Below are 144,179 nucleotides of genomic sequence, written 5' to 3'. Positions count from 1 at the left end.
ATCTTGATCAGTGCAGCTCGCGTAGCTTTAGAAGACGAGTACGGAAAAACTGAGGTCGACGCGGTAATGAAAGTACTACAAGTGAACGCGTTGGATGCTTATATTCGAGGACTACCTGAAGCTATCGAAAGATATGTTGAAGGACGTGTAAAGACATTGGAAGAAGCGTTTAAGTTAGCGCGAAAAACAGAAAATCGTATGCGCCAGGGAATAATATCTTCCGGAGAAACGCAGAGAGTACAAATTCCGCGACCGAACTCTCCAATGATCTATAATCAAAATAACGCGCCGCGATTGTATTCGAATTATGGCATCTTAGACGGAGCGGAGACGCGCGCGAGAAGCCCGTCGCCGAACGCGGCAATGTACAGACACCCGACGGCAAACGTCGCCGATCGACGATCACCCGAACCGAGGGGTTATTACCCATACGGCATGCCCGCTCACTCACAGTTTCAGCACCAGCAACCGCGTGGTTATCAATATCCGCCTTATTTTCCACAATACCCGTATTATTATCCGCCGATGACATATCCGTATTTACCACCTTATGGATATCCGCCCACAATAAATCCTGCATCGATTCCACAGAGATCGGGATCGCCGGGAGCAAATTTAAATACGGGCAGATCGAATTCGCCAAATTCAAACATCCGTTCATACGACCCGAGTCAGCAGTCCGGTTTTAATCAAGCGAGGTTTGATAATTCGAACGTCAGAACACGATCACCATCTCCGCGTAGAACGTCCGAAACAGTTGAATCTTTAAACTTGAACGCGACTCGTCGTCCAGACGCAACGGCGAGGTACGCGACGCCCGAGCGTCAACCGACGGTCCGTTTCGCGGAACCGCCGGCCGGTGCAACGATACGCGCGGACCAGATCGAGAATCGCCACTGATCAGGATGACAGCTCCTGAATTAAAAGAACACTCAGCAATTTTTCTAATAGACACCGGCGCAGATATCAGTCTAATTAAAGCTAATGTTTTACATCCTGACGTTTTAATCAGTGTAGACGAAATTTCTATGATAACGGGAATAACAACCAACAAAGTTAAAACTTTGGGAATAACAAATTTAACTTTACAAAACGAACCAAGTAAATTTCACGTCGTACGGTCAACCTTTTTGCTAAATTGCGACGGTATATTAGGTAAAGATTATTTGCGCGAGCGTAAGGCTGAGATCTCTTTTACACATAACACCTTGGTAACGAAAACTGACCCGATTAGACCGATACGATTTATCGGATACGAAGAACATTCCGATACCGAAACAAAACCGCAAAAACGTTTGTTTAAAATTCGTGCGCGCACAAAGCAAGCCATTGGCATCGACGTAATCAGTTGTGGCACAAAAGAAGCATATTTGCCACGCGTAGAAACCATAGACGGCGTATACATTGGTGAAGCTGCAGTCTCGGTACAAGATGGCGTATGCCATGTTCTTGCAATTAATACCTTGGATAGAGATATTGAAATAGAGATTCCACCACAGGAAGTGATACCTTTTGAATATCACAACTTTCCGGAGGAGCATGAATATCACGATTCAAGTTCAGAAGACTTAAATTTAGAACCTGTAGTGACTGATCGATTTACAGAAATTCAATCAAAATTGCATCTAGATCATTTAAATATAGAGGAACGCGATCACGTATTAGATATCATTGAGGAATATCCGGAATTATTCCATTTACCTGGAGATAAATTAAAATCTACACCCGGAATTCAGCACCGTATACCAACCGAGGATGATATACCGATTAATACGCGACAATACCGGTTCCCTCCAATTCACAAAACCGAGATTGAAAACCAAATCAAAATTAAAATTGACAACGGAATAATAGTTCCTTCAAATTCACCGTATAATTCACCCGTGTGGATTGTACCCAAAAAACCAGATTCTGCGGGTAGAAAACGATGGCGCATGGTAATTGATTTTCGGAAATTGAATGAAAAGACAATTGGGGACGCGTATCCATTACCTAATATTACAGACATTCTTGATCATCTCGGTGAAGCGCGATATTTTTCAACTTTCGATCTTGCCAGCGGTTTCCAACAAATTGAAATGGACCCCCAAGATAGAGCAAAAACCGCATTCACAACACCAAACGGTCATTACGAATATCTTAGAATGCCTGAAGGGCTTAAAAACGCGCCCGCTACATTTCAAAGATTAATGGATCGAACATTACGCGGACTACAAGGAGTCGAAGTTTTCGTTTATTTAGACGACATCGTAGTTTATGCAAAGAATTTAGAAGAACACGGCAAGAAAATCCGCCGGTTATTTAACAAATTAAAAGACGCTAGATTAACGTTACAACCAGATAAATGTGAATTTCTAAAAACAGAAGTGGCTTATTTAGGCCATATTATTGGCAGATCAGGAGTTAGACCGGACCCGAAGAAAATTACCGCGGTTCGACATTTTCCACAACCTAAAAATCCTAAGAACATTAGACAATTTCTGGGACTAGCCGGTTACTACAGGCGTTTTATAAAAGATTTTGCGGGAAAGGCTAGGCCTCTTACAGACTTATTAAAGAAGGAATCACCATTTATTTGGGGAAAAGATCAAAAGAGAAGTTTCAAAATTTTAAGGAAATATCTATGCCAATATCCTATCTTGCAGTACCCAAATTTTAAGAAGCAATTCACGTTAACTACCGATGCATCCGACTATGCAATCGGAGCCGTTTTGAGCCAGGAAGTGGACGGTTATGACATGCCCGTCGCCTACCTGTCTCGTGCTCTGAGCAAAGCGGAACAAAATTATTTTACAACTGAGAAAGAGTGTTTAGCAGCTCTATATGCCGTACTACATTTTCGACCTTACCTTTATGGCCGAAAATTCACACTGGTTAGTGATCATGAGCCATTGCGCTGGATCGACTCGATTAAAGATCCCGGGCAGCGACTAATACGATGGAGGCTCAAGTTACGAGATTACGAGTATGAATTCAAACACAAGGCTGGACGACTCAACAGTAACGCAGATGCATTGTCGCGCAATCCAGTCCCTGTTACCGACGGTATTACCCAATCGTCGGAGTCATCTGATAGTGGAAACGATAGTGACAACCTAATAATTAAATCTGTAGACTCATTTCCAAAATATTCAGACTATTTGAAAATAATTAGAACAGCTGATATTGAAAATCCAAACATTATTGAAGTACACGAAAGCGTTTTCGATAGACTTGACAATTATGCGCATACCGTTTCTGTAGATCTTGAAATGAGTTCCGGTATAGCAAGCGATTTTAGGAAAAAGTATGGGGTACCGGAACACCTTCGCAGTCAAGCCGATATGCATTCAGTAGCTAAATTAGAACTGCCAGATCAGAAAATTTATTACATTATGACAAAATTAAACTTTTGGGACAAACCAGAATATGAAGACATGTACCTCAGTCTGATCAATTTTCGGAAAATTTTAGAAGATGACTCTGTTAAAACAGTTAGAATACCTAGAATGGGATGCGGTCTAGACAAACTAGCATGGAACAAAGTAAGAACCATGTTACGATTCATTTTTGGAGGAACGGGAATCAAAATTTTTGCTTGTACAAATTTAAAATTAATAGAGAATCAAAAACTCCAGACGATATTTGCTATTATGAACCCTGGGTCAAACTTGAAGGTCAGTACTAAACCGAACCAATGGAAGATATTACCCATCGATTCGAAAATTTCAAAATTACCTGCTCCAAAAATAAAGCGACCATTAGCAAAATCAGACTCGATCCCAAGGAAAAAGTCAGCTGACGAAACATTCTGTCCAAAAACAAAGACTACCATAGAGCCTGATGAGAACGCGATCTCAACAAGAACTCGATCGAGAGCTAGGACAACAGCAGGAGGTAGGCAAGCTGTTTCTGAGGACTCATCCGACGATGAATCTTCCGAACCGCCGGCCTACCGGAGGCAAAGAAGTGTATTACCGAATTTAGGTCTTGAACAACCTACTACATCCCAGGGAACACAACAACCTGAACAAACAGACGTTCAGATTGACGACGACGACGTTGAATCTGATTCTGAGCCTGAAAATATAACAGTAAAATTAAAATCACCGCGTGATAGAGATAGCGATTCGGATGATGACGTATTTTTGCAAACAGAAGCGAGTCGTAAAGCTAAATTATCTATAGATCCTAAAGAATTGAGGAAATCATTTGACCTCTTTAATAAATCTTTGCGCGAAAGAAGTAATCTGAATCCGAAGGAGTTGCAAGATTCATTTGAACTCTTTGACAAGACCTTGCACGAGAGGAGTCTTCTAGACAACTCCAGTAACTCGGATGCAGATGAAGTAGAGTTACCAGGCCATATATCAGAGGGTGAAGAATTAGACGAAACCATTCGTGAGGTACTCGACGAAAATGATGAGACGGATGACGATGAACTAAATAATAAAATTGAAAAATTTTTAGAAAAAGTTAATAGAAATCAGGGAAACAATAGCGAGGCTGGACAGACTAACACCAATCAAACTAATTTGAATGAGTCAGTAGTTAGTCGACCTTTGCAGAAATCGGCATTACCAACACCTATAGTCGCACCCAGACCAATAGCACTCTCAACCCCGTATCCTTTGAATATGATACCTGAGTTGAATGAGACGGGGGACATTTCAGTAAAAAGCAAGGTCAGCAAAACGCCAAGGCGTTTACAGCCGCAACTAGAATTCCGAGATTTACCAACGCGAATTGAAATCACGGAAAGTATACCACCAGATTTAGAAACAGTATCGCCATTAAAATTTCCAAAAATAGGTTACCATACAGGGAATAGAATCTCATTCAGTCGTGAAAATTTGACATACAGAAAAGACAATTATGTACATTTCATATCAACAGATTCAGAATTTTCTACACCAGTCAGCAGACTATTAAACGATTTGGAATTAATAAATGCAGACGATCATCGTGATGCAAAACCAAAATTAGGCCAAGTCATTATTACAAAAACGGGAAAATATAGCATATTTAGCCTCGTAGTTAAAAGAAAACATTTTGACAAAATTGAATTACATAACGTCAAGGTAGCTTTAGGAAATTTGAAAACGACTTTATTAGATTTGAAAATAAAAACATTCAGAATTTCAAAATTAGGGGATATGACTGACGAACTGTCAATAGATATCTCAAATTTATTAATAGATATTTTTGAAGACGAAGACATAGACATTACAATCTGTTCAGGTATAACCGAGATACCACCATCAGAAATACGACTGGGCATAATTTCGGAAATGCATAGTGGACTGATGGGAGGACACAAAGGCGTGACCAAAACATATCGAAGAATCCGCGAAAGATTTTATTGGCCACGAATGAGAGAGGATATCAGTAATTTCATTCGGAGATGCGAAAGCTGTCAAGAACAAAAGCTAGTTCGCGTAAAGACTAGAGAGCCAATGCTAATAACGGACACTCCATCTGAGCCGTTTGAGAAAATTTCGCTAGACACAGTAGGTCCACTTCCGCAGACCCCTAGTGGCAACAAACATATCTTAACTATGCAGGATAATTTGACAAAATTTTGTATCGCTGTGCCTATTCCCGATATAAGAGCTGAGACTGTGGCTCACGCAATGGTAAAACATCTGATTTTGCAATTTGGATCGCCTAAAACTATTCTAACAGATCGAGGAACAAGTTTCGTAAATAAACTATTACAAGAATTAGCTAAACTTTTCAAAATTAAACATATTACCACTTCCAGTTATCGACCACAATCAAATGGCGCATTAGAACGTAGTCATATTGTTTTAACAGAATACATTAAACATTATATTGATGAGTTTGACGATTGGGATGAACTAGTTCAATTTGCTATGTTTTCATACAATACGGCAGTTCATGAAGCTACAAACTTCACACCGTATGAGCTAGTTTTCGGAAGAATAGCGCGCTGTCCAACTTCGTTTGATACTGATGAAAACCATTTAACGTACAACTCGTATCTTGAAGACCTAATGATCAGATTAAACGAAATGCAGGCTTTGGCTGCGACCAACTTAGTGCAGGCGAAGGAGAGGTCGAAAATGTATTACGATCGGACAGTACATCCGTTCAAAGGCAAAGCAGGAGACATGGTACGCGTACAAATAGAAGCTAGAAAAGGAAAATTTAGCAAGCGATACCAGGGTCCATATAGAATTGTTAAAGTCTTGGAAAACAATAATGTAGTATTAGAAGGTAACAACGGTGAAAGATTCGTTAAACACGTAGACAAACTCGAATTGGCTTACTGATGGAACGCATTGTAGACTGATTAATGCGACTACAAATAAGAGATGGGGAGTAATGAACATTCATTTTCGAGGAAATAAGGAGGAAGAATACCATGGATTCATTAGGGGAATTTACCTTATTAATTATCGGATTTTGGATATTGAGGGAAACGAACTTGGAAGACTACATGATCACATCATTTACCAACAATCCTGGGATATTTCTAAGTAATTTTAAGCTTAACGCTAACGGATGGGGCGTGACCAACCGCAACGAGGGATATTCAACTGTAACTAGCTCTAAGTTTGAAGTCTAACACCTAAGAGGGAAGTTCAGCGATGAACTTGATCTGCCCTTAGAGTTCGTTCAGAAGCTTCTGAATGGATCAACTCAGTGTGATGTTAACCTTGAAACCTTTCCTTTCTTTCAAATTCCTTTCATTCCAAATTAACGTTAAAAATGCTACAGTATATTAAAAAAAAAAAAAAAAAAAAAAAAAAAAAAAAAAAAAATGACCATTGGAACTTCGGCAATTATTTAAGGCAAATGGCAATTTGGTGAAAACTTTTACAAAACCTAACAGGAGAAAAGGCGAGTTCGAGTGGCTGAATGCAGTCGATGAGCTGTTTGGGTCCAGAATGCACTACTCCAAAGGAACCCAGATGCCAAAACAAGGCAGCACTTCAAAGTACTGCCAGGATTCCTGTTCGTCAACCTATTAATGAGTATCCGCTACAAGGGTACACATACGACTACGACTGTCAGTGGGTCACATAATACTGGGCCCACCGCAAAGATCTGAATGCACGGAATCCGGCCACTACCAAGGCGTAAGGCTCTCCAACTAGCCGAGCATCCAGACCTCGCTCACCAATCAGAAGACACGGTACACCTGATGTACAGCAGCGCCAAAGCCAAATGTCAACCAACGCAGAACATACTAGCCGTTCCACCAACGTTTCGCATAAGTCATTTTCACTATGAAGAACTCGGCTGACCAGTCTCACTGATCATAGAGAGTTATTCTCCCGCCGACCTGAAATTTGTTTTTATATCTATATAATACCTTATTCATCATTATTATTGTCACACACACACACACACACACACACACACACACACACACACACATACATTATCATTTTGATGACTCTCAATTTTCATATACCTACTGGCCTTTAACTATTCATCAACGGGGACGTTGATGGTTTCTAAGTGGGGAGGGATGTTACGCCCCGACGTACTGCCTTGGCGTACCTTTTTCAAAATTCCATTTCATTTCATTTCTTTAATTATTTCATAACAATCTCATATTCTAATAGGGTCACGTACAGTCCTCGGCATCCGCTGACATTGTATCTTATTTGCTGACACCAGGAATCGCGTTATAAAATTACTGACCTAGTAGCAGCGGCGCTCAGCCCGGGAATATCTCTCTTTTTAAGTCAAAATTATCATCAATAATTGGGATAAACCATTACCTTTGGAACCACCAAATTAAAATAGTTTATTTGTTAAGATGTGTGGATGAATGCGTGAGAATTATCTTAAGATACCTTCTGTTAACATCTTGTACGTATAAGTGACGAGATTGAGAATCGTCGGAATACCATCGAATGACGCGAACTAACGCTGACCGTGTAGATTTGGACACCGGGAGGTCGCCCCCGCACTTAATTGGCTAATTACTGTTGCAACTTGTTGCAACTGCAGATTTTTCCCTATTAATACCCTCTGGCCCAAGCAGCCATGTCTTACGTCTGTCAAGTCGCGAAGTGCGTGGACGTAAACCCGGATTAGCCCTCTCGAGCAATAGTAGCGTTCGGAAAATCTTAGTTGTGACCGGCCTAAAGTCTCGCGCTAATTCGTTAAATTCGAGCATTCAGTTATTCTATTAGCTGCAAGAGACTCACTTTCTTCTACATTTCCATCTTTTCTGTTCTTTACTAAATCTCATCTTTTCTGTGAATAGACATTTTTATGCAGTTCCATTTTCCATAATTAAACTGAGTTCGGCCCTGATTCAATCGAATCAGGTAATCTTAAATATAATTCCAAATCTAAAAGACTAAGTGACCGACGCTCAACACTGTTCGATTGATCAACTCTTCCAAACTTGAGGTGAGGCTCCTGGTCCAGCATTCTACCGACGCAGACCGACACGATCCGACGGCTCTCAATCTCGTCGACCGATTCACCTAAAGCTAAGTCAATCCGAGTGTTAATCTTCGAAATTAAACGAATTCTTGTTTCACCTTTATAATCAAAATCTACTTCAGTAATTTTCATTCAAAATCAAGTCTAGAATTGGTGGCTAGCTTCACTACCCCCAATTAAATCGTACTTATTGTTTCCAAGAATTAACGAATAAGACTTAACCATAATATATATATAATTGATTCAAGATAATCTAAAAAGAGAGATACAATCCAATAATCACGACCAACTAGTTAACCATCGTTCAGAGTAGATGTTTCTGGTACCAAATAATAATATCCCTTTAGAATATTATAACACACGATTTGTATGAATTTGAACACTTTATAAATTGTTATTTTCGGCTCATATATCATTATCACCATTGATTGTTATTAAACATTTATTTTGAACGACCTTCTTCCCACTTTCTTTATTATAAAATTGCCTCAACAATTTAAACAAACCTCACAGACCTGTACAGGACTATAGCAACACGATCCTACAAATTACCGGCTTATCGAAAGGTAGGTCTTCTCTTAGTTTTAATAATTATTCATTGGCGTTACGTGGGAGCTTGATTATTCAGTTAATCATTAACTACCACCGCTCAGTACACCCTCACCCCCACGTAACAGGGGTTAGCCTTACTTTTTTCTCATTTTTTGACCTAAAATTTTGGGTCTGAGATTCGTTTCGTACGACTCTTACCTGACTGATTGGACCCCCAGGAACTCAGAAAACGCAGCGGAAAGAGCGTGGGATCAACAGGAGAGAAATTTCGGAGGAAAAAGCACCAGACGAAAAATGTCGAGCACACAGGTTCCCGTTTTTGGGCTGTAACTTTCGATGCGTTGATCGCAGCGTAGTGGGACTGCGCCCAATCGATTTCTGTTGCAAAATCACGTTGGAATAGTGCCACAATTGATTTATTCAAGCACTTTTCAAAATCGCGAAAATTTTCGCTAAAAATACAAAGGGGTTAGCCTTACTTTTTTCTCATTTTTCGACCTAAAATTTTGGGTCTGAGATTCGTTTCGTACGACTCTTACCTGACTGATTGGACCCCCAGGAACTCAGAAAACGCAGCGGAAAGAGCGTGGGATCAACAGGAGAGAAATTTCGGAGGAAAAAGCACCAGACGAAAAATGTCGAGCACACAGGTTCCCGTTTTTAGGCTGTAACTTTCGATGCGTTGATCGCAGCGTAGTGGGACTGCGCCCGATCGATTTCTGTTGCGAAATTACGTCGGAATAGTGCCACAATTAATTTATTCGAGCACTTTTCAAAATCGCGAAAATTCCCGCCAAAAATACAAAGGGGTTAGCCTTACTTTTTCTTCATTTTTCGACCAAAAATTTTGGGTCTCAGATTCGTTTCGAACGACTCTTACCTGACTGATTGGACCCCGAGGAATTCAGAAAACGCAGCGGAAAGAGCGTGGGTTCAACAGGAGAGAAATTTCGAAGGAAAAAGCACCTGCTGAAAAGTGTCGAAATCACAGATTTCGTTTTTTGGCTGTAACTTTTGATGCGTTGGTCGCAGCGTAGTGGGACTGCGCCCGATCGATTTCTGTTGCAAAATTACGTCGGAATAGTGCCCCAATTAATTTATTCGAGCACTTTTCAAAATCGCGAAAATTTTCGCCAAAAATACAAAGGGGTTAGCCTTACTTTTTCTCCATTTTCCGACCAAAAATTTTGGGTCTCAGATTCGTTTCGTACGACTCTTACCTGACTGATTGGACCCCGAGGAATTCAGAAAACGCAGCGGAAAGAGCGTGGGATCAACAGGAGAGAAATTTCGAAGGAAAAAGCACCCGACGAAAAATGTGGAGAACACGGGTTCCCGTTTTTTGGCTGTAACTTTCGATGCGTTGATCGCAGCGTAGTGGGACTGCGCCCGATCGATTTCTGTTGCAAAATCACGTTGGAATAGTGCCACAATTGATTTATTCAAGCACTTTTCAAAATCGCGAAAATTTTCGCCAAAAATACAAAGGGGTCAGCCTTACTTTTTCTTCATTTGTCGACCTAAAATTTTGGGTCTGAGATTCGTTTCGTACGACTCTTACCTGACTAATTGGACCCCCAGGAACTCAGAAAACGCAGCGGAAAGAGCGTGGGATCAACAGGAGAGAAATTTCGGAGGAAAAAGCACCAGACGAAAAATGTCGAGCACACAGGTTCCCGTTTTTAGGCTGTAACTTTCGATGCGTTGATCGCAGCGTAGTGGGACTGCGCCCGATCGATTTCTGTTGCGAAATTAAGTCGGAATAGTGCCCCAATTAATTTATTCGAGCACTTTTCAAAATCACAAAAATTTTCGCCAAAAATACAAAGGGGTTAGCCTTACTTTTTCTTCATTTTCCGACCAAAAATTTTGGGTCTCAGATTCGTTTCGTACGACTCTTACCTGACTGATTGGACCCCGAGGAATTCAGAAAACGCAGCGGAAAGAGCGTGGGATCAACAGGAGAGAAATTTCGAAGGAAAAAGCACCTGCTGAAAAGTGTCGAAATCACAGATTTCGTTTTTTGGCTGTAACTTTCGATGCGTTGATCGCAGCGTAGTGGGACTGCGCCCGATCGATTTCTGTTGCAAAATTAAGTCGGAATAGTGCCCCAATTAATTTATTCGAGCACTTTTCAAAATCGCCAAAATTTTCGCCAAAAAGACAAAGGGGTTAGCCTTACTTTTTTCCCATTTTTGGACCAAAAATTTTGGGTCTCAGATTCGTTCCGTACGACTCTTACCTGACTGATTGAACCCCCAGGAACTCAGAAAACGCAGCGGAAAGAGCGTGGGATCAACAGGAGAGAAATTTCGAAGGAAAAAGCACCTGCTGAAAAGTGTCGAAATCACAGATTTCGTTTTTTGGCTGTAACTTTTGATGCGTTGGTCGCAGCGAAGTGGGACTGCGCCCAATCGATTTCTGTTGCAAAATCACGTTGGAATAGTGCCACAATTGATTTATTCAAGCACTTTTCAAAATCGCGAAAATTTTCGCCAAAAATACAAAGGGGTTAGCCTTACTTTTTTCTCATTTTTCGACCTAAAATTTTGGGTCTGAGATTCGTTTCGTACGACTCTTACCTGACTAATTGGACCCCCAGGAACTCAGAAAACGCAGCGGAAAGAGCGTGGGATCAACAGGAGAGAAATTTCGGAGGAAAAAGCACCAGACGAAAAATGTCGAGCACACAGGTTCCCGTTTTTAGGCTGTAACTTTCGATGCGTTGATCGCAGCGTAGTGGGACTGCGCCCGATCGATTTCTGTTGCGAAATTAAGTCGGAATAGTGCCCCAATTAATTTATTCGAGCACTTTTCAAAATCACAAAAATTTTCGCCAAAAATACAAAGGGGTTAGCCTTACTTTTTCTTCATTTTCCGACCAAAAATTTTGGGTCTCAGATTCGTTTCGTACGACTCTTACCTGACTGATTGGACCCCGAGGAATTCAGAAAACGCAGCGGAAAGAGTGTGGGATCAACAGGAGAGAAATTTCGAAGGAAAAAGCACCCGTCGAAAAATGTCGAGAACACAGGTTCCCGTTTTTTGGCTGTAACTTTCGATGCGTTGATCGCAGCGAAGTAGGACTGCGCCCAATCGATTTCTGTTGCAAAATCACGTTGGAATAGTGCCACAATTGATTTATTCAAGCACTTTGCAAAATCGCGAAAATTTTCGCCAAAAATACAAAGGGGTTAGCCTTACTATTTCTTCATTTTTCGACCAAAAATTTTGGGTCTCAGATTCGTTTCGTACGACTCATACCTGACTGATTGGACCCCCAGCAACTCAGAAAACGCAGCGTAAAGAGCGTGGGATCAACAGGAGAGAAATTTCGAAGGAAAAAGCACCCGACGAAAAATGTGGAGAACACGGGTTCCCGTTTTTTGGCTGTAACTTTCGATGCGTTGATCGCAGCGTAGTGGGACTGCGCCCGATCGATTTCTGTTGCAAAATTAAGTCGGAATAGTGCCCCAATTAATTTATTCGAGCACTTTTCAAAATCGCCAAAATTTTCGCCAAAAAGACAAAGGGGTTAGCCTTACTTTTTTCCCATTTTTGGACCAAAAATTTTGGGTCTCAGATTCGTTCCGTACGACTCTTACCTGACTGATTGAACCCCCAGGAACTCAGAAAACGCAGCGGAAAGAGCGTGGGATCAACAGGAGAGAAATTTCGAAGGAAAAAGCACCTGCTGAAAAGTGTCGAAATCACAGATTTCGTTTTTTGGCTGTAACTTTTGATGCGGTGGTTGCAGCGTAGTGGGACTGCGCCCGATCGATTTCTGTTGCAAAATTACGTCGGAATAGTGCCACAATTAATTTATTCGAGCACTTTTCAAAATCGCAAAAATTTTCGCCAAAAATACAAAGGGGTTAGCCTTACTTTTTCTTCATTTTCCGACCAAAAATTTTGGGTCTCAGATTCGTTTCGTACGACTCTTACTTGACTGATTGGACCCCGAGGAATTCAGAAAACGCAGCGGAAAGAGCGTGGGATCAACAGGAGAGAACTTTCGAAGGAAAAAGCACCTGCTGAAAAGTGTCGAAATCACAGATTTCGTTTTTTGGCTGTAACTTTTGATGCGTTGGTCGCAGCGAAGTGGGACTGCGCCCAATCGATTTCTGTTGCAAAATCACGTTGGAATAGTGCCACAATTGATTTATTCAAGCACTTTTCAAAATCGCGAAAATTTTCGCCAAAAATACAAAGGGGTTAGCCTTACTTTTTTCTCATTTTTCGACCTAAAATTTTGGGTCTGAGATTCGTTTCGTACGACTCTTACCTGACTGATTGGACCCCCAGGAACTCAGAAAACGCAGCGTAAAGAGCGTGGGATCAACAGGAGAGAAATTTCGAAGGAAAAAGTGTTATTGGTAATGGTTATGATGGTCTCTATATATTTATCAGAACAATCCTTTATTTATAATCTTTGGTCTTTCACACAAAATACTTAATAACAAATTGGCGAAGAGAACGAGAATCTCTGGCTTCTTGTTTCTTTCTTAGTGAGTACCATAGAGTTAAGAAATTTAACATCTGAGAAACTAGACTCGTAACAGAATTACACTAAGGTAGTTTCGCTATCTGCCACCAGGGTTCCCGAACAAAGACAGTCGTTGTTAGTCGTTGTATCTAACACCCTCCCTCAACGAATACTTCATGTAGTCTTGGCTAATCCGATAACCCGCATTTTTCAGATATATTTTTTAATTTTACAGCTTGCAGCGGCTTTGTCAACATATCTGCCAACATGTGTTCTGTCGGGCAATAAATGTAGTCCATCATTCCCTTCTCTTTTAAGTCCCTTACGTAATGGTATTTAGTGTCTACGTGTTTTGTCCGGTGACTAAAGCCTTGATTTTGTGTCAGCTTTAGGCAACTCTGATTGTCTTCATTTATGATGATTTTTCCGTGTGGTTCCTCCTGCAGATCTGTCAGCAACTTTCGAATCCAGATAGCTTCTTGACAGGCTTCTGCGAGGGCTATGTATTCAGCCTCTGTAGATGATAACGAAACGCAACTTTGCTTTCGACATCCCCAACTAACTGTTGCACTGAATAGTTTGAATAAATATCCACTATTAGATTTTCTGTCAAACCTATTCTCTGCCCAATCTGCGTCGGCATATCCGATTAATTCGTTTTTTCCATTCTTGTCTCCTAGTGTCAATTTTCTGTCTCTTGTCCCCTTTAGGTAGCGTAGAACCCTTTTTGCTTCGGTCCAATCTTCTTCTGATGGTTGCTGATTGTGTTGACTTAGTATGCTAACGCTTGCTGCTATATCGGGTCTTGAATTTACTCCAATATATAATAGGGCTCCGATCAGCTGTTGATATTTCTCACTCTGTTTCATTGGCTTTTTGTCTTCTTTAGTTTTTAGATATCCTGGATCTAAAGGTATGTTTGATGGCTTCGCGTCTTGAAGTCCAAATTTTTCTGATAATTTTTGTATGTATTTTGGTTGATTTATGTTATAGAATCCGTCTGGATTTTTTGTTACCTCAATTCCTAAGTAGTTTTGTGGTAATCCGAGGTCCTTTAAAATAAAGTGCTTCTTCAGGAAAGCAATCACATTATCGATGTCCTTCATCCCTTTTCCTGCGATCAAGAAATCATCCACATATATTATTAGGTAGATTTTTTCTTCATTCTTTCCTTTTATGTATAAACATGGATCAGCTTTGCTCTGTTGAAATTCGTATCTCAGAAGAATTTTCTTTAGTTGATCGTTCCAGACCTTTGCAGCTTGTTTCAGGCCGTAGATACTTTTATTTAATTTACAGACCATTTCCTCTGATCCTTCGACGATGTAACCTTCTGGTTGTTTCATGTAAATTGTTTCCCTTAGCGGGCCATTTAAAAATGCTGTCTTTGCATCAAGATGTTTTATCACTAGTCCTCTTCTGCCTGCTATTGTTAGAAGTATTCTAAAAGTAGTTTGTCGCACCACAGGGGCGAATATTTCGTCGTAGTCTATACCGTACTTTTGTGAAAAACCTCTGGCGACAAGTCTTGCTTTATATTTTTTAGTGTCACCTTCGGCGTTTTCTTTTGTTTTAAATACCCACTTACATGTGATGATGTCTTTATCTATTGGTGCTGGTACTATTTCCCATGTATTATGTTTTCTTAACGATTCAATTTCATCATTCATCGCATTTATCCAGTGTTCTTTATTTTTTCCAGATATTGCTTCCTTTCGAGTTGTTGGTTCTTCTGTTTCTGTTGTTAATCCTGATATATCTCTGTATCTACTTGGTGGTATTCCTTTATTCGTTCTTTGAGATCTTCTGATTTCTATTTGTGATTCATCTTGAGTTTCTCCATCATTTGTTTCAACAGGAAAATCTTCATATTCGTCCGTCGAATCTGATGAACTTCCATCAGTGTATTCATCTTTGGTTTCTTCATTTGATGATATTTTAGGCGCAAAGATTATTTCTTGCGATGTTTTGTTTTCAGTGATCTTTGATTGATGATCAGAGAATATTACATCTCGACTGATTTTTATACAGTCTGTTCTTGTATCCAGTAGACGAAAACCTTTAGACTCCTTAGAGTATCCGACAAATGTAAGTTCTTCTGCTTTCTCGTCTAGTTTCTGTCTGTGTTCTTTTGGTACTTGTGCATACGCCTTACATCCAAAAATATGTATGTTTCCCACGTCTGGTTTTTTCTTGTGCCATAACTCATATGGTGTCTTGTGAATTGCTTTTGATGGCAGCTTGTTTTGTAAATAATTTGCTGTATTAATTGCCTCACCCCAATATTTCTTTGGTAAATTCGCATCAAACAGCATACATCTTGCCATTTCCAAAAGACTTCTGTTTTTTCTTTCAGCGACCCCATTTTGTTGGGGTGAATAAGCTGTTGTGTATTGCACTTGAATCCCTTCATTTTTCAGGTAGTTCTGTAAATTTTTGTTAAGGTATTCTCCTCCTCGATCTGAACGTATAAACTTCGGTTTATCTCGGTACCTTGTTTTTGTCATTTCGATGAAATCTTTCAGGTACGAGGCTACTTCTGATTTGTATTGCATGAGGTATATCTCAGTGTATCTGGAATAATCATCGATTATTGTTAGTATATACCGTTTGTTACCTGGTGTCATAGTTTGCATTGGGCCGCAAACGTCGGTATGTATGAGGTCCAATATTTGTTCAGTTTTACTGTACGATTCCTTTGGGAAGGGTTTCCGAGTCATTTTACCTTTTATGCAGCTCTCGCATATCTCTTGTATACCGCATTCCTTGATTTTTATGTTTGTTGCTAATCCCTTTGATTCAAGTTCCTTAATTGCACGTGTTTCTCGGTGTCCGAAACGCCTATGCCAAGTATGTTGGCAGTCATCGTTGTGTCCAGTTTCTGTTGTTGTGCATGTTCTTTCTACAGTCTTGATTTCATATAATTCGGGTGATAGACTAGCTGTAGCTTGAATTTTTCCATATTTCATTATGTTGCATTCGGTGTCTTCGAACAGTAATTTATATCCTTCAGCTGCTAACTTTTTAACTGACAATAAACTTGCCGTTAGTTCTGGTACGTACAAAACGTTTTTTATTTCCATATTTGATGTGTTACTGTTATTGGTTTTGCATCTTATGATACTCGTTCCGATACCCTTTATTTCGCATAACTGTTGTTCATCAGCCAGGCGCACATGACCTTTTCTTCCCGGATTAAACTCGGTGAAACATTCTTTGTAATTTGCCATATGACTAGTTGCACCTGAATCAACGAACCAAGTATTATTTTTCTTTTGACTTCCTCTCGCACCAAAACATGATTCCTCATTTATCTCCAGATCTTCGGGTGTAGTCATCATGAAGCATGATTCATTTTCATCGACTTGTTTCGCTTTTTCATTTTTTTCTTTCCAGGCTTTATATTTTCTGCATTCCTTCTTATAATGTCCATCCTTTTTACAGAAAAAACAGGTTTTTCTTTTGTGCTGTTCGCTGTCAATCTTCATTGCCGATTCATTTTTGTTTTTATCTGTATCTGTCTGCTTTCGCCTCTTATATTCATCTATGAGTTTACTTTTTACCAACTGTATTGTGAGTTCATTTTCCGATCTGCTCTCCAGGCCTGTAATCAATGCACTGTATGAGTCTGGTAAGCTGCCGAGAAGCATAGCGGCTACTAGGTTATCTTTCAGTGTTTCTCCCAACGCGGCCAGCTTATTAACCAAATTTGACATTTCGGTGATGTGGTCCTCCATATTACCACCTTCCGCTAGTGTTAATCTACAAATTCTTTTTAATAGAAAAATTTTGCTGGATAAAGTTGCCTTTTGGTGATAATTCTTTAACGAGTCCCAAGCTGCACGCGCTGTCGTAGCGCTCCTGACGTGGTGCAATTGGCTGTCTTCGACTAAAAGTCCAATTGTTGCACGAGCTTGATCGTCACGTTCTGTCCAATCGTTTGTTACTGGAGATGGTGCATCGTCCCTTATTACGTTCCACACTTTATCCTTTATGAGAAGTAATTCTAATTTATAGCACCATACTTCGTAATTTTCGCCGTTCAGCTTCTCTATCTTAAAACGTGAGCTTTCCGCCATTTTTGTGTGAGTCTGTTTTATTATCCGGATAAATTTAATGATTCTTCGTACCTGGGCCCATAACCTGTTATTGGTAATGGTTATGATGGTCTCTATATATTTATCAGAACAATCCTTTATTTATAATCTTTGGTCTTTCACACAAAATACTTAATAACAAATTGGCGAAGAGAACGAGAATCTCTGGCTTCTTGTTTCTTTCTTAGTGAGTACCATAGAGTTAAGAAATTTAACATCTGAGAAACTAGACTCGTAACAGAATTACACTAAGGTAGTTTCGCTATCTGCCACCAGGGTTCCCGAACAAAGACAGTCGTTGTTAGTCGTTGTATCTAACAAAAAGCACCCGACGAAAAATGTGGAGAACACGGGTTCCCGTTTTTTGGCTGTAACTTTCGATGCGTTGATCGCAGCGTAGTGGGACTGCGCCCGATCGATTTCTGTTGCGAAATTAAGTCGGAATAGTGCCCCAATTAATTTATTCGAGCACTTTTCAAAATCGCCAAAATTTTCGCCAAAAATACAAAGGGGTTAGCCTTACTTTTTTCCCATTTTTGGACCAAAAATTTTGGGTCTCAGATTCGTTCCGTACGACTCTTACCTGACTGATTGAACCCCCAGGAACTCAGAAAACGCAGCGGAAAGAGCGTGGGATCAACAGGAGAGAAATTTCGGAGGAAAAAGCACCGGACGAAAAATGTGGAGCACACAGGTTCCCGTTTTTAGGCTGTAACTTTCGATGCGTTGATCGCAGCGTAGTGGGACTGCGCCCGATCGATTTCTGTTGCGAAATTACGTCGGAATAGTGCCACAATTAATTTATTCGAGCACTTTTCAAAATCGCGAAAATTCCCGCCAAAAATACAAAGGGGTTAGCCTTACTTTTTCTTCATTTTTCGACCAAAAATTTTGGGTCTCAGATTCGTTTCGAACGACTCTTACCTGACTGATTGGACCCCGAGGAATTCAGAAAACGCAGCGGAAAGAGCGTGGGATCAACAGGAGAGAAATTTCGAAGGAAAAAGCACCTGCTGAAAAGTGTCGAAATCACAGATTTCGTTTTTTGGCTGTAACTTTTGATGCGTTGGTCGCAGCGTAGTGGGACTGCGCCCGATCGATTTCTGTTGCAAAATTACGTCGGAATAGTGCCCCAATTAATTTATTCGAGCACTTTTCAAAATCGCGAAAATTTTCGCCAAAAATACAAAGGGGTTAGCCTTACTTTTTCTTCATTTTCCGACCAAAAATTTTGGGTCTCAGATTCGTTTCGTACGACTCTTACCTGACTGATTGGACCCCGAGGAATTCAGAAAACGCAGCGGAAAGAGCGTGGGATCAACAGGAGAGAAATTTCGGAGGAAAAAGCACCGGACGAAAAATGTCGAGCACACAGGTTCCCGTTTTTAGGCTGTAACTTTCGATGCGTTGATCGCAGCGTAGTGGGACTGCGCCCGATCGATTTCTGTTGCGAAATTAAGTCGGAATAGTGCCCCAATTAATTTATTCGAGCACTTTTCAAAATCACAAAAATTTTCGCCAAAAATACAAAGGGGTTAGCCTTACTTTTTCTTCATTTTCCGACCAAAAATTTTGGGTCTCAGATTCGTTTCGTACGACTCTTACCTGACTGATTGGACCCCGAGGAATTCAGAAAACGCAGCGGAAAGAGTGTGGGATCAACAGGAGAGAAATTTCGAAGGAAAAAGCACCCGTCGAAAAATGTCGAGAACACAGGTTCCCGTTTTTTGGCTGTAACTTTCGATGCGTTGATCGCAGCGAAGTAGGACTGCGCCCAATCGATTTCTGTTGCAAAATCACGTTGGAATAGTGCCACAATTGATTTATTCAAGCACTTTGCAAAATCGCGAAAATTTTCGCCAAAAATACAAAGGGGTTAGCCTTACTATTTCTTCATTTTTCGACCAAAAATTTTGGGTCTCAGATTCGTTTCGTACGACTCATACCTGACTGATTGGACCCCCAGAAACTCAGAAAACGCAGCGTAAAGAGCGTGGGATCAACAGGAGAGAAATTTCGAAGGAAAAAGCACCCGACGAAAAATGTGGAGAACACGGGTTCCCGTTTTTTGGCTGTAACTTTTGATGCGTTGATCGCAGCGTAGTGGGACTGCGCCCGATCGATTTCTGTTGCAAAATTAAGTCGGAATAGTGCCCCAATTAATTTATTCGAGCACTTTTCAAAATCGCCAAAATTTTCGCCAAAAAGACAAAGGGGTTAGCCTTACTTTTTTCCCATTTTTGGACCAAAAATTTTGGGTCTCAGATTCGTTCCGTACGACTCTTACCTGACTGATTGAACCCCCAGGAACTCAGAAAACGCAGCGGAAAGAGCGTGGGATCAACAGGAGAGAAATTTCGAAGGAAAAAGCACCTGCTGAAAAGTGTCGAAATCACAGATTTCGTTTTTTGGCTGTAACTTTTGATGCGGTGGTTGCAGCGTAGTGGGACTGCGCCCGATCGATTTCTGTTGCAAAATTACGTCGGAATAGTGCCACAATTAATTTATTCGAGCACTTTTCAAAATCGCAAAAATTTTCGCCAAAAATACAAAGGGGTTAGCCTTACTTTTTCTTCATTTTCCGACCAAAAATTTTGGGTCTCAGATTCGTTTCGAACGACTCTTACCTGACTGATTGGACCCCGAGGAATTCAGAAAACGCAGCGGAAAGAGCGTGGGATCAACAGGAGAGAAATTTCGAAGGAAAAAGCACCTGCTGAAAAGTGTCGAAATCACAGATTTCGTTTTTTGGCTGTAACTTTTGATGCGTTGGTCGCAGCGAAGTGGGACTGCGCCCAATCGATTTCTGTTGCAAAATCACGTTGGAATAGTGCCACAATTGATTTATTCAAGCACTTTTCAAAATCGCGAAAATTTTCGCCAAAAATACAAAGGGGTTAGCCTTACTTTTTTCTCATTTTTCGACCTAAAATTATGGGTCTGAGATTCGTTTCGTACGACTCTTACCTGACTGATTGGACCCCCAGGAACTCAGAAAACGCAGCGTAAAGAGCGTGGGATCAACAGGAGAGAAATTTCGAAGGAAAAAGCACCCGACGAAAAATGTGGAGAACACGGGTTCCCGTTTTTTGGCTGTAACTTTCGATGCGTTGATCGCAGCGTAGTGGGACTGCGCCCGATCGATTTCTGTTGCGAAATTAAGTCGGAATAGTGCCCCAATTAATTTATTCGAGCACTTTTCAAAATCGCCAAAATTTTCGCCAAAAATACAAAGGGGTTAGCCTTACTTTTTTCCCATTTTTGGACCAAAAATTTTGGGTCTCAGATTCGTTCCGTACGACTCTTACCTGACTGATTGAACCCCCAGGAACTCAGAAAACGCAGCGTAAAGAGCGTGGGATCAACAGGAGAGAAATTTCGAAGGAAAAAGCACCCGACGAAAAATGTGGAGAACACGGGTTCCCGTTTTTTGGCTGTAACTTTCGATGCGTTGATCGCAGCGTAGTGGGACTGCGCCCGATCGATTTCTGTTGCGAAATTAAGTCGGAATAGTGCCCCAATTAATTTATTCGAGCACTTTTAAAAATCACAAAAATTTTCGCCAAAAATACAAAGGGGTTAGCCTTACTATTTCTTCATTTTTCGACCAAAAATTTTGGGTCTCAGATTCGTTTCGTACGACTCTTACCTGACTGATTGGACCCCGAGGAATTCAGAAAACGCAGCGGAAAGAGCGTGGGATCAACAGGAGAGAAATTTCGAAGGAAAAAGCACCTGCTCAAAAGTGTCGAAATCACAGATTTCGTTTTTTGGCTGTAACTTTTGATGCGTTGGTCGCAGCGAAGTGGGACTGCGCCCAATCGATTTCTGTTGCAAAATCACGTTGGAATAGTGCCACAATTGATTTATTCAAGCACTTTTCAAAATCGCGAAAATTTTCGCCAAAAATACAAAGGGGTTAGCCTTACTTTTTTCTCATTTTTTGACCTAAAATTTTGGGTCTGAGATTCGTTTCGTACGACTCTTACCTGACTGATTGGACCCCCAGGAACTCAGAAAACGCAGCGGAAAGAGCGTGGGATCAACAGGAGAGAAATTTCGGAGGAAAAAGCACCAGACGAAAAATGTCGAGCACACAGGTTCCCGTTTTTGGGCTGTAACTTTCGATGCGTTGATCGCAGCGTAGTGGGACTGCGCCCAATCGATTTCTGTTGCAAAATCACGTTGGAATAGTGCCACAATTGATTTATTCAAGCACTTTTCAAAATCGCGAAAATTTTCGCTAAAAATACAAAGGGGTTAGCCTTACTTTTTTCTCATTTTTCGACCTAAAATTTTGGGTCTGAGATTCGTTTCGTACGACTCTTACCTGACTGATTGGACCCCCAGGAACTCAGAAAACGCAGCGTAAAGAGCGTGGGATCAACAGGAGAGAAATTTCGAAGGAAAAAGCACCCGACGAAAAATGTGGAGAACACGGGTTCCCGTTTTTTGGCTGTAACTTTCGATGCGTTGATCGCAGCGTAGTGGGACTGCGCCCGATCGATTTCTGTTGCGAAATTAAGTCGGAATAGTGCCCCAATTAATTTATTCGAGCACTTTTCAAAATCGCCAAAATTTTCGCCAAAAATACAAAGGGGTTAGCCTTACTTTTTTCCCATTTTTGGACCAAAAATTTTGGGTCTCAGATTCGTTCCGTACGACTCTTACCTGACTGATTGAACCCCCAGAAACTCAGAAAACGCAGCGTAAAGAGCGTGGGATCAACAGGAGAGAAATTTCGAAGGAAAAAGCACCCGACGAAAAATGTGGAGAACACGGGTTCCCGTTTTTTGGCTGTAACTTTCGATGCGTTGATCGCAGCGTAGTGGGACTGCGCCCGATCGATTTCTGTTGCGAAATTAAGTCGGAATAGTGCCCCAATTAATTTATTCGAGCACTTTTCAAAATCACAAAAATTTTCGCCAAAAATACAAAGGGGTTAGCCTTACTATTTCTTCATTTTTCGACCAAAAATTTTGGGTCTCAGATTCGTTCCGTACGACTCTTACCTGACTGATTGAACCCCCAGGAACTCAGAAAACGCAGCGGAAAGAGCGTGGGATCAACAGGAGAGAAATTTCGAAGGAAAAAGCACCTGCTGAAAAGTGTCGAAATCACAGATTTCGTTTTTGGCTGTAACTTTTGATGCGGTGGTTGCAGCGTAGTGGGACTGCGCCCGATCGATTTCTGTTGCAAAATTACGTCGGAATAGTGCCACAATTAATTTATTCGAGCACTTTTCAAAATCGCAAAAATTTTCGCCAAAAATACAAAGGGGTTAGCCTTACTTTTTCTTCATTTTCCGACCAAAAATTTTGGGTCTCAGATTCGTTTCGTACGACTCTTACCTGACTGATTGGACCCCGAGGAATTCAGAAAACGCAGCGGAAAGAGCGTGGGATCAACAGGAGAGAAATTTCGAAGGAAAAAGCACCTGCTCAAAAGTGTCGAAATCACAGATTTCGTTTTTTGGCTGTAACTTTTGATGCGTTGGTCGCAGCGAAGTGGGACTGCGCCCAATCGATTTCTGTTGCAAAATCACGTTGGAATAGTGCCACAATTGATTTATTCAAGCACTTTTCAAAATCGCGAAAATTTTCGCCAAAAATACAAAGGGGTTAGCCTTACTTTTTTCTCATTTTTTGACCTAAAATTTTGGGTCTGAGATTCGTTTCGTACGACTCTTACCTGACTGATTGGACCCCCAGGAACTCAGAAAACGCAGCGGAAAGAGCGTGGGATCAACAGGAGAGAAATTTCGGAGGAAAAAGCACCAGACGAAAAATGTCGAGCACACAGGTTCCCGTTTTTGGGCTGTAACTTTCGATGCGTTGATCGCAGCGTAGTGGGACTGCGCCCAATCGATTTCTGTTGCAAAATCACGTTGGAATAGTGCCACAATTGATTTATTCAAGCACTTTTCAAAATCGCGAAAATTTTCGCCAAAAATACAAAGGGGTTAGCCTTACTTTTTTCTCATTTTTCGACCTAAAATTTTGGGTCTGAGATTCGTTTCGTACGACTCTTACCTGACTGATTGGACCCCCAGGAACTCAGAAAACGCAGCGGAAAGAGCGTGGGATCAACAGGAGAGAAATTTCGGAGGAAAAAGCACCAGACGAAAAATGTCGAGCACACAGGTTCCCGTTTTTAGGCTGTAACTTTCGATGCGTTGATCGCAGCGTAGTGGGACTGCGCCCGATCGATTTCTGTTGCGAAATTACGTCGGAATAGTGCCACAATTAATTTATTCGAGCACTTTTCAAAATCGCGAAAATTCCCGCCAAAAATACAAAGGGGTTAGCCTTACTTTTTCTTCATTTTTCGACCAAAAATTTTGGGTCTCAGATTCGTTTCGAACGACTCTTACCTGACTGATTGGACCCCGAGGAATTCAGAAAACGCAGCGGAAAGAGCGTGGGTTCAACAGGAGAGAAATTTCGAAGGAAAAAGCACCTGCTGAAAAGTGTCGAAATCACAGATTTCGTTTTTTGGCTGTAACTTTTGATGCGTTGGTCGCAGCGTAGTGGGACTGCGCCCGATCGATTTCTGTTGCAAAATTACGTCGGAATAGTGCCCCAATTAATTTATTCGAGCACTTTTCAAAATCGCGAAAATTTTCGCCAAAAATACAAAGGGGTTAGCCTTACTTTTTCTTCATTTTCCGACCAAAAATTTTGGGTCTCAGATTCGTTTCGTACGACTCTTACCTGACTGATTGGACCCCGAGGAATTCAGAAAACGCAGCGGAAAGAGCGTGGGATCAACAGGAGAGAAATTTCGAAGGAAAAAGCACCCGACGAAAAATGTGGAGAACACGGGTTCCCGTTTTTTGGCTGTAACTTTCGATGCGTTGATCGCAGCGTAGTGGGACTGCGCCCGATCGATTTCTGTTGCAAAATCACGTTGGAATAGTGCCACAATTGATTTATTCAAGCACTTTTCAAAATCGCGAAAATTTTCGCCAAAAATACAAAGGGGTCAGCCTTACTTTTTCTTCATTTTTCGACCAAAAATTTTGGGTCTCAGATTCGTTTCGTACGACTCTTACCTGACTGATTGGACCCCCAGGAATTCAGAAAACGCAGCGGAAAGAGCGTGGGATCAACAGGAGAGAAATTTCGAAGGAAAAAGCACCCGACGAAAAATGTGGAGAACACGGATTCCCGTTTTTTGGCTGTAACTTTCGATGCGTTGATCGCAGCGTAGTGGGACTGCGCCCGATCGATTTCTGTTGCAAAATTAAGTCGGAATAGTGCCCCAATTAATTTATTCGAGCACTTTTCAAAATCGCCAAAATTTTCGCCAAAAAGACAAAGGGGTTAGCCTTACTTTTTTCCCATTTTTGGACCAAAAATTTTGGGTCTCAGATTCGTTCCGTACGACTCTTACCTGACTGATTGAACCCCCAGGAACTCAGAAAACGCAGCGGAAAGAGCGTGGGATCAACAGGAGAGAAATTTCGAAGGAAAAAGCACCTGCTGAAAAGTGTCGAAATCACAGATTTCGTTTTTTGGCTGTAACTTTTGATGCGTTGGTCGCAGCGAAGTGGGACTGCGCCCAATCGATTTCTGTTGCAAAATCACGTTGAAATAGTGCCACAATTGATTTATTCAAGCACTTTTCAAAATCGCGAAAATTTTCGCCAAAAATACAAAGGGGTTAGCCTTACTTTTTTCTCATTTGTCGACCTAAAATTTTGGGTCTGAGATTCGTTTCGTACGACTCTTACCTGACTAATTGGACCCCCAGGAACTCAGAAAACGCAGCGGAAAGAGCGTGGGATCAACAGGAGAGAAATTTCGGAGGAAAAAGCACCAGACGAAAAATGTCGAGCACACAGGTTCCCGTTTTTAGGCTGTAACTTTCGATGCGTTGATCGCAGCGTAGTGGGACTGCGCCCGATCGATTTCTGTTGCGAAATTAAGTCGGAATAGTGCCCCAATTAATTTATTCGAGCACTTTTCAAAATCACAAAAATTTTCGCCAAAAATACAAAGGGGTTAGCCTTACTTTTTCTTCATTTTCCGACCAAAAATTTTGGGTCTCAGATTCGTTTCGTACGACTCTTACCTGACTGATTGGACCCCGAGGAATTCAGAAAACGCAGCGGAAAGAGCGTGGGATCAACAGGAGAGAAATTTCGAAGGAAAAAGCACCTGCTGAAAAGTGTCGAAATCACAGATTTCGTTTTTTGGCTGTAACTTTTGATGCGTTGGTCGCAGCGAAGTGGGACTGCGCCCAATCGATTTCTGTTGCAAAATCACGTTGGAATAGTGCCACAATTGATTTATTCAAGCACTTTTCAAAATCGCGAAAATTTTCGCCAAAAATACAAAGGGGTTAGCCTTACTTTTTTCTCATTTTTCGACCTAAAATTTTGGGTCTGAGATTCGTTTCGTACGACTCTTACCTGACTGATTGGACCCCCAGGAACTCAGAAAACGCAGCGTAAAGAGCGTGGGATCAACAGGAGAGAAATTTCGAAGGAAAAAGCACCCGACGAAAAATGTGGAGAACACGGGTTCCCGTTTTTTGGCTGTAACTTTCGATGCGTTGATCGCAGCGTAGTGGGACTGCGCCCGATCGATTTCTGTTGCGAAATTAAGTCGGAATAGTGCCCCAATTAATTTATTCGAGCACTTTTCAAAATCGCCAAAATTTTCGCCAAAAATACAAAGGGGTTAGCCTTACTTTTTTCCCATTTTTGGACCAAAAATTTTGGGTCTCAGATTCGTTTCCTTACGACTCTTACCTGACTGATTGAACCCCCAGGAACTCAGAAAACGCAGCGGAAAGAGCGTGGGATCAACAGGAGAGAAATTTCGAAGGAAAAAGCACCTGCTGGAAAGTGTCGAAATCACAGATTTCGTTTTTTAGCTGTAACTTTTGATGCGGTGGTTGCAGCGTAGTGGGACTGCGCCCGATCGATTTCTGTTGCAAAATTACGTCGGAATCGTGCCACAATTAATTTATTCAAGCACTTTTAAAAATCGCAAAAATTTCTGCCAAAAATACAAAGGGGTTAGCCTTACTTTTTCTTCATTTTTCGAACAAAAATTTTGGGTCTCAGATTCGTTTCGTACGACTCTTACCTGACTGATTGGACCCCCAGGAACTCAGAAAACGCAGCGGAAAGAGTGTGGGATCAACAGGAGAGAAATTTCGAAGGAAAAAGCACCCGTCGAAAAATGTCGAGAACACCGGTTCCCGTTTTTTGGCTGTAACTTTCGATGCGTTGATCGCAGCGAAGTAGGACTGCGCCCAATCGATTTCTGTTGCAAAATCACGTTGGAATAGTGCCACAATTGATTTATTCAAGCACTTTGCAAAATCCCGAAAATTTTCGCCAAAAATACAAAGGGGTTAGCCTTACTATTTCTTCATTTTTCGACCAAAAATTTTGGGTCTCAGATTCGTTTCGTACGACTCATACCTGACTGATTGGACCCCCAGAAACTCAGAAAACGCAGCGTCAAGAGCGTGGGATCAACAGGAGAGAAATTTCGAAGGAAAAAGCACCCGACGAAAAATGTGGAGAACACGGGTTCCCGTTTTTTGGCTGTAACTTTCGATGCGTTGATCGCAGCGTAGTGGGACTGCGCCCGATCGATTTCTGTTGCAAAATTAAGTCGGAATAGTGCCCCAATTAATTTATTCGAGCACTTTTCAAAATCGCCAAAATTTTCGCCAAAAAGACAAAGGGGTTAGCCTTACTTTTTTCCCATTTTTGGACCAAAAATTTTGGTTTTCAGATTCGTTCCGTACGACTCTTACCTGACTGATTGAACCCCCAGGAACTCAGAAAACGCAGCGGAAAGAGCGTGGGATCAACAGGAGAGAAATTTCGAAGGAAAAAGCACCTGCTGGAAAGTGTCGAAATCACAGATTTCGTTTTTTGGCTGTAACTTTTGATGCGGTGGTTGCAGCGTAGTGGGACTGCGCCCGATCGATTTCTGTTGCAAAATTACGTCGGAATCGTGCCACAATTAATTTATTCAAGCACTTTTAAAAATCGCAAAAATTTCTGCCAAAAATACAAAGGGGTTAGCCTTACTTTTTCTTCATTTTTCGAACAAAAATTTTGGGTCTCAGATTCGTTTCGTACGACTCTTACCTGACTGATTGGACCCCCAGGAACTCAGAAAACGCAGCGGAAAGAGCGTGGGATCAACAGGAGAGAAATTTCGGAGGAAAAAGCACCGGACGAAAAATGTGGAGCACACAGGTTCCCGTTTTTTGGCTGTAACTTTTGATGCGTTGATCGCAGCGTAGTGGGACTGCGCCCGATCGATTTCTGTTGCAAAATCACGTTGGAATAGTGCCACAATTGATTTATTCAAGCACTTTTCAAAATCGCGAAAATTTTCGCCAAAAATACAAAGGGGTTAGCCTTACTTTTTCTTCATTTTTCGAACAAAAATTTTGGGTCTCAGATTCGTTTCGTACGACTCTTACCTGACTGATTGGACCCCCAGGAACTCAGAAAACGCAGCGGAAAGAGCGTGGGATCAACAGGAGAGAAATTTCGGAGGAAAAAGCACCCGACGAAAAATGTGGAGAACACGGGTTCCCGTTTTTTGGCTGTAACTTTCGATGCGTTGATCGCAGCGTAGTGGGACTGCGCCCGATCGATTTCTGTTGCAAAATCACGTTGGAATAGTGCCACAATTGATTTATTCAAGCACTTTTCAAAATCGCGAAAATTCCCGCCAAAAATACAAAGGGGTTAGCCTTACTTTTTCTTCATTTTTCGACCAAAAATTTTGGGTCTCAGATTCGTTTCGAACGACTCTTACCTGACTGATTGGACCCCGAGGAATTCAGAAAACGCAGCGGAAAGAGCGTGGGATCAACAGGAGAGAAATTTCGAAGGAAAAAGCACCTGCTGAAAAGTGTCGAAATCACAGATTTCGTTTTTTGGCTGTAACTTTTGATGCGTTGGTCGCAGCGTAGTGGGACTGCGCCCGATCGATTTCTGTTGCAAAATTACGTCGGAATAGTGCCCCAATCAATTTATTCGAGCACTTTTCAAAATCGCGAAAATTTTCGCCAAAAATACAAAGGGGTTAGCCTTACTTTTTCTTCATTTTCCGACCAAAAATTTTGGGTCTCAGATTCGTTTCGTACGACTCTTACCTGACTGATTGGACCCCGAGGAATTCAGAAAACGCAGCGGAAAGAGCGTGGGATCAACAGGAGAGAAATTTCGAAGGAAAAAGCACCCGACGAAAAATGTCGAGAACACAGGTTCCCGTTTTTTGGCTGTAACTTTCGATGCGTTGATCGCAGCGAAGTGGGACTGCGCCCGATCGATTTCTGTTGCAAAATCACGTTGGAATAGTGCCACAATTGATTTATTCAAGCACTTTTCAAAATCGCGAAAATTTTCGCCAAAAATACAAAGGGGTTAGCCTTACTTTTTCTTCATTTTTCGAACAAAAATTTTGGGTCTCAGATTCGTTTCGTACGACTCTTACCTGACTGATTGGACCCCCAGGAACTCAGAAAACGCAGCGGAAAGAGCGTGGGATCAACAGGAGAGAAATTTCGAAGGAAAAAGCACCCGACGAAAAATGTGGAGAACACGGGTTCCCGTTTTTTGGCTGTAACTTTCGATGCGTTGATCGCAGCGTAGTGGGACTGCGCTCGATCGATTTCTGTTGCAAAATCACGTTGGAATAGTGCCACAATTGATTTATTCAAGCACTTTTCAAAATCGCGAAAATTTTCGCCAAAAATACAAAGGGGTCAGCCTTACTTTTTCTTCATTTTTCGACCAAAAATTTTGGGTCTCAGATTCGTTTCGTACGACTCTTACCTGACTGATTGGACCCCCAGGAATTCAGAAAACGCAGCGGAAAGAGCGTGGGATCAACAGGAGAGAAATTTCGGAGGAAAAAGCACCGGACGAAAAATGTCGAGCACACAGGTTCCCGTTTTTAGGCTGTAACTTTCGATGCGTTGATCGCAGCGTAGTGGGACTGCGCCCGATCGATTTCTGTTGCGAAATTAAGTCGGAATAGTGCCCCAATTAATTTATTCGAGCACTTCTCAAAAATCGCAAAAATTTTCGCCAAAAATACAAAGGGGTTAGCCTTACTTTTTCTTCATTTTCCGACCAAAAATTTTGGGTCTCAGATTCGTTTCGTACGACTCTTACCTGACTGATTGGACCCCCAGGAACTCAGAAAACGCAGCGGAAAGAGCGTGGGATCAACAGGAGAGAAATTTTGAAGGAAAAAGCACCCGACGAAAAACGTGGAGAACACGGGTTCCCGTTTTTTGGCTGTAACTTTTGATGCGTTGATCGCAGCGTAGTGGGACTGCGCCCGATCGATTTCTGTTGCAAAATCACGTTGGAATAGTGCCACAATTGATTTATTCAAGCACTTTTCAAAATCGCGAAAATTTTCGCCAAAAATACAAAGGGGTTAGCCTTACTTTTCTCTCAAATGTGGAATAAAAAAACTCAGTTCGTTAGAAAATGTATTAGAAACGATGAAAATACATGACTGTTCATGAACACATCTATCGCAAGAAATAATTGGAATTGAATGAAACAAAATCTCAAATAATTATTTATATTGATATTTAGAAAATATGATGAGTTCCATTTTTTTCAACAAATAGAATGACGCACACAACAAAAAGTTCTATTCGAGTTTAGGGTAAGAAAAACGCAATTTTTTCCCAAACCAAAGTTATTCGATTGAAAATTATATTTTATCTTCAAGATTAAGGGGCCACTAACCATTTTCGGCACGCCTCGCATCCTCCACTGACACTTTCACTTCCACTGCAATGTCAGTTTCAGGATTATATAAAGTTATTTGTCTCGTCGCCATTGTTGTTTTTTTCGAATTCCCGCCACGTTCTGGTGAGAGCCCACTCTGACCCACCAATATTTTGTGGGCGATGTGGGCGCGATGTGGTCGCGAACAGTGACGTCATCTATGACGTCGAACGATCGCTCGCGACGACCACGAGCCATAGGTGGAACGATACAGAGGGTGTTACAATCGTTGCGGGCGTTTAGTGGAACGTACCCATGGTTTCAAGTAATGCTCGTCCAAATTCTAGTGTTATTGAGTACATTTCTTAATTTTTTACACGTTCTCAGGTTGCGATAGCGTTAAACATTGGATTCTAACTTAATAATCACATGAGGCAATAATGGTCTGTGGTAATGGCCGATTAGGTACGTAATTATAGGTCATAAAGCACTAGTTACAGCTGTTGTTTTCTGTCTACGTATTAGTTTGCGTCGCCAACAGGAACCTAAATCAATTTTTTCATGAATTTTGGTTATCTCCCACAAAAATGGATTCCGGAAGTGTTCCATATCGAAACAACACCGGTTCAATCAATAAATCGAAGTCCAAGTATCACGTGCGATATTGCTTTTGGATTTTGGCGTATAGCTGCATCGCGAGTTACTCTTGGCGGTTCAATCCGCAAAGGGCTTGCGATTGGACCACCCAGTATTCACGGGTGGCGTTCATGGATTGCGCGGTATCGCGAGTTCAGTGGATTTTAAATATTTTGTGAAACCAACAGCGACTTCACATATTTTTTCACCCATTCGCTGATTTCCTTCATATTATCAAATGTCAATCAATACTTTCCTCACATAATTATCGCTAATTCCATGGAAGAATTATCAGGGTAAATTAGGAGTTCAACCTATGTCACGATGATTTTGGAGGCAGACGAGGAGAATCGCGACTTTGTTACCGTGTACAAAAAAGACTACCACCCGAAGAGAGGGAGGCGACCTCCACCGCGTCTGCAACCACCTGAGTACCCTTATCCCCTGAACCCGCTAAATGGCCCCTTCAAGGAACATCTTTATACCGCGAGGAAAAATGCCAATCTAGAATCCCCTGAGCGATCAGAAGATATCAAAGCAAATTTGGACAGAGTAAGCTATTGATAAGACAGAGTGCGTTTACTACGCACACGTACAATCATTGCAACTACATTTCGACCCCGCATTACACACACTTACTCAGTCTGTCAAGCCTGCACGTAAATCATTGATATATCGATGGCGGGTCTAAATTATCAGCTACTAGCGATTACAAATGGCTTGCGCGTCTCCCATACGGCAATTTTATTCATATCATTTGAACACCTTATAGGTGAAACGCATGCATCCGATGTTAAGAAAAGTATTACCGGAACAAACTCCGAACGAGAATTTGATCGAGCAGCGGGCTAAAATACTTTTAAAATCCGTATACCAAGTAGACTACTCAAGAGATTTAGGTAAAAGATGTTCGTGGATATCATATTTTCACACAGCTCTCTTCGCTCATGACGGATAATCCCCATCTAACTTTCCATATCATAATTTTTCAGACAACTACTTATCATTGACTGCTAAACGTACCGGGGGTGACAGACCCCGCGTTGCCTTGCCAGAAGGTTGGGTGATACCAGAAACGATTCACAAAATATCTTACAGAAACCCCTGTGAATTTGCGGGTCCAAACTTACTTTCAAGACTAACCAAAAAAGAAAAGCCGAAAGACAATTTGGAGCCGAAGGAAGAAGAGCGGCAGATACTCGGAGTCAGGTGAATGGAAATAATTACCTCAAAGTAATAAGTGGATCTTGATATTGATAATGATACACAATTATACAATTGCAATAACAATTTCTAATCTTTTAACAGAACCGGCGATTCGATTTATGGTGCGACGATCAGCGCCCTCGGGGAAAGGATAATCGAAAATCATATTTATGGAATGCCGCTTCCTTTAGATCCTCCCGTGCCGCACGTTAAGGGACCTGACAGCACTCGTTCCGACTGTTCGATCACTTTAACGAACCGAAAATATCCCAATTTCTCCAACGTGTTCTAATCATCACCAAACTCGATCTATTCACGTGTACGGCGTGTGGAAATAAACAAGTTATTGTTATCACGCGGCTGATCTTTTATCTGTGAGTTATCGACTTGAATATTTACAGATTGTTAATGTCAGTCGGTAATCACGGAAGTTGTTTGTACCAACGCCGTGAGGAGTTCCACAATCCGTCACAATCTGATTTAAAGCGGTCGACAGTCTGTATTATTACATAGCTAACGCCACTGAAGAAATTTGCTAGCCTCGCAGAAGTCGCAGAATACGTTTTGACGTTTCATTTTTGTTTATGTTTCCTCATTGTCATCCGGTCCGATACTAAGTCACCGCCCATTGAATAGGGGCGTAATTATCACCACAGTTTTATTAGAGATCATACAAGATGCCTAACATATCCAGCATAACGCATTATCCTCTCAAGGTAAATATTATACCTGGTCCTAATATTAAAAACATCACTCGTCCTTTGTAATAATTGTACCTGTTACTGTACGATTGTTGAGTAATAGTAAAACGAAATACGCAGTTGTTTCACATCGTCGTCATTTTATGTATGTGTTGCCAATTTATCCGTATTACATTTGTACTTTCAGGTCATCTTTGCTGTGCATTTGTTCTTCGTTACATGGTAAGGGGATATAAAAAAAAATCAATGTCTTATTTTAGCTTGTCACCTTCCTGTTCGTATCTTAGTTTCGTTATGTGGCTTCATGAAAAATACCGATGAAAAAATACCCATCCAAATTCACGTGAGCTGAGAAATTGCTCACTAAAGAATTCACCTAATGTTTTGGAGGACTTCCCGGCTTGAAACTATTTCTTAGACAAGTTAAATGTAAAATTCAGTTTATATAATTAATCAAATGTGTAGGGGACTGCAAGGATATCTGTTCCCCGTATCGATGATGTTTTACAATCTACTATTCTTCCTCTGCCTTCTGTGGGCAATACATAATTTAGAGTCAGACGAACCTATACAGTTTGTAAGTATGAATCTCTGTGTGCGATAAAGAAATTGAAAAATTCCAATACAGTCATCTTAAAATATATGTCTGAGAAACATTGTATCTCATAAATGAATAGTATTTCATACCGTCAGAAACTAATGTAAAGACACTTCTGAAATGACTTTTTGTTCCAGGCACTGTTCATTAATGTATTGTCGATATTCTTCGACATAATTACTCTCTCGATGCACTTCCCCGACTCTAGTAAGTTGCCGAAAATATTGAAAAGAACAGAAACAAAAAGATCTAAATGAATATTAAGCTCGATACTAACAAACTAATTCGTGCAGAGTAATGATGTAAAAAAAAAAGTAATTTCCCCTATAAACCCTGCCCGAGCAGAAGATGTTTCAATATGATCGCAACACCTTATAGGTGCATGGGTCAAATTTTGTGCAGCCATGATGATCATCAATTTGATTATACGAGTCCTGTCTAGCTATTCCCTACTTCAGATTGGTCAAGCCAGAGGAGGCACTCTCTCAACTATGTTTGCAAGTAATCCAGCCATGGGTAAGCGGCCCACTCCTGTCGTTTCTATTACAGCTTAAGGATTTATACAGAGAAATTTACTGTATGTATACAAATACCTACAAAATTTCCACCGAGTACCAATTATCAATCGACAATTATTTGGTATGCATTTGATTTTTGTTTCATTAGGTTTTGGAAGGCAGGAGTACGAAGATATGTCGCAGCCGGTACCCAACAATGCTGATTTTGCATGAGGAATTTAAAAATAAAAATACATATTTGAACATATAAAACATGCTGCGACCAATTTTTTATATGAATCAAATGCAACGTTATACTGTTGCACGTATATTTGATGAAAGCACCTCAGATTGTTTGTCACTATTTCAATATAATCGATTCGAATGTCTTATACCAAATACCAGTTATATAATGTCGAATATTTGTCGATAAAATTTATTATAGCACATGTATGTATGTGATATAGTGTCTATGGTATATGCATGTAAGACTGTAAAAGACTATATCTGTATATACAGGAAGATTTTGTATTTTAGTAACGAATAATTTCAAAAAAAAAAATAAAAATGATTAAAGTGAATAACTTACATTCATATCTGAATCAACTGACGGAAAATGATGATCTGATTATACTGTAATTAATCCCTTCTTTTCTGTTATTCATTTGTACGTTACAGGCAGTGAAAAAACAAACACATTCTGATCATGTACTTCTTGTAGTATGTAATTTGTAATAATAAATAAATAGACGGGGATAATGTACTACTTCGTATAATGACAATATGTCTAATAGTGTATTGTAATACTTAAATTGATTAAGAACCTCAGATCTCTTCAAGAATTAATTAAAGCTACTCGCAATCCGTCTATATATCGTTTGTAGTTACTGTTAACATTTTGGGTCAATAAAAATCTAACGACAACCAAGTAAAATATATGAATAACTTTTCATCCTAGAGTTTAAGAACCCGTCCATGATGAAATAGACTCTGTGGTTCAATTTTTTTCCCCAGATCAAAGGTGTCGATCATCGAATGGGGAAACAACGACAAGATGCTTGTGCAGTTTTACATATTTTTTTTATTGGCCCACGACCAGCCCTTACAAAAAATTTTCTCTTCTCTTTTACATTTAAACTTAACTTTTCTTCATTTTTGTTATTTATTTTTCTTTAATTACTTAAATATCACTTAAGGTAAGTTAAACTATACACGATAGTCCAAGCCTACAAACAAAATAATTGTATCACATAAAGGTTGAATCGTAATTTTTTTTTCTATCTCGTCCAACAATGATCATTATGTGATATAACAATAAAAATAATTTTTGCGCTAAACACCGATATTTTAAATGATAATTTGATGGTACAATTTGAAGACATTAGTTGCATTTCATCAGTACTTAATTTGGCTGTACGTTATTTTCCAGATTTTCAATTCATTCAGGAGCTTCAACTATTTACTATTTGAACAAAAATTTGCATAACTTCGTTTCGATGATTTTTAATCCATAGCTGGCACACATTACCAGAATAACACAGTTAGCACACTGGAGGCGTTAAAGACCCCAACCACTACAATGCATATCATGAGTAAACAATTGGTTATTTTAATTAGCAGAAATGACCAGAGAGTTTTCAATCCATCTTTCAAACGATAGTACGGGTCATTTTGAGAAAAAAATGTGTAATTCCAAAAAAATTTTAAAGTTTTATCCAATACACTTAAGGTATACTGTTTGAACTAAATAAATCATTTGATAGTCGTTGCTGATAAAAAGGTGTTTATTTTGAAAATTGAAACGATATAGTTTAGTAAAAGTCATGATGCACTTTTGCCTCAAACTAAGAGTAGAAGATGCCAAGGCTAAAATCGGAACTAAATTGGGTGGGGTCATCTCGTATCCTGGTGTCCCAGCTAACGGTTAACATGACTTCATACACAAGTGACAAAAAAATTGTACAAAATGAAACTTAGACAGAAAAAATTACTAAAATATAATAAAATTTACACAAATCAATTACAAAGTATTTAGATTCTCTGGTCACTTTTAATCAGTTGATACAGAAATACAATACGATTCTCATCATCATACTTTTTGCTAATTTTTTTTTTTTTTCATTGCATATGGTTTCTTTTTTTCTAAACCTCTTCTTTAAAGCCTCTACAAATGTAGACTAAGTCAAAGATGGTAAGTTTCAATTGTTTAATTTAAATCAAATTGCATCCATAAACTTGTAGCAGTAGGTGGGTTTACTATTAATTCCCTCTAATTTCCATAGACATTCTCATCGCTGTACGCTATGTAGAGAAAGAAATCCTCTTCATGGTGCTCCTAAAAATTTAAATGGTACGATGTAGTATAATATATGCATCTCAACATGGTAAGTAAATTGCATAACAGTGCAAGTTTGAATAAAAAAGATTTAGGCCTTTATTTGAAAGTTGAAATCTAGAGTTTTGCCGGCCAATTTACCTGGTAGAGAGCCCCCATTGTTGCACTGGTAGGTGGAATGACGTTGTTGACAAAGAAGAAGAGGGCATCCTCGGGACGCAGGTGAATACGCTTACGAATCAGGAAGTAAAACTGTCCGACTGTCAAGTCGGAAGGTACAAGGTACTTCTTTTTATCAAGGTCACCGATTCTCGCCTTGGGAGCTTTCTCAACGATAACCTAGTTCCAACGAACAGAAGATGTCTGTATAGAAAATTAGCATTCGCGTAGTGCTATACAGTAATGTCTGATCTACGATTTCGTTCAAAAACAACAAAAAACATTCACGGCTCTCTTTGTCAGGAAAAATCTCGCAAAGAATAAATAAGTAATAGGCAGAAAGAATAGTTCAATTGCAGATAACTTCAAGACAAAATTAACGTGAATAGTGCATGACCAGCTTGTTGTTTTAAACATTCATCGGGGTTCGAAGCTTGCGCAATAGTATATTTGGTATGTATACAGGAAACTTAGACAAAAATAAATGTAGAAAAAAGTAAATCCAAGCTGGTAAATGTGACATATTTGCACACGGTTAGTGATTTTTGGCACAAAGGATTACACTATTATACCAGCCTGCAAATACACTAAATTGCACGGTTCCATAAACCTAACGTAATTATACATATTCCGTGAAAGCACTACTAGCAGGATATTAGAATGTTAAGTTGCACCATTAGGAAACTAGTTTAATATACACAGTTATTATGTTCGTACTAAGCCCCGTTTTATCTTATCAGAGATCATACGAATTAATATTGTGGTTAAAAATCGCATTGTTTATCCACGCATTGAATAATATTCTCTAGTTAACTGCAAGAGGAACAATATTATCAGAGCTCTGGAAAATGACGCAATTGATTTTTATCTCTCTTTTCCACGAATTTTCTTCATTTTCTACTACTTTCTTTTTGCTCTAAAAAAGCATCGGAATAATTACGTAGGTCGCAAGCGAGGCAATGAATACAAAACGACGAAACTGAAATCTGCAGGCATTGTGCCGCATACAACATTGCGCGTAATTTCAACACTGTAATCGATAGTAGATATTCAGAATGAAAAGTTGGTATTACACAAAGAATTCGGCGGTGGTTGAAAGATATTGTTCAAAAACTAGAAGAGACTAGAGAGAGTAAGAAAAAACAAAGAGAAATGGCGCTGAAAAATGCTAACTGTTCCAAAAATACGACGCAGAATAGCATCTCAGCGAATGTATACCCAAGGCATCGACCTTGGACATCGTGTGTATCTGGCATCAGCCGGATTGCATAAATGGCAAGCAAAACGCGACGTCCCAACAAAGAATAGATATAATAACCAGCAGACGGTAGTCAGTGTGAGGAGTAGACGCGATCGTTGGAAAATAAATCCGCGTCATTATGGCTCGCAAGTTACGTTGCCGTAGTTGGGTTCTCAACTTCTTTTTACGTAACGGTGACAAATGTCTTTCCTTGGTTAGCAGCTGACTATATTGAAAGTAACGTATAGACACGTTGAAACTCAATGTAGGTAGATACCAGGTTCTTCACTTGAGACAGAAATTTACTTTCATGAAACTTACGGGAACACGGTCAGGATATTTTCGCCTGATTTTCTCGCCCTCCGCCTTCCTTTTCTCGAATGGATGCTCCTCCTTGTATTGAAACTTCATTTTTCAATTTTATTGATACAAACAAAAATACTTTTCCCGATAGATTTCGAATGGAGACGACTAAAACTGCTTTTACGACTGGACCACTAACTGTCACAACAATTGCCGTGCGTCAACTGAACGCTGAACGCCGCGCGGACTGGACTGCGACTTTACTGCGCGGAGTAAAATAGTCCTCCCCCTCCATCACCCAAGTCGTGAAATCGATAAGAATCCTATTCATCTTACGTGAGTGTAAATAGACCATAACTGAAAATGAAATATCAACTATATTTAGAATAAATTTCACTATTCTTTATGGGTCTCTGTTTATAAAGCGTTCAGGTTATGAAGGAACGAAGGATGTATTACTGCGCCGTTACGCGATGACGAATGACGTTGCAACATTCTCGTTCTGTACTTAGACGTAGAAACGCCATTCGCTGCTTAACTAGATTCGATGAATATGGAAAATGATTTTAGCCACGTTTCGCTAATTTCAATTCAACACACCGGTATCACTGGCTAGCCAATGTAACGGGTCAGATATTCAGTTGGAAGATAGACGAGTCTCTTGGATATCAGAACAAGCTATAGGTCGACTTGCATATTAACGGCATTTATTATTTGAACAATATTTATGTACAGATGTTGGTAAAGACCGTCAATAAGCGCAAATAGATGTAAACAATTTCGTTTATTCGGCATCATCCTCGTCGTCATCTTCTTGGCTGTTTATCTGGAAGTACCTCAGTTCATAGGTATCCTTGTCTTTTGAGACGACACGAAGCCAGTCACGCAATTTATTCTTCTTAAGGTACTTCTTAGTCAAGTATTTCAAGTACCTGAAAAAAAACGTTTCCAAATTAGTGCAAATATCGGTATCTGAACTGAGTTCAGTCTAAGGAGCGGTAAATAATCGTTTGTAGTAGTATCTAACGATCAAATAGAGGAGAATTATTCATATGTCATAAGTGCCACATCCATTGTGCAAATACACTTTTCTGTAGCAATAGATGAGGCACATTCAAACCATGAAATACATGGCGGTAACACACCTTTTGGAGAATGGAACATCACTGTTAACAGAGAGTTTCATCTTGTTGCGCTCCAAATTTACATTGTTTCCAAAGTTTCCAGTTTTGCCATTAACCTTGATTCGCTCGTGAAGATACTTCTCCTGCAATTATAGAAATAATGATACCAGGTTTGCTCACGAGACACTACATACGTAAAATTTCAAAGCATCTGTGACCAAGAGCGCAGTGTTTGCAATGTATACTGAATTGCACGATGCCCAGATTTCTTCCAGTCGTTGTGGCTAATCTAATTTGAGTAAAAGTGTATGAATTACAGTTTCTATGGTCAGGCATAAAGCAATACAACTACGTTGACGGGTATATACAAGAAAGATAACGGAACAAATGTTACAGTTATTGTTCATAGCTTGAGAAGGAGTTAAGATCCGAGGTTTCAGAGGTTAGGATCGAGCAGTACTAAGGTAATTCACAGAGCATTAAACAAGTGAACAGTACATAAGGGGTAAAAGTAATACAACTTACGAAGTTGGCAACATCCATGATGTTGTCTTCGACAGGGTGAGTGCAGTCGATTGTAAACTTTAGAGACACCTTCTTCTTCTTTTGGCCCTTGCCACGCAGGTTCTGCTTTTTCGCAGCTTGCCCTGGGGCCTTCTTCGGTACAACCTGTAAAACACAATTTTTGATTACTTGAGATTAATGAGGGAAGTGGTGTGCCGTTAAAGCCCGAGAATATCCTACAAGAAAACTGAAAGCATGGTGCAGGCGACCAGATGCGTGTGATGACGGATCGACACCGGATCAGTTCCGTGATGGGATCCGATTTTATTTCAGGAATCGTCGGAGATTCTTTACACCACAAATGAAGATACATCAACATCAGTGTTTCTCCCTTATATTTTATATTTATTTTTAATTAACACTCAACTTATCATACATAATACGTAATTTCGCAATGGATCAAAAACTTACCGGAGCCATGTTTACGTCTCTACGGAGAGTGAAAGAAGCACCACAGAAGCACGCGGCCGTAAATAGCTGCGGCGCCACCGTCAGCCGAAACTATGCGAAGCTAGAGAAGAAACACGAGTGCAGAATTTGGCCAGTTGAACCACGCACAGAGAGACCCGAAATCAAAGAAAAGCCTCAAGCGCGGCGTATCCTGCGTCGCCTCCGTCAACGGTAACACCTGTAAAAAAACTGCATATTTTTTTACGACTTTCGGGACATAAGTAACTGTCTTGAATTTCGCTACAAAAGAGCCCTGCACTGTCGAAATTTGAACCCATTCCATTAGTTTGTTTATTTAATATAGGAATAAAAAGGCTGAGTTTGCTCGGTCGGTAAGGGTAGAATATTGTAATAATATGTAGGAGTACTACATGACCTTAGTGGCGACCGTTAGGCTTTCGTACCTTTGTCGTACCATGACTTACCACAGCAGTCAGTGCGCATTTGAGACGTCGAGTTGTATTATAGTTCAGTGTCGCGCGGCTGGTGTCGCCCAGGCGAAACTCGGAGTCCTCGGAGTTGATCAGATTCCGTGTGGTGCGCATCCACAAAAAGACGCGGGATATACAACTCAACGTCTCTCTGCTTCTTTATTCGTACGATCGCTTATAACTCGAGAACTACTGAACCGATTTTGATTCTTTTCTACCTGCGAATAACTACAAGGTCTAGCCAGAGTTTAGGTTACACGTATTTCGTATTACAACACGTATTACAACTGTCAACTAGATCAATAGAATTAGAGATATAACGATATTTGTAAGCCATATAGGAAGACTGAATTACTGAATAGTTACTGTCACGACTGCAAAATAAGTCAGAATCAGGGGCTTACTCTTCTGGCTAGCCGAACGCGGTGTTAAGTAACGCGTCGTGTTTACATTTATTCGGTTCTCAAGTATTTTTTCTACTATATACTTATACCTTTTCATTCACCTTACTCTCGCCGATAACGGTATTTATAATAAACGTATGGAGTCATTCCGCATGATTATTTTATTTTAATTACTTGATATGATACACTGAGAAATAAAAATATGAACCGGAATAATAAAACAAAATAAATTGAAATATATGAGTATCGTGAACACACATTAATTTATGAAAGGGGATGAGAGTTGAAAAATCTTACAAAGGAAAAATTGAATCTCCTGCAATCGGTCGATAATTTCCTTTTTACAATTTTATTATTGTTTACGTCTGATTTACAATATAATGGAATTCTATTAGCGCTTATAGTATACATTTCATGTTACTTAACATTAGTCTGAGTAAGTTACATTCATTTCCTTTTCTTTCTTTTTTTTTTTTTTTTTACAATCATAGCTATTGGTTAACTGTATTTATCAATATAACGCTTACTAGATATAAATATGCAAGGTAATATATGAAAGCGAAAATCAATTAGCCGTATAGAGCGTTGTAATTTTAAATTGAAAATTTAATAGTTCATGATTATTATTTCTTTTCAATTTGTATAATCAGAATGAATCGAGTTACACGATCGTAGCGTTTTAATTAATTATAATCGTAAGTTTTCATAGAATTAATTAAAACATTAAAATAGCATAATTTATAGTTCCTAATTTCATAGAAGTATGTATAATTACAGCGTAATTCCATGTAATCAACGTTTTGAATATTACTATAATATTCTCTCTTAACAAATTAATATCATATTACATACGCGACCGTATTTTTCGTATTTTCAAGTATAATTATTATTACTATACTTTGTAGTGATGATTTATATAGTGGTATCAGGGTGTTTTCAAGCATTATTTGGGTGTTCGAATTCATAATATAGGCCTGCTCAGTGGTAATTGGATTACATAATATCTTATAATAATAAAGATAATGCCATAGTTACAACAATAATTGATTGTATTCAAATGATTGAAAACTAGATTTGTATATATTATATCAATGTGTAATATTATGCAAAAACTTGAGAAAATGAACAACACTCTGAAATATGTATACGTATAACACTATTATATATAATATCATTAATTACAGGCTTTACTACAATGACATATGCACATAATAAGTATTATATGTCGCTGTCCATCAAAACTTTACATTCTACAGTATTAATAATAATAAGAAAACTTTAAAATATATTGTTATTATATTCAAAATTAATACCGTGCCCCACAGCTATAGTCACTCACAATATCATATTTTTCTATCAACATATATCGACGACGTATATATAATGAATCAACTTCAAACCATTTTTCTCTCATTATTCTTCATTACTAAATCTTTACAGGATTACTGATTATATTCAGCGACAGTATACACAGATGTATGTATGTATGTATAATATAATATGCATGTAATACAGTGTTGCTAATTAATTTCATTATATTGTTTTATTGACATTTTGTAATACCGCGTTTTTCAACAACGTCTCGCGTATATCTCAAAATTAGTTTCAAGCCAATTTTCGAAGGAAATTAAAGTCCTTCGTCCTTATCCATTCTCACATATCTCAATTATCGATAACGATATTAGTAAAAGAATGGCAATAATCATTATTTCTACAATCGCATCTAAATGGATGCACGTGCGTGAGTTATTCTGCTTTATTGAATTAAATCAGTGATAAATCGAAGAAAATAACGATAGAGAAGACGATGGAAAATTACGTACTCATAATACGAACACAGAATAGCGATCGCGTAAAATAAAAAACTTTGGTTAAACTTAAACGTCAGGAATGAATCTTCCAATAAGATAGTAAGTCACTTCTAATATTTATTATACACTCACCGATCAAGCTGGCCACAGAAAATTTGCGATTTGCGAATAACGCATACAACGAACATGACTTTGTCTCGAAATCAAATCAATGGGCCAAATTTTCATTCCCTTCATTCGATGAAAATCATAACAATTTTCTAATAAAGTATAAGAATCCCCAGAGTTGTAATTATAATTGCGACGTGTTTTAATATAAGATATCGTGTTAAATACAACGCGTACGTGGTTCGACTTAATCTTACATGATATTGTGAGCACCGCTCAGTGTCCCGACTAGCGCTGCATTTGCGGTCTGAGGTCCTGAAGGAGCTGCCGCAGGTCCACCAGGTGCGGAAGCTCCCGCTGGACCAGATGGTGGAATTCCTTGTTGCGGCGGCAAGTAAGGATAGGGTTGTTGTTGAACGGGTGGCGCACTGTCCGGCATGAATTTTGCTGAAAAATTTCACCAAGAAAAAACGATCGTTATCAATCAATTCTTCGAATCATGTGAATCGTTGTTTATTCTTTGTTTGCGTTTTTACAAATTTTTCCCTTTTTTTTCCCCCTCTTTCTATCTTTGTTGAGATACTGCAGGGTGAAATGTAAAAAAATAGTATTTAGAAGCAGCGTTACGATATGATTACGGGATTGGTGATTTTTTTCTTTAAATGCCTGACAATGATTGATAAAAAGAAATTGCAACGGAGAGATTTTATGGAATGTCTAAAGATTTTAGAAATCATGATCGTCAAGTGTGGAAAAAAGATTGAAATTCATCAAGCTGTTGTAATATATATCGTATGGGGCTATAGATATTCCATGTGCCACAGGATATTGCATAAATGATGTACAAAATAATTCGGATTATGTGTATATGTAAAGTAATAATATTGCAAACACTAAATAATATATGTGATTGTGGTCTTATAAAACATACAATAATTATCTGGGGTCACAAGTAAACAATTATATATATAATATAATATACATAATTACCACACACTGACAAATCAATTTATAGTTCGGTTCGTATAACGATTTAAATGACATTGAAAGTATGAATAAATTATAACTTGATAAATCAATAGAAAATAATATAATCGTAACAAGGATCGAAGAAAAAATTTACCCAAAATAAAGCGGACGATAATTGTATAAATAATCGACAATTATAAGCACACGCGGTCATACACTTATATATTCACAGACAGATAGTATATCGTATCGGTATATTGTACGATCATTCTCATGTAGGAATAATTCTAACACACAGCCCCTATTTATACACACATAAGGATTGTTGATATTTTTTTTCCACGGTACGATAAAAGAAATACAACAAAAATATTACACCCAAGTACACATATTATGTAGTGTAATTAAACTGAAAGTGTGTATTATTGGAGTGATTAATTATGTTTTTGTCTATGAATTGCGTACGATGAAATTTTTGTGATAAAAATCTGGCTTCAACTCGATCTCGGTTGCAATTGTTTATGCACGAATATTGTGTACCTGTGTGTGTATATAGTGAAGTCGATGTTTTATTATTGTTAATTGACCGTAATGAGTACGAGCTACTAATGTGATTTGTTTGTCTGTTAAAATGTTATTGAATAATTATAATAACTAATAAATTATAATTCAACTTCGGTTTACGCAAACACTGTATAATCGCACAAAGTAAAAATTATTACAAATTTCAGAATTGTATATTACATCAAGTTTTACATATTTGGGTCTATTCAAGGAATTCTTTTCTAATTTGGGTCCAGGATTTGATTCAATCCAGAAAAACTTTGTTCGGGGTAGAAATAAGTTTACGAAATTGTGAATTCACGTTTTTCGATTAGAAGAAGAATTTGAAAATTAAGATAATGCATAGATTACTGATATAATTTTCACAATTTTCGAAGCTAGTTGTAATGATGAATATAGAATTACACAGGTTTCAAAGAGACCTGACAAATGAATTGTACTAAACTTTGTTCATAAAATCTCAAAAACGATTCGACTTTTTTTGCCTGTAAAGCTTTATTACCGGACACGTAGTTATTAAATTTGTATGTGCGAATTAGTGTGGAAAAAGTGTTCGAAATAGAATTAAAAGAGTTTTGTAATAGTATAGATTATGAATAATTGATACGTGCTTTTGTACAATAAATTTTATATAATATAAGCGAATCATGCAACAGGCGGAGAAAATTATTTCTTCATAATTGATTGTCTTACCTTTCAATTATATACGTTACTCAATATTTCTTATAGGTACATGTATGTTAATTTTGGATCCTCTTCATCGGCACGTAGCGTCTCGACTATCATCCAATAGCATGAATGTTTTTACAACATAATAATTACTCGCATACAATTAACTTACTTCGCAATAATATATTCTATGAAGACTGCAATAGAGCTGTGTACAGTATAATAATAATGTTTGAAAAGATTCTGACGTTCGATCGTTACGTATAATTTATACATTAATGTATTACCTACGTATTTCAAATGTTCCAGCTGTTGTCATTGATACGTTATTATACTGTAGTTCGTATTTGATTTATACACGTATATATATATACTGTAAAATGTTGAAAGCAGCCATATTGATATTACTATTATTTTTGTTCTATAAACATGCGTGTACACTAGGGTGGTCCTTATTTAGGGGGTCGGAAAAATTTTCATTGGGACGTCCCCAAATCATTAAAAAATCTGCAAAGTTTTAATTCTCTACGTCAACTGGAACATATGCCAAATGTAAAATACATGTAGTTGTTATAACCAGTTATTTCGTTTTGTATGATTTTCGTATGAATTAAGGGTCCAATTTAAAACTTGGCAGAGTTGTTGTTTATAATGATAGGAATGAACCCTGAAATTTTTTAAATTTTACCATTATTTTTCGCTTATACATATATAAGCCTAATAAAAGAGATGCTATATTAAGCTTGTATAAAAAAAAAACGAGTAGATTATAAAATTATGATAAATTTTTTTAGTTTTCACGGTTTGTTCCTATCAGTACAAGCAATAACTCTGCCAAGTTTCAAATCGGTCCTTAATTTATGTCAAAGTCATATAAAAAAATATAACTGGTTATAAAAACTATGTATTTTAGATTTCAAACTTTCGGAGCTTAGAGGCACGTGTTTATTTATTAATTAAGTAATTAATTGAGTATTAAATTGAGTAATAAATTAATTAATACCCCATTCATGTCGTTAAATTGTGATTTTCGACTTTGAAACACAACCTTGACGTGTTGGGATTTCGAAACTTTTGTCGCTGAAAATCGCCCAATTTTTTTTTCAAACACTTATGACTATCGGAAAAATGTATACCAAATTGCAGATTTTTCCAAGCATTATTAAGGTGGGAAAAAAAAGAATGCAGTGAGCCGCAGTTCTCATCTAAATTACGTTGGAAAATTCACTGCCTTAAAAGCAATATTTTGACTTGACCGACAGGCTCAAGGCTACACATAGTTTGAAAAAAAAAAATTTTTATAACTTTTTCCGCCTTGTTCACACGTAATTTTGAAAACAAGCTAAATAACGACCACCGTAATGTGTATAATAATATACTAATAATAAATCAGGTATATACGTGAGTCCGTATACATGTAACTAACGGTTTACAGATATAATTAATAATTATAATAAACATGTACTAACACCTCGTGATAATTTCCTTTTTTTTTCATCCTTTCTTTTACATCATGTATAATATTATGTATATCACACAAGTCGTTTTATTTATAGCTATCATATGTTCATGGAAAAGCGACTGCAGTTTATAATATATGCCTTACTGCAATTATATCGAATTTTATAACTGAATCCCGATTTTAGACACACATGCAGACGTACAAATCATGGCAACGGTTTAATATGCGCTCTAAAACAGAAGAAGGAAAACAAATCCTATGTTTGCTAACGTATTATAATAATATATTTTATAATATATTAAACGTATATGTATGTATATATTATAAACATATTGTACGACACAGCTCGACTCTTATCGGGTCGAGATTATACTACATAGGTTTATTTCTTAATTTCTCTTCGTTTTGTTTCCAAATTCTGGATCTTTTCAACTATAAACGTGTATATGATTGTTCAAATAATCGTAACTTTGAATCCATTAGTCATTCTTTCGTTGATATATATGAAATATATGAAATATATATAGAACGAAAGAATGAAATTTATTCTACTGGTGCTATTATACAACGCATTATAAATATTAAAACTAAGCAAGACCAGTTTTCCTAGTTTTTGAATTGCATTTAGAGATTGTTTTTGGATTTCATTCAGACCTGGTCCCAGTATATATTCTGAATATTTTACCATCTCTTGAACATTTTAATTCGATAGACAACGGAATTGAATTAACTTTTCAAAAAAACATTGTCGATCTTTCAGCGCTAACCGATGAAATATAACAAAATACAACAAATTCGTTCAAACAAATTGAATCCTCTTCAACAGTGACATCCTCCTGTCGTCGATGTACCCATGGTGTAAGGAAACAAGGTGTGTTCTTGCGTATCACTGTCGCTTCGGCCATTGAGAAAGTGCCCCCCCACATGACGTCGTTTATATTCAACTGTAATTGTCGCGACGTCATGTGGGGGGGGGAGGTATCACGTGAACTAGCTATCGTGGGAGTAGAGCACAACATCTTGATTCCTTCCACCATGCATATACCGGAACAATATATGGATGCGCATGATAAGAACTCGGAGCAGTTCCGAGTTTCGCCGGGGCGACGCGACATCGCCGCGCGCTAGCGGCTTCAATCCAAACAACTGAAACTCGCAGCTCTGTTCAGAGTGTTTGTGTAACGTGGATTGCATATAATTAAGGATCCTTATGTTGCGCATCAGATAATGGCCCGGTATGCATATTACATTGTTACGACCGTTACTATTACCATTATATTATCGATCGATACGCAATGACAATTATCTAATTTGTTAATAAATAATCACACAAGGATTGCAGTAATCTATATACCTATAATATAATAGTGTATTTTCTTTCTTTATCTATAAGCTACGATTTCATTATATATATATATAGATATATATATATATAGTTTTCGTTTTGAAAATCTGCTACTGTCATATTATCTGAACCACACGCCGATGTAAACGTTACATGTAATAACTATACTCGTATATGTATATATAATATATGTAGGGTATATAATATTCGTCGCATTATTGTTTCATTTCTTTCTCAATATAATTCCTATGCATGTACAATTTTTTTATTCGTATGTGTACAATTTACTGGCTTGTTCATTATTTAGCTTCATTTTTAGATGCTACCAAAGAACAAGCAAAAAAAAAAACAGAAGAACATAGAGAAAAATTGTATAGTGAAGTTTGAAGAATAATCATTAATACATCAGATCGACATCATCGTTTCAGTTTTTAATTCAATATTAATTTCTTTGCATCGGTTTTTTCTAAATCCCAATTGTTACCAATATTTTTCAATACATACATGGATACGATTACGATTTTTTCAGCTCTACATTGGTAACTACGCACGCAAAACTTTTTCCTTTCATATTTATTTTTTTTCCCCTCTATTTTTCAAACCTTCTTCTCGGTTATATACCCATCGCATAATATATTTACGATAAAAATCCTGACGTTTAATTATTATAGAAAATCTTTATTTAGTTGAAATGTGTCAAATACCGAAGAACGTATAGCCATTACATGGTATGCTAATGATGTATATATTATACCTTGGTTTACCTGAATAAAATCAATTTCTTCTTGTTCATGTTTGTCTTTTTTTGTTTTTTAATTTTTTTTTTTTCCTTTAATTGGTTTGGACTTAAATTATATCATATCAATTGCGACCAGCGATGTCTGTTGACGCCTGAACAGTATTTGGCGTATCAAAATTATTTTTGTGAATCGCTTCCACCCGTGGTGCTCGCTGAAAATAATTGTTTTTCAAATCGTTTATAAATCATTATCAAAAGACATGGAACAATTTTTAATACAAAGAAAAAACAAATGAATATTAAAATTATCTACGTACGTACATTCTTTTTTCTCTGTTCTTTGTTTGTCTCAAAAACAAGGCATGCAAATTTATATAACATATATTAATCATGGCAGCTTAGGCAATTGATTATAAGTATTTTGGATTATAGTTCTTCATAGATTCAATATTTAGTCTCACAATCAGATTCTATTTCGTGCGTGTTACTATAATCAATAGTATAATTATTAGTGTTCTAAACATGCAAATAATTTGCCATGCTTTAACAAATATCAATTTTAACTAGCTATAAATTAACCTCGTTTGTATAAATTTGGTACATTATATACGAATGATACAAAGATTTTCACGTCGTTAAATTATTATCACTGTATATAAGTTACAGTTAATCCTGATAAATTGAAAACTGTCGCAAAGACGGCGTATAAATATTTTATTTAATCAATTATAGTCTCTGCAGAATCATACAGTTTGGAAGGAAAAAAGTTGTAGAAATTGTAAAACGAAGTTGTATAGAATTTGCACTACCGATAAAATAAATGAAAATGGCACTGACATTGTTCGCCCTCAGAAAAATGTTGATTGTTTTAATCTAACAGTCTTGACAAAATTGCATTATAAATTAGAAATTTTCTACCTTTTTAAATATTAATACTCATTTTCGAACAATTCAGAATCCTCAAAAAGGATATTCCACATAATCAAAGCTATATTCCGATTATCAGGCCATGCAGTTTTCAAAAATGGACAATAAGCATAACAATATCCGTTTGCTTTAAAGTAGAGGATAAAAAAAGTAATGAAATGCAAATATAAAGAACAAATTACATTAGTATAATAAAAATAATGATGACAGTAACGAAATAAAGGTAGTGGACAATTACGCCAGTCGGAAAAATCCATGTTATGTAAATGTTACTAAGCAAGCCATGCAAAAGGCGCACGCGCAGAAATCATCCCAGCTTGAGATTATTTGGTTTATACATATAAGATAGTATAAAAAGTACGATGTAAAAAGATTTATATCTAATAAATTATGAATAGCAGGTTATGTAACAATTTGCTTGAAAAATTCGATTGAATAAAAATTGAGAATATTGAAGAATGATTGTAATTGTATTCGAGGAAGTGTTTGTATGTTTTTTTGTTTGTTTGTTTTTCTGTTGTAGAGAAAGATCATGCAGAGGTATCTTGTCTATGCGGTGTATTTGTGTTTATGTGAGTGTGTGTGTATTTGGCAAACTGTAGACGAAACAATTGTACGGCTAATTAGTTAGTCCGAAGTTATAACATAACTATAGAAAATTGTTAAAACTTGTAACAATATTAGACGTCACAGGTGTAATATTCTTACGGTGGCGAACCTGGGGTTTGATTATGTAATTTCACTTTTCACATTTCTCACCATCCAAGCATTCCGATTGGTTGACTAAACTTTGCAAACCAATCAGAATGCTTAGATGGTTGGAGATGTAAAATTGAAATTACATAATCGACTCCCTGTGATAGATTACTGGGTGTACACCCGTTACGGAAATACTTTTCAGATGACACTTCGACCTAGGCCCGTTTGGATTGGCAATCCTGGGGGCGCTGCCAGTGGCCCCAGGGTTGCCAATCCAAATGGGCCTCGTCGAAGTATCGTCTGGCAGATATTTATGCAGCGAGTCTACATTGCGTGTGTAGATATGTGGTAAATATATGGTATACATGGAAACACAATAAAGCACCAGCCGTTCTGTATTATTGTAAAAAAACTGTTGAAATACTTCCTCGTAGGGGGGAAAAATCGGGGCTGCAGACAAAAAAGAAAACGAATATACGTTTCAGGCGTTCTTTTCTGATCTATCGCCTTATCATACGATATCGGAGAGTTTAACAAGACTCCGTAGTTATTGTATTATGTGATGTCAGAAGTTTGAAGATCGTGGTCCAGGCGTATTATCATCACATGGGACCAAGTTCACGGAAAAAATTAGAAGGTATCACATACTTATGTCCAGCATACACAAATACACGACACTTATAGACAGACACATACCTATTACGTATACCATTCAAGTCAGAGTATTTATACGTATACGGCTTGTCATTGTTGGTAGGCGATGGGAAAAAAAAGAAGCAAAATGCTTGTGTTACCAGAACGTGGGAATAAGAAATCGTTCTTTGATTGTAAACAATTGAGTTCAAAGAGAGCAAGTTATGATTCTGTCTGTTCATGAATTGTTATAAATCCAATAATTTTGTTCTTGTTTTTATGTATCGATGTGAATACGTATAGGATAGTAGAAGTGAAACAAGTTGAGTAAAGCTTGGGAATGAGTAAATCAGTACAGACGTGATACTAGAAGAAGTAGTAATATGGTAGTGGCAGTTGGAGTAGTACGTAAAGTAATTAATACACAGGTGTGAAACACAGCGACAGTCAGCATCAGCGCAACCCCTAAACATTACGAAGATCAAACTAATACACGATTATATACATACATATGTATATATATGTGTATATGGTAGCGGTATTAGGAACAATGATTATACATAACACGATCACCATCAATGTCAACAATCCTATACAGAAAAATGCTTTCCAACGAACACATAATTCTTATGTATATATGTAGATATATATGCACACCTACATAGTAAATAAGAAAAATAGCAATTAAATCAAATTAATAATCGAATGACAACAGAAGTAAAAGATTGAAGAAAAAAAGTTGGAAAAAAAAACTGAAGCACTGTATAATTTACTGTACTGAACAGTTTTTAACTGTTCATTTTTTTTATATATATATTTTTTCTTGCTTCCTTTTTGTACGTTTCAATCAAATATAAATTCCTACATCAAGACACAAGATCGCGAGAACTACCTGCAGTCTCACTCACACACATTATCGTCCGTCAATCAGCCCGCCTACATGAAGTTCGCTAGACGGAAAACACAGAAATATGCACTTGTTAGTGAAATTTCAAACTATTTAATTACACCGGCACACAAAAAAAAAAATTCTCTGTACTTTTGACCGGACCCATCCATCTCTATGTATTTTGACCCGCTGAATCCGAATCCGAGGTCCGTTTTACCCCTATACCCTCAGATTTCGAGAAAACTTTGAAAAACCGAAAAAATAACGAAAATTGGCAGTTTTCGTGATATAAAAAATTCTGCGGAGCTGAACTAAGCATGATTTTCATGTTTTTTAATCCGTTGAATACGAATACAAAGTTTACATAGACCATCAACTGTTTTAAATGCAAGAAAATTGCAAAAAATTCTTGAAAATCTCGAAAAATTGCAACTTGTATGATGAAAATCGATTTTTAAATTTATACAAAGTATATTTTACATATTACTTGATTTGTGAAGTATGAATTTAAAATTTATTTCGCTTGAAACCTCGAAAAAGTTGAAGTGACTCACAAAAAATCTGCAGAAATCACAAAAAGTGCGGTGAATCGACTTTATTTCAATCCGGTCTTTGCTGATATCGAACCGTTTTGTCTTAAAATGCTTTATGTACAGCGTTTTCTTTTCGCTTTCGGTTTTCATCGGGTACATCTCTCTTCGGCGTCCAGCAAAGTCAGTTATACAAGAGTAGCTTTCAAGCATTTTTGATTTCTTATTTGGATGCTTGTGTCTGTAACCAGGCATTTTTTATCTCTGTAAGTGCGGTTATCCGAAATTTTTGTAATTTTACAGATTTTTTGCGATTTACTTAAATTTATTTGGGTTTGAGGCCAAATAATCTTCAAATTTGTGCTTCAAAAATTCAATCACATATGAAATATATTTTATTTTTATAAAATAATTGATTTTTACCATAACAACGTTAGGTTTTCCAAATTTTGAGAGGTTTTTTGCTATGTACATAGGTCCCTACGGACGTCTGGGCCGAATACGTTAAAGATTTATATTCAGCGGATCATAATACATGAAAATCATCATTCATCTAGCTGCATACAATTTTTTTTCATCACAATAACTAGATTTTTTGGAGTATTTAAGAATTTTTTGCAATTTTCTTGCATTTAAAACAGTTTATGGTCTATGTAAACTTTGTATTCGTATTCAACGGATTAAAAAACATGAAAATCATGCTTAGTTCAGCTCCGCAGAATTTTTTATATCACGAAAACTGCCAATTTTCGTTATTTTTTCGGTTTTTCAAAGTTTTCTCGAAATCTGAGGGTATAGGGGTAAAACGGACCTCGGATTCGGATTCAGGGGGTCAAAATACATAGAGATGGATGGGTCCGGTCTAAAGTACAGAGAATTTTTTTTTTTTGTGTGCCGGTGTTATCTGTTTCGATGATGTAATTATTATTGTAACTATAATTGTGCTCGATGGATTACAATACCATAAATTTTTTCAAACTTTCAATACTTTACTGTCCATTATTATACTGTAATTGCGTTTTTACAATACTGTTACTAAATAGTTGCATCAATAAAAATTTGTACGATCAGGAGAAAAAAAATACAGTAGAATACGATTATCGTACTTCATAATCAAACTAACGCGCCCTTATCGGAATCTATGTGTGTGTGTTTAAAATTTCAAGTCTATGTGTGTATATATGAATTGTATCGCGACATAAGACAACATTTATGAGACATATTTACGTATAGATGATTCGTTTATAACGTATGTATATGCATAGAAATTGACACATGATTTATGTATATTGTGCAACGACTTATACATGTGATATATAAGTCGATACGAAACGTATTAACTATGAACAACAATTATATTATAACATTCGTAATTTGTTGTTATTGTTGTCGCTGTTATTTTTTCGTTTTCCCCCCAAAACATTACATACACACATTGTAATTCGGTATTTCGCGATGATATTTCAATCTAATTGCTTAAGATATGCAACCTGTTTTGTGATATACTGTTGAAATTGTTGTATGTTAATAATAATAAATAATTGTTTTGCTTTTTTTTGTATCCACTTACCAACGATGATGGCAAGTATGATGAGACCAATGACTCCGATTATAATCATCATCTGTAAAATAGAGAAAAGAAGAAACGTTAATTACATACATTCATTCAATCTGCTGCAGTTTCAGTGATAAGATCACCATATTATTTCAACTAATCGTTCGATGATTCTTGATCTTACACGATATATTATTTATGATTATTAGGTTTGTAATAGATACTAAAAACTCCCCAAGAATGCATTATGGATACACAAGAAATACTGTTTGTGAATATTAATATACCTTTAAATTTTGTAGCCAGAATTTCCTCTTCAACTTTCCTGCCTGTTGTTCAAACTGTGATGCGCCTTGCTGTAAAGCGTCTAAAAAAGAAATACGCGATAAGAGAAGAATGAAAACAAAAAATAGAGTATATTTAACTACATGGAAAATTCTTCTCCAGTTTTTCAATAACATTATGAAATAAAATACATCACCAAATAAAAATACGCATAAATTAGTTTCAAAAAATTTGAATTTCTTAATTACGCCTCAACCTCAAATCTACATGGCATTGATTCTGTAAATTAGAGGTTTGACCAATACTGAAAGATCGCTACTTGTGAGTAAATTCGCCTGCACTGACACAATTCGGAGTCGAGGTGAATCTTACCAAAATTCACCTGTATTCATGCAGTTCATTATCAGAGTACGTTTTACCAAAAATCGGTAGAATGTACCTTGAGTTGCATAAATGCAGGCGGATTTTTCTAAAATTTACCCTGACAATGAATTGCATAAATGCAGGCGGATTTTGATAAAATTTACCCTGACAATGAATTGCATAAATGCAGGCGGATTTTGATGAAATTTACCCTGACAATAATTGCATACATGCAGGCGGATTTTGATAAAATTTACCCTGACAATAAATTGCATAAATGCAGGCTGATTTTGATCAAATTTACCTTGACAATGAATTGCATGAATGCAGGCGAAATTTACTCTACCGTTAATTACTGTCCATGATGCGATAATTCTACCAAATAACCATTAATATTAACAATTCCGACTATCATTAGAATTCTTTTCCCTTTTTTCTTTTGATACATACAGCAAAGATTGCTATTTTTCGAAGAGAATTTCTGCAATATACCTATGTAACGAGTATCAGGTTGATTTTAACAATAGTTACCAGCCCGATCGTCGAGTTCCGATAATTTTTGATCACGCTCCAAGACCTTCTCGACGTTCGTCTTCATTATATCGACAACCTCGTCAACCTGTGCCTGCGTCTGCTGCAGCCTCTTGGACGAGGCAATTTGTTGGGGAGTTCTGGGGCCCCCGACGATTCCATCGCCTCCGGCACCCGCCGCCGCATCCGGCCCAAGACCGCCTTCGCTTGCCCTGAAATTAATCGTCACGCATTTTTATAATTATTAAAACTGCAAAGTACGTAAGGATAATTGACAAAGGGTGAGATCCCATTCAACAGGCAGCAATCACAGCTAGGAATTTCTAGTTCTGGTTACTATTATAAAAGTCTGTAACTATATTCTCATTTCTTGTCACAAACAAAAAATATGAGTATATAGTACTCGTCACGAAATGAAGATGAGTTTTGTATCTGTAAATGCAGAAAATATAGTACGTCTTATTATTCTTTTTCGTTATAGTCACCGATGGTGTCATATTTTCCTATAACTATCGCGATGACTGGATGTTGGTACCGCATAATAAATTGAGAATGTAATATTAATGATTATAATTTTTACACTAAATAGTTACCAATTTTTGTAATAAATATAACAAATTGAATTTTTCTCGGAACACATGCAATTTTATTTCATTCTTATTTTTCGACATTTGCGGAATGGAATTGTAGCAGATGATGGCGGTAGAGTCTCAATTCCGTCAAGCCTCGTATATCCCTTCGAACGCGATACATTACGGATCAATTCTTGGTGGAGAAAATGAAAAGGAAAGGGGAAACGAGAGAAATGAAGAGAGTGAAGAAGAAGGAAAATACAATCTTGGACTCATTATTATCGAAATTGCAGCTCTCCAGTTTTTTGTGCTTATGTTTTTGATCGTGATCGAGACAAAGTTAGACGATTATTGATGATCTGCATCTTTCATTTTTAATCCTACGTGTATACGAGTATCCTGCATATGATACCCCCACCCTACTTAATATAACCATATATTTGCGGAAACCTTGCAAGTGAACGATATGTGTTATGTCTAATGTCTACATATCCATAGCATCAGGTATATCGTAAGTATCTCTGAATGATACTGAAATTGCACAACCTTCGGAAGTATCTTCAAAATCATTTTATTCTCAGTATCTTTTGACGAATAAAAAAAATAACAAAGCAATAGTCAAATCAAAATGAAAAATTTCAAGATCAAAAATATTATCATATTATCAATTGGTTCTATCGTATGAATAACGTATCGCGATTTTTTTCCTCCGAGTGTTAGCCGTGCGAAAAAAAAATCTCGATATATGGATGAAAAATTCATGATGTAATTTCTCCCATTGCGCACGACCTCTAAACTGCAATGTAATTTTCTACAAATTTCTTCTTTCTGTTATATTGTTTTTACGTATATTTTAGAATGTAATACAAGTTTTGTTTTTTTTTTGAAAAAAACTTAAGTAAGGATAACAACAATAATAACATAATGAATAGTAAAATGAAACTTTCATTATTTACATACCATATGCATGTATAGACACTTGTCCAGATACACCTACCTAGGTATTATATAGTCATACACATGTGACACGTATTGTACATGTATGTATATACTTTTATACCTATATACATATCCATTCTACAGACCCTACACCCACACATCGGATTGCCAGGGTCGCAGCTCCTCGCTGTACTCCCGGTAAAAGCTCACTGCTTCTGCTGCCGTTGGCTGCTGGTTTGCTAGTTTTAAAGGGCAAAGTTCACACGTAGGCCACCCGGTACCCGTTCGATGATCATACCGTTACGTTTTAACCCCCGAGGCGACGAACGAACGAGGAGCGGAATAAAATAGGTGCAAGACAAGGAACGAAACAAAACGAAACTGAAAACATAGTTTACTCTGTGTTTATATGTATAACATTGAGAATTAATTGTAAATATGGAAGACGCTGATAGTAATGAAACAAAAAGTAGTTGAAAGCGTAATAATAACGGAGTTGACCTTATAAAGTATAGTCTTCAGCCTTTGTAACTTCAATTTTACGTGTAGTTTGTATGTATAATACTAAAATTATTACACTGTTATATAATATAGGTATATTAAAGTAGCCATATAACGCTATCAATTGTATTATTTCTGAAGAGAATAAAAAATAAAATTAAAAACAGGAAAAATGTGTTCACTGTTGAATTTTTTCAAATATGGTATACATAAATATTACTTTACTCTGTGAAGAAAGAAAAAGAAATGAAAACGTTTGTTACTGGCATTGTACAACCACATATCCCGCAATATTAGCAATAAAATATTAAAGTAGAAAATACAATCATCTGTGAAACGTTGATTATTACAATCCATGCGTGAGAGGGAGAGAGAAAGAGAGAGAGACATGGATAGACAGAGGCAGAGAAAGTGTATGACGAAAATAAGGACACCGATTACAGTTGTGCATTTAACATTAAGTAAAATAATAGAAAACTGTGAATATAAGAACATGTTGTTAATATAAATATTATTATTATTGATATACTCGCTACAAAGAGCGTAACAGATTCGAATAAGAAGAGAAAATGGTGTGACGTAATGTAAACGAGGCTTAAAAATAAATACCGGTACGAAACGGAAATCCATGCAAGGATCGAAAAATTAACTAGTCTAAATATAAAATATCGTTTATGTATTCAACCCATTTATGATATGTTTTATTAATATTGCGGTACGTTATTCAAAGAGAGAAACGTGGTCGCGCTGTCCCGATCGAAGAAGAATATATTCCTTTGTAAAGCTTGTACAGCAGCAGCGCGGTGTGGCGTTGCAAGCTTGTGGAAGTAGATGTCAGGTAGGGAAGGCGATTGAGAGCAGGTATACAGTATATAAGACAAAATCGATTCGAGAAATAGGACGGTTAGAAATTACGCCCTAAACTCGCGTTTGCAGCAGCGCGTGGTGGATAATAGCGAAAAGAACTTTTTAATAATGCATGAAATTTTGAAAATTATTGATGTCGAATCCGCACCTCAATAAAAAATGAAAATATATTATAATTAGCGTCTGCGCCGTATGATCGAAATCAACGAATTATATACTGCGAATGCAAAAAAAAAAAGAATAAATATCGTTTAAATGTAAAGCAATAATTGAGAGAGAAAGAGAGAGGGAAAGGGAGGGAGAGGGAGAGGGGGGGAGGGAGGGAGAGACGGAAAAATGTGAAAAATATCAATCGACAATTTACAGAATATACGTATATAATTGTAAAAAATTCGGAACGAAAACAAAAAGTCGGCAATTATACGCGAATCTCGGCAAAAATTCAATACACAATGGATCGTGTGTTGCTGCGTGTTTGAATGTAGCAATAAATGCGCGGAATTCGATACATAGTGTAGCAGTAAATCGGCCGGTTTGCACGGCGATTGCGATACGTATATACATATGATGAATAATAAAGGTATACGAAGGTGTGATGATAAAATTGTGTGGTGAATACGTATAACGATTGGTTGGGGTAACTTTGAAAATAGTGTACATACGCATGCAAGGATAATGCATATTATATGTATATACTCACATGATATCTAGTTAGCCGGAAATCCGCGGTGTGTTACGCGTGAGAAAAAATTGATTTTTTTCTCTCCTCTTACTTGGTTTTCTCTATTCAGGTTTATAACCGAGCGAACGGACGGACGGACAGACAGTCTCTTCGGGGGAGAGAAAAGGCGGAGGATGCTTGTTACACTGAGGATGGTGCCACCGCTACTGGTGGTACTGCTGCTGCTGCTGCTGCTGCTGCCGCCACCAAACTCGCTCCGCTCCCCTAGCCCTCTGGTATTGATAAATTTTCCTGAATAAAATCGTGCCCCTAGTACGCACGGCCGAAGCTTCGTCGAGCAGCCCCCGGCGATACGTGTATCGAAATTACGAAACGAGCCGGCGAGTAATCGAGAATCGAATTTGGGAACGCGTTCGAATTTCAAACGAGTTCGGAACGCGCGACGCGAGATAACTGTTTTTTCAAATCAATACCAGCGCGCGAATGCGGAGGCAATAATCAATATCGAAGTTTTTTGATTCTTTTCAGCGACGGGGCTTGTGTCTAACCGGGAAACATTGCGAAATCGAAAAAATCACAACAACGCTGGTTTATTCTTTTGTGCAAAGTCGAATACAGAGACGAGGTTCGACTCAACGCGTCGCGGAGCAGCGCTTGCGCAACGTTTTCAGTCAATAATTTGCACCGCCCATGTTAATGCAGCTACATATACGGGGAGTTTTTTTAAAAATATTCTTTCTCTTTTTCTCTTTTTATTCCGAGTGAAAATTCTTCTGCTCGTGATATTCGTGTGTCTAGTGTGGTCGGGAGTTGTGGCCTACGACGTATCGCTGCGGGTATGCATGCTTGTACTTGTTTTATGCGAATATAAGGTTTCCGGATTATTATTATTATTTTTATTCAGTTACGCAGGCCGTGTCGCTGTAGAGCTTGTTCTTAACTGTGTATATACGTAAATCTTGCAAGGTGTTCGGTTAATTCAATTTTTATACACATTTTAGAAAATCGCCTGCAACGTCGTGAGGAACGACATTTTATCGCCAACTTACAGAGCGATGGGAAATCCTAACAGTAGGCGAATTTTTGCCTGCAGGATGAAACCGAAATCCGGTAAGATATTTGATAACGTTAAATTTGTAGAATACCGTGTGAAAAAGATGAATTTTCATTCGCGATAACTTTTTCGTGTACATTTTTTCAAAGGCATGTTCATTCATTGATCACACGCAAAATTTGGACATTCGAATCCATGTAGAATTTGAAATTCTACCTTTCCTTCCGAGCACGATTGTCGAATTTCTTCTGTTACCGACAGTTGATCGAGTAGTATTCTCGTGATAAGTCTTGGCAGAATGAAATATCTCAAAGATGTCACTTGCAGCGAATAAGTGGAAAGCTGCAAATCGTCACGTGGGATTTTTGAAACTTATTAGAGTGAAAAGTCTTATCAAGGCTGATTAATTACTACGAAATGGCAACAGTTTCTTGTATTTTCTCTCAGCGTTAAATATTCAATAAAATTATAACAGCTGTATAATTTATAGTGTGATGGCAGTTCATCGTCCATTGAGTAGGTTGTGATCGTTTTGTTTTTTCTTTTGAGACTGAATGATTAATCACTGGTTCTATCGGTAAATAACAAACAGCCCCCAATTATTCCGTGTACAGAAATTAACCAGGTATCAGAAACGAATGGATTTTTTATCCGTAAGAGACCTTGTACCGCAATTAGAACGGGCAAGAAAGAAATGAAATGACAATATAATTAATGTATAAAACTGTTTACGCGACGGTAGCTGTTTTCTGCAAAAAAAAAGAAACACGTGTTACTTTGGTGTTGAGAGTAAAATATATTGTCTGTCCTTTGCTTGTTTTTTAGTTTATGAACCGTTTCTGTCACTTTTAATAAAACGATGACATCATCGAAATCTACATCACCAGACGGTCGGTTGTTTTTTGGGCGTCGCCATGTCGACGTAGTTCAAATTTTCACCGTTAACTTTAGACAGTGTTTTAATGTGGCAGCGCTGCGAGTTGCTCGGCTGGTAAATCTATCCCTGCGTGTATATGTGTACGTGCAGTACGCTATGTTATTCATCTGTTGAATGTTGGTTGGGAAAAGTTGTCCATTGCCAAAGGTGATTAGTGTCTGAGCGATGAAAGAGATATAAAAAAAAAATTTGAAAAAAATTAGATCCCTTATCACGTTGAGTATACATTTGTTGTTTAATTTTCGGATTCTTTGTCCGCGTCAAATAGCCAACTAGTATTAACACACGTGCGAGAACGACAGATTTGATCAATTTTTCGCCATCGCGATCATCCTTTAACACAAAAACCTGCACGTGAGTAACTGACAACTTTATTTTGAAAAGAAAACAGAGAAACGAGGATTTAAACCGTAACGGTGTTGAGAAAAAAATAAGAAAAAAAAACATCACCTAGCCATACTTCTTCACTCCTTTTATCGACGCTTCTATAACCAAACATCGGAAGGACGACACGTCAATCGTTCGTACGTCATCGAAGTCGTGAAAGATTCGCAAAATCGACGCAACGGCATAAATCGGTAGTTGCTGCAGCAATTTTCTTTATTGTCGAGAAAAAAAAACTTTGAAGTAGGAAATCGATCATATCTTCTTCTTAATTTCAGTGTTTACGAAAATCTCGCGACTTCTGATAAGTTTACCTTCTTACTGGCACAATCTTGATACAGACATACATTCTGCAGCTTACAATAACAAATCCGTTGACGTTTTGTAAAAAACAACAATCATCGTCTGTCGGTATTATTCTCTCATTGACTGTGTCATTTTCTTTGTTTTTTTTTTTTATCCAGAAATATGGAAGGTGGCAGTTATTCAGGCGAAGGTGACTTGGGCGGTCCAAGAACACCGCAGCAGGCATCGACCACGAAGAAGATGCAGGACACGCAGGCAAAGGTTGACGAGGTTGTGGGGATAATGAAAGTCAATGTGGAAAAGGTTCTCGAACGCGATCAGAAACTGTCAGAACTCGACAACAGGGCCGACGCTCTTCAGCAGGGCGCCGCGCAGTTCGAACAACAAGCCGGTAAACTGAAGAGAAAGTACTGGTGGAAAAATTTGAAGATGATGATCATCATCGGTATAATCGCCGTCCTTATACTGATTATCATCATCGGTGAGAAGCACTTTTGATATTTTAATGTTAGTTGCGAAAATTAAAACCATTAAAACGTTCGATAAAATCTATACTGAAATCGCTTTGTCACGCCAGCTCAATGTAACGAATATTCCGCAATGATTTTCTATACATTTGTGAACTGTAGAATATGCGCAATGTTACTATCAATGTTAATTACGAAATGTCAGGTAGTACTGTTGATATATTTAATCGATGTTTTTTTCCTCTACTTCTCATCAGCTTCAGTGGTTCCGTCATCAAGCAGTGACGCAGAGCCATCAGGAAATTAAAAGAGAAGAGATTTAAGAGTGAGGAGAAGAAAAAGACGAAATACGACAAAGATGAAGGCGTTGGTAAATGTGTATAACAATTTACGATACATGAAAACGTTAAGTTTAGTTAATTATTGTAATATAATATAATGCAAGGATTGGCCTGGAGTTTGGGATGATACACGTATAGAAAAAGTAACTGATAATAACTAACTGTAAGAATAAAAAGAAAAACATTTACTACTTACATACATTTACAATTTACAAGGAAAATAAAGAAAATAAATTTAAATTACCAAACGGCAAGTATTTTAAGTGATAACAGCAGAAAATTGAATTACAAAATTACAGCACGAGCCAGAGCAGTCAATGTACGTGTTTTTCTTTTGTTTGTTTTTTTTCTCTCGTTTAATGATGTTATAATATTTAAAAAATGAAAGGAAACACGCGACAAAATTTCATTCACATAACAAATAAAAAGTGCGTGTAAAAGGTGTAAAAGTATTACGTAAACTTTGCGAGACGCAGAATGAAAGTAAAAACAATTCTTCGTGTATTACACACATGAGATCAAAAGACAATACGTGGTGTAGTTTTGCGTGCTACAAATTGTTTACAAACCGCACTGTCTCATTGCAAAATTTACATACCTATATACATATATATACACTGCATATCCATTAAATCTATTTAATATATATAAATGTATAGCTTTTAATACATCTACACGGACACATAAACACGCACACACATTTATATATATATATATATAGACATATAAAATATAACGTTTGTATTCTTTAAGTTTGCGTCAGTTTCTTTCTATCCCTTTTCTTCTTTTCGTTTCACAATTTTATCTATTACTACTGTTTATTACTGTTACCTTGTTTTTCAAAGGATAGTTTGCCACCTCCCGTTGAATACTCTCAAAATAATGAGACCAGTAATCATAAATTAAATCGTATGAAAAAACGCGGGCAGGTTGCCATAATTTCTTTTTCAAACTTTTCGTCGACGAGAAAACGTACAGAAGGAAAAATATAGGAAATATGAAATCAAAAAAAAATTGTCGCTCTTATCCCTTTTAATTTATACTGTACGTTTTATCAGATAAAAAGTTAAACTCTCACAGAGTTTTATGTACATACATGTATGTATTATTCATACAGATAAGAATGTATAGTCATACCAGTTTTTAGCGTACTTTTTCTCTAAACACATATATATTCATTTCTTTGCTTAATCATCTATTGCGATACGTAGTTAAACTTGACCATATTTTTCTGTCCCTAAATTTTCCAATCTTGTCTATTCATTCCATCGATTTTCGTTTTACGTATTTCAACTATGTTATATAATACGCAGGTTAAATTCCACACGTTATGCTCGTTGCTCAAGAGATTCGATTATAGGATCAAAAACAGCATGTGACTGCTAATCAATTCTGTACAGTAGGCGTTATAAATTCTTATGTATTTATATTTTTATCGTCATGCATACCACTGACAATGAGTTTCACTACAAGAGGCTTCCTTATCGCAATTTTATCAGTCTCTGCGTCTTTGTCATTGTCACCGCGGAGCAGAAAATGTCACAAAATTACATGCCAGACTTTTGGTTGTTAATGTTTGTTCCAGGCAGTAAAATCACTGATTAAAAGCGATTGTTTTTCGTTATTTTTATTCCCTCAAATACACGTCGCAAAGTGAAAAGCAATTCGTACTCCGGCCGGGCCGAGACAATTGTTAGAAGCAATAAATTAGAGCTTTTAGGTATTTGAGTTCCGAAGCGTTTCGAGTGTCAGCCGTCAAAGGCATTGCGGCGGCGTGACGTCACGCGGCACAAGCGAATCGCGAAGCGGGACGCGGTTTTCAAACAATCGAACGGTAAACGGGATTCGAATTATTCGTTACGCTTGTTCGAAATAATCGACGGTCAATGTCCCAATAACAGGATCCTTGGAATCGAGTACTGTATAACTAAATATAATACTTATCTATTAACAAATAAAAATGAAAATTATCCACGAGTGATTTCGATATATACCTATAACTCATACAAAACAACGTACTTGTCACGCTTATCTTCGGCAAGGCTGACTTACCGTTAGACGGACGATTATCCCTGTCATTATATACATACATAAATACATAACGATGCCCAAACCCATATGTACAATGATCTTGTTTCATTTTCAAGAAACATTGTACAATGTGTAACATACGCAATGATGTGTGATTATTTTCAAATTTACATACATATATACATACACGTTGTGATTCAATCGTAACACATCGCACATGTAACCAGCTGTAAGTACATGTGCATATAAATTGTGCAGGAAAATTTTTATACGTATCACCTCGAAGGATCAGCGGTGAACACGGTGTACGTAAACATTGAAGATCTAGTACATTACCGGTATACCTATATACACCCAAGGATCGACCGGTAAACAGTTCAGGTTTCCTTTTTCCTCCCCTGCTTCTTATTCCTCTACCTTGTTCCTTTTGTTTCGCATACTTTTCGCGGACCGTAAGCAAGTTATAGGAAATCGTAATCGTACACCTGTAACACGGATGCATAAAGTGTATTATGCGTTGCCCGGTTTAAATTCGCGTACCTATATATATATATATGTATATATAAGTATATAGGTATATAGGTACGAACACATATATAATGTAAGTTGCATGCAGTTGTAAATTGTTTATCAGTAAGGCGAGGCTGATCGTCGCGAAAGATGACGTACATACACAAGGTACACGGACGGAGGTTCACACGTACAAATACGCACAAGTCTCGTAATTTGTTGGTTTTCCGTAGAGAAACGAAGACACCCGAGAACCGGGGACTCTGCCTCCTCCTCCCCCCCCCCCCCCCCCCACTTTTGGAATCGGCGATTCGTATACAGATATACAATAACATTACACCTACGCACAAGGAAAACATACACGCATCAGCAGCTCTTGCATGTAACCGATGATAACATGTGTTCGTGCGCTCGTACGCCTGTGTGTACGTGTTTGTTATACGCGTAAAGTTCGCTTCTTAATATTTCTATCCCATGAGAAACTACTCAACAAAATCTCAGCTGTTCATTCACACGTTTGACTATCAGTCGACTCGCGACCGTCCAACCGGTCAGACGACGACGGCCGCAGGACCGAAAATACGCGACCCATCATCGTTCATATACCTGTGTGCATACATACGATACTATATGTATACGAAAAAGAAAAAATTAGGCGCGAATAAGTTATTGGTAAAGTTCTTGCGAGTGTGAATTTTTTTTTTTTTTTTTTATCTTATTTATATCAATTTTACTTAACCAGGTTTGTGATATTACGTTGATATGCAAGACACGTAACCGAGAGAGGGAGAAAGATAAACAGTGACCGTGATTATAATGAAAGGAAAAAAAAATAAAACGCGCGTAAATGATTTGTTAAAATAAATTTCTTTTACTTTCATTTGCTTGGACTTAACGTATTTACTTTGTCTGTTAGAGTCTTCCTCTTATCGTATATAATTTCAAAGTATAAACGAAAAGTGCGTGAAGTGTATTATATTGCTATCTTGATGTATAATATAACGTCATTTTAGTTTTATATTTATATTTGTACGGAAGAAAATTTTTTAAATTGAACCAAAAATTGGAATAAAAACTAAAAAATTCGGAAATTGAAAAAAAAATAAATAAAAAAACAAGAATATTCTTAACGTTGACGAAATGTTGGATCATTGATCGTCAGGTTATTGTTTACATCTAATAATCAATTTTCCGGACGACCGCATTACAGATTGTTAATTTTGTATAATATGTATGTACACTGCAGATATAATCCATCATCGTACAAAAAATATTATATAAACTGTGTTAAAGTAGAGATTATTAAAGCTAAGTATAGCAAACAATAAAAGCACGAAGTGAAACAAAAGTATCAAAATCTCGTTCATCTGTGAAATATAATTATACATTTTTTTTTTGCCTTTTCGAAAAAAAAAATTATTACCATCGTTATTCGAGTTCAGTGACGCGTGAAATTGTTCAGAATACTGATTGTCTAATGAATAAATCTATAATTGTAACGAATAAATTGCATATGCGTGATTATTTGCTGCATTGCGAAGATAGCAATATGTGTATAAGCATACAGATATATGATCCGAGTGAAAGAAGGTAGTAGTGAATAGAAATCTCCGATGCGGTAGAGTGAAAATTAAATAAAAAAGAAGAAGGAAACAAATTAGAATCGTCAATTATCGAGTTTGAAAAATCGTGAGAAGTCAGAATCATGGCGTCGGCACTTCGTGAATTGGACGAGGAATACGGGCTGGGATACCAGAACACTTTGGTGAGTAAATAATAAAACCTGTGTTAACCGTAAAGTGACGCATTGTTGTAATGAAAAACAAAAAAAAAAAAAAAATTATAAAATGCAATACAGGGGTACGTAATTATTAATTAATATTTCAATTTTTGTAATTGCCGTTCATGCATGAATATTTTTGTCAAGCGAGCAAAAGCGAGAACCAAAAAATAAGTAATGAATAATGCAAATTTTTTACCCCTCCCTGCCTCGAAAATGCGTGCAGGAAAAAATTATTATTCGTCAGCATTGATGCAAAAATGTTCACAACAAATCTATTTGACCAGCGAACTTTACGCAGCACGACTCTGAATTTTCTTTATCTGTATTTCTGTATTTTTTTTTTTTTTTTTATTTCACTATACGTGTCTATAAGACTAGAGAAAAAACGTTTCTTGAAGAATAATAAAAAAATTATTACTCACAAATCGTTATTCAATATTACTTATTGTTACATGTACAGTATTGTTTGTGTATATGTGCAAAGATTCTGAATGAAATAAATGAGATGGAAAAAATATAATTCATTAACAGTCGGCCGACGAAGAATCTTAATAATGGCGGAATATTATAATGAGTAAGATGACCAGCGTTACAAGTTTTGTAAAATGAATAAACTAATTATGCAGAAAATATTCCCGGCACGCAGGCACGCGCGTTTCATTACGCATGATCCATCGTTTCACCTCTACGCGCGTTGTACGACATGATTAGTAATTACAGCAGAAATCAAAGTAGATTATTGCATTCATCACCTCCGTTTCACCCGCTATTCATGTATATATGTATATATATATTGGTGTACGAATATAAATTGCTCATCGTTATGCCGTACAAGCTTTGCAAGTTGCGCGAAAAATCATTATTCCGAACGATGATACGGTATATTATGTATTGGGTATATAAAAAATTTTATCATTCAATTCATCAGTCTTCGTAACGCGTCGATTATACCGCGGTAAAATATAAAGCTTTTTGTCGCCTTGCAAAATCTTTACTTACTCATTTTTTCTTTCCATGATTGCAAAATCAGCGTCAGTTTTGATGCACGAAATAATAATTTTTGCACGTATATGATAAATATATGTATGTATGTATATGTATGTGTATGTATGTATGTATGTATTTACATATTTACGTATAATAATCTTCATCTCACCTACCGACATTCGTAATATTAATGATGAATTTATGGTCCTGAGTATATGTATAAATTCGTCTCGCGCAGTGTGTATAATCTTATAATACACACCTTGTCACACTACGTAAGTAAAGCGTACGTATTATAAGTATTAAGATAATCCAAATCCGCATCATTGATTAGCGTATGTATGCCTACCTGACTATCACGTTGCGGAAAGCACGGTGAAACGTTTATAGATTATGTATGTATAATTTATAAACATCACATGCCACATTATGTACATTGTATATATATATATATAGGTATATACCATGTATAATGTAAATTGTATCCCAATAAACTGCATGTACAATAATATATGAAAATAAAAATTCTATTTTATCCGTATAATTACGATTCAAATCGGATGTACGTGATTTTTATAATTTTATATACTGCATGAAACGTGTTACAATCACATAAAATATGCATATGTGTACACATGTATATATATAATATATATGTATATTTCTGATCGTGTACAGTGATTGATCAAAATTTTACTCGGAGAAAAAGAGAAGGAATTTAAGAAGTCACCGCAAAGTCGAATATTATACATTACGTATTATTATGTACGTACATTGCACAGCAATAATCGGACGTTTACTATATCTTATCTGGCAACACTGCCGCTGGTTATTATAGTTTTACACATTCACACACACGCACAAACATATATATATGATTACTTTTACATTTTTTTTTGTTAAATTACTGTATCGTTAGAGACGAAAGCGACGAAAAACCGACAAAATGCAAACCTATGACTGAGGTAAGAAGAAGAAAGGGTTCGCCTAACGTCAGGCAACCCGATTTTCACCACCTTACCAGCCGAGAATCTGGTTGCCTGACAACGGGCGGCCTCGCATCAAGGAGATGCTTCACCGATATTCCACGCAAGTTTGTGAAGAATTAATCCTTTCATTTGTCAACTAAGAAATGGTAGCCGTGAATTCCTTTGATATTCAACGATATCGTAAATGAATTTTGGAAGTAAGAAAAAAAAAATATATATATATGTATACAATAATATACATACATAACCACGTTCTGCAGTCTGAGAGTGCCCATTTCTTTAAACCATTTGTTTTGTTTCGAACCGAATTCTACCTCCGCACCTCCTGTTCACCCGTTTAATTTCTTTGTCCCTGCACAATTTGTCAATTCCTAAATGCATGCAGAAATACAGGTGACATACTTATAATAAATGCATACACTGAATATACGTATACCTATATCATATGTGCACGAGATTGCAGCTGCTGATATTGTACGTTGCGTAATGTCATTTACGTACTATGCGTATTACAATATCAGTGTCAACGTATTCGACGACGTTGAGGTACCCATGTGTATACATATGTATATACCTATATATACCTATATATATATATATATATATATACCTACCTATGTATAGAGAGATATTTATAGTTAAGAATCACCATCTCGGGGACGCAATACGTATGTATATGTGATATATATATATATATATATATATACGTACATATGTGATACATACCTGATGAGCTATAAATGCCATTTCGAATGAGTACGATAATTAGGATGCACGAATTGCGGAATACACGCGTTCATCGTGTGGGAATAAACTGCAGGGATTCGTTATAAAATATTCTGATCAATTTACGATGATTCGTTTGGATATATTTATACAGCGCAGCGGAGATGAAAAAAAAAAAACGTTATTAATATATTCAAATACCAATGAATTTTTTTATGTACCTATTGCCACTGAAATTCAACTAATTTGTGTAATAATATATACGAGAGAAAAAAAAGAGACGAGTCGCGCGGCCATTTATACGTGAGACGTCTCTTGAATTATTTATTTTCAAGTAAAAACCGAAGAAACTGACGATCTTTTTTCCTCTACTGTTGGCTTTTTTTTTTCTTCTTTTTTTTTTCTCACCTCCTTCTCATTGATCGTATCGCGGCAACGATACTAAATCGATGTTCTACAATTTCGCCGCCTGATTGTGTATTATGTTTTTTAATCTAACTCAGATTATACTTTATTATTGATATGCACTGGTTATCTCATGTGATATTTGACTGTCTCATTTTCGTTATTATTATTTCTTTTTTTTTTCATGTTGTGAACCAAATATTACGTTAATCGTGTCGCGAATTGCAGGTGATTTCGTTTTGAAGTATTATACTTACAATGTGTGAGAAAGAGAAAGAATAAGATAAAGAGTGAGACAGAGGGTGGAATTTAAATTAATATTAGACTAGCAAAAAAGGAGAAAATAAAACGTGAAAAGGAATCATTAAATAGTAACGAGATTAATAAGTATAACGGAAAAAATGGGAACAATTTGAAAAAGGGAACGAAGTGAGAATAAATCATCCAACGAGTCTTCTGTACAGATACACACACACACACACACACACACACACACACAGTAACGCTTACGCCTTACACCACTTCACCACTTTCGCGACGAGATAATAATTGGACTCATTCCAAAGCGTTTAAACAGCCTTCGCGTCGAACTTTCGTGTTTGTCTGTGTGCCTATCGCCGTTTGTTTATTACCGTACATACATATATACACGAAAGAATGGATGTAATTGTATATTATGATATGTATATAATCGTTTTACAATACGTATAATAATATTATACAGGTGTGCACATTTACCTCGTGGGTATAAAAAAAAAGTCATCGAGATGAAGGTAGGCATATTTACAAAAACGTATATTTGTATACGTGGGACAGTCCAAACAATTTCGACCTGGGTCTGACCCCTGACCTCTCGGGTTGGGCCCGCGATTTTTTGGATTTTTTGAACTCGATTTGAATTTTATACAATTTTTTGAAACGGTTTCATTGATCGACGCGATTTAAAAGTCTGAAAAAATTCTGAAAAATCGTTTTTATACTGTTATCAAGCTTTCTCCGAAAAAATAAAAACATTCGAAAAATTCAAAGCATGAGTCATTTTACTATGGATGGTTGCTGAAAAATTATCGCATGTCACATCGGATTTTTGAAAATTTGTTCTGATTTTTCGCAAGAGATGTTTTTTCTTCTTTATTTTGCTAATCAAAAGACAATTCAAATAGTAAAATGGTTCCGAAAAATTATTAAAAATTTTCAAAAATCTGGCGTGACATTTGAAAATGTTTCAGCAACCATCCATAGTAAAATGATTCCTGCTTCCAATTTTTTTAATGTTTTATTTTCGGAAAAAGCTTGAATATTTTCATTGTTGTGAGAAGGAAAAAACACTCCACTCCGGCACTAAGCTTAAAAATTTTAATACCTGAGACACGATTTTTCAAAACTTTGTCAGATTTTTAAATTGTGTCGATTAATAAAATGGTTATAAAATTTTATAAAATGCATATCGAGTCCTAAATACCTAAAAAACAAAACTGAGTGCCTTTCAAAGTAGCAACAATCATATAAAAAATCGCGAACCTAATCCGAGAGGTCAAGGGTCAGACCCAGGTCGAAATGTTATGCACTACCCCGAAGCTATACATATAGATCAAAAATATAATATACATAATCCTAATCACGTGTATACATACAATACGGAGATGAGAGGTTAATGGAAAATTAAGATAGAAAGAACAGTGTACTAGAAAAACAAACCGAAATTCAATAAAAATACCTTTACCTTTTTTATATTCATCTGTATATACAACACATACCATAAATACTGTGAGTTTCTGTAGAATGATCCATGCGCCTTATTCAAGCAACCGGAGTTACAGTTCTCATTTCAGGTTAAGCATCGGATCCTGCCACAGTCGTTCTTAGAGCACATAACTAGGGTGTATAAAAAACAAAACATAAAAAAAATCTTCCAATGAGGACAAAATTTGCATTTAAGTATAAAAATACGCCTGTTAAAATTTGAGCTCTTAATAATAAAGTTAAGAGGTTGCGCATCGCACTTTTCTCATTCCCATAAGAATAACAAGGGAAAAATGGTTTTTGGTCCTTCTGATTTTCAAAACTAGCTAACGATGCGTCGTACAGAAAATTCATAGACAAATTTTTTTAAGGAATCGAACGCTCTGCAAAAAAGGTGAATTATCATTTTAAGATAAATCCACTTTTTCAAATGGTACTTAAGATCCTTAAATAACTTTTGAACGAGCGAATTTATCAGAAAATAATAAGAGATCGTTTTTGAAGAGCGTTCAGTTCTCTACAAAAATATATTTACGAATATTTCTGTACGACGCATCGTTAGCTAGTTATAAAAATCAGAAGGTGCAAAAACCATTTTTCCCATGTTTATCTCGTGGAAATTAGAAAAATACGATGTGCAACCTCTTAATTGTCACCGATTAATCGCATGATAATAATAACAATATTAAAACACGTATACAATATTTTATATGAATGTAACGATTTGTAAGATAGAAGAAAAATAGGATTAAAAAGAACAAATTGTACGACAAATGACATAAAATGATACGCGTATGAAATACTGGGAGATTTTTATATCTCGCCTACTTTCGTCGGTACTAAAATTTTTTACTCCACCCTCATCACACCCCTATTTCTCTCTTTGAAAAAAATCTAATCTAATACACAGCCACAAGTATATGCAAACCCACGTATGCATCAGAGTCGTCCGAGTATTCCACGTATACCGGGACAATCTCTAGAAACTATACAGTCAATGCGCATGCGCCAAATAATTCAATCTCATTGGTCGGTCAAATCGCCCCGCGGCGGTCTTTTGTCTGCTGAGCAGGGGGCCAACGTACACAAAATGAGACAAGACTCAAGAGCTGTAAATCTCTCGCGCATAAAACCGCTGATTGAGGTTATGTTGCTGTTTATTTTTACGTAGCGTGAATTGTCTAAGAAGAATAGTATCGTTCAGCAATACCGTGGTCGATATCGGAAAATATTCAACCGACGCAATAAAGGATTGCCAAAAACAGTGTTTGACAGGTGAAACTCGGAGAGGCAAGCCTGCCCGAGCAGCTGATAAAACTCGCGCATGCGCATTGACTTTATAGTTTCTAGAAATTGTCCCGGTATATTTAGCGATTACGCCGCTCTGTGCGTGTATAACCTGTGTCTATACATGACAATTCTCATAGTTGTAATTAACGTATATTATCATAGGTATGTAATACGAGCTACATATACGTTACAACCTACGTGTAGAAGTATGTTGTCAAACGCGTGATTGGGCAGATTGGACGATGATACGTCGGCACGTGTAGATACACGCACGTAGAACGTGTGCGTATTTAAAAGATGAACCGTTGCCACGAGAGCGGCAGCGCTAACCGTCGTAACTCCGCGTAGCTTTACAATCAGTAAGTAACAACCTGCTGCGTAGCGGACCGAGGCGGATGGAAGTCACACGACAGAGTAAAAAAGTTGACAACTATTCGCGTGTACGGTTGGAAAGGTATTGAAAAGAAAGATACAGATTTATCCTGTCGGAATACGGGAAGCGCAAGAAAAAAATACGGAAGATTTCCTCGTCAACCCCATGTGAGATGGTATACGTAATATGTAAGTATAACTATACGTACGTAATACGATACACACTGCCGGCTAAAAGTTTCTTGCCGCGTTAAAAATTACACAGCGGACTCAAAAATAAAGGTAATTAAACGTTCCAAGCGGAGTTTCAAAGAGGACAAATTTACCTTCGTTTTGTTTTTTTTTAGAAAATTACAATGTGATCGTTTTGCGGCTATTTTTTAGCTACTGGAAGTTAACCCCGTATCTTAGGGGAAAACTTTCTCCTCGATTTTTTCTATTGTGAGATTAAAAAGAATATCAAAACCTAGATTTTCGTCTTTTAGAAAGTTTCGTACGATTTTTTTTCACCTCAGTATTGCATTTTTGGCTAAAAAGAAACCTGTTTTAGAAAAATAGTTGTAATTGAACACATAAATTAACACTGGAGTAGCTTGAACTTTTTCAGAATTTAAAAAAAAAATCTTCTCTAATTTTGAGTTGGGACTCTGGTGAGTGGAGGGGCAATTTTTTCACTCGAAACTTGGAGAATCATTGTCAGTTGAGATGTGTCTCGAAAACTATCAGATTTAAGACAAAATATTAAAAAGAAAAAACTAAGTTTTTGAACTTACTTTTTGAAGCAAAAAAAAAACAGACGATCATCTCTTTCACCTCATCTATACGAATTATTTGTTGTAAAATAAAATCCCATTTGCGCCGACCAGAATATATTTATCGATACATTCATTTTTCGCGATACCTAGATATGGCATGCCTTGATTATGTAAAGTAATAATCATGCCTCGTTTTTCAATACGAATATTCACACAATTTTACACGTTAAAACTGTTTGGAGCATGAAAATTTCAAAAAAATTATACCACGCAGTTGTTAGAAATGTTTCTACGTTCTGTTCGCACACAAGACTGTCGAAACAAATTCAAAACAAAAAAAAAAAAATATCGACAGATTCGTGTAGAGCAATTGTTTACCTTCATACACTCAATGCGAAGCTTTACAACTAGACGTAGACATTTTTTTATTTTCACGCAAAGTATTTTGACTTCGTTTCGACAGTCTTGTGTGCGATCGGTACGTGCGAATAGTAACGTGGTACAATTTTTTTTGAATTTTTCTTGCTCCGAAAAGTTTCGACGTGTAAAATTGACTGAATATAAAGAACTTCGTATTGAAAAACGAGGCATGATTATTACTTTACCTAATCAAGTCGTGCCATATCTAATTATCGCGAAAAAATGAATATATACATATTATATACGGTCTGGTCGGCGCAAATGCGATTTTGTTTTGTAACGAAAAACTCGTATAGATGAAGTGAAAGACGTGATCGTCTATTTCTTTTTATACGTTAAAAAGTAAGTTCAAAAGTTTAGTTTCTTCTTTTTAACATTTTGTCTTAAATCTGATAGTTTTATAGGCACAACAACTCAACTGACGATGATTCTCCAAGTTTCGACTGAAAAAATTACCACTCCACTCACCAGAGTCCAAATCCATAAGTGTAGGCCATTTTTTACTTTTTTAAATTCTTAAAAAATTCAAGCTACTCCAGTGTGAATTTATGCAACTTTTGCATCCCCTGGTTATTCAAATACAGCTATTTTTCTAAAACATTTTTTTTTTAGCTAAAAATGCAACACTTGGGCGAAAAAAAAATCGTACAAAACGTTTAAAGGAACGAACATGTAGGTTTCAATATTCTTTTTAAGCTGAATACAGAAAAAACCGAAGAAAATTTTTCCCCTAAGATGCGGGGTTAACTTCAGGCGGCTAAAAATAGTCGAAAAACGATCATGTTCAAAAATATGTACCGGGACCAAAAAAATTGTAGGAAATTTTCTGAAAAGCAAAATGAATGTAAATTTATCGTCCTTGAAACGCTGCTTGGAACGTTTGATTATCTTTATATCTGAGTCCGCTGTCTACGTTTTAGTGCCGTAAGAAATTTCGACTGGTGTACCCAAGCTTTTGGCCGACAGTGTACACATACTTTATCGTTGTATTTTTACATACCTATCGTGAGATAGGAAATACTGCAGTATAATAACAAACGATACGATAGAATTAATTGACGAAAAGAATTTCTTCAAAAAAGATTATATATGGGTGATTCGTTTGGTATTTTTTTTTTTGTTCTTTCTTTTTCTTATTTCGTTTCCCTGAAGTCTCAATCATTTTCACCGTTTGTGGATAAACTAGATCGGCACACTACATGCAGTTCTTAGTATTTTTCTACAAATACGAATTAAACGTACATGTATTTATTTATATCAATGTTTCTATAGCTGTAGTCGTTTATGTACACATACTTTGCAGTCCGATATTATCGAGCTTAACGATAAGACACACTTGTACACGTATAACGTAAGTGTACCAGTTATTGACCCTGTCCCAATTATTGACCTGTTTCGATTGTTTCCGTTTGATCCTTAGTTCTAAAATTTCCAAAATATAAATTTGTAGTGTCTAATCCTATAGCAATTGGCTTTACTCATCGAGAAATTCACAATTTGTGACGTCAGTTTATAATTTTGGAAAATAAAAGGGTCAATAATTGGTTCTAAACGTGTCAATAACCGGTACACTTATATTATATAAATAACCGAGGTTTTATTATATTATCTATTGGCCAGAGATCTGTAGACATTACGAATTTTGCAAACATAATAATCTAGACGTCTGAATAAATGCACGGTAAGCAGTGTTGTTTTTCAAACGTGGTCATCGTTTCAATATTATCGCCACACTTCGTCATTAAAACACTGCTCCTCCTCCATCTACATTCTCGCATTATACTTTGACAGTGTTTGACGGTTGCCGTTGGATCGAATGAGCAGCTCGGTCCCAGCGCCGGAGGAGGAAGAATTACATCAGATGATCAGTCAACTGCTCGCGGAGTAGGAAGAGGAAGATAGCGAGATATAGAGAGATAATGAGATAGAGAGAGGGAGAAGTAGCGCGCGTGAATGGTAATGCTGGAATGCTTCAAATACCGCCGATACATGGGAAAACTAGGAAGAGCCAAAGTCCCGATCTAAAAAAACGAACGACCATTCGTTTATACTAATTGTTTGGAGTAACGAAATAGAAGGTCAAGCGCGAACGAACGTATAACCGAGTGAATTTTACCCGGGTGATGACCGGATACATGGCAAAAGAAGACAGGTATTATGGTGGGATGATTTAACCGTTGGAAGTGTTTAAAAAGCACTGGTTACCAGCGGTAGGCGGTAGCTGAAGAACAATCTTCGATTGGTCAGCGGTTATCTTCGTGCCCGAAATGAGATAGAGAGACGGTCAAGTTAACATAAGCAGATTAACCTTGTTGAAATTATCAACATTCTCTCTCTCTCTCTCTTTCCGATCATACGTCAACGGTTGTATAAGATAGTGCGACAGGCAGAGAGACAGAAGTTGATTGTGTACAGACGAGGAAAGTTCCGGCAGTCCAAAGCGTGAAGTTTGCTGAACAAACAACTCGGATATACCGAGTCATGAAAATTGGGAGAACACTGCTTTCCAAACTTTCAAGGGGAATCGACCAAGTGATGGATAATTTGGGACGGACCGTCGCTTCGCAGACTTCGCCGACCCGCGAAAACTCGTCATCAGCGACGTCGTCGGTGCTCAAGGAGGACGAAAAACCGAGGACGATGGTGGCGCCGAAGGAAGAGGTCATTCGGTACATCGCCGATTCCCTGATGAAGGTCGGCGCCAGTAAAGAGGACGCCGTAACCGTAGGCGAACATTTGTTCACGGCCGATTATAGGGGCCACTTTAGCCACGGCATGAACCGCATGGAGATGTACGTTCAGGACGTGGTCAAAAAGTTGACCGATCCCAAGGCTAAACCTCGAATAATAACCGACTTCAAGGTGAGTGTAATCACGGTCTGCATTACGCCATTCCCTATGGGCGTCGTGGTGTGTTGCGATTTTCGTTTTCCGAGTTTCTTTTGTGATTTGGGGTTCCGAGGGGTTCGCCATGCGAGTATTAACCGAACAATTGACTTCGAAACTTCATTGGGCTTGGATGAATTCAATTCAATTGACTTTGAGAAGTCAAAGCTTCGTGAACTGGATGAGTTTGAATGCTTTGCGAGTTCCAATGACTGCGGTTGACCTCAAATTACTTGAACTTCGTGAAACCATACCAGTTTCATTGAATTCAAGAGCTCGTGGATTCGAAGCAGTTCAGTTGAGTTCAAATGACTTAGGTTATGGGTCAAGATTTCGTGTATTAAAAACTTTAGATAATGTTAGTGACTTGAAGAGAATTGAAATTATGTGAGTAGACCTGAAGTGAGTTCAACCGTCTTCAAACGAATTCTATCGTCTTCAAACGCATGCGAGTAATTTCAAGAAGTTAACCTTTAGCTGGCACCTTTATCTGGTACAACACCGCTGGCACCTTGGGGTCATGCATCGAAGCAGTTTAATATTCTTACGAGAATTTTCACTAGCATTCACTTAAGTCTCTTCTACAAGACAAAAAAAGGTCGCAACAATATCTTTTAAATTTGAGGCAGTAAAAAATTGTTTAAAAGGTAGAAGCTTTCCAGTTACGAAAATCTCGATTAAAAACCATTAGATCACGAACAACCCCAAGGTGCCAAAGAACGGTCCAATCCCTCGGAATCTAAAAATAACCCAACTAATCAAAACAAATCAGCTAACCCTCTTTACGGTGAATCTTCAGGCAGTAGCAACGGTGGACGGAATGAACGGTTTTGGACAAGTCACGGGTAAGTACTGCATGGAGTTGGCAATGAAGAAGGCGAAGGAGTACGGAATAGGAATGGTGGCGTGCCGAGGTTCGAACCACTACGGAATAGCGGGCTACTACTCGCTGATGGCGATGTCGGAAAACCTATTCGGCTTCTCGTGCACGAACACGAGTCCACTGATGGCTCCAACGCGAAGTCGGGCCGCGGCGCTGGGAACGAATCCCATATCGTTGGGGGCCCGGGGCTCAACGTCGAACGACGACTTCGTCTTGGACATGGCGACGACCTGTGTTGCCCTCGGTAAAATGGAGCTCGCCTCCCGCAAGGGGGAGCCGATTCCCGAAGGCTGGGCTCTAGGTGCGGATGGAAAGCCGACCGTCGACGCAGCCGAAGCCGTCAGAACCGCTTGCCTCATGCCGCTCGGTGGCGAGGAACGAAACTCGGGTTACAAAGGCTACGGGATGGCGCTGATGGTCGAGGTTCTCTGCGGCATACTGACCGGCAGTAAATTCGGCCCCAATATAAGAAAATGGGACTCGAGTTCGGGCGACGTTGTCGCCGATCTGGGACACTGCTTCCTCGCCATCGATCCCGACGCTTTTGTCCCCGGCTCCAGGGACCGTCTTACGGATTTGGTCGGACTGCTCAGGGGCCTTCCAACCGCCGGTGATATGCCCGTTTTGATACCAGGTGATCCGGAGAGGGGACACATGCGGAAAGTCGATCGCGAGGGTGGAATTACTTATCACGATAATCAAATCAAGGCCTCGAAATTGTTCGCCGAAAAACTGGGCGTTCAACCGATGAGACTCGTGGAAAAAACAATTTGAAACGATCACTAAGTTTCGACTCTTCTCTTGCATTCTAATTTTTGATCCAGTTACTACGCGCTTTTGTTCTCTTACTTTTTTTCACCGATGTCTATTCTGACTGGATGGCTGTCTAGCGTCCTCGGCCTGACAATGAGTCGATAAGAAGCAGGCGAAATCGACATCAGCGCTTCAATAGCCTCAATGGAACTAACGAACCAAGTGGTTCACTGTCTATGTCATTGGCTAAAGCGCCGGAACCATTTGACTAAATCGGTTTCTGATAGGCTATCATCCACGTGACCCGTTAGTTTAACTTTGGCTATTGCAGCGCTCTTGTCGACTTTTGGTGCTTCTGATCGACACAAGCTGCAGTGTACTGGAAGCATAGGAGTCAGCCATCCAGTTAGTACAGAGATCAGTGCTTTTTTAAACGACATTCGGTGATTTACTTTCTTTTTCTTTCCTAACTTCCCTAACCCTTTCTAATGGCTGCCATCTTGAAACTTGTCCGTACAATTCGAACAGAAAAATGTCGGTGATATCCTTTACACATTGCAGAATCTATTGTATATGAACCTACTGTATATTATTGACATTAAATATATCGAATAACAATTACGATGCCACGTAAAATTTCATCAGTGTCAAATTAAAAAAAAGGTTTACTGTAAAAAAAAAAGAAAAAAACCAATAATCGAAATTTTTTCATCCATTTTATTTTTTCTTATTTGGTCAATTTTCAGGTTAAAATATCGCCGGGAAATGTGCACACCGAATCTTCCTCTTTGCAAATAATTATGTCGATTATAATATATTATACGAGAGTAACACAAAGAATACATTATTGCTTTGTTACCTAATTATAGTTCCGTTTGCCTTTTATACCTTTGTTATTGCTGATTGCTTTTTAACGACTAAAAATGTCCTAATTATATTGTTGTACCGATATACGCTTGTGCAGCTCCACGTCGTCTACTATCTAAGGAATTTATAAATTGTCATAGAAATAATAACGTACTAATATGCACGTAAAGAAAAATATACACATACATGCACATGTCATCATATGATTTTGTTAAGTTTTCAAATGGGTTATATTCTACTGTAATTTTAACCACGTACAAAACTGTTATTGTCTAAGTAGACGGTAAATGACAATGAGAAATTACTGTCATAACCGTAATTGTTGAAATATTGTCTTATCGATGCATGAATATATAATGGTGTGTAAATACGTGTATGAAAATTTCGATGTTTTCTGAAAAATAAAAGTTGTTATTTTGAAAACAATAAAAATTTGGCAACTTGGCGAACATTGATGAGCCTAACCTAAGAAGAACTACCCGTTCGGATACGTTTCGAACTTGCAATCAAAAAATGTTATTTATAGCTATGCGAGCCATCAGAAGTTTCGATAACTCGAAAACCACTTGATGATTAAAATCGAGAATTTGACCCAATCTAAGCTGAAAAAAAGCCGCTTCAATTAAGATCAAAATCATCAATTCGTCTCGAAAATGTTGAAATTTTTATTTGTTTTTTTTTTTTTTTAAGCACTTGTTCTAATATCTCAAAAATTGCTGGATCCATCAGACCCAGAATCTAATCAGTTATAAATTAAGCAAAACCCTATTGATTGAGATCAAGATCACTCTAATCCGTTTATTTATTCTCGAGATAACGTCAGATCGACAGACAAACATCAGACAGACCTCTACCCGAAAATGAGCAAAAGTGATTCTCTAGATCTTAGATCGTGGAGATCTGACGACGAATCAACTTTTCTTTTTCAAGATAATAACTTAATAATAACTTCCCCTTCTCTATTTTTTCTTCGAAAAACGAGAAAGCGAAAAATTCAGAGGACCAGAAGAATATAAAGGTGAAAAATAAACGGACAATAATTATAAGCAAACGCTTAATTTCCGTGTACAAATTTTGCATTTTTATTCTGAACCACTCTCGAAGAAATGATAAGGTGATTGAGTAAATCGAACTTGCCTGCAGATTTGCGATTATCTACAATACTTTTTGCATACATCAATGCTGCTGCTTCGAGTCTTCGAGACGGCAGCAGCGATGAATACACGTTGAAAGGCGTATCAATTATTCACTCAAGCAAATCATGAGAATATCAATTATTATAACCACTTTGCAGGCGCGAAAGAGGCAAAGGCGGTTGAATAATCATCCGTAATTCTTCTATGGTATGCTAGTTATTACTACCCATGCATATCACAACGCGAAATAAAATGAGAAAAAAACGAAAAATATATATATATATATTTTTATTCAGTACGGATTCCTCGTAAAACTGTTGTTTATGATTTAAAAAAATCCCCTGCGAATTTCAACTCGATCGGATAAGACTTAGAGGTTCCACTTTCAAGTTTTCGTTTTTACATTGAAATAACACGCGAAAAAAAAAATGCTTACCTTAACTCATCGACGATTCTGCGCGAAAATGTAGACGAAAAAGAAAAATATCAAGAGACTTTTTTTACAGACAACAAAATTTAGTAGAAAAAAGGTCCCTACATATTTTTCGTTTTCGTCTATATTTTCATGCAAAATTGAAGCATTTTTTTTTTTTACGTGCTATTCCAAGGTAAAAACGAAAACTCGAAAGCGGGACCTCCAAATCTTGTCCGATTTTTTTTTTTTTTTTTTACTTAAATTCATTTAAAGTACATCGAAAACATTTTTAAACGATGGTAAAATTTTTTGTGTCAACACAAATTTAATACGAAATGAAAACAAACCTCTGTAAAATAAATGAAATCTGCGTGGAAGATGTCTCGACGCGAAGCTAATTGTTATTGTTTGTTTGAAAAATTTTCACAGACTCGTGCACTTATGCATCACCCCTGCACGTACACAGGCTTACGATGATAAAATATATTATACTAATTGTAACATCAAACGAGAAACATTGGGCTTCTGCAATATTATCTCACGGTTTGAAACTGTTCGCTGTTCGTGTAATACATAATAAACTTGACCAAGTTTAAAATAATATACAACATTATTGTACAATATCAAAAGATGAAATGCATCCGAAGGCGATATTAAATGTTTGCTTTTTTCTTTTTTCTTGAAATACGTGAATATTATTATAACGTAACAATGGAATTGGCGAATTTTTATTGCCTTTACATTTATTATTATTCAAGTAGATCACAGTATAATTCGTACATATGTTAATGTTTTATAACTCGCGTATGTGAACCCGCGCAAAAATATGTTTCGTCAAAGACTTTGATCCGCGCGTATCATACGTATAATCGATCCCTCGTGTCAATCTCTTTTCTTCGGGTCGTTAACGCGATAACCCAGAACAGTGTTTACTGCACTTGTCACGTGATGCGTGATGCTATATATTTATGTGTGCGTGTGTGTGTGTGTGCATAAATGATATGAATAAATCTTGTAAGACGTAACAACAATATGAATAATACATTATGTCCCGCATATGTAAAATTTTAATATAATTATGTAACAGACGATCATCGAATTGTTACCGTAATATATAATGTTAATTTCGCGCGTTTTTCTACCGCGAATACGAAGGAGATCGAATTATTATCGCAACGAATTAAAGTAGTTGTGAAAAGCAGTATTGATAAAAATGGAATTTTTTTCCCGTCTCTTGTATCAGATATGGATAAATCTTTATTATTGTTGTTATTATTCAAAAGTGGTAAAAATGTTAGCGAGTGAAAATAAAAATGACTGGAATTAATCAATCTGCAGATTCACTTGCAGGATGAGTGCCGTGGAAATTAATTGTAACGTGAAATTGACGATAATTCAGGCACGTCATTGAGTGATTCTGAGAAATTATAAACAACTAGGAAAATATTATGTATTGCACACACACGCGCATATTAGACTCCCTCAAAAAAAATTTAATTTATTTTCGATCTCCCACTTCATAAAATCTTAATTTTTAACGTAATATTGAAACTCGTGAAAGGAAATCGTCGTGCGATTTTTTTAAGCGGTGCTGTATCGAGATTTTGTATTCACCATTTAATTAGCACGTAAGAAATACAATTCTGACCTTCGCAGAGTCTTGATAATTTGAATGGAAAATGTTTGAACAAAAAAAAAAAAAATATCTCCAATGAATAAATACAATTTTTTAAGGATCAAAATATTATTATTTCCTGACGCGCATGGAAATTTTCATTATAAAGCTAGTATTTATCGAAACAAAATATATTTTTCTTCGCGTAAAAGTTTCTGTTAAAATTTTTGATAATTTTATTTTCTCGATAGAAAGGGACATCGAGGTCGATTGAATTGAACAAACTTAACGTATTTCATGTATTTGACAAATATTATTCAACATTTTACTGCGGCCAAGCAGATTTTATCTAGGTTCCCATTTTTCGAAAAGTTGAAAAACCACGATTTACGCAATATTGAATATCTCGAAGATCGTGCGGTTAAAAATTTTCTACGACGCGTCGATTCGAAGAAAACCACGCAAGTTCTCAAAGGTTACCATACAGAGTCTCGTCCGTTTTACAGAAAAATTATTATCCCCCTCTAATCGTTAGAATTTTATTTCTTACGTGTTGATCAAATCGCGAATAGAAAAACTCAATGCGGCAACCGCTTAAAAAAAACGCACGACAATTTCCTTTCACGAGGTTAAACATTACGTTATAAACTACGGTTTCATGAAGTTGGAGATCAAAAAAGAAGTTTTTTTTTTAGGCAGTCTAATATATATGTATAAAATATACATGTATATGAAAATTTCTCGCGCGCACATTGGAAATTTCTTTTTTTTCTCGCTTCATTTGCTTTTCTTTGCAACTTATCATTTCGAACGTAACTTCGCATTGCTTGTGATTACATGAATCTCGGTACCAATTACAGTTGTATATAGTTAACGCTAAATGAAATGGTTCTCAACTATATCAAGAGAAAAAAGCGAAGGATAGGTATAAAAATAATTTGTAAATTTAATACAGTTTACAAAATTAGATTAATAATGCGATTATTCAGGTAGCACTTGTCGCGTTTTACGAACAGTCTCCTCTGTTGTTTATCAAATTCTCGATTTAAACCTTTTGACAGCCCTGCACGCGGACTCTTGGAATAAACTAAACGATGATGAAACGCGGAATACGATTAAAGCTTACTGATCTTACCGTGCATAGCGACGTCCCAAAGTATTATACCTTCATGTTTGACGATTTTATTAGAGCTTCAAGGTTCCAACGATCAAATACAAATTTACAAACAATCATTGTGTGCCTCGCCTTATTTTATTATTATAGGTATGCAATGACTGTAATATAACGATATGGCGGTCATCTGGATCCAGGTTACGTACATATACAATTCATGCTGTGTATATACTTATATATAACTTAGATAATTATCTAACGTTCATGTTGTTAGTGCTATTCTACAAGGCGTTTGAATAAAAAAGTAAAAATAAAAATCAAAGAAGATTCTAATTAGAAAGATAGAAGAGATTTGATTGAAATCGCTGTTGACACGTTAAGTCTCGTATCGATGAATAGAAATTTTTTAGGCAGATCTGTCTTTGTATGATTCGTTATTTTGGTATGGAAATTTTTTTGAAAATATTTTTTTTTTTTTCTTTATCTCGACTCTTCTCGTTCGCATGCAAGTATGTATTGATATTATTTAGATGACGCAATTCGCACGAAAACCGACCGTTCGAATCAGTCATCGTGAAAAAGGAAGACTCCCAAAGTGTATTGGTAAAAGTTACAAAGCGTCTAATGATAATTGTATAAAAAACAAAAAAGAAATTATATACCTACGCATGTATACAATGTACATTTGTTAAGGTAAGGTAGTACTCCTGCCGTTACCAACCGAGCAAACAACTCACCCTTTTTCATCCTATGGTAAGTAGGGAAAGGAAAAAGAGAAAAAAAAAGGAACGGTTAAAAGTGTGCGCAAATGGAAGTAAGCATCGCGATGGAAGTAAAAAAAAAAAGATCCAATCGGTATTTATTATCGTAGGAAGTGTAATGAAAATAAATAAGAGGAGAAATAAAAGTATAACGAAACAATTCTCTATCCTCGCGCACGGGTAACGCAACTATAAACTGCAGCGTGGATCAGAAGAGTGCATCAATCTGTATTAAGACTGTGCAGACGATGCGTTGCACGCGTTATACGCATAATATGTAATAAGATATAATATAATACACGTGCATCTTGTTGATTATTTGTTGCTCATTGTTCAATTTATATACATCAATGAAAAAATGACCAAGGGGAAAGGGAGGGGTAGAAAAAGAGGAGAACGATATATTCCCACGCATGAATCGGCCTGCGTATCTGCATCCCTTCGAGCCGACCGACCATCATCATCATCATCATCATCATCATCATCAACCTCGTCATTATCGCACGCACTGTCTCTTCTTCTACGTTGCGTGCTTGTACGGTGTAATATTCTCTGTTCCTGCTTACGTGCTGATTGAATTTTCGAAGAGAGCTCGCCAAGCCGTTTGTTATCACTGAACTGCAGCGATCGTTCAGTCATTGTGCGTTTCCTGTTTGTCATCTGCATTTTATGTATTGTGTACCAATGCGCATGCGTGTGCGTAATGCAATGTACCGTTTATTTTACATACATACATTGCACAAACTTTGTAAGAAACTTTGTTGTCTTATTCTTTTTATTCGTTATTGCTGTTCAATATAATGTTTGTATAGTGTATAATTCGTTTCATTTATCATAATCAGCGATGAAAGAAAAGTAACTGTTTTAAACAATTTTTTAGGATATAACCGGTAAACACGAATTTTTTTTCTGGGTTATAGATGTGAAATTTCGATTTTTTCTTTCCACGCAACTAATAAAAGAAAAACTAGTTTTATTACATGAAGTTTGCTTTTGTAGAAACCAGAACGATATTTCGGATTCTAAGGAAAATTACATATTTACTCAAACATTTGTTGTAAATAACGACTGAACGAACTTCTGTTTCGCATTTAAATTACTCTTATTAAAAACTAACAATTACTATGCAAACTCTTTGTTTATTAATTTGTTGTCATTTTTCTTAAAATCCAAAATACCCTTCCGGTTTCTGCGATCAAGCAAACTTTATCTAATGAAACTATATTTTCTTTCAATAGTTACGTGGAAGAAGTTAAAATTTTACGTACGGAACCCAGACTCAAAATTCGTGTCGACCGGTGTTATTTGTCAAAGTGAAAAAGACAAAAGCAAACTTTATAAGTAATAAATAAAGACGTTGGTTATTATTCATTGTATAGAATGAAAATTTATTTATTTAAACACAAACTCAAGATGAAAAAATTCATTTTTTTCACCTTTGTACTCTTTCGAATAAAACGAACCATCGGTATGAAAAAGAAAAAATTTTTGCTGTTCGTTTTTGGATAGTCTAACCGATGATCCATGAGACTGCCATGAAACCTAAACGAATCGCGTTGAAAATTCAGCGACCCTGCAGATTCTAATCAGTTGATCACGTAGTGCAAATGCAATAATTTACATAGGCGTCGGCGGTTGTGTCAAAGCAAACCGGCGGTACAATATTAAACCGTTTGTTAATTAGGTCGTATAATTATAGGAATAAAATACGTACAACGATCATAAAATTCAAATATCACGCTGACTTTTGTAAATATAATTTTGAAGGATTATTTATAACCGTATTTGAATAAAAAACTTTGTTACATGCTTATATGCCAAGAGCGCTCTTTAAAAATCTTCAGTATTTTTCGCGCGGTTGGTTAGTTCGCAAATTTTATAATATATGGGTAATTAAATCCGTATATCGTGTGAAATAATTGAGTATATCTTAAAAAAAAAAAATACAAATTCCCTAGTATACGAGTCGATCATTGTTTGTGCGACAGAAGTTTAAAGATTGAATTATTATTACGTTTTTAAGTTCAGTCTGTGTGTGATGTTTTTTTTTTTTTTTTTTGTCGTTTTCGAACAGAACGTAACGCAAACTAGACAACATACATATATGACATGTTAAAAAGCTGATTGAACAGATGAGGAAGGATAAACGAGAAACGGAGAAATAATATTTCACTGCGAATGCAGGTTCAGGCTCATTGCATAAATTCGAAGTTTCGTCGAAAAACCCCGAATGAGCTTACATATCGTTGTTATATTTATACGCGGTTTGGAAACACCTGCGACGTCGATGCATGCCATACGATATACGCACTACTTGTTATATGCTCCACATGTCGTAGCTCATGACGGAAAATCGTAAGAGCGTTGAGCGTGTAATTTGTTGCGTGTTGCAAGATCCTGCAGGATAAGCGTAAAACCCTCGGATCCGCGGGTGGAGGGGCGGGTAAATCCCAAGACGTTGACAAGACTGACATTTATTATTGCAGCTCGAATAATGCACATTGCAGGTGTATATATTGAGAGTAATTTGTCTAGGAAACGGCATAATTAATAAGAACGTGCAGCTCTCTCTCTCTCTCTCTCTCTCTCTCTCTCTCTCTCTCTCTCTCTCTCTCTCTATATATATATATATATATATATATATATATATATATATATATATATATATATATATATATATATTACAGTTTTCTTCTTTATCACATTTCGAGTCATTTCTATTCACGGTTGTATACTAAGTTATTTGCTCGCTTTGCCGAATTATTGCGGTTGGATAAAAAGAAATATAATAAATTGCAAACGAGGTTTTAAGTGAAAATTTTTCTTCTTCATTATTATACCTAAAGAGAAGAAATAAACACTTCGATAATTATAATGTAATATAATATAGTATGCATTTGTGATCGAAATACTCGGTGGGATTTTATTCGAATATGGAGATAATTTTTCAACGTGTTGGAATATAAAATTGGAGAAGCGCGCGTATAACTTGCAAAAATATTTATAATAATTTGTGTGTTGATATTGAATTTTTGATACCGAGCTTTTGGTGTCGAGAATTAGAAGAAACGCGGAGGCCAAGGTTAAAGTAATAATTTGAATAGCATAAAAAAATAAAAAAACATGTTTAAACCGAAAAGGAAAAAGGAATACATCATTGTCGGGAATCCGGAGAAAAGAGGAACCCTCACTGCGTCTCAATACTGGATGAAAGAGGTACGATTAAATGACATATCAGATTTATACAGTCCAGTCGGAAAGTGTAAAAAAGAACAAGTCAAGAATAAAAGATGTTTACGCAATCAACTGCTGAAGGGGGCATTTTTACAGGAATTTTAGTGAATTCTAGGGTACATTACATCTTAGTTAATTTGTTTTCTCGCGGAGGAAAAGTTTTAAAAAATCTAGTGGTTTCAGGTATTCATTTCTCATATCTTTTAGATCCTCAATTAAATGAACCGCGTGCAATTTTAATAGAACGTAAAAAGGTTAAAATTCGTTGCGCGCAAGGTTTCACTCTTAATAGTTGTAGCATAGCATACGGACTTTTCTGGCATAATCTACTTCCAAATTCCCACAAATTGTCACAGAATTTTTTCGATATTTTCGTTACGAAAGAAAATACATCATTTCTAAGAATCGCGGTATATAAAATGAGCCGTTTTACAGCATAAAATTTAGGGTATTTCACTCCCAGATGAGAATTTGGGCAAAATCTTATGAAAATTTTGTGAAGAATACTTAGAAAAAAAATACCGCGTGAAAATTTCAGGTTAATCGGTCAGAAACTGTAGGAGAACCCTCGCGCGCAAGTTCGAAGTATGTAAAGTGACGGAAAATTAGTTTAAAGTTTAAATTCTCAAGTAGTTTCAGTATGCAGATTTATAAAATTTAAAGGTTTTTTAACCCCAAAAGTTTTTTTAGGGCCAAAATCGATACGGACCCATTCAGAGGAGGGACGAAAGTGTACAAAAAATGCCCCTTAATTAAATTCTGATAAATTTCATCGGGAAACAATTGCCTTGATATTGTAGAACAGAATTAAAACTGATGTACAAGAATCACTTGAAATTGATTTCTGATGAGGCTGAAGTTAGTAACGTCGGCTTAACGAAATATCGGGGGAAAAATCACTATTTCGTAATATTTTATTAACTTTGAAATAGCCAAGTTTTCGAAATATGGATTAAAAATTATAAAAAATTTACTGCATTTCAGACGTTCCTAAAATTACGAAATAACCATTCTTTCAAAATGTAAATCATTACGGTAAAGTTGCTGATTTTAGTCTGATGATTCCTGATATCATGACTGCATTTTGAATCGAAAAATTAATACAATATTACATGCAACTTGGATTGATTTGACGTAATATAACTTGTGTTTTCGGTCAATTGAAGAGCTCGATAAAAGTTTGGGTTCAGGCAATAAATTGGATATAAAGAATTCACAAGTAAAAAATCATCTATGATTTGCTGAAAGTGAATACTTGGCACAGATATCTTTTTTATAGTAACTAGAAAAATTCAGTAAAACAGGTATCGTCGATCCTTTTTTGGTAATGGCAACGGAAAATCAGTTGGTTCGGTTTACTCTACTTTTTTTCAATTAAATACGCTTTAGCGTCAATTTATTGCTGAACAAGCATTAAATTTTCGCAACAGTTGCAAGAAAATATATTAACAGTGATCGTAATGAGAAGGAATAGTAACGGATACTAGACTTTCCGGTAACGGCTAGAAAACTAATTTTCATTTTGTACCTAGAACTATATTTTTCTATTTTGGTAAAAAATGAAAATAGTTAAGGACCGAGCTGTAACCGGAACTAAAACTTTCTCTCAGTGTGAGCGTATTTCATTGAAAATCCGTAGTTTTATTTGACTGTAGAGTGACTGTTCGTAAAACACCCTTGAATTTTTATTCTTTTCACGCTTTCGTGCATTTCGTTGATTACAATCAGCTCGTAAGAACGACGACGAAAATTCGCGCTGTTACGTTAAACTCGCGGGATTAAAATTATTTAAATGGAAACCAGATGACGGAGGGAATATAATACATAATGGCTCTGGTCCGATTAACGAATTAGCAAAAGCGCGAAGCGGTCGGGTTTTCATCGCTGCAACTACAGGATCCGTGACTTTGAAGGTGACTTCCTACGAGCAAAGCTAGGGGAAATAGTCCATTATAAACCAGCCAGCCAACCAGCCAGAGTTGGTACAGTCCGAGTTAAAAGTACTCAAGCCGATCAGCGCCGCGATTCCGACGACGCTAATAAATTACCCGACTTCGTCTTTTCCTTTCCAGCGTCTTATACCCGAGTTTAACCATGGGCACCATACGTCAAAAGAATCAAGTTACGACACAAAGAGTCGAGCAGCAACAAACCTGCGTGAGGCATAAACGAAACGAATCTTTACACGTATATCGAATTTCTAGAAACATCCCGAATTTACAGTAAAAAAGACGTTTTAAAGTTGCCTTGCGTTCCATGTCTAACCTCGAAAATATGTCTCGGGATTTCGAGACATTTACTAACTGATCGTGAGACATATTTCGAAGGTGGATCACATTCAAGTTCGGTCGCACGTTTAATGCCTCATTTTCTTTCCGTCTAACTTGTTCTCGATGCGAAACAAAACGCGACTTCGATTCTATAAGAATTATGCGACAATGACCGGCGACGCAGCCGATCACGTGAGAGATCGAGAGTCATTGTCGCGTAATTCGTACAGAATCGAAGTCGCGTTTTGTTTCGCACCGAGAACAAGTTAGCCGGTAAGTTAATGCATTAATCAACGTTACTTCGCAAGTTTGAACTGTACCTAAAGAATGTCGATTCAATTGTAGAACGATTAGTCGGATGATAGTACACGGCATATCGAAACTTGTGATTGGGAACTTGTTGTTGATAACATTAAAGCATCGAAACGTAATAAAGATGTGATTCGAGGAATCGCGCGAGGCGGTTCGACAGCCGCGAAATTGAAAATGGACAGAGTTAGAAACGAACGAACGACGTGCAGGCTGGACGAGGCAGGAAAGAAAGGAAGAACGGCTGATCAGTAGCTGCGGATGGAAGTAGTTGCAGACATTATTTTAGTGTCGGTGTGAACGGAGCATGTGCGGAGTTTGAAACACGTGTACGTGCACGGTGTACACATCGCCGGATAGTGGCTGGTGTGGCTAATTTGTAAATTGGCTGACGAGTAGTTGCCGCTGGTCGAGCCGAGCTTCTGAAGCTTCTGCATCAGCTTTCCAGGCCGCGTTGGCCAGAGAGTGAGTGCTTGCGGTGTGTATCGGCGAGTCGCATTCCCATACCGTGAGAATAATTTTAAAGGTGAAATGTGTCGATAGTCGAGGGGGATTTTTGTGTGTACTTTTCGGCACTGATTCTTCATATTCTGTAAGTCCGTGACTGCGACGTGAGAGAGAGAGAGAGGGAGAGAGAGATGGGGAAGTGCCGACTTCGAGGCGGAAAAGAACGCCGGTAATAATGAACTCGACGATCGATCAGCTACCGATTCGACGAATAAACTGTGGGTGACCAAGCAAAGTGGAATAATTACGTGAGATGGGAAAAAGGAGGATAACGATCTTCCAGGAGAGGATGACCTGTGACGGTGACGCTCGTCGGGTGGTGACATCGAAGAACGTTTCGGGTATTTTCATAGTAACCTACAGTTGCGAAAGTTGGTGGTCAAGGGAGGTTTGAGACCGTGGTTGAAGCTGGAAGAGACGAGACGCGTTCAAAATGGCGAATCAGACCGGGAACATCGAGCTTCTTCAGACTCAGCCTGAGGGCAGCGAAGAGGAAGTCGACAAGGAGTGGGAAGAGTTCACCAGGCTCATGGCTAAGCTCAAGGGAAATAGAAAGAACCATCCTCACAGGTGAAACGAAACTATCGGAATCGCGTAAGCTATAAATTAGCGATTTTCAGGTTTTACCGTAACCGAAAAATGTCGTTGTAGTTCTTGGTGAAAAATGAGAATGAGCTTTGATGCTGTACCGAGGAAACTTCCTTTTTCGATCATGCAGTTTACACTACTTTCATTAAGTATAATACTTTCACAAAATTCGTTTGACTGGAAAAATTGGAGTCAATTAAACGAACAATAATTTAATGTTTTAGCAGACTGGAAATCGATGATCACACTGAACAGCTATATTCTGCCATATTTTCTTTTCTTATTCCAACAGCATTTGAACCGTTATACTTATATATTATACAACGATACCCATATTTGATTAGAATTTTCTCGTAACTACAACGAATGAAATATTTCTCAATCGTAAGTTTATTCCGAATCCTTTATACCGTATACGTGAAAATTATAGCTATCAGTGGAATCATTTTCACAGACTATTATTATACCTTAAACGAGCAATTTGTTTGTTTTTTCGTTTCGATCTCAGTTGTAAATTTAACCGTCGTGTATTGATTTCCCTGATGTATAATCTTGTGTGTAAGATTTTGTAACGGTTAAAATTGAACCCGCAGGCCATCTCAGGCTTTCTACCCATGTCCTCCGCCGAATCCTGAAGAAGAGCAACAGGAATTCGACGCCTTCGACTACATTAACACTTTTGTAAGATAATAAGAACTATCAAGAAACTATATAATATAATACAAATATAATAGCGGAATGGCTTTAGCTGAAACAATGAAACTAGAAGTAGAATTACAAAGCACAGCATTGATTCAATAACTGCAACTGTTTTATAAGTCTGTTACAATTTTTCTATGCATGACGTACGCGGTAATAATGCCTAAATGTTCGAAACCCTATTCATTAAAAAGGTGCTTGATCTGTAATTATTTCCCATAATAATAAAACGAAAAATGCTCGTCAAATTGAAAAGTAAATATCGCACGCAATAGGATGTATGATATATGATTAAAGCAGCATGAAATAAATGAAAAACAAAAAAACTTTTCGATTTTTTCTCCCCACTTCTTTGTACGCGACCTGGTTTTACAAAAATAATCATCCCTAATAAATGTCATAACAACCGCATAATCTGGAATGAATGATTTATTGGCATGATCACGAAGTTGATAATTTTTTCATTATTCATACAACGTAAGTCACGAGAATGTTATTCATCTATAATACCTGGCTGATCAGCCAGACAACTGTGTTTCACGTTTTATGGAAGATCGTCCTCAATTGATTTTTTACTTTTTTAAAATTTTTTTTCAAACTATGGAAAATAGTGAAAAAAGAGTTTTTTCTCATTCCTTACACGAATCAAAATAACAATTTACGTCGTTAAAAATAACCAGATTTGTAGATAATATTAGGTCTCCAGTCGATGTTTGAGAAGTGCACGTCTGACAACTTTTTCATTATTAATTCAATCTCGTAAAATAGTTGTAATTTAATATGAACTTTTAATTGAGAACGCTCAATTTTTCCCAGAATCTTTCTTTTAATCCAAACAAATTTTTTAGGCTGTGCTACTGTGAAATCGCAAATTATTTTTTTTTCTGTAATACTCTAATAGGTAAACAGAAAATAGACAATGTAAAAAGTGAAATGAAGTAAGGTCGAATCGCTTCGCGGCCTCGATTCTCCTTTCAACGGTGACGTTAATTCATGCAATGCGGTGAACGGAGCGTGACGTCGTTGCAGTTTAGTGACGTCACGGCTTCTTGGGACAGTCATATTTTTTTCCTAGCAATTAGAGTGAAAGTGAGAGAGAGACAAAGAGCGAGGGGAAAACCTTAGAAAGCCTTGTAAGGTTACTCGAGAAGATTAGATAGCCAAAAATTGATGCTTATTATTATTTTATCACGAGATGATGCACGTTGAATATTTGTCGGATAATTATATTCGTACGTGCGAAAATGGCAAAATAATGGAATTACAAACAAAAGTTTAGATATCGATGTTTCCTTTTAAATCGCTTTGAAAGTCTTCGAAATATAGTCTAAGAATGTATTAGAAAGATGATTCGGAATTAAAAAAAAAAATCTACTCGATTTAGAACATTTTTTTTTAAACGATTAGAAACGAAGCATCGATGTCTGAAATTTTGATTCCACTGTTTACTATTTTTGAATTTTCAAGAAATCGCTCGGATGAATATAAGTATGTCACAATCGTGCTCCATTTAAGACTGTCTCGTATAGACAAAATTTATGAAAAATGTCAACTTGCAACTTAATTAATAAGACGCGTCGGTTGAACTTGCAAAATTTTTCAACTTAAATGACATTTTAACCGTACATATATGTACCGATAAAGTTTCACAAAACGAGTAAATTATTCAACCTGTGTGGATTAATCAAGTATTTTGTACAGCGTGCATCGGGCATTATACGTATTATAATATTATAACAACAAGGCGAAACTTTGCGAGACGTCTGTGAAAATTCTATATTTAAAATCAATGTGTAATATACCGAGCGCACACACAAAAACGTCAGCGACTGGCTTCGGGCCAAAAAATCAACGGCTTGGTTAATACCAGTCATTATACTTATATATATTACATTATTCCAAATGTGTGTACAGTTGGACTCCGTCGTGAAAGCTAAGCTTTGATTTTGCGCAAACGGTATTATACACTTTGAAGATCGCTTGTTTTTTTTTTTTTTTTTTTTCTCTGTTTCTTTTCTCTCTAACCTTCGTCGACGATGAGATTTGAACGGTTTCCGTTATGCCAATTTTAAGAAAATGACTCATCTCGTGTAGCAAGGAAATAGTTAATGAGTTTCTTAAACCGGGGGAAAAAAAAATAAAATGTTCTCATAAATTCTTAAGGAATTTTTGACGCCATGTAACGGTTTTTCTCTCCTTCACTTTGTCTTTCTTTCATTCTTTTCGTTCATAAATACACAGGCGCGATACAGGAGAGGCATGCGGAATTATCGTTGACTCAACTATGCGCACGAGGAAATTGAAATTTCAATGCAATATCGAAAAGAAGATGAAAAAAAAAGCAAGAAATAAATAAATAGAACGTCAGAACGAAGAATAGAAATACCACAAATTTTTCCATTGCACAACGTTTCGAGACAAAGATTATTTATACATATAATTTAACGTATTGTATAAGTAGAAAATATGAGTTCCCGAATTCTCATAGTTTAAATTCTCATCCACATTCGTTTTACGTTTTTCAATTCTAATAATAAAATAACATAATTTCCTTGTCGGTTTTATTCCTTTCTCTTACCAATTCTTATTTTTCGAAAAGACAGTTTTCATGATATTTTTAAACGTACACTGACAACGTGTCACTTTTTGTGATCGTTTCATTTTTTTTTTTTTATTTTCATACCTGTTTCAAATCTGGTATAACACTTACCGCATCTCCGATTTGATTACTGATTTTTTAAATTGTTTCTCCAGTGTTAAAATACATTTACCATTTTTGCAAAAAAATATTTTTTTTCTCGGTCGATAAAAATTAATTTAGGTATCTCGAGATGGGTTTGAAAATTCGTAGGGTAAAGACGAGTGATTGAAAAAATGTGAAACTTTTTTTAGAAGATTTTCAGACGCCATAGTAACGCAGCAAAAATCTTTAATTAAATAAAAAAATGTCACGGTCAATCGTTGACTGACTTGGCTTGTAATGCCGATCTATATTAAGCTGTGAAAAAAACTGAACAAAACTTTTAGCAGAGCAAATGAATCCAAAAATATACATCCGCTTAGATTTTCCGACGTTTCTCTCTTCTAGCGCGATTTGTCTACAGTTTTTAATTAATTCACGGTATACCGATTCTTACCAAATGAACGGATCAGCTGATTTTATTCGCAGGCCGTGATCGTATAAATTCTGTAGTAGGTAATGTTATATATACATGTGTATTGTGTACGCATAAGGTTACGTCAATTCAAACATATATAACGTACACCCGTTTTGGTAGGCCGAGGACGTGATCGGCGTACACAAATCAGCTTGCAGCGTTGTAAATCACGTTCTTCTTCGTTTCCTTTATCTACCGTATCTATATATGAGGGATTCTCCGTCGACTCGGCCACTTTTTTTTCGACCATCTCAGATCTGCCCCATAATTGGTTATATCAAAGTACTACTAAAAGGTACTCTATGTGAATTATTTCAGATTTTTTAATTCATTATTTGAGAAATTGCCGTTTACTTTTCAAATGAATATATCTCGGAAACTTGAAGTAACTGAAAAAAATGACTCTACATAGAAGTTGTAGTTTTTTGTTAGCTTTCGCGAGGAATTTTTGAAAAAATTTTTACCCACCGGTAACGCTGATTTTTTACCAAAAAAGGACGAAATTATTTTTTTTATTCAAAAAGGACCCTTTTTTTTGCTGAAAAAATTACAGAGTCTTCCAATATGTGTGACAATATCGCCAAAAAATCGCCAGAGTGGCACGGATCGAGGTTCTAGGGTAAAAAAAATGAACCCACACAAATTCGGTCGAGGTTCCAGTATAAAGAAATTAATTTGTGCGGCTTTATTTTTTGTGCGGCCAAGTTGACGGCGAATCCCTCATATATAACGTGTATACAATACATATACATATTATTAGAGTGGCCCTTAATATTGTTAAAAAAAAAAAAATTTTCTCTCACCCTTTAAATTGACTCGAAATACTAAAAAATGATTTTTAAACGTGAAATCCGCTCTTAATTTTAATATTAACTCGTGCCTCAAAAGCGCTTTAAAGGAGTTAAAATCGATTAGGAGTAATTATCGAGGTAAAAAACTTGAAAAAAATAATTTTTGCATAGTTTTTCCTGCGAAAATCAATGCCGTTATTCGTATTTCGACAGCGTTGCTTTTTTTTACGTGAAATCGATACGAGAAAATCGAAAAATAATCGGATCAAAATACCACAACGCTAGATTGGCAATAATTATGTTCGGAGATGTTACATTGATTTCCAGCTCATTTTTGTTGAAGTTTCATCTTTATTCAAATTAAAAATTTTCCAAAAAACAACTTATTTCTGCTTCTTAAATTCAAATCAAATAATCTCTTATTTTATCGAATTAAAAACGATTATTTTATACGTATTTATTAGCGATTAATAACATATCGAAAATTCAGTTTTTTATCCTCACATTGCTCTAATATATGTATCACCTTAAGAAATTCAGATAAGTCTGCGGAATACGGTAAAATTACTTTTAGATTAGTTTAAGCTGCTACGTAATGTTATTTCATTGTTTACATGCAAATTGATGAAAAAAATAGTTAAAAAATCTATTTTAACTCCTTTAAAGAGTCTTTGGGCTATATATACACGGGTTAATATTAAAATTGAGAGCGGATTTCACTTTTTGTACATGTATACGTTATACTGTATGAAAAAAATCGACCATTTTTTTTTCAAATTCCAGTCTGAAGTATTGTTCAAAATGACGAAAAAAAGCTGCCGTCCAAGTTTCAGCTCTGTACTCTCTGTAGGGGAGAAAAGCTTAGGTTCGCGAGCTTATTAAGCGAATTATCAGGTAGCAAAATTAAATTTTTGGAAAAATATGTGTTTACAGTTTAAAGTCTGAAACCGAACTGTTTTTACAATAACGCTGGTTGACGCAGCAGCCTGATTCATTTCATAACATATGAGAGCATTAGATTGATATTCAATTACATACCGCAGTGTATAAATCGACGAGAAAAGATAATAAATAAATTTAAATCGAATCAACTGCGAACGAGATTTTTGAAATTTTATTCTTTCTCGATTTTCTTAGATTCGGCGAAACATTACGTTCAATTTCGAATGCACGCATATATTATTATGTTATATACTTCGCGTTATTAATTTCGAATAAAATCGAAAACAGACTGTAATCTGTACAAGGTATATATTCACATGCATATGTATGAGGCATTCCATGACATCTCGATCAAGATTTTTACGTCCATGTCTCAGATTGGCTTTTCAAGTTTTGGTATGAAAGTAAATGACGAAAAATGCAATCGCAATTTTTTTCAGAATATTTTCGACCCAGCGTATCTGAAGTATGATGTAAAAACTTTAAAAAAAAGAACCTACTTTCTAAGATCTGAAAAATTCAGAAAAGTCTTTCATTTTTCTTATTAATCTTTTGAATTTATGAAATCTTCATCTTCTAACAGGTGTCAAAAACTTTTGTTATACTTTAAAAGATTTCTCTGAATTTTCTCAGAATCGAGAAAGTGAGTTTTTTTTTTTTTTTTAAGTTTTCAAATAATACTTCAGATACGCTGGGTCGAAAAATTGTGAAAAAAATTGCGATTGTATCTATCGTCACGTGCTATCATACAGAAATTATAAAGCCAATCTGAGACATCGACGCAAAATCTTGATCAAGATCTCATGGAATACCCCATATATATATATAAATATATATATATAAACATGCATGCATATAAGTCTGCTGCTAAATTGTTTTTTTTTTTTTGTTATCAATTTCGCAATTATAATCGCATTTGAACCGTACGAAAGGACGAAACGTTTGTAATACAACAACATTTGCACATATGTATAGTATTATATATATATATATGTATAACCGTACAACGAATTACGTATAAAACTGTTACATCCGGCTCACCTTGATCTTCGGATTTGTTGTTATACTTGATATATATTTTTTCTTTCTTTCCCCCCCTCCCATAGCTCTTCGTAATAGTTAGGATAGGAATGTAGGTAATAAATGTACTCCTTCATCGCACCTGTGCTGAAACTTCGGGTTTTTCATTTTATTTTTTGTAACCTCGACGAATGAAATAACGTGCGTATTTTATAATGTGAATAAAAGTACGTGTCCGATACGCTACGTACGAGAAATCACAGCACGTGTTGCCCGAAGGCACTCGTTGATTTATTATCATTATCGTCGTCGTCGTCTCCTTATTACGATCAATCTTATCACCTTTTCACGAATTCATACTTTGTCTTCGAATTTTCCAACGCTTGCTGTTGTCGTGGTGGAAATATATTTATCGAATATATTTTTCGATAAAAAAGACTGCATCTTCACGAATATCATGTGAAATTCATTTTAAGATAGATTCTCAAGAAATGAAACAAAAAAAGAAGATATGCATGAAACGGGATCGGCATAGTATTAATTATATATAACATCGAAATTATTAGGGTGGGATTATCATAATTAATACTTAGTACAAATAGTGCGAAACGGATGTTCAAAAAATTCGAGATCCCTGAAATATTTATTGCATCGATTCAATTATGATTCCACTATCGTTCCGGAACTTTAAACATTTGACGGAACATACTCCGGAAGGTCTGTTTTTACCCTCAAAAAGTACAAATACAAAGAAGAATGAAAAACGATTTTTTTTTTTTTTTAGCCTCTCAGTTTATTACAGGATTGGAAATGTCAAAAAATATGTTTCTTTTCACGAGTTTCCGAGGATTCACCTTAAAATGGATTTGATATTTTAAGAGAATAGATAAAAAAAAGATTCAAGGTGAGGAAACGCCAAAGAATCGACGACAAGTTTTGAATTCGAAAACGGTGGATAAAATTGATCGACCCGTGTTTCTCCTGTTGTAAAATGATAAATCGGCCTAAAAGTTGTACAATGTTCGTGCATCTTACTTAGTGTTATAAAACTATAATGAAATACGATCCAAATTCACCTTAGAGAAATTATAAGCTTATAGATCGACGTTTGATCGAGTTTATATTTATCCTCATGCGGTATGCACGATGTGCTCCTTGAGAAATACTACAAGTCGCTACTTAACACAACCTCACCTCGCCTCTCTGATCCGACGAGAAAACTCAGTTCGTTGCCAAACTTTCGATGTCGGTATTAAACGCGTGGCAAATGGTACACGATACGTACATATCTATGTACACCAGAGTAAAACGGAGAACCATATGCATGATCTATCTATCAAACGTCAGTCAAAAAGCAAATCTTTAGTTCGGGAGTTGGTGCAGTGCCGGAAGCATACGCGAACCGAGTTATGCTGCACTTTGGTAAAAAATTATCGTTTCTCATTCCCTGTTGTATGAATTTAACCAACGTTACGTCACGAGGAATACCTTTGTACGATTATTAATAACAATAAAAATAATAACAGTGGCGCATTGAGTAATACAAGAAAATAAAAACGACCAACCGTATCACAGTAATGATTATAACAACGGTAATCGAATAAAACAGAACGTATTAAATTAAACGAACACTAAATAGAGTTTGAGAAAAAAAGAAACGCGAATATATTGTACATTCGTAGAAACGAAATGGAAAAATCGCGAGAGTGAGAATAAGGATAAAATAAAGTATCGATCGGTATACTCTTCGAAAGATGTCATAAAAATCGATATGCGGATTATTGGTTGACGATATACTTGTTTAATACATGCATATTACGCGCAAGCGCGTTTACTATTACATAATAATAGTATATAATCCACGTGACGCATGACGCGTTTCAGGTACATAACATACATAGTTATATGAAAATGCAGTCAATGCCCTCGACGTGATTCGATCACATAGGTATATGCATGTAAATATAATATAATGTAGCATACACGTGTTCAGGTATATTGTACGATAAAATGTTTTCCTACAATCTTAAAACTATTGTTACAATACACATTTCGCGAAACAATGATTCATTTTACGAATGAAAAATTGTCGTCCGTTACTTATTTTTTTTTTTTCAACATTTTTTCCGCTTTATTTTTTATAATCTTACTCGACGCGTTGAAACGATCGGTTTATAATTGTTATCAGCACTGATACCGGTATCGATTACAAGAATAATAACAATACCAATAATGATGGTGATTATTGTAATAACGAAATCGAGAGAAAACTATAATCTGCACGTTTAATTTTTCTTTTTAAACAATCGAATATTAAATAATTAGAGAAAAGTTTAAACAAAGAAAAACGCGAATGAGCATTAGAGAGAATTTTGTCACAGTTGCCAACAATACTTGTAGGTATACGTTGAGATGTATGTATGTATGTATACATATGTATAATACAACAATACCGCACTATTATCGCGCGTGATCGGCTGACTCTATATTATAAGCATGCTCATCTAAATTTAACGCATTAGTCGTCTAAAAGTCTTGGCCGCGTTGTAACTTAACTCTCTTCGCCTAAAAACGAGACGGAACAAATATCTGCAGCAACGAAAACGAAAGGAAAAACGATGTTCTTATTCGAAGAAGAATCGTCGATCAACGTTCATCGATCGTTCAAACGATCCGCTTCGTTCGTCACCTGATTTGAAGAGAAGAAAAAATAATAGGAAGAAAAAAAAAAAAAAAACAAGAATACGACGAAACGAAATTCGGAACATTTTTTAAATAATACAAACAGCCTTTTCCATGCCGTTTTACGTACTGCTGATGCTGATGCTGTTGCTCGACGCATTTTACGAAACAAAAATTACTCGTTGTAACGATTTGAATGTTGATGCCGGCAGTTGCAGTTCTAAACAACAGAGCATATTTCGTCTGCAACGATGAATACGTTGTAAGTTTATGATGTAATTCATCGGGACAAAGAAGAGAGAGGGAGAAATCTCTTACGTCGTGACTGTTGATTACGTTTAGTAATTCTTCACTTTAAATTTTTTTGTTCTCTCCCTCTCTCTCTCTCTTTCTCTCTCTTTTCCATCATTACACGCAAAATCACGTATTTAAACTGAAGATAATTTTTTTTCACCCCGTCCCATCTCATCAATTAAATTAAATTTTCATAAGCATACTTATATGCTGGGAACTGTTTACTGTACACATGCGTATTATTATCAATATTTGAAATCGTGTAAATCTTATTGTCTGTTGTACGATTATGCAGTTACACACATAGGTTCGTCATTCGTCACGTGTCGAAATAAAACAAAGAGAGTAAGAAATAAACCAGACGACGTCAAAACAACGGGTGCGAAAGAAAACAAAGTCTTCATCTTGAAAGAAAAAAACCGCTGCAGGCAGCAATCGACGCCTGCATTTAGATGACGTTGACGCGCATGCGTGAAATGCGGGTTGCGAGTTATTTGGCGCATATTTTCACCGTCATTTGTTTATCAAAAAAAGAGAGAAATTTCAGCCGAATCGTTGGGACAACTGCAGGGTTAAAAAATGTGTGTAGATATAGAAATTTCCGATTTGTGACATCGAGAAAACGATTTTTCTCCTCTTTTCCTTTTTCTTTTCTTAATCTTTAACGACCGATTCGAGATAAAGGAAAGGAAAAACTAAAACAACAACAACACTGTATCTACATACTTAAATTCATCAATGCATTATTATTCATTTACGTACTTATATCTATAAATGAGAGAATTACAAATCCGTTATCAAATGAGTATAGGTATACATACTATACACATACGAAACGCGTTAAGACCGTTAATTGTCAGTCGTATCTGCACAAGAGAAGAAACGCAGCAACGCAAAAAAAGAGAAAGAAGGCAAAAGAACGTCTCTGACTGGTCGATACATAGTAACTTGTACTACTCTATGCATGCATACCGATTTTCATCGCGACGATAAAGTAACAATATGTAATTTTGACCGAACTCCAAGTGAATTGCGCAACATTTATACCTAATGAGGTATCCGTATATATATACATGTATATATATGTATAATTCTCGAGGGAGAAAAATATTATAAACAGAAAAATCATGATCATCATCATCTTCATTATCATCAAGAAGACTATCATCCTGCACCCATCGCATGGAATGCCTAGTACAAACGGAGACTCGTAACAAGTTAACAAAAAGAGAACATGCAGTTTGCTGGTCAAATGAAAAAATTTCGAAAGAAACAACCGATATTATAGTGATGATAATGTGAATGCAAAATGAGAATTGATGGTGAAAAATTTTCTAATATAATAAAAAACAATTCGCAGATGTATGGACGCTACACGAAGGACCTGGGTGAATACGCGAAAGAAGAAGCAAGAAGACTCCGATCCCACGACAGAGCCAGACGGAAATTGGACAAGGACCGTACCCACGAGCTGAGAAAGTCAAAGAAGCGAGGACCCCTATGTAGAAAACTATTAGCTGTGCTTGCGTTCACATGGAAACACACGGGGGCCCGTTTAGGCGAGGATTGGGTCTTCCTTGCTCTCCTCGGCGTCATCATGGCCATTCTAAGCCATGCCATGGACAAGGGCATTTCACTTTGCAACAACGGTACGGGTGATGCACATTTATATGGGGCATTCCGCGCCAGTTGAGTAAACGGTTCACCATGACAGTTTTTAATTTCACCAAGGATTTTTCCTACGTCAGTACGACCCCTGATAAGCTTCCGATAATAATTTGAAATTCTATTAATCACTCCTCTTTACTCTGATTTTTTCAATCCCATCTGGAAAACACCCAAATTGATATTTATGAAACGAGAAAAAAAAAAAACATTTGGTTTCCGAAATAAAACATTTTCACCCAAGATTCGCAGTGGAGATTCGATTTTTTTCTATTTTATTTATCATTGTTTCTATCTTCAAACTAGATAAGAATCTACTGAAAAAACTTTGTACCAAAGCGTGAGTTTATTTTAGAATCGGAGAAGCAATAAAAAAAAAGTCAGTAATCAAATCGGAGATGCGATATGTATTATAATAGATTTTTGAGCAGGTATGAAAATATAAAAAACGAGGTCCCACCCTGAATCTTGCGTGAAAATATTTCATTTAGGAAACCAAATATTTTTGTTCTTGTTGCAGAAAAATAAATTTGGGTGTTTTTGAGACGGATTTAAACAATCACGAAGTAAAGACGTGTGATTCAGAAAATATGAAAAAAATCTTGGAATCTTTTCGGAGGTCTGACTAACGTAGGACAAATCCTTGATGAAATTAAAAAATGTGATCAAGCGTTTACCGACTTAGCGTGGAATGCCCCAAGTACAAAGTGTAGTGATTGTGCATAAGGGCAAAGTTCGTAACGCGTATGTAACAATGCCTATCAGAGAAGACACCTACATTTTGCAAAGTCAATTCCTTCAAAGTTATCCTCATGTTGGAAAATGGTGAATTTTTCTGCACCGTTTCGTTACGTTAACGTTACCAACATCAATCTCATGGTTATAGTTATGGTCAATGGTAAATTACTACTTATATTCTCTATATACAGTCATTGAAACATTCAGTTATGACACTTTTTGCTCCGTCTCTTGAGAATACGTACATCAGATGTACAGTCCAGTCGAAACAATGCCTGAAGAAAAGGAAAAAGTGCACCACTGAGGTTCCTCAAGTTAAATTAGGTCTGACAAAGTATAAAGAAACGAAAAAAAAGCAACGGATTTGCGGGGAAAAAATTTCATTGTCAGTTATAAGCAACTTGTCAGACTAGAATTATCGTTGAAACGGAAATACCTGAAATTAAAAATTATTGACTCCAATCGTGACCCTCTGATCCTCAATCTCTTCGTTTCGACAGTTCTTCGAAGACATTGTAAAAAGTAATGAAATTACAGCGAGGATATGGCTGTACCAAGACCTGACGACGCAGCCGGCGCTGCAGTATCTAGCATGGGTGTCGCTTCCGGTGTGCCTGATCCTGTTCAGCGCAGGTTTCGTGCACATAGTAGCCCCGCAGAGCATAGGATCAGGGATCCCGGAGATGAAAACGATCCTGCGAGGAGTGGCGTTGAAGGAGTACCTGACGTTCCGAACCCTGGTGGCGAAGGTGATCGGGCTGACAGCGACACTGGGCTCGGGTTTGCCGCTGGGCAAAGAAGGTCCGTTCGTCCACATAGCGAGCATAGTGGCAACGCTGCTGTCAAAGCTGGTCACGAGCTTTCAGGGTATCTACGAAAACGAGAGTCGAAATTGCGAGATGCTGGCGGCGGCTTGCGCGGTCGGTGTCGCGGCCTGTTTCGCAGCCCCCATAGGCGGTGTTCTCTTCAGCATAGAAGTAACGACGGTTTACTTCGCCGTGAGGAATTACTGGCGAGGTTTCTTCGCCGCCGTTTGCGGTGCGACCACCTTCAGACTACTCGCCGTTTGGCTGAACAAGGAAGAAACCATCACCGCCATGTTTCCGACAAATTTTACCGCCGAATTCCCCTTCGATCCTCAGGAGTTATTCGTGTTCGCCATTATCGGTGTGGGAAGCGGTCTCGGTGGCGCTTTTTACGTATGGCTTCACAGGCAGTACGTCATATTCATGAGGAAGAACAAGAGCATGAACAGGTTCCTTCAGAAAAAGTGAGAGACTTGTCTTCGTCGTCCTCGTCCTCTTTTATTTCGTTTCTTCGAACTCTAGCATGCTTTGATTTTCAGCCGGTTTTTGTATCCCGGAATCGTCACCCTCTTGGTAGCAACGATTTCGTTTCCGTTGGGCCTGGGTCAGTTCATGGCGGGAGATTTAACGACCCACGAACAGGTGCTCGGATTGTTCGTAAACTTCACGTGGTCGAAGCCGGAGTTGACAGTTCTGGAAATGAACGTCCTTCAGCACTGGTCATCCGCGTACACAGACGTCTTTGTCGGTCTCTTCAGCTACGTGGCCTTCACCGTGAGTCTTGCACACCATAAAAACATATAAAAGTGACGATAAAAGACTCTCAGTCCAGTAGATGATACCGATAAATAAAAAATAGGTCGGGTCAAACCTTCGATGACAAATTTGAAATTTTCAACATTTGTTTATCATGTCATCTTGCAGTTCATATTCTCCATAATAAGTTCAACCGTACCAGTTCCTTCGGGTATATTCATACCAGTTTTCAAAATCGGAGCAGCGCTTGGCCGAGCCGTAGGAGAAGGGATGGCTCTTTGGTTCCCGAACGGCGTCAGATACGGTGGTATTAATAGCGCAATTACACCTGGTAAGTGAATCGCCTTTTTCCCTTTCCCTCGGTAATCAAACTCCAAAATTGTCGGCCCGCAAGCCAGCAGTAACTATGTAACCAAATAATTTTTTTCCACACATTGTAATGTAAGAATCACTTAATTGGTCAATTCAACCTTGTTGAATGACCGCGGCACTGCATATAAAGAAAACCATTTGCGTCAGGCAAACGTATTTATTACCTTTTCATGGCTGTGCATGGAGCCAATGAAGTTTGTTTGACTCCACCTTTGTTGATTCATAACGCTGACTGCAACCCGTTATTTGCACTCTGATAGTCGGTCTCTCTCTCTATTGCTTCGCTCGTTCCTTCACGACCTAGAGCCTCTAATTCTGGCAATTTACAATTATCTGTTTTGTTATATAGGAGGCTACGCGACCGTCGGAGCAGCGGCCTTTTCCGGCGCGGTAACGCACACGATATCAGTAAGCGTAATAGTGATCGAAATGACCGGTCAGATAACGCACATAGTGCCAATAATGATCGCGGTACTAATAAGCAACGCTATAGCGGCGCTTCTGCAGCCGAGCATATACGACAGTATAATACTGATAAAGAAGCTGCCCTACCTACCCGACTTGTTGCCATCAAGTTCAGGTACGAATCGCTAAGGGGAATTGAATAAAATCAAATTTCGCACGAGGAATGCGACATTTTCTCAAACTCGTGTCTCAATTTTCGCAGGAATGTACAACGTCTACGTCGAGGACTTCATGGTCCGTGACGTGAAGTATATCTGGCACGGAATCACCTATCAGAAGCTCAAGGACATACTGAAGGAGAACCGAAAGCTGCGGGGGTTTCCACTTGCGGATAACCCGGGCTCGATGATACTCTTGGGCTCCATCCAACGGTTGGAGCTGATCAAGCTGATAGAAAAGCACATCGGTCGAGAACGGCGGCTTCAGGTTGCTCAGAAGTGGCAAAAGGAGGCGGAAGAACGGGCGAGGGAGGAAATGGAACGGCAGCTCAGAGAACAGGAGAGAACCCGGAGGCCATCCAGGTTCGAAGTCATTCCGGCGCCCGATATTCTCAAACTTCAACGCCAGAGCGCCAGCGATCTCACAACTACTGGAAATGACGCGGTGAGTGTCACGATTAAAATTGAACGGTATTAAGTGAACGGCAAATAGGGTGACGACCGATTCTCATACGACGGTATTGAGTTTGGTAATGAAAGATTGGAAAAAAACAAACAACATTCTGCTACTTTAGTGTGATTTTCAAAGAGTTGATTCTTAATTTGATTATTACGGTGGTTTACTGCATTCATCGGCAGAGCAATTCTTCTTCAATTAAGATCACGGCCTTGAACTTTATACATCATCCTGCGATTGGAGCAATATTGAGTTGTTATTACATAACGATACCGATCTTACTGTAACTTCCTAAAAGATACTAAACTGTCAAGAAAATCAAATTTCTCTTATTCTCTAATCCATAACACTACGCAGCACGCCTTCCACTCACCGATATTCGGATCCCAGCCAAAGAAGTCGATCCTTAAAAAGACGCACTCGTTCACTCTGAAGGGTTTCAGCCCTTTAGTAAGTCCGGCAGTAACGCCATACACGACGGTAACTGGAGCTGAAAGCAGGTAAAAGACAAAGTCTCTATAAGTATGCAGTGTAAAAAAATTGAGTTACAGGAATGGAGGGTTATTGTAATGGAAAATCAGAAGTACAGAGCTACACTTTACATACAGAGCTGTAAATATTGTTTTTTATTCAGAATCCGATTGGCCTTCGAGGCAATTTTCCGGAAATCAGCAACCCTGCAAGACGTTGACCCCGATCCAGAAATGGGCTCGGGAGGAAGTGTAAACGCCAACAGACAAGACAGCACGGATCTCTTGAACGTGCCTTCTCACCTGCATACCCAGTTAACACCGAGTCCGAATACATCGAAGAAAGTTCAACTGGTAGGTAAAATACAGTATTATGAAACAAATCGATGGATATCTTCGAAACGAGGAAAGATAGCACACGAGCTCACGTTAATCAAATGAGCTCATATGTTCAATAAGCACCCAATTTGTCTAGTAAAATTCATTATCAAATGGACAAAATTTTTGCCAATGGTAACGATGATGGCAATGATGTTTTAGCCACGCGAGAGGGTGATCGACATGTCGGCGGAAGACCAAAAACAGTGGGAAGAAAGCGAGATGGCGCTCGAGGTCGACTTCTCGCGGTGTCACATTGACCCCGCGCCTTTTCAACTCGTCGAGCGAACCTCGTTGCTCAAGGTTCACAGCCTGTTCAGCATGGTGGGTGTAAACCATGCGTACGTAACGGCGATTGGGCGGCTGGTCGGCGTGGTGGCTTTGAAAGAGGTAAGTTTCGAGATATGTCTTCATCAGAATTCACGGTTTCGATTTTTTTCTTGCAACACCGACATCGATCAAAATTACCTACAGGGATAATAATTTTGTGATAGTATGTGAAACTAACGACAACCTGACGTAGTCATTGACAATGAAAATGCGTCTCTACCTTTCAATTTATACGCTACGAGACTTTCCGAATGTCCTGAAGAATTCTTAAAAAATTGTTGTTTATTCTTGCTTAGCTACGAAAAGCAATCGAGGACGCGAACTCAGGTATAATGCCGGTTCACGGTATGGAGACGGGGATCCATGGCTCGGATTCAACTTTAGGCGGTGGTGAATTGTCCTCGGATTTAAGAACCCAAATAACAATAAACTCGGTAACAAATTCCGTGACGCAGGATGATGACAACGAAATAAGTTCACCGCACAATCATCACGAAAAGGTATGAAGAATACAAGGTTTAACGATCCTAATATTATACGCATATATACATATAGTTTAAAACCAAGCAATTGTGATATAGCATACTGTCCTACATGTAATACCTACGATATAAATCAACCCACGTTTAAAAACGGTGCGATTAAAATTTATATAGACGCACAATAATTTAATACGATTCAACAATGCATATAAAATTGTTGGGACTTTAAGAGAATAATGATTGATGTACAATGCGATGTACACAGGTACAATTAGTAAGACCAACGAGAACGACTATTATGATGATTATACATGAACTGTAAAAATGATTACCACTATGGTTATCGTTATTGTCGTTTTTCGTTGTTAATTATAATATCGGTGCTCAAATCATGCTGCAGCTTTACACAGCTTTATTTAGGTTTACAGATTGATTGATACATGTATATGGTGCCGGCATAAAATTGTCCAGTTTGTATACTGTATACAGCTATGCAGGCATGTCTGTAGTAGTATAAGTGTGAGAAATTGTACGATTGGGTATTTTTATTTTAAATCAAACAAACCGATGAACCCCTACTATGCATATGTGCGGAAAAACCATTACCAGTATATCGATGCCAAATACAGGTAAAGAAATTGAAATAAAAATGTAATCTAACAATCTGTATATAATAAGTGTCGATTTGCTTTCTATTTTACTTTTTTCGCTTCTTTCATTTTTTTTTTTTTTCACATCGCCTACAATCGTTAAACCCCTTGTTTCTAGTCCATAACAAAATATAAAATCGCACCACTGTTCACTAATTATTTATATATCATGATCATTTATTTATCAATTTGTTCGTCTCCGCCTTTTGAAGTTCGTTTCTTTGCATGTACAATTTTTCATGAATATGGTGAGTGAGAAAGTTGAAGTGACGAAAAAAATACGCACACAAACAATCGTTGAGAGAGCCAGAATTTGCTTTTTGAAATGCATTTTTTCTTTTTAAATTCTTTCTTTGTAAATTGTTCAACTTCTATTCACTTATGGTCTGTGTGTTTTATTCATTACATGTTTCTGATTGTCGTTTTATTTCTATTGACTAGAAACAACCGATTTTGAAGATAGATATATAACAGCCCACAAAATAATAGAATGATCAAGATATATAATAACATGAAGAAGATAAACTATCTCGTTAGAGATTTTTTTATGTCATTCAACGGTAAATACCTGTCGCACATACATCTGATGAATATTTAAATTCTAACATAAACACGGTTGTGCCAAAAATTATTTGTGTATAACGTGCGCGTGTACACAAATATGAAATACGTATTGTGTGTATATAGGCACAGGTAAACACAATATGATATATATTATTTCAAGTGAACGATCAAATGAATTCTAGTTGTCGACGTAATCGTTATTGTATAGAATTTATAATATTTATGAAATAGCGATTACCGATATGCAACATCGTTAATAATGATAAGAATTGTAATAATAAACCCTAATATACGAATATTGCCTGTACCCTGCATACAGTAATTAATAGATGATAATCTAAGTAATGAAATAAGTAAGTAAGCAAGTAATATTAGTTTATAAGTCAGGGAACAATAATTATAAGATAAGCTGTATCCGCTAGATATAATTCTTGAGTAAAAAAAAAAAACACGATATCGATGTAATATATATATATATATGTGTATATACAGGGTGATTTGCTTCTCATCCCAGGCAAATATCACGGAAACTATTAGAGGTATGAGAAAAAGTTTAATATAAAAAGAAAAAATAGAAAGCGTAGGAGAAAATGAGAGGAACTTGCATTAAGGAGTTGAATGTTTGAGTATATAATTGATCTATTATTAAAAGATATGGAGAGTGCAGTGAGAAGATGTGGAGCAGGAAAAAGGGAAGTGAGGTGAATTTAGATGTTGGCCGAATGAAAGATGACTCGAGAGTGAATAGATGGGAGGAAGGATGCAAGGGACTGGCCAGTTGCAGCTTAGGAGTAGAGGGAGAGAGAGAGTGAGGTGATGATAAGAAGACGATACTGGGTATAAGTTAGCTGTAAGAGTGTGGGAAAAGAATGTAGAGTCTGGAGGACGTCAAATTGTCAAATTTTTTTAATAAATTTTTCAAATTTCCTCAATTTTCAAAAAGTTAACTACTCGACCGCTTTTCCTCGAAACGAAGCATCGAACCCCATGCATGGTTTAAAAAAACTACGAATAGTGTTTTTGATGTGATCAAGCGTCTCCCAAAGCCTCTTAAGCGTAAAAAAATAACGAAACTTTAAATTTAATGCCTTGTCTCAGCAACTGAATGGCCACGTGTTTCAATTTCTGAAAATTTTGTAAAAGGCAAAAAAGTAAATGTTTTTTTTTTACGTATTTGAATCTAGCTTCAAATCTGCTGCCAACTGGTCATCATCTAAGTATGGGTTTCCTAACTAAAACTACGATGTACTCAAAAAATCTCGAAAGTGGGGCAATTCACAAGTCAAACAACTATCTTTCCCCCTCGAAACCCCGCAGGTTCTGTACAAAACTTTATCTTGTATCTCTTCCAGTTTTCGAGATATTCGCCTGGGGCGATTAAAGAAAGCCACCCTGTATACGAACCTTTATATATAAGAGAGGAAGGAAAAATTGTTAATACGATTATACAATAATGATGATGATGACGATGAGGAGTATCAATTTTCGGAAATAAAAAAACTGTGCTGAAGAATAAATCCTGGATTTGTGGTGCGAATAATTGCAAGAAATAATCCGACCGGCTCTGAAATATCAGCAACCGATAATCATGTCAAGAGGAATAAACAATTTATACGTAACTGATTTTGCGCCGTGAAAATAATCCTGATACAGTCATTAACATTCCACGTAACCGAAGTGAAGAGTTTTTTCTAACGCAAATTGTAAATATATCCGCGTTGATTATTGACTTTTATTGTTATTGGTATTATTGTTATTGTTACTGTCATAATCATCACCATCATCATCATCATCGCTATTATCATTAGTATATATTAAATATAACGTATATCAGCTATAAAATATGTAGAAAAATTTTCTTCGTCATTTGCAAATTTCAATAATAATAACAATATATCAGGATGAATATGTACAATATACAAAACAGAAACAACAATTGTACGCGATGGATCGAGAAGAAACGTCATACCATATTTATATATACAGTATATACGTGGTATGAGAATAAGAACATATTACTTAAAGAATTTTTTACACAATTCTTATCCACGAATCTCCTGCACCGGTCCGCATTCCAATACGTACGTTTAACCAATAGACGATTTCTTTTCCTGCTAACTAGGATCAAGATCTGTCTTACCGGCAATGGGTAAGATAGAAACAAAAACACGCTCCGTCGGTAAGACATGAATTCTGACTTGCATCGTTAAAGCGCAAAGTTTAGGCAAGGAAAGAGGCAAAGCGAAAGGATCGTAATGGTACAACGTGAAATTGCAAGGTAAACGTAATAAAATTACGTTTATTCCCACTTGCTGCACCGCAGGCCTCAGGCCGTCCAATCAAAGTTAGACTTTGAAGAGCATTATAACGTTCATACTCCACTACGGAATGAACGATTTCGCCGCGGGTTAACCGCTGCACAACTTTACTTTCACGCCAGTCTTTCGAGGTCCCACCGGACCGCACGGAGTCTCGCTGCGTTAGATTCTATACTTGAAAATTTCAGAACTCAAGTAGACAGGCTGGGTGTCCGTCCAGCACCACCTCAGTAAATAACGGACAATCGTGACATGCGCGACGATATCAGGTGCCGAAACATGTGCGCGATAAAAGAGACGAACTACTACCAGCTGCAGCAGCGGGTTTGACCCTGTAGTCGAGTTTTTTAAATTATACACCTTAGATTGGATATTGAATGTAAAAAGAAGAATAATTTCACAGGTAAATATAATTGTTTATCTCGAATTATGTATATATTACATTATATCGTAACGCGTAACGTTATTTAAGTCGTCTCGAATTTCAATATCATCATCATCGTCATTATTTACTTCTTCGTAACGATAGATAGCATGTAATGTTAAAAAATTTTGATAATTCATTTGATCGTAACATATTTTTGAAAGTTGACTCGGGAAATTTTTATTTTTTTATTTTCCAACACACAAGAATTAATAGAAATTGTTATTGTACATACGTATACATTAATTGGATGAGAGACAATCTCACGTGAAATCTTCGGATATTAAATATTATACGGTCGAATTCGACGAATTGATTAGTATACAGGTAAAACGTGTTTTTAACGATTTTGTTTAGCTATACGCGAAACCTGCCTTAGCTCACGCAATTATCAGAGAAATTATTGAAATTCTTACAAGGATAAGGTTAATTAAATTGCCCCTACTTGTAAAACAATACAACGCGACAAATTATACGTATAATATTATAAGATGATTTGAAACACTTGCGTGATATTTATTTCGGCACATACCTGATACCGAACAAGAAGGAAAACAAGAATTGAAAAAATATGTCCGATAATTTGAAATCAGGAATTTCGCGATGAATCATCTTGCCATAATATTACCTGCACATCGCGACGAAGTCTCCAGAGATTCCGATGCCTGAACAGACAAGACAAACTCTTCCTTATGCTGTATCAATCTTAATTGATCGATACTATAAACCGATGGGTACCGATGGCTATAAACGCCTTACCATTAATTAAAATAGAAACATCGACGAGTTTTCATTTTTCTTTTTTTTTTTTTTTTGCGAACAGTTATAGAGAAAGAAAAAAACAATTTAATTAATTTTTATACACGCGAATCGTACAGATTATATCACATACATACATTTTTTTCTTTTTTTTTTCTATCGTGTATAAGAACGTTGCTGATTTGCGAAGATTTATATATGTGTGACACTTGTATACTTTGAGAACCAAAAATAATTTAAGAAACGAACCTCAACGACGAACCGTTATTATACATATCCATATATTATGCTTCACGGTCAGATTTTATTTACTGTAAAAAGTAGCGTTATGTCAAGTTGACACTTTTAAAATACCTTATTATGGTATGTAATAGATCGATACATATATACGAGTATGTGATGATACATCATGTAGTTACACACACCTTAAATGACAGGGAACAAATCAATTCCAATATAATTCAGACACACACACACACATATATATATATATATATATATGTATATAATTGCACACATATATATATATAATTGCATGTAAATGTAACTATTCTTTCCGCTCCTGCGGTTGTCGAGGCGAAAGTTGAACACCTTGCGGCGACACCGCTCCCCGGATATTATAAATATATACATACAAATTGCACGTAATATACAGATATTAGGATGGTCTTTAATAGGGCTGTTTTTAAATTTTATTACGCTCCCAGGGGCTTAAACACTTTCAAATTGATAGAAAGAAAATTCCCTGAAAATTTGAGCTCTCTAGATCAACTGTAAAATGGTCCGCATTGCGATCGAAGTATCTTACGGAGATAACGCGGAAAGATTTTTTTTTTTTTGACGAATGTATCGAAAATAATGAAGAATACATATTTTTGTAGAGATAATTGAACGCTCTGGAAAAAAGTTCTGATGCATAAAATTCGTAAATGAAAGCGTTCGTGTGTTAATTAACGTTCGAAGTTTAATCAAGTTCGTTAATTTTTTGATTCTAGAAGAGGAAACCCAATATAAACCGCAATGCATGCGGAATTGATTATGTGTTCATCCCGGTTATCGTTGCATAGGTACAAATTTTATGAGAATTAAAATTTTAGAAGAAAGAATATCGCGTGTATATGTAATATAAATCGTATGACAACCAATCATCATACGAGGAAAACGAGGAATAAAATTTTCAAGGATCATAAAGACGCGAATACTGAATCCTGAATCCTGAATCCTGATCTGGGAACTTTGAAGGACGGCAAGCCAGTCATCGGAAGGGAATTCTAAAGAAATGTCTCTGGACCGTACAGAGTCGCAGAAAAACGAATACGTGCGTCATATATATATATATGAGGCATTCCATGCCAACTGAGAGGTCATTTTCCCTGACCCCCGCCAATTTGCTTCATTATTTTTTATATGATTCTGCAACCTAAAAAAAGCACTCACCATTTTTTTCGGATTTTTCGTCCTAACCGTTCTTTTTCAAAAAATGTTACAAACATAACATATGTTTTGTATACGTACAAAATAAGAAAAATTGTTCATCTAAAAAAATATTTAAAAAATACAAAAAATCAATTCTCCACTCTGAACTATGGCTCAAAATTTTTGTTTTGGGACCCTGAAATTATGTGAATTTTTGTACAAAAAATAAAAAATGGCGTTGTTTTTTTAGGACCATAAAAGAATTTTGTAACATTTTTTAAAAAGGAATGGTTGAAACGAAAAATCTGAAAAAAATGGTAAGTGCTTTTTTTAGGTTATAGAATCGTATAAAAAATAATGAAGCAAATTAGCGGGCGTCAGGGAAAATGTCCTCTCAGTTGGCCTGGAATACCTCATATATATATATATTTGCCTTTACACGCTGCATGTACAACGTCTTTCGATTGTAAAATATATATATCATACATATAGCGAAGAGAGGAAGAATAGAGAAGTATTTTTTTTAAATTCTAAGGCAAGTACGTTATACATTCTAAATAGAAAATGACTCGATGAATGCAAGAAATCTCACGCTTCAGATTTTACCGTTCTTCTCATCATCCGGGTTATTATGACACGGTGCAATGGCACAGTGATCCAGTTATCTACTTTTACCCAGCAACAATTTAAACAATGCCGATAATTAATTACAATACAAGTTTGAAAATTCCCGCACTGTAATTATTATGTAAATTTAAGTGAACCTGTGCTAATTATTTATTACAATCTAAAACTTTCGGAGCTTAGAGGCACGTGTTCCAGTTCACGTAGAAGATTAAAACTTGACAGAATTTTTTTTTAACAATTCAGAACAAATCTGGGGAGCGTCCGATTGAAAATTTTTCCTACCCCCAAATAAAAGCCACCATAGCGTGTATGTAAGTATTTTTTAATCTTACATTCGCCATTGAGATTGCCTTTGGCGCTCGATCCCGAGAAGAAGAAATAAAAATCAGTAAACTGGAAATGAAAAAAACAGACCACCGTTATTACATGTATCGTGCATTGCAGTTTTAGGCCATCGACACGTTGGCGTGCAGCACCAGAGTCTGCATATCTAATAATACATACCTGTACATGTAATACGTGGATGAAGCTGTCTCGAGAAATTACAATACACCTATAGGTATACGTAGCTTATAAACGTAGCAGCGTAGGTGCGAAGGTTCGAAGAAATACGCTACAGAAAAAAAAACTAGCGGTGCAAAAAAGTAGAAGAGCAGAGATTTCGTTACACATAAATATATATATATATATATATATTATTGATTTTCATCATCTGATCCGACTTATAATTATATTAGATACTCATATATAACTCCCGTTGGGTTACCATATGTTTATATTTAGGTTAAATAATTTCCGTGGCACGAAACATATCGTGCTGCAAATATAACGTTCGTGTAACGTTATATTTGTGTACATATAGATCCATATCCATTAGACTGTATCAAAAGAATTGACAATTTCTTTTTTTTCGATATCCCCTCTGAAATACTTTCGGGGGGGGGGGGGGGGGGGGGGGTGAAAAAAGATGTCTGTCAAAAACGGAGCTATTGATATTAATACTTAGAGATCGTTCATCGCGGATTTCTATTTTCCATTTAAATGACATGGGAAATTTTTATTTTTTTTTGTTTTTCATTAGAATTTTCACACTAACGAAACAATTTTAATCCAATTGAAATTTTTTTTTCAAGATATGGAATGGAAAATTTTAAACTAAAATGTTTGAAAAGGGATTTACCATTAAAAGTAGAATTGATTTCAGTGAGGTTAATTATCATTGAAAGTAGTGCTTTACAGATTAAAAGTTGTTAACTGACTTCCTTCCTCGTAGAAAATCACAAGCTATAGAATTTTTAAGAGAAATTTGATGATACTTAGTAACAAGTTTTGAAATAAAATAAAATAAAATTGCCATAAAATGGAAAAAAAAAAATAGTTGACTTTACTATAAATTGAACTTTGAGCTTGAACAACTTTGGAAGGAGTCAATTTATCAAAAAATAATAAGAGACACTTTTTGCAGAGTGTTAAATTTCCTATAAAAGCTTTTACGAGTCATTTCGATTTGCTTATTGGTTTGTGAGGTACAAGATTCTAAGGAAAAAAAAAAAATTCATATGCTATTTAAATGGAATATAGAAATCCGCGATGAGCGACCTCTACTTATTAATATTAAGAGTTACGCTTTTAAAAGGCATCTTTTTTCACCCCCCGGAAAGTATTTCAGAGGGAATATTGAAAAAAAAATAGTATAATATCCATACATCATTTTCCATATATGTATACGTACGTATAATATGTATATTACATAATATAACATAATGTGTCATTTTGGTGATATTCTAATTACCGTTTATCTTCTGCGTTTTCTGTACATATAGAATGTGTATTACCGTATGTAACGCATGTACGTATAAAGTAATTCATAAGTGTGAATAGAGTGAGTAAAGGAGTTGAAATTCAGTCACAACGAACTTCGGACAACCGACGACCTCTAACACTTTCCTTGTTGCACAGATTATTCACCTGTCGTGTACGAGTATACCTGCCTCTCTATATATGAGAAATGTGAAATATATAACGTTTTATACACCTACACGATCTGCGATGAGACATCGTTTCACCCACGCAGTGTGGGCGAGCAAAACCTGAAGAAGCGTATGATGGAAACAATCTATAACATTACTCGTCTTGCCTAATATACGTCAACCTACCACATGACTTTAGACTTGACCCGCGACATACGCAATACATAGACGATCAAATAATCATCAGATAAAAATTCTGGAATCATTATCGTCCATAATCTTAGTCCAAACACTGTATCATCGAAAATATTTAAAGAATTTCGGAGAAGGAGATTTTCATTTTGACAAAAAGAAAAAACTCAAAGATGCAGACTAGGTCGATTTTTGTAAAAATCTGATCGGTTCCAAGTCGAATGTAACCGATTAATACTCACCAAATCTCACCTAAATCGATAGATCCGTTTTCAACTTATCGATGGACAAAAGAAATCTGATCGGAATTTGAAAATGCTTCTTTGCATCTCAAAACGTCGGGAGAGGTGAAGCAAAAACTAATCTCAATTTCCGGATGGTTGAAATGACTTTCTCTCTTCGCTGAGCACAATTACAGAGAAAAAAATGAAACGGAAAATCATGATTTTGCAATAATTCATCCACCGTTTCGCTATTTTCAGAAATGCGCGCCAGAAAAATTATTCACGTAATTTTTGTGGTCCTGTCTACGTCGCAATGGATTTCCGGCGTCTACATACCGCCCGGTCCGCGTTTTCGGTGCCCGGAACGTCAGGTTCTGTTTCAGCCGTGCAGCTGCGTCCGAGGTAGCGACGATGGCATTTACGCGAAATGCGAAAACGCGAACTTGGCCAGCCTGAGTCTCGGGCTGATAAATTTGTCCCACGAAAATCTACCGATCGAAGAACTCGTTCTGAACAAATGCAACATCGGTAAGTACGCACGGTACGCACAATATTTATTTATGCGCATGATAACACAAAAATTAATTCACGCGCGTATAATTTACTGTTGATCTAATCATGTTAATACACACGTGAGGTATTAAATGCCAACTGAGAGGTCATTTTCCCTGACCCCCGCCAATTTGCTTCATTATTTTTTATATGATTCTACAACCTAAAAAAAGTACTCACCGTTTTTTTCAGATTTTTCGTCCCTACCATTCTTTTTTAAAAAATGTTACAAGCATAACAAATGTTTTGTATGCGTACAAAATGAGAAAAATTATTCCTCTAAAAAAATATTTAAAAAATATACAAAATCAATTCTCCACTCTGAACTATGGCTCGAAATGTTTGTTTTGGGACCCAGAAATTATGTGAATTTTTGCAAAAAAAAAAAAAATGGCGTTTTTTTTAGGACAACAAACGGGTTTGTAAAATTTTTGAAAAAAGAATGGTTGGGATGAAAAATCTGATAAAAATGTTGAGTACTGTTTTGAGGTTGAAGAATTATATAAAAAATAATGAAGCAAATTGGTGGGGGTTAGGGAAAATGACCTCTCAGTTGGCATGGAATACCTCACATATAATCTAATTTTATCAGGATCAACCTATGTACTGGTATTTAATACCCCCTATACGTCCTTCTTATGTACACTTTTTACATATGAAGGAAAAATTGGTCATAAATAATAATAATAATAATAATAATAATAATAATAATATATACATTAATGTCCATTAATGCCTTTCCTTACCGGCTAACTTGTTTGCGGTCTGCAATAAAATGCGAGTTCGATTCTATGTACCTACGTAAGTGGGAAATTTTTTTAACATTTGTACGATTGCGTTTGAATTTCAAGGTCGAATGTACGGCCCTGCTTTGTACCCGCTGAAGGTGCGAATTTTGAGATACGTCGACACGCCGCTGAGACTGATAGATGAGCACAGTTTTTTGGGGGTGAACAGAACGCTGCAGGAATTGCACTTGGTGAGAACGAGACTGCAGAAATTTCCAAAGGAGGCATTCTCGATTCTGGGCAATTTAACGATACTCAACATCGACGGTCACGAAATGAGCGAGCTACCGAAGGACAGCTTCGCCGGGAGCATGGCGGCCGGTAGAATCGAAAAAATCTCCATCACGAACGGTAATCAATGCGCAACACTGATATTTCCATGTATTTTTACCGCGGAATTGATCGTACGATGTTTTAGATCCCATGTAAGAATCCCTGAGGGTTCAGTTAGTTGGAAATGACTACCTTCAAGTCGATTCAATATTTCAACTCTGAAACAGTAGCGCCCCCTGAAAACCAGTCTACAATTATCATCTCACAATGAGAAAACCGTTCCGAATAATTCGATTCCCATGATACAATATCGTGAGGGGGACAAATTGAACGATCCAAAATTGACTAACAAGAAAAATATCCCAGGTCGATGTCTCCGACTTGATTTCTTTTCTAATATGTTATAGTAGACTAAAAACTAAACGACAAGTATTTATCTACCATTAAACACTTTAAGGGGGTGAAACCACCCTCGAAAGTAAGGCATGTCAACGGATGATTTGGCAGTTTCACCCACAAGAACATATTTCTTAACCAATCCAACTGAAAAATTTTTCTCGTAACCAGAAATGAAAAATGTAATTTTCTCAATTAAAAAAAAAAAACTGCCAAATCGACCCTTGATATGCCTTACTTTGAAAGTGCAGTATCACCCCGTTAAAGTGTTTAAAATGGAAGATAAAAAAAATACGTGTCGCTTAGTTTTTAGTCTAATATAACGTATTACAAAAGAAATCAAATCGGAGAGATCGACCTGAGATGCCTTCCTTGTAAGAACGATTTGACAATTTTTCTCAACATTTTTCCTCTACGTCGACGTTGCAATGAGCTTTGAACTCCTATAATTCTGAAAAGGTACACTTGCCTCTCTGCCCGTCGAGGCTTTGGCTCCTCTGAGGAAGGTGAAGAGCGTCGATCTGCACGGGAACAGAATAAAAGAGCTGAAACGCAACCAATTTCGAGGGTTGCGAGAGGTTGACTGGCTCGACATTTCGGGTAACTTGATCTCAAAATTGGATCCGTCAAATCTGGCCGATCTGACGAAGCTGAACTTCTGCAATCTGTCCCAAAACGCGATACCGGAACTCAAAAAGTAAGGCCATTCGAAAAAACCACTTCATTATAAAAATTTGTCCACTTTACCACAAATACGGCGAAAGAAATGTTGTAACAACAGTCTGAATAACCCTGCAGGTTTTGCTATGATTTCTGTCCGGTCAAATTGTGTTCCCTTAAATGAAAAAGCATTTCTTATCCGCCGTATTTGATCTCCATACTTGGTTATAAAGTCATCAAATCCTTTAACTAAGAATACAGCGTACATCTAATACTTTTACTTTTTCTCCATCGTTTTGCCAGAGCAACTTTCTCAAGGAATTCGCTGCTCCAAGTTGTGAATCTCAGTCACAACATGATAAAAAAATTGGACGCGAACACGTTCAGAGGCTTGAGATTCATGCGGCGGCTCTACTTGAGCGATAACAACATCATCGATGTGGGTCGCGGAACTTTTGGATCGGTTACTCGAATCGGCACGATAGATTTGGCCCGAAATTCGATAAAGAAAATCGACTTCCAGATGTTCAATCAGCTCCAGTACGCCGAGGTGATTGATAAATCGTAATTGCGAACCATTTCATTTTCATTTCAACCATAGGGATCATTTTTCAGACTGTACACATTCCAGGGAAAAGAGTTCCAGGCTTAGATATAATCAGACTCGAGATAAACCGGTTCAATTCTGTTGAAAATATCTCATCTCGATATGCACACGAAAACAGATTCTTTAATAACAAACCTCGACCCTGGGTTCGACTTTTCAAACCGTGGTTCAATCATTTCTTGGTTTGACCAATTTCTCCCCTGGACAGTAAAGTCTGAAAATCCTCAACCGAACACGTCAAAAGTCAGTCCGGGTCAGTCTTCACGACGATGATCGTTGTCGCAGGTATTGGACGTATCGGAGAACGAGGTTACACTGATAGAAAAGCAATCGTTCAAGGACCTCTACTTGGCGCGAGTCAATCTCTCCCACAACCAAATATCGAGCATAGAAGCAGAGGCATTTGTGAACTGCGCAAACATAACGCTTGACCTGAGCCACAACCTTCTGGAAAACATATCGAAGTACGCGTTCGACAGCTCGACTTACGCTCTGGAGTTGCAACTGAGTTACAACATGTTCACGGAGTTGAATCAGGTTAGCGTGGAAAGGTACAGGTGAATTTTTAGGATCGATTTCAGGACGCTGACTGTTCCCATAATTGTTCAGGTTCCGCTGCACAACATGAGCGGTCTTCAGATACTCAACGTATCCCACAACTCCATGCACTCGGTGCCGAGACAGACATTTCCCAAGCTGTACGAGCTACACACTATCGACCTGTCGTACAACAACATATCCGAGATACAGAACGGAATTTTCCAGACACTGTTCAGTCTCCGATACCTAAACCTGTCCCACAATTCACTGCAGAAAATCAAACCCTCGACTTTCGGATCGCTTCCAACTCTCCTCGATCTCGACATGAGCTACAACAAACTTGAGGATATTTCGAGGGGCAGTTTGGCCAAACTCGCCAGTTGTAGGTGGGTAGATATTTCACTATCGGATAGTGATCGGTAAAAAGAAAACGAGTCGATCATTTTCACACCCCATTTTAGGACACTAACGGTGAAGAACAACTCGTTGACAAAGATATTCCAGCTACCGATATCACTGGGTCACTTGGACTTCTCGGAGAATGAACTTGAAGAGATACCAACGACCGAAGTATGGCCGTCAATGAATTCTCTGCTGTCTTTGGACCTGTCAAGAAATCGGCTAGCCGACAATCTGCAGCATGGTAGTTTCGACACTTTGTTAACCTTACGAACCTTGTTCCTCGTCGAAAACAACATCACTAAACCACCGCAGGCCGCGCTGGGTAGTCTGAGTAGTTTGCAGTATCTCTACATGCAGGTAATTCAAAGGAAATATAAATTTTACTATTCGGCAGGTCTACGGTCCAGTAAAAACGACGTCGAAACAAAAAAACCTTGACTGAAGAATGTCGCGTCAACGTAGAAAAAGAAAGAGAAAAAAACAACGAACTTTCACGAGAAGAGAGTTTAAAATCAGTTGTGTCGACGACTTTTTGGGCATACTATTATGTTTTTTTTTCTTTTTCTTTTGCTAATAAAAAAGTCTTCTAGTGCTTTCAATACCCAGTCGATTATTACTTAATATCACTGATCGGTACCTAAATCAGTCACTGGTTCCAAGCCTCAGTTTCTCAATTTTTATGCTTCGACACTCTCTTTCGACTGGACTATACACCCGATAAACACGGAAAAAACGCACTTTAGGACAAAAACGAGAAACAAATACTCATCGAACTTTCGCTTTTTAAGGGGAACCATTTGACCTCGTTGGACAAAGCGGCGTTCGGTAGATTGCCTATAGTGTTTGAGTTGAACCTGTCGAACAACAAGATAGCGAACGTGAGCATCCGAGCATTCGAAGGTCTACTGCAACTGCTGACGTTGAATTTATCCGACAACGCGATACGCCACATACCGAACGGAGCGTTTCAGGGACTCGTGTCTCTGCGTAGCTTGGACCTGTCGAAGAACCGGCTTGAAAAATTGGACAACAAGACAAAGGGCCTCCTCGACGACTGCCTATCGCTGGAGAGGATAAACCTCAGCCACAACAGGATATCATTCATAACGCGAAAAATGTTCCCTAACGATCCCTGGATTCCGTACAGACTTAGAGAGATCGATCTGTCCTACAACACGATGCCGGTTATAACCTTCGACCTGACGGTCGGCACGAGGAAAGTGAAGCGGCTGAATTTGAGTCACAACAACATCAACGAGATCAGAAAATGTGAGAAGATCAGGATGAACAGATAATTAGATTTCGGTTGGGTTTTGTCATTTCAGGCGAAGCGCTTCTTTTTTTTTTCTTACCTCTTTCTTTCCAACAATTGCTTAAGCGCCTTTTCCCCTTTGTCGCCGTTTTTCCAGACGTAATCGGGAACCTGACCTCTCTCGAGTATCTGGATCTATCCTATAACGATTTGAGCGACATCTCGGAGCCAAACGTATTCCAGGATCCGGCAAATTTAAGCGAAGTATACCTAAACGATAACCACTTGACGTCCATTCCTCTGGACAAAATAATACCGATGGAACACTTGAGGGTACTAGATCTGCGGGACAATGAATTTGGAAGCTTCAATATCGAGCTGTTGAAGATAATAAAAAACGGCACGGATCTGCGCTACGGCGGTGAGTGAAAATCAACGGTTTTCAAATAGTTGTTTCTTGAAATACCTATACCTAAATTATACAGAGACAATTTTCCGTCAAACAAAACTCCTGATCAGGACTGACACCACACACAGCACAAAACTTAAAGTCGTCAAAAAAACGTATAATGGATGTCTCATGTGCCATTTTACGACGCCTAAAACATATCTTAATGCCTAGTAGGTGTCCTTGGGGCCTTACAGGCGTCAGAAAATGGCGCGTAAGACATTCTTTCGACATCTTTTCGACAACTTCAAATCTTGTGCTGTTTGGGACACCTTTAAGGTTTCCTTGTTCACCTCCTTTCGTCGAACTTATCATCAACCATTCTTTCTAGGGAATCCGCTTCACTGCGACTGTTACGTGAGACCATTGCGTCGATGGCTGTCAACGTTGACGGAAATCCCGGAATCATGGACGGAGCCAAAATGTTCGAGCCCTTATTTCCTTGCGAATGAATCGGTAGTCGCGGTGACGGAGGACCTGATGGTTTGCGGTGAACGAGAAGTGCAGGACAACCCGGATTTCGAAATAACGCCGGACCTCAAGTACCGTAGCGTGAATTAGTGAGTAATTGAAAGACGATAAAAAAAAAAATTAAAAATTAGAAAAATAAAAACATGATATGCAAAAGACATGAACGATCATCTTATGACCAAAATTTTTCTTCGTCTCAATTGCGCAGCAACGAAGAGGACAATTCGTGGAAGGTGACTTGGTTCGTGTCTTCGCGTGATGATATTGGGGATTTTTACGTCGTGGTAAGGGAGGCCGGAAGAACGGACGAGAATGCGATCGACAAATCAGCACCGATAAAGCCAATATTCGAAAGGGACGTTGTGTACATAGAAAGATCGTTGACGATACGAGATCTGCCGGATCCATCATCGAGGAAATTGGAGATGTGCATTTTAGCCCGAGACTCGATCGGTAACGTGAAGCATTTTCGAAAATCCCAGTGCCGATTTCTCGATAAAACCAACGCTGACTTCGTAACAAGCGCCGGTTCCGCACTTTCCTTATTCTATCCAAGATTTTTGATTCTGGTAATCTGCATTGTTTTCGTACGTTTACCGTAACGAGAATCTGCGCGACATGTAAAAATTCAGAAATCGCGTTTGTGCCCAATTACTAACGTAATTATATAGCTTTAGTAGAAGAGAAATCGGAAGATTATAAAACCGAATCACGCTATTTATAAAAGTTTCCTATCTGCTCATATCTTCACTCGTTAAGAATATTCTTTGGTGGGGGTCGATACTTGGAAGTATCAATATTTGGAATGGCCGATATATCGAAATCTCAAACGTGCGAAAATAAAATAATGAAAGATGAATTGTTCGAAATCTTTCGTTATTTCATTTTCGCATGTTTGAAATTTCGATATATCCGCCATTCCAAATATTGATCCTTCCAAGTTTTGACACCCACCCATATTCCGCACAATAATTTTTAACATCACTGCGCACAGAAACTTTATAAATAATTTATAATACGCTGTATCGTGTAATATAATATACATATAATAATATATGGTTGTTAAGATATTTGTTCGTTTATATACGGAGAAAATGTTTTATAAATATTTTGTCTAGAAGTAGAAAGAGTGAGAGAAAAAAATTCATGTACATGTACACATATATATAGTTACACCAGACTGACGATGTTATATATTTATTATTTCTCTTATTATAATTATCTTTTCGTAATACATTTATATACGTATATATTTTTAAATTGATATTTCCTTGTTAAGAAAAAATCGAAACTAGTGGATTTTTTTACGACAGGACACGAATCAACTAACTTGCGCCTAACGATAGTTTTTCTTTTTTTTTTGGTTTTTCTTGTTTTCGCGATCGTTTCACCAATCCACTTTAATAATTCTTTATAACACACCATTTATACACGCCTTTCGCGTACCTAAATACGCACTTATACCGAAGGCATGATATTATAATTATATACGGTAAAACCTTTCTGTCCATCTTCTTCTTCTTCTATGATAAGTATAACCGAGTCTAATAATATAGTGAGAACTAGACACACGCAATACGAGTATAAACGTCATATCGGATACACTGCGTCCTGCAAGCATGTGGAACACGAATGTTACACTTCGCATACATGCGCGAGTATACGGATCAAAGGATTATTACACACGGTTTGACGTAAAACTTATTTTTACACTTAATACGAGTACGAATCCATATGATTAATTCGTCATAATTGGCTCCTTATACGGGAGAAGAAATTGCAGTCCTGCAAATAATGAATGATGAAAAATTCTCTCAAGGAAGTTGAGAGTCTATACTAATATACAACGAACTTTACGCACAATCATGTTACAGACCTGTAAACAGTGCTCCGTGCATAAAACAACGTCGTGAATACAGCGAGAGAGGAAGAAGAAAAATATCCTTACAGGCAACGCGACACATTCTTCGTGCAATTTACTCGCGTGGGATCTAACTAACATATGTGTAATCGGGAACGATGCATACATACGAGTACATGTATATACCATACGTCAGGGTGTAACCTAGAACAGCAGAGACCGTGTAATGCAAGTAATCGTATCGTACATCGACGTGTATATTGTATAATGATACAGAGAGACTGAGGAAAAATAAAGAAAGAATAGAAAGAAATACAAAGAAGTCTCTGATGCATAGGAGTAATGGATGTGCTGTGTATTCATTTGCGATACGAAAGACTTTGTAATGGAGAAGATGGACAATTGAGCATTTGAATGAAATTTTTTTATTTCATACTCTTGTAGATTGGAAAAAATATTTTGGACGTATTTTTTACTTTTTCGATTGAATCAAAATTGCCTTTAATATAACAGATTGAAAACTATAACATTGTGACGTCACTCATGTTGAGATATGTCTATATATATTAAAATCAGTGAAATTCAATCACCTATAACATGAAAAATTATCATTTTTAACGAAAAACAAAAAATACGTGCCTGACTAGTTTGGCTTGCACTGCATTATGCACCCCTAAAAATGGAAGAAAAAATTTCATTCAAATACTCGATTAAAGAGATTCTTTCAATGACTGTTGCGAAGAAATTAATTTTACTCGAGCGCGACGGTTTTGCGATCTCATTGAAATACTTTTCGCAAGTTTTGACAATAACGCGGGAATTTTTCGGACGCGAATGGAACCAGACCTCCGATTGCTTGCACTTGAATTTTCGTTATCGATATTATAAATTTTCTTGTCTAAATAGTGAGCCAAAAAACGACACTTTTTATGCAAGTAGACAAGGAATGTAAAATAAAATTTACTTTCCATACGATTTTTGTAGATTGAATTAGTCATACTTGACGAAAAATAACCTTTCATATTCCAAAGCCGAAAAAAAATAATCACGTTTAAGTTGTGTATTTTTTTCTCCCAACGATTCTTGTCGCAGCAAAAGTCGAAAAAAATAATTCTACTCTCTAGTGTCGCGATATATTTTTTTGATTCAGAGTATTGTATTTCTTACTAAGACTAATAATTAACTTTTTGAAAATTTATAACAGGAAAATGAATTGCGATGATAATTATAAAGAAATTACAAACATTTCTTATTAAATCAAAAACTATCAAATGGACCGAATAAGTTCAGCGACTGCAAGTCACGGTTAACATGAAACCACCCACAAATATAATGTAAGATATTGATTACGTTAAACCGTATAATAAATACGAATCTGTATCTATATATGTGCTATTGTTTTAGAAAATCAGAAAAATACATAATAATACTTTGAGACTCGCTCAAAGGTATTTAAAAAAAAAATATACATATATACAATACATCGTACACTTTTAGAAATTTTTAGTTCCGGTTACCGCTCAGTCCTTAACTATTTCCATTTTGTACCAAAATAGAAAAATATAGTTCTAGGTACAAAATGAAAATTAGTTTTCTAGCCGTTACCGGAAAGTCTAGTATCCGTTACTATTCTTTCTCATTACGATCACTGTTAATATATTTTCTTGAAACTGTTGCGAAAATTTAACGCTTGTGCAACAATAAATCGATGTTAAAGCCTTATTTAACTAAAAAAGTAGAGTAAACCTCAGAAACTGATTTTGCGTTGCAATAACCAAAAAAGGTTCGACAATAGCGCAAAATAGTTACGCGTACCTCGTTTTTCGTAATTCCAACAATATTCAGTTTTTTCAACGATACCTGTTTTACTGAATTTTTCTAGTTACTACAAGAAATGAAATTTTTCCCAGTGAAGAAATTTTTTACCGATAATGATTTTGATAAAAATGGGAAACATTCGTGCATATCGACGAAGCTTAAGATTCGACATCGAGAAATGAGCGCGTTCCCAAGCCCGGCCATTGGTCTGATTCTAGTATAGACACGTATGCATGTACGTAAGTAAGTATGTATAAGAGAGAGCTTCCTACGTAGGCTGCCATTTAAGGCCCATTCTCCTTCTCTCGATCTTTCGCCCCTCTCTCCTTCGGCCCTCGTGACGAGGGCCCATAAACGTCCGACGACGACGCGCATATGTGTAAACGTATACATATATGCTTACCTACGTTACGTCGAAACGCGAATCGCATATAATGTACTAATGCATACCCATACACGTTACACATGTACGACACACGAGTCGATCGCTTCGCAACAGATCTATGCCCACGCGTTCTACAATAAATATATACATATATATATAATAAATATACAATGCAAAAAAAAAAAATGATTACACAAACATGATTCTATACACACATGTACCTATTTACAATAAAACATGTAGGTACGTATCATTGTATCCTGCAGTGGTACTGCAGCGGGATTTGAAAAAATGGTATGAAAATAAAAGTATTAAAAAAATAAAATAAAACAAGAAAAGAACACGAGGATTGAGTTGTAGAAACCGAGAAGAGAAATTTTTTTTTTTTTTTTTCATCAAATACTTAAACGGCGACAGCGACTAGGGTGACGAATAGCTATTTATGTCGCATGCCCGTAAACCGCCTGTTTTTTTGGCAAGGATAAAGATTTCAGGACGAGCTGAAGGCGAGCCGGAAGCGAGTACTGAAATTATCCGAGCCAAAAAACGGTTTACGGGCATGCCACATACAATATTTTTTACGGTATGGGCATTGAAAAGCAAAACGAAGAGTGAGGTTATGTCGCGATCTGTTTGACGAAGCTACTTTATTCGACAGTTTGGGATGCGCACTTCGAACTGCGCGTCAAAACTGCGGAATAAAGACTTTATTCCGCAACTTTGTTCGCTGCCGTATAAAGCGTAACTTTACGGAACGAAAACTGCCACAAAAAGTGGACTTTTCAATGCCCGTGCTGTGAAAAGAAATTTTTTTGGGGATAGATCTACGCGGAACGTAAGTCTGAAGAGCAGACATACCTGTACAGGTATTATATCCGTTTTGTGTGAGTATAATAGATGAAAGGGAAGGGATTAAGGAAATCTTCTGGGTTGGTGGGGAGAAGAGAAGGAGATAGAAGGAAAGATGTAAAAAAAAAGGTGGGGTTTTTTTTTCGTCCTTGTCACTCCTCCCCCTCCCCGACTCAACCTCAAGCTCCCTCCTCCTCCTTTGGTACCATATTCCGCCAGACGTTGCCACCGCAGTTGTATTCTCCTTACTAACCGCGGTTGTCGCGCACGCGCTGCACGACACGGGATACAACATCGATATTTTATAAATATTGTACTTTGTGTATTATTTTTATTGTTGTTTATTTTTTTTTTTTTTTTTGTTTTTTTTTCTATGGTAAAAAAAGTGAAGGAAAAAAAAACAGGAGTAATAAAACAAGACGCGTATCGAGTGTAATATTACATTACTTCGTACGTATGTAATAAATACATGTCGTGACAATAATGTACACATCATATCTATAACGAGGAACCTTGAATATCGTTGTTTATATCGATGTAATATATAATAATTTGACTGAAAATAAATGAAGTCAAACGATTGTCGGTAAAAATATTTGAAGAATAAATGAACCAAAGCCCATGAATGTTTAAATTATTTATCTATAAATAATTATTTCGATGCCTTTTTCTTCATACGTTCAAAATCTCGTCTCACCGGTCGTAAATTAAATCGCGTACCTAGTCGTCGTCCGCGCGGATTAAACGTCAATAATATTTGTTTTATGTATTGATATATTGTTTATTATACGCGTTAATATATATGTATATATATATATAACTACGAAAGATCCGGTTTTCTCTTTTCCCTGTTGTTCATTTTCTTCTGATACATGTACCGCGTGTAATAATATTATAATATCTTTGAAATAGCGTGCATTGAATTATAATAAATATATATTTACACAAGGTGTGAATCATGAACGCAAATATAAATTATCGAGTTGCCATTTGGATATGCGTCATCGTGAATTTTGCTTCTGGAAATGGTAAGCGCAATATATTACTATGTTACATATGTATACTTCTCGGCATATTTCTTTGAAAAATTTTTTTCTTTCCAATTATTGCTTTCGTTGAGACGTATAATTTTCACACGGTCTCCAATAGGTACACATACGTGTATACATGCATACACGTTATATTTTTTTACATTATTTTACACGTTCGTCAATTTAAAGTACCTACTATGTGTATGAATTTTTAGTTTCTCCAATTTTTATTATTATCATTGTTATTGTTACGATGATTTTAATTTTCGAACACACTCGAGCCGAATCATGACGCAATCACGAGGAATTATATAAGTATTGTAGATATATCGCATACATTATTATGTACCAATAAAAATCGTTGAACGTAAAAAAGGAAAAAGACAAAAAAAAAAGTATCTGCTTATAATTATGTACCGTATAACGCATAGGTGTGTATAGGTATGTGAATACATTATATAGTGCAGCTAATCATGGGAAAGTAACGAAACTCTATCGCCAATTGATTAATTATTATTAATTTATTTATAAAACGACACATCGAATCGCATCCGCGAGTCGTTATATACGTGCAGTTAATTAGCGCCTAAATTAACGACAAAAACGACATCAGTAGCGGTCTTGAGAAACAGATTCACGATCAGATTCACACGTGCTCCTTTGGCCTTTTTTTCCACGAGTAACTTCTTCAACTTCCTCGTCCCAGTTCAACTTTACACCACAGTATACTTAATAACCGATACGCATGTATCTACATACATACTATACATCATATATAATTATTATACGTGCATTGTACATAAAATGCTACATGCATGTAATAAAACAATGCAAAGTCGTTGAGCTGACAATATCGTGAGAAACAGGGTGAGAAGAAACAGTATAAAATTAATGGGGAAAAAAAATTGAACGTACAAAATGATACGGTTAAAAATAAATTACATAAGAAAAATGAAGAAAAAAAAAAACAAACACTCCTCAAGCATGGTGGTCTTACAACAATGCTCGCCTAATCCACTCGACTCTACGTTGGCTTAGGGTTAGCCATCAGGTTGGGTTAGGTTGGGTCAGGTCAGGTTGGGTTATAGGCGGCTTGTTACCGTGACAGAAATAATTAGTCTTCCATGCAACGCGGGCCTGTATACTACGTAATTAATTAACTGTCTATATAACAGGACGCGTTCTTCGTTTATTACGTTACACATTGTATGGTCGATGTGCAGCGGCAGAATAAATTCTGTATTTTCTCGCTTATGCGATTTTGTATACGTTATACTTATAATGAACTTGATCGTCATGATCGTGTTTCTAAAAATAGAGTAGAGACTAAGAAAAAGAAATATAGGTATATGTATGCATAGAGAGAGAGAGAAAGAATTTCACAGGTCTGCAACCAAAAAACTGTACAGGTTTTTTGATCCTGTTTATTATAGATTTTCACTCACTGAAACCGGGTAATATGCTCAAAAAGTTCAGTCATGTCAGGTTTTTTCTTGAACTCGCGTCTGTAGTTTCGTTTACATTAGAGTGAAAATACCGTTTAATTCGAAAGGTGATATCCTATTCTCGTGATTTTAAAGATCCTATGCAAAAGTGATTTCTTACTTCCATTCAATGGGTATTAGAGTGAGACTCGCGAATAAATACAAACAGGGAAACAGGAAATGAAAAGAATAAGAAGAAAAGGTTTCATAGACGAAAAGAGAATGATCACGGAAAGTTGAATGCATTTCGTAAAAAAATCGTTTGGTTAATCTTATAAGAAATATTGTTCAGTTCATTGTAATAAAATGGTGGTTTTTTTCATTATTGTTATATGTGCTTTTTTATGCAAACACCTTGTATTTTACAAGAATATTGTACGTGACGTAGGGAAAATGCAAATCATTCTTGGATTCACTATACATGAATAATAGACACCTTAACCATCCGGCTAACTTGTTTTTGGTCCGAAACAAAATACGAGTTGAATTCTATACGATTTACGTGACTATGACCGGCGATACAGCTGACGTGAGAAAATGGGATCCATTGTCACATAATTCGTATAGAATCGAAGTCGCATTTTGTTTCGGATCGAAAACAAGTTAGCCGGATGATTATTAAAGCATTTATGCATTTCACTCTGCATGAATTTCTTTCTTTCGTACGACTTATAATATATGATACCCACTTCATTTCACGTATCGAATCATTACACGCCTAGTAAATGATCAATTTTCAACTTTACGAATGTGTCAAGGATGCGCCTCCTCACGATGATGAAGAAGAAGAAACTCTACCTTATCGATAAACAAGAACAAGAAGAAGAAGAAGAAGAAGACGAAGACGAAGGAATAAAAAAGAGAAAAAATACGAGCCCCTCGCGCCGCGCGCAACTTTGGCCGAGACTCGTACTGGAGAAAACCTGATCTGCTGGTGTTTCAACACACGTATAGACGCATATATGTATAACCGTTCAAGGATTCTTCCTTGAAATCCATAGGCGGCGAAATATCTCTTAAAATAGCCATCATCGGCGTTCACATGATACGTCTGTACACTTCTGACAGCACATTGGACTCTCTGGACGACTTGACACTTGACCAAAATTCTTGACCAGGATGTACCAGAATTGAATTAACAACGTGTAGATGAGGTTAAAAGAGATTAGTGAAAAAATATTTCAATCTTTATACAGCTGTAACTTGTCCGTTGACAGCAGTGCCGACTTGGTCGAGAACGAACGAGATGAAGAGATCTTACAATCACCGTCGTCATAATTATCGTCAGAAGATTCCACGATTATGATGAAATTTTGAGAATTGGCCGGTAAAAAGGCATACGGAATACATTATAGCTGAACCAACGTACCAGGACAATCTCTTGAAACTTAAAAATCAACCGCGCATGCGCCAAATAAAATCTCATTGGTCGGCGAAATCTTCCCGCAGCGATATTCTTGTCTGCGACACAGGCGGGCCAACCTACGCAAAATGTGTACGTTTGAAGTTTCAAAGAGCATGAGCATTAAATTTCGACCGTCCTTTGATGAATGAACTTTCCGACCTAATAACAAATGCTTCCCAAACCTGTCCGAGTCGCTACCTCAATTATTTGATATTCTAACCTCGAAAATTCGTATCAACTACATCACCGGCAGAAACAATTTGGCAACTGAAACTCGGGATGGCCAGCCTGCGCGAACAGCCGATAAAACTTGCGCATGCGCGGTTGATTTTCAAATTTCAAGAGATTGTTCGGGTACGTACTTTTATAACGTACAGGAAGATCATCATGAAACGGAAAGAAGAACGATTATACGAGTTGTGATTAGATGACCATCCCAGGCAATTCTGTTAGACGGACCCATTACATTATGCACATTACCGCACGTTGTGCATCATACATGTATGATGAATACCTACATGTCTGATAAAGCCACACCGACATGCGTGTATAATGTATATAATATGCAGTATGAGGGGGAGGAGGAGGATGAAGATAACACGTGTGGTGGATATGTAATATACACGTGAAAGGGAAATCACGGGGCGCCATTATAGCTCCAGGTATTATAATAACCACTGGCTGTCTGTCTGGCTGGCTAGCTGGGCTTGATAACAATAACAATAATAATAATGCAAACGAGAAAAGTCAGAGCGAAATTGAATTGAGCAGTGCACGTAACTGCATGCATGTAGCTGCGAATATTGGACGATGATATAAGAAGCAATGGGAATCTCGAAATTGAAGTAAAACACTGCTAAAGCGTTAACTCGGTAGATCTCTGGTTTTACGATACATTTAAACGTAGCAAACGCGACGATCGATGAAGAAGATTAATCAATAAATTGATCGCAGAGTTTCACATTTTTTTATACTAAAACTCTGCGGGAGCGGAACAAAGTGTGTCCGAATAGAGAGACTCCGTGTACGTGACAATTACCTTGCATACGTAATACGTACACCCATCTACCCAAATGATGCGTCACATCAGAGGTTAAAACTATGTACGTTTATCTACATACGTACATACCTATATGTAAATTATAATATGTGTCCACGGATGGGTATTATTTATATAAGCCCCAAAAGTACCGTTACTGATCTTTATGCTTCTCCTCGTCTTCTTCATCTACTACACGTGTATATATATATATTTATATTTTATCATCATTATCATTTTATATATGTATATATATTGGCAACAGTATACTGTATATACCTCAGTACATCACGGTATACATTATTTAACAGTTAATCTCTGCAAATATATGCAGCAACGTTCACCACTTCGCGAGCAGACACAAAAAACACACACACACACACGTCATACGTATATTATATACATACGTAGCTATGCTACTACGTATTTTTGCACAGCTCGAAAAATCATGTGTCGTAACAATGATGGTTGTTGGTAAAATTTCGTATACAGTATATTTTATAACAGATTCGGTATAACAATTATTATCGATGCTGGGCTAATATATGTATATGTTGCATTGCATAGATCGGTTGTATGTTGATCGGGGTGGTCCTGAATTTATTTTTTGCTAAGAAAAAAAGGTGCTTTTAAAGTGGAATAACATATGTAACGTATTATTACTTGTAATAATTACAAAATAAATTTGCTTCGGTTGAAAATTAATTGAATAACATGATTTTATAGCGGTTGAAATACCTTATAGAAAAAAAAAAAAAAACGCACAACATTTTGTGTTAATTTTAGTATTTTCGGTATTAATCTCAAAAAAAGCGAATTTTTGCATAATTTCATCTTTAACCTTGAATAACATTTGAAAGATTTGAGTTATAAAAAAATTATAAAACATCTTTTTTGTAGATCATTGAATCCCCTAGAAAAATATGTAACGGACATTTATATACATAAATTGTTTCGTTCCCGATCTACAATATTCAGAAACAACCAAACTCATTTTCGCGTGTTAATTGATTGGAAAATGAAAGATTGCGTTCAGGAACCACTAAACATGAACATTGAAGAGCTCATATTCTAACCGGCCTTATTTCCTCTTCCTACAACTACGAAACGAGTGACTTTGAAAAAACCAAACAAACAGTTCATTTTTCTTCACCACCCTAATGTATAATGACTTATTGTACTGATTGTGAAACGAAATGGATGGACAATATTATAATATAAGGTAACGAAGGTTCGTTCGACGGCCACACCGCACGCATGCCACGCATGGAAAACCCAACGACCGCGTACAATGTATACATAGTATATGCGTATGTATGTGTGGAAAGTATATATATATATATATATAGATATATTATATATATTTATATATATATAATATAATATATCTATATACAAGTACATGTATGAACGTGTTTCGTAAAAGAACCGTTGGTTCGTGTTGTATACTGTACATATAGGTATAATATATTACACATCTTCGTTCCTGCCTAGGTATGTAATGCATACATAATTATACTTACGTATATGTTATGTATATACCTTTTATAGGTATGTACGTCGCGACGCCCATGTCAGGAGACTCGGTGTTCATTTTTTTCTCATTCTTTCTCTCTTTCTTTCATTCTTCTCTCTCTTTTTTTTTTCTCTTTCGGTCGAACGTGGGACTTGGCGACGTCCGGCGGGTATTTTACCGTACATAAACACAGGTGTGTATATATATATATATACACACACACACACACATGTACTCCAAGTTGCATGGTATTTTGATATTTTAAGAGAAGAATCACAATCCCCCCCACAGCACGAGCGTTTTAGGTATGTACATGCAATGGATGAGAGAATATTATGAGTAGAAGTAAATGAAATTCAAATACTCGCTACGTAGTGGATAACGTAGACGGATATATGCAGCAGGTGTAATAAACTAGACGAGGAGAGTGGTTGGTTGGTTGGTTGCCGAAGGATTCAGAAATCAGATAACGAGACTAACCCTGCGTAAAATGTATTCTTCACCAGCAAAGATTAAACGTTCCGTACATCCTTATGTGCACATATGTATGTTACACGTACAATATGTATACAGTACATTATATACACGTCGCACATACCGCAATGTGCATCGTTGTACAGTTTTGCATGGTCAAAAGTTCTGTTACACGGCTATGAAGCTTTTTGTACCATAAGTAAAAACAACGATCACCTATGCGGAAGACGGAATTCCATTGCGTATTTATTTCAGCAACGATCGAAGGATTGAAAAAGACAAAGAGTACGTTCGATGTTGGCCAAATTCCGTATATCGTGTCGAGCTGGTTCGTTACCAATTTATGTACATGCAGAGATGTACATATTTACGTACGTGCACATATAGCACAGGTTTAACAGCCGGAGGCTGCATCTCGTTTCTGCAGTTGGCGAAGGATAATCAATGGCCCGGAAGTCGGGTTCGAGCATCAGCACATCAGCATCAACCGCGTGCATCGAGAAGAGAGTTGCGGAGTTTACGCGTTATAACCTACAGCAGTGCGGCGGGCAACATGGATAGTGTGTTGGTACGGTCATCGGTAAATGGCAAAAAGAGAGGAGAAGAAAAAAAAAAAAAAGAATCGCTTCGATGAAGAAGAAGGAGAAGAAGGAGTACCTGGTACCATAAAAGCGTTTGCCTGCTGCATAGACCGCACGAGTTGATCCCTGCAGACTTTAAATACCAATAACCTGCATCATCCGTCCCGAATGATGTTATAAAATTGGAGGATAAGAAGAAGATTGCCTGTATAATGAGAAAAAAGGAACGGGACCATGAACCGTATTTATTCTTTACACCTTTATTTCATACACAATTTGGGGCAAGAATGGATCATCGATCACTGTTCAGCCTGCAGCCACACTGTACAAACTCCACGCTTTGCGACACGTTACTCGTGACGGATGAAATTTGTAAGCCACTTTTGCCAAACACCTATAAGGAATACGATGGTCATAACACGACCCTCTGCTTCACTGACAGTCGAGTGGGCAGACTCGAAATCACGCGATTTGGATTTAGCTGCGGGCCTTTGGGCATATGGGTACAACAACGACAATGTGCGCGTGGGTTTATGGACGTGACACTAGGCAGCGTGAATTCAGAGAGTGTGCAGGTATCTATGTAACAGACTGGTGAGGGAAGGAGGCATACGTGAAGTTAACGTGTGGTTAGGGAGCAACTTTCACCGCGACAGCAATGGAAACTTCAAAAGACGGTTTTGATGGCCGAAGCTGACGCTAGACTCGCCTTCTTGGTTGGCTGGTCAAGTAGATTAGTAAACCGTGAATAGCGTACAACGGTTGGAAAAATGTAGCTCGATAAGAAGAGGAATAAAACAGTGAGGTTGGTTTTCGGATTATATACCCGAAGACCCTTGATGTATGAAGCATGATTTAAAAGCAGGAAAAAACGATAACGATTGACGATACTTTGGGTTATACTTAGAGCGACCATGGCTTGTAGAACTTTCCAAATAATAACCGACCTAAGTCTGAAAAAGGACACGTAAGCATGATCGCCACGAGCTCAGAATCCGCATTTCTGCCCACGCCTAAAACCTCGGATTCGAGTCATCCAATTCTGGTACTTCTTTTCGATACAACAACCTCTTGTGCTACAGCGATTGCGAAAAGTTTGAGAACGCAATTTCACACCGTTCATACTTATATTCGAACAAAAGTGCGTTGGTTCATCAGAAGTAGAAAGAGCATGGGAGGAAAAAAGATTGTGCACCTATAACCCGCCTGCATGCGCCTATCTGTACATACACAGGTAGGCATGTATGTACATAAACCGAGTAAACCGACGAGTCGTAAATATGCATGTATAAGTCATCGGACACGAGGAGTTATGGGATGTGTAACGTACATATAAAGGAATGCTGCGGCAGCTTAACATCATCCTGATGCGCAGTCCGCGGCTTCTTCTTCCTCTCGAGTTGAACGCCGGCACACAGTGTTGCATAAGTGCATTACGTTTATTATATACCTATGAATCTACGAGTATACATGTGTACAGGGGACTTTGCGCACTATCCGTGTAAGACTTTCATTGGCGGGTTCGCCCATTTCCTGCAAATATGCAGTCCCCTTTTCCTTCTCCTCTTCTCGTAACCACTGTGCCGCAGGGTGACTTTTGAACTCTGGGGTTGGATCTTTCTCTTCGATTCGTCGATCTTAGTGTGGATCGGTCGTCAAGGTGAACGACCTTGGTCCGATACCCCAAGCGTACAAATTATGACCATATAGTAAAACTTTGACGACGTGAGTTCGAACCGGAAAGTTAACCGCCCCGAATACTCATCACAGTGGATCAGTTTCTCAGATCTTCTATTCTTCTTCGACTTTTTACAGTACAGAGCAAAGTGCGATGCTTCAAGGATAGGATGGAGGTCGACGTAACACGGAGCAGCCCACAGGCGACGATTTATCTCGAGAATCTGAAGAATTATCCAGGTAAAAAAACACACCGACTATACTCGCGACGAAAGTCTCTGATCCTGATTATACTGACACTATTTTCTCACGTCCAATCGCAGATGAAGCTTGCAAGCCGAAGTTGAGCGAGGGGGTTGCCACTTTCAAACTATCACTCGTCCGCGAGGAGATGATGCGCTGCGGTCTGACGCGGGTTTTAAATAAAATGACGGTAATGTAGCGAAAATTGTTGCAACGAGTCGAAGACACGATCGAGGATACCATCCTCGACGACAATCTGCGAACCAACGATTTCGGGTAAATCACTCAGGTCTCTGTTGTTCTGATCGCAGGGGAAGAAGGTCTACTATCACAGAATAATCGTCGAGGAACCGACCGATTCCAGTAAGCACACGTTCACCGTCAAGTGTGGAATCACCGAAGTGACAGTGCCTCATAAATCAGTGACATCCGGGACGAGCTTGGCGCCGAATCGAACGATTTTACAACGAAGAAGTTTACCCGACGATTTCGAAGAGTCCGAGTGAGTTTCTCCGCCCGGCGAAGCGAAGATAAATAATAACCCAAGGATTATCTCGATCTTTGTAATTGCATTCTATTCTCTTCCTCGTCCATTATCAAGGGTCATCGGGACGATCGAAGACGTCCTGGGAAAGGCACCGACGCCAACTCTCAGCGTCGGCGTTCGTCAGGGCGGCAATCTGGTCACCGGGGAACTTCACGTGAGTCCGGGAACTCCCTTGCAGATGGAGATCTATCTGGATACGATCTCTGCCCCGACGTACGGTATCCTGACAACTTACATGCAAGTCTCGGACATGAGGACTCAGGAGGAAACCATCATCTTCAACGGGTAATGAGAATGTCGATGATTCTCAAGTTTGCGAACAGCGTTGATCGATGCATTTTCAAAAATTCTAACCTTACCCTGGGAGTTTTTGAGAATTGCGTAGTCTCTTGGATTACATTTTGCAAACTCGAATCATTCAAAGACAGTCGAAAGCTGTGAGTCAACGTTGCTATTCTCAAATCTAAATCACAATTAAAATCCTCCGAGCATGGCTTGTAACGATATATGTACACAACGATTCTTTTTCTAATTTTGGTGTATCCGCATGATTGTAACACAGGTGTTCGGTGGATCCTTACCTGTTCGATAACTTTGAAACGGTCGACGGTGACTTTTTGACAGCGAAATTTCGGGCTTTCAAATTTCCGGAAAGTACATACGTGCAATTTCGAGGGACGGTAAACGTTTGCGTGGACAAATGCGAGGGGGTGAGTAGTAACTCTCATATTGGTATGAATTGAAGTCGACGAGGCACACAATTACTACCTAAACTTACATTATTCTGGATCTTGATCCATTCGACAAACATTATTCGACTTTTTATTGTGCCTGTATCGTTGAAGATCGAATGCAGCAACGGGCGGATCGGATATGGTAGAAAACGGCGCTCGGTATCACCTCCTAACGGTGACAAGAATAATCTATTCGAGGTAACGATGTCGACCTTCATAAAAGTCGATTTTGAAGAAGGCGCTGAGGTTGAAAAAGGTACGATATTATTCATTATTTTGTCGCGAAATAGTTTTGTCTTTTTTCTTCAAAATAAAACAAAACAAAAAGAAAACACAATTATTTTACTAATAGTAAAAAGAACGTGAAAATTTATCAACGGTTCGTGTAGCGTTATAACAAAACAATGAGTTTAGATTCTAATATAATATGTACGTCTCGTTTATACAGGTGAAACGACTCGTACTTTAAATATGTGTGTATCGGACACTTCGAAATAAAGAAAATCAGTCAGGTCTCAGATATTTTTTTAGTTTTACGAACAGTTAGTTATTGGGGAGCGAAATTTTTGTGCCAATGGGCTTGACCTTTTTACAAAATATCGATCGAAATATTTGAAATCGAGAGTTTGTACAAGATTTAGCTTAAAAATGCGATAATATTCGTTTCAAAATAACGACATTAATTCTGATCTCATACGCTATTACACTCAAAACTTTTCGAGAAATCAATTGAAAAGTTGTATAAAGATGTATTCCTAAAATTTTGCCCAGTTATTATTATCTTCATCTGCCAGATGATATTGAAAAATTAAAAACCGATATTTATACGTAACGCAATTTTGAAATCCAAAATATGAAACTGAGACTCGACTGATTTTCTCCTTTTGGAATGTCCCGTATATGAATGTACAATTAAGACGAAGTAAAGAACAATGATACAAGCAATAAGAAAACTAATCATAGAAAAATAATGAAAGGAAGCAACAACATGTAGGTATAAATACATATTAATAACATCAGGCATACGCTTGTACGATACCGATCACGTATATCTGCCTTTGAGGTCCGTAGCACATATGCTTGATATACACGTATATTATATTATACACTACCAGATTCTATCTATTTGGCAGTGGATCTTCGTTTTTTTCTTCGCGGATTGTCTAACTGGCATCAAATGTAATAAAACGAACCTCCCAAAGACGCGCAAAAAATGAATAAAAAAAAAAAAAAAACACCCCGAGGGTATAATGTCAGAGCACCAAACAAGTTATAGTGAGTATATCGGCTGAGCGGCAATAATGACTAATGAGGTACTAAATTTCGAACGGCGTATAGGTATACACATGTATACGGTACAGATCGACATATATACATCATGTCTATCGTAATGCGGTCTATCATTATTATAATTATAGTCACCGCCGAGAATTCATTACACCGATCGTTCCAAAACTTGATTCATTTATACGCATATATATATAATATATATATATATATTACGAGTACCGTTAATAATCCCGAACTACATGACCTTTTTTTAATGATCTTATCAACGCGAGACAAGAATATTTTTACGTATATTTTAGCCATGGATATTCCTCGTATAACGTATGAGAAATAAAATACGATATTGCTTTGAAATAGATTTGAAGAGAAATCGAAGGGAATAAAAAAAAAACGGTCGCACGTACCGTACTGAAAAATTGTTTTCTTATTAATCGTGCCGTAATTTTTGTTTCTCTTACAGCATTGCTGGCGTTTGTTTTGAAAGGTAACAACGTTACCGCCTCCGAAGAAACAGCGGAAAGGCCCGGATCGGCGGAATCGGCTGCAGCTGTACATCCAAAAAACGAGATTCGCGAACAGTATAAATACAAGGTTGTGGAAATGGAGACTGTGGCGACGGTGAACGCCGCTTTCTCAATTACCGCGACGGGATATTTGAAATTAGCTAGTATTTTACTCGTCGTATTCTATACATTAATCTGATCAATTCGCGGGAGTAGCTGTCATAAACGATAAATATAAGGAGAAGATCCCCGAAACGATAAAATGTTTCACGTGAAGCGTAAGAGGAAAAAATTTAAGCGGAAATTAGACAGAACAAATTGAACATTCTAATTGAAAAAGTAAAAAAGAAAATCCCGAATCATAACGATATTCTGCCGTACGCGTAGAATTTATCTGTTTACGGTATTTAATATTCTTATCTTTTTTTAATCAAGTTCTACTAATTGCAAATTTCCTGCGCGTTCAAATAATAATAACAATAATAATAATAATAATAACAGTAATAACAATTACCGACGCGTCATGGAAACTTTTTTTTTTTCATTACAGCGCGCACTGCAATTTAATGCATCCTATATATTTTACGATTTTTTTATTTCCATCTTATACTCTGCGTACAGACGTTTTTATACACTCTTTATTATTGAACATTATATTTTTTTACGAAGGAAACGAAAGAATGAAACCGCGCGCGAGTCTTTCTTGGAATCAAAATTTGATTTGTCCCACGCTTTCTCGATGCAAGATAAATGAATTTTGAAGACAAATTTTTTTTTCTTCTAAATCGGTATGCATTTATTCATATGCACTTGGACTAGATCGATTTTTACATTGAGAGATTATTAAATTACGCATACGGTACGTTTTCAAAAATCGAATAGCGGATGTTTCTAAAATTTCGGAATTAATAGCGTAGTAGAGAAAAAAGGAAAGTTAAACGATATGTAATTAACGAAAGATAGAAACAAAATATTTCATCGTCAACCGTGGGACAATTTCATGTGATACTAATATATTATTATACTTATATACAATATAAATATATATTTAATTAATTAATAATTTCGTTTTACATAATAACGATACGTATAAATAATAACAATTGAATACTTACAATACCGAACCTATTAAAGCTCATTAATGAAATCCTCGTGCAGCTAAACAACTGCTACTAACAATAGGCCAGAGAGAAAGTGAAATAATAATAATAATAATGACAATGATAATAATAATAATAATGACAATGATAATAATAATATTGATAATAATAATAATAATAATAATGATGATGATAATAACGAGGTAGGATCGTGCATTGTTATCATTATTTTCCCAATAAGAATCGATAATATTGATGTGTTAAATTCACAAACTGTAATACGTAATTGAAAGTAATTTCTTTAAAATATCAGGATAGTAAAAGTCCGTCGTCTCTGATTGTATAAACGACGGTATGTGTATAAGTTAATAAACGCGCATTAATAATATGTAGGTAACGCAACACAATACAGAAACGAAGCGCAACGAATAAATAGCGGTATATTAACAACGATCGTTTTGAGTGTATACCTGTATAAGTTTATACAAATCGCGATACCGAATATTTATTATGTCGAATAAAAAAAATATTTATTCGATAATTATTGTTGTACAGGGTATGCCCAAATTTAGAAAGACAAATAATTGAAAAAACAAAATGAATGACTTATGAAATGCGCGATCATGGAGAAGTAAGAATAATAATTATTATTCTTATAAAAAAAAAAAAAAAGAAATAATTATCCGATATATTGTTGTTGTATGAAATACAACGACGACAATATAATATATATATATAATTTCTCCGTTATGTAACTGCCAATTGATTGTTTCCTAAGGGTATTATATACGTAATGATAAGAAAAAATTAGAATCGAATAATAATGAAAATGAAAATTAAACTGTGTAATGTAACTACTCGTATAGTTATAGATAGCTAGGTATATGGGAAATGACATGTCTGAAATGACAATATTAATAATAATAACAATAAAAACTATAAAAGGGATAAAACTGGCTTTTGCAAACGGAGAATTTTGAAGGAATAGCCAAACAGCTAGTCGTAGAACGACGAAGAGTTGAAGCTACATAATATTACGCCGTGAAACTATATGAACACGGAGCTAACCAACGTACTATATACAATAATAATATCATTTAGTACGTATCATCGATTAGTGATACGTCTATATAATTATTACATATCAGATGTAAAAAATAACAAGTTGCTTCAATAAAAATCAACAGTAAGATGTATTCGTATATACCGAGAGTTCTATAAATGACCTGCTCAACGATTCCAACTCGCCTTATTTGTTTATAGGCGTAATCAACTTTGTAAAAATATTACCAACGTAGTAGACGAAGTGACCGATGCGTAGTGAACATGAACTTATATTACAGAAACAGACTGCGCGGTCTGTGAATCAAGCTGAAGCCTTAATTAGAAAGAGGGAGCACAGCTGAAACCGGACCTTTCTGTTGCACGATTGAAAGAGTGGGGAGCAGCCGCCAGGCGGGGAAAGCAATAAGGCAAGCGGGGAGGTGTACTTATAATAGTCTACGTGTTTCCCCCGCCAAGTCACCGATTAGAGTGAGAGATCCGACTCCAGCTGTTGCCCTCTCTTTCTAATTACGGCTTCAGCTCGGTGCACAGACCGTGGAGTCTATCTCTGCAAGTCTATGCCTCTATTTCTGTTTCTACCGGCGGCCATTTTGAAATTCAACCTTATTGTGTCCACGGACTTAATTATGTCTATTTACGCTATCTATCCATTTCCGCAGTCATAGGAACTTAATTAATTTAAAATAAAAACACATTAATGAACCCAGAGGAGAGCAGAATCGATTATCTGCGAATAGTAGAGGGTCGAACGAGAAATACCTGACGAGACACTCCAGCTCGAGACTCAGGTCCCACGGAATCCACTATCTGTGAAGAAGTGAAAAATGATGTAGCGAAAACCACTAAATTCTGATATCAGATGCTAGTTTTAATTAGAGTCCCTCTGTACGCAATAATACGAATCACATTATAGCTTGTGCACTCACGACAAAGTTACAAGGAAGAACCTTTGAATCGCCATCTGTTTGT

At 37.1% G+C, this 144,179-nt stretch overlaps 9 protein-coding genes and 1 long non-coding RNA gene across 22 annotated transcripts; 6 read left to right on the top strand and 4 right to left on the bottom strand.

The window, feature by feature from the left end:
* Window positions 1-32,639: 32,639 nt before the first annotated feature.
* Window positions 32,640-35,591, top strand: LOC107224009. 2 transcript variants are annotated; one of them, XM_015663910.2, is made up of 6 exons: window positions 32,640-32,844; window positions 33,017-33,051; window positions 33,295-33,406; window positions 33,565-33,634; window positions 33,806-34,004; window positions 34,094-35,591. In XM_015663910.2, the coding sequence occupies exons 1-5, from the start codon at window positions 32,806-32,808 to the stop codon at window positions 33,979-33,981; spliced, it is 432 nt and encodes a 143-aa protein (XP_015519396.1). In that variant the 5' UTR covers window positions 32,640-32,805; the 3' UTR covers window positions 33,982-34,004; window positions 34,094-35,591. The 2 variants fall into 2 exon arrangements, with proteins under 2 accessions (XP_015519396.1, XP_015519395.1); XM_015663909.2 differs by having other exon boundaries at window positions 32,642-32,844; window positions 33,806-33,943.
* Window positions 35,592-35,972: 381 nt separating this feature from the next.
* LOC107224005 (gamma-aminobutyric acid receptor-associated protein) lies at window positions 35,973-38,198 on the bottom strand. Its single transcript, XM_015663905.2, has 3 exons — window positions 37,980-38,198; window positions 36,401-36,598; window positions 35,973-36,259 (listed from the first exon to the last, which is right to left on the bottom strand). Exons 1-3 carry the CDS (start codon window positions 38,067-38,069, stop codon window positions 36,194-36,196), a joined length of 354 nt encoding a protein of 117 aa, XP_015519391.1. The 5' UTR covers window positions 38,070-38,198; the 3' UTR covers window positions 35,973-36,193.
* Window positions 38,199-38,646: 448 nt separating this feature from the next.
* Window positions 38,647-40,185, bottom strand: LOC107224000 (60S ribosomal protein L22). The gene is made up of 4 exons (XM_015663898.2): window positions 40,061-40,185; window positions 39,611-39,754; window positions 39,107-39,228; window positions 38,647-38,893 (listed from the first exon to the last, which is right to left on the bottom strand). The coding sequence occupies exons 1-4, from the start codon at window positions 40,067-40,069 to the stop codon at window positions 38,746-38,748; spliced, it is 423 nt and encodes a 140-aa protein (XP_015519384.1). The 5' UTR covers window positions 40,070-40,185; the 3' UTR covers window positions 38,647-38,745.
* Window positions 40,186-41,332: 1,147 nt separating this feature from the next.
* On the bottom strand, window positions 41,333-58,881 carry LOC107224004 (vesicle-associated membrane protein 2). Its single transcript, XM_015663903.2, has 5 exons — window positions 58,593-58,881; window positions 55,014-55,225; window positions 54,122-54,201; window positions 53,850-53,901; window positions 41,333-43,300 (listed from the first exon to the last, which is right to left on the bottom strand). Coding segments are annotated over exons 1-5 (540 nt in total). The 5' UTR covers window positions 58,595-58,881; the 3' UTR covers window positions 41,333-43,106.
* LOC124294059 lies at window positions 48,607-51,346 on the bottom strand. Its single transcript, XR_006903950.1, has 2 exons — window positions 48,923-51,346; window positions 48,607-48,813 (listed from the first exon to the last, which is right to left on the bottom strand). It is a non-coding gene; the product is annotated as an uncharacterized LOC124294059 (long non-coding RNA).
* A 694-nt stretch (window positions 58,882-59,575) lies between the features above and the next one.
* Window positions 59,576-62,815, top strand: LOC107223999 (synaptobrevin-1). Of its 5 annotated transcripts, none has more exons than XM_046737776.1 (3): window positions 59,576-59,684; window positions 61,414-61,736; window positions 61,980-62,815. In XM_046737776.1, exons 2-3 carry the CDS (start codon window positions 61,418-61,420, stop codon window positions 62,027-62,029), a joined length of 369 nt encoding a protein of 122 aa, XP_046593732.1. In that variant the 5' UTR covers window positions 59,576-59,684; window positions 61,414-61,417; the 3' UTR covers window positions 62,030-62,815. The 5 variants fall into 5 exon arrangements, with proteins under 5 accessions (XP_046593732.1, XP_015519381.1, XP_015519382.1 ...); XM_015663895.2 differs by lacking the exon at window positions 59,576-59,684 and adding an exon at window positions 60,571-60,712; XM_015663896.2 differs by lacking the exon at window positions 59,576-59,684 and adding an exon at window positions 60,651-60,919.
* A 3,443-nt stretch (window positions 62,816-66,258) lies between these two features.
* On the top strand, window positions 66,259-110,806 carry LOC107224001 (chloride channel protein 2). Of its 6 annotated transcripts, none has more exons than XM_015663899.2 (12): window positions 90,351-91,394; window positions 92,006-92,093; window positions 102,359-102,647; window positions 103,939-104,671; window positions 104,747-104,981; window positions 105,132-105,294; window positions 105,685-105,915; window positions 106,003-106,403; window positions 106,773-106,915; window positions 107,050-107,239; window positions 107,426-107,653; window positions 107,890-110,806. In XM_015663899.2, exons 1-12 carry the CDS (start codon window positions 91,258-91,260, stop codon window positions 108,097-108,099), a joined length of 3,048 nt encoding a protein of 1,015 aa, XP_015519385.1. In that variant the 5' UTR covers window positions 90,351-91,257; the 3' UTR covers window positions 108,100-110,806. The 6 variants fall into 6 exon arrangements, with proteins under 6 accessions (XP_015519387.1, XP_046593725.1, XP_015519385.1 ...); XM_046737770.1 differs by having other exon boundaries at window positions 91,281-91,418; XM_015663901.2 differs by lacking the exons at window positions 90,351-91,394; window positions 92,006-92,093 and adding an exon at window positions 66,259-66,369.
* LOC107224003 (uncharacterized oxidoreductase YjmC) lies at window positions 72,739-79,870 on the top strand. The gene is made up of 3 exons (XM_015663902.2): window positions 72,739-73,088; window positions 75,866-76,936; window positions 77,760-79,870. Exons 2-3 carry the CDS (start codon window positions 76,556-76,558, stop codon window positions 78,615-78,617), a joined length of 1,239 nt encoding a protein of 412 aa, XP_015519388.1. The 5' UTR covers window positions 72,739-73,088; window positions 75,866-76,555; the 3' UTR covers window positions 78,618-79,870.
* Window positions 110,807-111,719: 913 nt separating the features above from the next.
* Window positions 111,720-126,869, top strand: LOC107224006 (chaoptin). Its single transcript, XM_015663906.2, has 12 exons — window positions 111,720-112,010; window positions 117,478-117,747; window positions 118,623-118,910; window positions 119,688-119,925; window positions 120,192-120,438; window positions 120,781-121,032; window positions 121,105-121,421; window positions 121,497-121,794; window positions 122,226-122,706; window positions 122,847-123,110; window positions 123,469-123,697; window positions 123,817-126,869. The coding sequence occupies exons 2-12, from the start codon at window positions 117,480-117,482 to the stop codon at window positions 124,208-124,210; spliced, it is 3,276 nt and encodes a 1,091-aa protein (XP_015519392.2). The 5' UTR covers window positions 111,720-112,010; window positions 117,478-117,479; the 3' UTR covers window positions 124,211-126,869.
* LOC107224007 lies at window positions 117,829-142,854 on the top strand. 3 transcript variants are annotated; one of them, XM_046737773.1, is made up of 9 exons: window positions 117,829-117,839; window positions 129,471-129,549; window positions 137,867-137,968; window positions 138,052-138,161; window positions 138,283-138,473; window positions 138,573-138,803; window positions 139,081-139,228; window positions 139,364-139,508; window positions 141,003-142,854. In XM_046737773.1, exons 2-9 carry the CDS (start codon window positions 129,480-129,482, stop codon window positions 141,242-141,244), a joined length of 1,239 nt encoding a protein of 412 aa, XP_046593729.1. In that variant the 5' UTR covers window positions 117,829-117,839; window positions 129,471-129,479; the 3' UTR covers window positions 141,245-142,854. The 3 variants fall into 3 exon arrangements, with proteins under 3 accessions (XP_046593729.1, XP_015519393.2, XP_046593728.1); XM_046737772.1 differs by lacking the exon at window positions 117,829-117,839 and adding an exon at window positions 128,953-128,971; XM_015663907.2 differs by lacking the exon at window positions 117,829-117,839 and having other exon boundaries at window positions 128,893-129,549.
* Window positions 142,855-144,179: the final 1,325 nt, after the last annotated feature.

Source organism: Neodiprion lecontei, chromosome 4 (assembly GCF_021901455.1).
Source record: "Neodiprion lecontei isolate iyNeoLeco1 chromosome 4, iyNeoLeco1.1, whole genome shotgun sequence".
Classification (NCBI taxonomy): Eukaryota; Metazoa; Arthropoda; class Insecta; order Hymenoptera; family Diprionidae; genus Neodiprion; species Neodiprion lecontei.
This window is presented reverse-complemented; position numbering and strand designations above follow the sequence as displayed.

Excerpts from the sequence above, each read along its gene's own strand:
- LOC107224009 (XM_015663909.2), top strand. The coding sequence starts at position 32,806 with ATGCCTAACATATCCAGCATAACGCATTATCCTCTCAAG. Across the intron at positions 33,407-33,564 it reads CAGACGAACCTATACAGTTT|GCACTGTTCATTAATGTATT; the intron begins GTAAGTATGAAT and ends TTTTTGTTCCAG. Across the intron at positions 33,944-34,093 it reads TGCAAGTAATCCAGCCATGG|GTTTTGGAAGGCAGGAGTAC; the intron begins GTAAGCGGCCCA and ends TTGTTTCATTAG.
- LOC107224005 (XM_015663905.2), bottom strand. The coding sequence starts at position 38,069 with ATGAAGTTTCAATACAAGGAGGAGCATCCATTCGAGAAAAGGAAGGCG. Across the intron at positions 36,599-37,979 it reads AATATCCTGACCGTGTTCCC|GTTATCGTTGAGAAAGCTCC; the intron begins GTAAGTTTCATG and ends CGTTGGAACTAG. Across the intron at positions 36,260-36,400 it reads CAATGGGGGCTCTCTACCAG|GAGCACCATGAAGAGGATTT; the intron begins GTAAATTGGCCG and ends TTAAATTTTTAG.
- LOC107224000 (XM_015663898.2), bottom strand. Across the intron at positions 39,229-39,610 it reads TCATGGATGTTGCCAACTTC|GAGAAGTATCTTCACGAGCG; the intron begins GTAAGTTGTATT and ends CTATAATTGCAG. Across the intron at positions 38,894-39,106 it reads GATGTTCCATTCTCCAAAAG|GTACTTGAAATACTTGACTA; the intron begins GTGTGTTACCGC and ends GTTTTTTTTCAG.
- LOC107224004 (XM_015663903.2), bottom strand. Across the intron at positions 54,202-55,013 it reads GGAACTCGACGATCGGGCTG|ACGCTTTACAGCAAGGCGCA; the intron begins GTAACTATTGTT and ends TTTCTTTTTTAG. Across the intron at positions 53,902-54,121 it reads TCTGGCTACAAAATTTAAAG|ATGATGATTATAATCGGAGT; the intron begins GTATATTAATAT and ends TCTATTTTACAG.
- LOC107223999 (XM_015663895.2), top strand. The coding sequence starts at position 60,642 with ATGTGTACGTGCAGTACGCTATGTTATTCATCTGTTGAATGTTGGTTG. Across the intron at positions 60,713-61,413 it reads AAAGTTGTCCATTGCCAAAG|AAATATGGAAGGTGGCAGTT; the intron begins GTGATTAGTGTC and ends TTTTTTATCCAG. Across the intron at positions 61,737-61,979 it reads TATACTGATTATCATCATCG|CTTCAGTGGTTCCGTCATCA; the intron begins GTGAGAAGCACT and ends ACTTCTCATCAG.
- LOC107224003 (XM_015663902.2), top strand. The coding sequence starts at position 76,556 with ATGAAAATTGGGAGAACACTGCTTTCCAAACTTTCAAGGGGAATCGAC. Across the intron at positions 76,937-77,759 it reads GAATAATAACCGACTTCAAG|GCAGTAGCAACGGTGGACGG; the intron begins GTGAGTGTAATC and ends GTGAATCTTCAG.
- LOC107224001 (XM_015663899.2), top strand. The coding sequence starts at position 91,258 with ATGGCGAATCAGACCGGGAACATCGAGCTTCTTCAGACTCAGCCTGAG. Across the intron at positions 102,648-103,938 it reads CATTTCACTTTGCAACAACG|CGAGGATATGGCTGTACCAA; the intron begins GTACGGGTGATG and ends ATGAAATTACAG. Across the intron at positions 104,982-105,131 it reads TCAGCTACGTGGCCTTCACC|TTCATATTCTCCATAATAAG; the intron begins GTGAGTCTTGCA and ends GTCATCTTGCAG.
- LOC107224006 (XM_015663906.2), top strand. The coding sequence starts at position 117,480 with ATGCGCGCCAGAAAAATTATTCACGTAATTTTTGTGGTCCTGTCTACG. Across the intron at positions 121,795-122,225 it reads TGCAGTATCTCTACATGCAG|GGGAACCATTTGACCTCGTT; the intron begins GTAATTCAAAGG and ends TCGCTTTTTAAG. Across the intron at positions 122,707-122,846 it reads CATCAACGAGATCAGAAAAT|ACGTAATCGGGAACCTGACC; the intron begins GTGAGAAGATCA and ends CCGTTTTTCCAG.
- LOC107224007 (XM_046737773.1), top strand. The coding sequence starts at position 129,480 with ATGAACGCAAATATAAATTATCGAGTTGCCATTTGGATATGCGTCATC. Across the intron at positions 137,969-138,051 it reads GAATCTGAAGAATTATCCAG|ATGAAGCTTGCAAGCCGAAG; the intron begins GTAAAAAAACAC and ends GTCCAATCGCAG. Across the intron at positions 138,162-138,282 it reads GGGTTTTAAATAAAATGACG|GGGAAGAAGGTCTACTATCA; the intron begins GTAATGTAGCGA and ends TTCTGATCGCAG.